General features: G+C 38.9%; 5 protein-coding genes and 2 long non-coding RNA genes across 11 annotated transcripts; 4 read left to right on the top strand and 3 right to left on the bottom strand.

Annotated features, from left to right (window-relative positions):
• The first annotated feature begins 827 nt into the window (after positions 1-827).
• Positions 828-2,167, top strand: LOC143856829 (uncharacterized). Of its 2 annotated transcripts, XM_077367127.1 has the most exons (2): positions 828-1,740; positions 1,831-2,167. In XM_077367127.1, the coding sequence occupies exons 1-2, from the start codon at positions 963-965 to the stop codon at positions 2,022-2,024; spliced, it is 972 nt and encodes a 323-aa protein (XP_077223242.1). In that variant the 5' UTR covers positions 828-962; the 3' UTR covers positions 2,025-2,167. The 2 variants fall into 2 exon arrangements, with proteins under 2 accessions (XP_077223242.1, XP_077223241.1); XM_077367126.1 differs by having other exon boundaries at positions 829-2,167.
• A 24,042-nt stretch (positions 2,168-26,209) lies between these two features.
• Positions 26,210-27,704, bottom strand: LOC143856664 (uncharacterized). The gene is made up of 2 exons (XM_077366931.1): positions 26,706-27,704; positions 26,210-26,593 (listed from the first exon to the last, which is right to left on the bottom strand). Exons 1-2 carry the CDS (start codon positions 27,702-27,704, stop codon positions 26,210-26,212), a joined length of 1,383 nt encoding a protein of 460 aa, XP_077223046.1.
• An 11,575-nt stretch (positions 27,705-39,279) lies between these two features.
• On the top strand, positions 39,280-52,078 carry LOC143856583 (uncharacterized). Its single transcript, XM_077366850.1, has 6 exons — positions 39,280-39,464; positions 39,745-39,971; positions 41,423-41,602; positions 43,583-43,709; positions 44,069-44,182; positions 51,643-52,078. Exons 2-6 carry the CDS (start codon positions 39,753-39,755, stop codon positions 51,756-51,758), a joined length of 756 nt encoding a protein of 251 aa, XP_077222965.1. The 5' UTR covers positions 39,280-39,464; positions 39,745-39,752; the 3' UTR covers positions 51,759-52,078.
• A 2,372-nt stretch (positions 52,079-54,450) lies between these two features.
• ATG18B (autophagy 18 B-like protein) lies at positions 54,451-73,549 on the top strand. Of its 2 annotated transcripts, none has more exons than XM_077366157.1 (11): positions 54,451-54,639; positions 55,007-55,080; positions 58,004-58,077; positions 58,298-58,407; positions 58,775-58,866; positions 62,035-62,147; positions 64,774-64,893; positions 65,057-65,202; positions 71,906-72,019; positions 72,128-72,196; positions 72,877-73,549. In XM_077366157.1, exons 1-11 carry the CDS (start codon positions 54,581-54,583, stop codon positions 73,016-73,018), a joined length of 1,113 nt encoding a protein of 370 aa, XP_077222272.1. In that variant the 5' UTR covers positions 54,451-54,580; the 3' UTR covers positions 73,019-73,549. The 2 variants fall into 2 exon arrangements, with proteins under 2 accessions (XP_077222272.1, XP_077222273.1); XM_077366158.1 differs by having other exon boundaries at positions 54,494-54,639; positions 55,021-55,080.
• A 14,693-nt stretch (positions 73,550-88,242) lies between these two features.
• Positions 88,243-90,652, bottom strand: LOC143855665 (uncharacterized). Its single transcript, XR_013238031.1, has 4 exons — positions 90,564-90,652; positions 88,988-89,194; positions 88,815-88,909; positions 88,243-88,723 (listed from the first exon to the last, which is right to left on the bottom strand). It is a non-coding gene; the product is annotated as an uncharacterized LOC143855665 (long non-coding RNA).
• Positions 90,653-105,449: 14,797 nt separating this feature from the next.
• LOC143856508 (S-adenosylmethionine decarboxylase proenzyme-like) lies at positions 105,450-107,093 on the top strand. Its single transcript, XM_077366748.1, has one exon. It carries the CDS (start codon positions 105,620-105,622, stop codon positions 106,844-106,846), a length of 1,227 nt encoding a protein of 408 aa, XP_077222863.1. The 5' UTR covers positions 105,450-105,619; the 3' UTR covers positions 106,847-107,093.
• Positions 107,094-122,824: 15,731 nt separating this feature from the next.
• LOC143856364 (uncharacterized) lies at positions 122,825-126,487 on the bottom strand. Of its 3 annotated transcripts, none has more exons than XR_013238175.1 (4): positions 126,137-126,487; positions 125,874-125,938; positions 125,719-125,785; positions 122,825-123,174 (listed from the first exon to the last, which is right to left on the bottom strand). It is a non-coding gene; the product is annotated as an uncharacterized LOC143856364 (long non-coding RNA). The 3 variants fall into 3 exon arrangements; XR_013238176.1 differs by having other exon boundaries at positions 122,825-123,177; XR_013238174.1 differs by lacking the exon at positions 122,825-123,174 and adding an exon at positions 123,186-125,636.
• Between the last annotated feature and the right edge of the window lie 17,692 nt (positions 126,488-144,179).

The raw sequence follows: 144,179 nt of genomic DNA on the forward strand, positions 1-144,179 counted from the left end.
GTCACTTATCATTCTCTTTCTCTTTCTCTTTCTCTTTCCTAGCTGTAGTCTTGGATCAAAGTACCTAGCAAAATCACACCCCCTTACCAAAGTAATCTGGTTGTGTGGATATCATTTACCAAGAATTAATATCTAATGAATGATCTGATTTCACAAGACTGATCTTATCTTAATTTCAAAAAATGGGTGTAAATGCTTATCTATTTCCTAATAATCCTCTTATAAATGTTGTCCATGTAACTAATCTCTCGACTGAAAATATGTAGCAATCTTCACCTACCCATTTCCTTTAAAGGCATCTGTTCTAAATTCTAGAAAAACCATTGACCATTTAAAAAAAAGGGGGGGAAAAAGGAACTCCCGATAGTATGTGTTAATGCTGTTGTAGTGCCTACGTACCTGAACCACTAAATAGGAAGTACAAGAGATAAAACAAGATAATCTAAGAAACCAAATGAAGCCATGTTTCATCTACAGAAACTAGCCTCAAAGAAGTGTGTATCTGAGTTTTTTGTGGGTGATCCTTGATAGGACCAACATTGTTCAAGTGTGAATGCAAAAGGAAGACGAATTAGGATGTGTCCTTTTCCATGGCTGATATGGGAGTTCCACTAAGTTGGGTTTCATGGCAAAGTCTATTCCATTCACTCACATGGGCTGCCGTTAATTTTTTAAATTTTTCTAAAGTTAACGCCAAGATCGAATTGTTCACACGCGCACTTTGGATTTGCTCATCAGCCGTCTCTAGGGTTTGAATTTCTGGGGGATTGTCGAGTATATATAACACTCCATTTTCCTACTTGAGCTCGTGTGGCATTCATACATGAACTTAATTAGAATAGTAGGTGGTTGGTGTTGATTTCCTTCAGTTGTTGAGGTTACTTTGGAAAGGTTCCGTGTTTAAATCAAAAGGTTGGGGTTTTCTCTGTTATTAAAAGGTTGGAATAAACTGTTGGTTAGTGATGTCTTTGAGGAAGGGTCTTGTGTTGGGGGTTCTTCTCGCTTGCTTATTGTTGGCGGCAGAAAGCCGCATTTCAAGAAAAATCATTGGTGATGAACTTGGAGCTGGCTTAGTGAGTGACCGCAAGTCGGGCTCTGGATCTGGTTTTGGTTCGGGTTCTGGCTATGGTTCAGGCTCGGGCTCTGGTTCTAGCTATGGGTCAGGCTCAGGCTCAGGCTCCGGCTCAGGATATGGTTCGGGCTCTGGGTCTGGTTATGGCTCTGGCTCGGGCTATGGGTCCGGGTCAGGGTTAGGCACAGGATCAAGTTATGGTTCTGGCTCGGGATCCGGGTCGGGCTTCAGGTCAGGCTCGAGATCTGACTTAGGCTCGGGCTATGGTTCAGGCTCAGGCTCTGGTTCAGGCTCGGGCACAGGATCCGGCTTTGGCTCAGGCTCGGGATCCGGCCATGGCTCAGGCTCAGGCTCAGGAACAGGCTATGACTCAGGCTCAGGCTCAGGCTATGGTTTAGGCTCAGGCTATGGGAAAGGTTCTGGCTCAGGATCAGGTTATGGAGCTGGGTCTTGCTTTGGTCATGGTCAAGGCCATGGTTTTGGAGAAGGTAGTGGTTATGGCAGTGGGTCAGGCGATGGGCAAGGGCATGGCTCTGGAAGTGGCTATGGTGCAGGCTCTGGCCAAGGCCATGGTTCTGGAGAAGGTAGTGGTTATGGGAGTGGGTTAGGTGATGGGCAAGGGCATGGCTCTGGAAGTGGCTATGGTGCAGGCTCTGGCCAAGGCCATGGTTCTAGCTATGGACCAGGATCAGGCTCAGGCTATGGGTACGGTTCAGGCTCAGGCTATGGAGCCGGGTCTGACTTTGGTCGTGGCCAAGGTTCTGGAGAAGGTAGTGGTTATGGGAGTGGGTCAGGCGATGGGCGAGGGCATGGCTCTGGAAGTGGGTATGGTGCAGGCTCTAGTTCTGGTTCTGGCTATGGTGAGGAATCTGGCACTGGCAATGGCTCTGGATCTGGTTCGGGTTCGGGCTATGGAGAAGGATCTGGGTACGGGAGTGGAAACGGCAACTGAGTATTGTAACGTCTTGAGAATATATGAATAGCAAACACCATTCTGTACATAAATAAGTGAACGGTTTTGAATGGTGAATTATCGGATTCCATGTTGCATATGTAATATGAAAATTGAATAGTATACTTTGCCCTTCTCTATTATATAGAGTCTCTCTCTTTGGTTTTCTCTACTTTTTTCCGTCCCCTTTCATTTTAACCTTTATTTAAGCAGTGAGATTAATGATTGTCGAGATTGATAACAAAACCAGGGCTAACAGATGTCTGGGTCTGGTTTGGGACAGCACCACTAAGGCTCGGCCCAAATTGTTCTTGGTCTGGGCCTGTTTACAATCCCAAGCCCGGACGAAGCCATGCCTAGCTAATTGCAAGCCTATAATATGAAAAGTTAGGCATCAATATACATACGTATGCCTTACTTAAGATAATAATTGTTACCGAGCGCTACAGTTAAGCTAAGGCATAAGACTTAGTTTTCAGGCCAATGTTTATGTGTGGGCTTAGACCTATAGGCATTTCCTTACAAGCTAGGCCCATAACTTCTTTATTATTTATGTTGCTATGTGCGCTCGAGAGTCCTTTTTGGCAACTATTAGAGTTGAAGGGGCGAATGCTGTCTCAAGAGGGCGAATTTAAGCGCCCTTTTAGAAAATGGCAAAGAGTTGCTTCAACACACATTCAAGGGAGAACAACTAACATTGGAACATACAACTTCAGGATGATTAATGTTAGTTCAAAGCGTGAACAAAAATAGGGTGTCTATAAGTAGCTATAAGAAGAAAAATCCCAAGGCTTCCGTTTCTTTCAACGTAAAAATGGACGTAATTTTTTTTATGTTTACAACAAGAAACAAAATTTTACGTCCATTTTTACGTGGAAAGAAATGGAGCCTAATAGTAATAGCTTTAACTATTAGAATAAAGCATGTAGTTTGCACATTAAGAGATCCAAAACATTCATCTAGTCGGCCTCTTATAAATGTTGCCTATGTAACTGATCTTATCTTAATTTCAAAAAATGGGTGTAAATGCTTATCTATTTCCTAATAATCAACCTCTTATAAATGTTGCCTATGTAACTAATCTCTCGACTGAAAATATGTAGCAATCTTCACCTACCCTAAAGGCATCTGTTCTAAATTCTAGAAAAACCATTGACCATTTTTACAAAAAAGAGGAAAAAGGAACTCCCGATAGTATGTGTTAATGCTGTTGTAGTGCCTACGTACCTAAACCACTAAATAGGAAGTACAAGAGATAAAACAAGATAATCTAAGAAACCAAATGAAGCCATGTTTCATCTACAGAAACTAGCCTCAAAGAAGTGTGTATCTGAGTTTTTGGTGGGTGATCCTTGATAGGACCAACATTGTTCAAGTGTGAATGCAAAAGGAAGACGAATTAGGATGTGTCCTTTTCCATGGCTGATATGGGAGTTCCACTAAGTTGGGTTTCATGGCAAAGTATATTCCATTCACCCACATGGGCTGCCGTTAAATTTTTAAAATTTTTCTAAAGTTAACGCCATGATCGAATTGTTTACACGCGCACTTTGGATTTGCTAATCAGCCGTCTCTAGGGTTTGAATTTCTGGGGGATTGTCGAGTATATATAACACTCCATTTTCCTACTTGAGCTCGTGTGGCATTCATGCATGAACTTAATTAGAATAGTAGGTGGTTGGTGTTGATTTCCTTCAGTTGTTGAGGTTACTTTGGAAAGGTTCGGTGTTTAAATCAAAAGGTTGGGGTTTTCTCTGTTATTAAAAGGTCGGTATAAACTGTTGGTTAGTGATGTCTTTGAGGAAGGGTCATGTGTTGGGGGTTCTTCTCGCTTGTGTGGACCCCGATCCGAGAGAGAGGCGGCGGGGAACAGGCCCCACACACTAACAGTCTCATATGGATCATCCACGTGAATGGAAAGCTCTACCAAGGAACTCTCGAAAGAATGTGCCCCTCACAGCATGAGTGGCGATAAAAGGTGAGATACCTCTCGATTCAGGGACTAGCCCAGATTCGAGGCGTACCTGTGGATCACAGATCACGGATCAGAAAAACACGAATCAGACATGATAGATCAAGGATCTTTCGAAACACACGAATCAGACATCATAGATTGATCGATGAGGGAAAAACAGCAGAATCACATATCATGGATCAGAAAATCGGGGAGAGAAAGTAATTTGCAAGATCATAATCGTACGCATCTGCACTTTTCTTCGAGAAAATTGAAACATCGGAATCTGAGCTCCGGTGGATGAGCCACTCATAGCTTGTTCTTGCCGGAGGAGATGAACGGCCGAAACTTTTGATCGGAAAAAAGTAGCTCACCGGAGAAGATGAGATGATCGGCACTTTCTCTCTTGCTTTCTCTTCCTCTCTCTGTATCTCTGCTAGGATGTGTAGCCGGAGTCTGATCGGAGCACGACTAGAAAGAATGGTGAAAGCGAAAAAGGGTTTGGGATCTCTCTTTCCCGCTCTCTCTCTGCAAAAGCTCTGATAAGCTTTTAATGGAAACTCGGTAAAAGACGGCTAACCGGAGGGAAAATACTAGCTGGAATCCGGCAGAGATGCGATCAGAGAAGATGAATTGAGGGAAGGATTTTTAGGATTTTTTCTATCTCTCTCTCCCCTCTGTTTTTTTTTTTAAAAATGAGATCCCCTTCCCTTAGTCCTTGCTCGGTTGAGCAATTTATAGGTGAGGATTGTGCTGATTTCAGCACACCCTGATTTTGATAATGGTACCCCCCTCATTGCACCCCCCTTCTCTCTCTACTCTCGTTTTCACTCACACCCCTCCCCCTCTGTTTTCTAAAAAATCCCCTACCAACAGACCTTAATTCGATGGTATATAGATGACGGTGTGTTAATTTTGACACCCCCTCGCCTTAGCTAACGTACACCCCCACTTGATTTGTAATTATACTCACCTTAGTGACTTGCACATGAGATTGATATCGCCACTTCCGTGCTCAATGTTTCACCCTCTTCTTAAAAGACTCAACCGATCTCCCTTTTATAGAATGAAGGTGGGCTAATGTTAGCACCCCTTTGACTTGGTAGCTGCACTCCTCTCGAACCTTCTCTTTTCTATATATAGAAAATGATACATATCAGCCCCCTTATGCTTCCAGAGACAGCCCACTTTCGATAAAGCACCCCCCTCTTTGAGAGCTCTAACAAGTAATTTATATAGAAATGACATATTTACAAACCCCCCTCATTGGACAGGCACCTTGATGTATATTTTGCCATTCTTTTTTCTATTGCTAGGGGTAGTCCATTGAACAACAAGGGTAAAATGAAATTGCCTTTTCTTTTCTTTTGTTATGGGCAGCCACCTTAATCCCTGATTCACTTCCCTCTCTGTGAAATTATGATTACTCTTTATCCAACAAGGGCTGCCTTGGGGTAACAATGAATACAATATTTTGCTCTAATCTATGCTACATATAGGGTTGATATTGACACTCCTGTATGGGATATTTCACACCCCCTCTGAACTTGCACCACGACACTACCGCAGCTCCCTCGCTAGGCAAACGCGCTCAGATTTCAACGAAATTTTGCAGGGACCTTGGTGAGATCCTAAGCTAGCCTGGGGTGGAGTTTGGGGCCCTACCTCATTGATTTGATGGGTTTTTCACAAAAATGGGAGGTTTAGGGCACGGTCAAAATGGGGTGTCTACAGATGCCCCTCTTTGGCAGAGCGTGCTGGTCACGCGAATGTCAAAGCTGAACAGACAACACATTTTGACTGGCCCAAGATTAGAGAGTTTAAAATTTTAGATTTTTGATTTTTGTGAAAATGATACTCACAAAGATAACACGGTGAAATAGCCTTTCACCGGACTCTGACTCTGCAAACGCTGGTGAGATAGCTTCTCTCCAACTCTTAACTCAGCAATTGATATATTGGCGAGATAGCCTCTCTTGCAAAACATTAAATGATAGATTTGATTGCAAATGATCTTGAAATTTGAAGATAAAATGAATCTGGATGCCGTGTAGAAACGGACTTGAATGACTTGAATGCCGTGTGAAAACGGACTTGGAATGCCATGTGAAAATGGACTTGGAATGCCGTGTGAAAACGGACTTGAAACGCCATGTGAAAATGGACTTGAAATGCCGTGTGAAAACGGACTTAGAATACCTCGAATGCCGTGTGAAAACGGACTTGGAATGCCATGTGAAAATGGACTTGGAATGCCGTGTGAAAACGGACTTGAATACCTTGAATGCCGTGTGAAAACGGACTTAGAATGCCATGTGAAAATGGACTTGACTGCGAATGAGTCAGAAGGTCAGAAATTTGCTTGGTTGCGAACGAACCAAAAAGCAAAGGGTTGACTTGACTGCGAAGGAGCCAAAGTCAGGGATACTGGCCTAGTTGCGAATGAACTATGAGACCAGATAATTGACTTGGTTGCGAATGAACCAGAAAGTCAGAAATTTGATTTTAGCTGCGAATGAGCTAAGAATTGGAAGATTGACTCGACTGCGAGTGAGTCGAAGTCAGGGAGATTAGCTTGATTGCAAATGAATCAAGAAATTAGCGAGAAACTTGGCAGCGAACGTGCCGAAGAGTCTAAGATTTTGACCCGGTTGCGAATGAAACCAAAAGGCCGGAATGATGACTTGGTTGCGAACGAACCGAAGTCAAAGAGATTAACTTGACTGCGAATGAGTCAAGAAATTAGAAAAATAGACCTGACTGCAAATGAGTCGGAAGCCTAAGATTTTGGCTTGGTTGCGAATGAACCAGAAAGGTAATAACCTGACAAAGTCAGAAGTTAAAGGATTAATTCGGTCATAGATTAACCGAAAAACTTAACTGCGAAAGTCAAAAAAACTCAGAGATCGACTTGGTTGCGAAGGAACCAGAAAGTTGAGGATTGACCCGGTAGCGAATGAACCGAAAAGGTCGAAACGATGACTTGATTGCGAATGAACCAAAAATGTAATAGCCTGACAAAATCAGAAATTGAAAGATTGACTTGGTTACAGATTAACCGATAAGGCAAGAGTAAAAGCTAGACTGCGAATGAGTCAAAGGCTCAAAGGATTGACCCGGTTGCGAATGAACCGAAAGGTCGAGGATATGAGCTAGACTGCGAATGAGTCAAAAACTCAAAGGATTGACCTGGTTGCGAATGAACCGAAAGGTCGAGAATATGAGCTAGACTGCGAATGAGTCAAAGGCTAAAAGGATTGACCTGGTTGCGAATGAACCGAAAGGTCGAGGATATGAGCTAAACTGCGAATGAGTCAAGGGCTCTAAGAATCGACTTGGTTGCGAATGAACCAAAAGTCGAGGATACGAGTGAGACTGCGAATGAGTCAAAGGCTCAAAGGATCGACCTGGTTGCGAATGAACCAAAAAATCGAGGATACCTTGATCAAGCCGAAATCTACATGAGACAGTACGGGAATCAAAGGTATGACGGGCCTGTGAAAAGGCTTTCACCAAATAACAGTTAGAGGGACCTGTGGAAAGGCTGTTCCCCATACTAACTACTAGGAGATACAAACAATAATTTTGCTTCTGGACGCGAAAAATTTGATTGATTCCACTGAGAGATTGATTGTCTCTTGCCGAGAACAATGGGAGTGCGGGTTCCTTGCTAGGACCAGACTCGGATAACTTGCTGGGTTTTGGGTATTAACCCCCCCTTTTTTTTCAAGAGAACTGTATTCTGCTGGGGTTGAAGACTGTGGGAGCAAATTCTAGACTCCGCTGGGAAAACTGATTTTCTTGGGAAGTTGACTCTTCAGGAGAGTGTACTCGTCTGAGGAGTTTAGAAGTTTGGTTCGAGATATACTCGTACATCTCTTATCTCAACTTACTTAAAGACATTGACACTGATTGCCTTTTGTATGCTTGATATCAAAGATGCCCCTAGTGTGTTGTGATTCCATGACAAGAGTCTTAAAGAAACAGAACCAGGATAGGTAAGGGAAATTTGAATTTGCATGGGTTCTTTCTTTGAAATAGGAAGAACAATCTCTATAATGGCTGGGTTTGAGAATTCCTTCTGTCACTGCTCACTGCTTGAAACCTTGATGTCTTTGGCAGGTCTGAACAAGATGTCTCTTGCCTCTCTTTGATTCCTAAACCAGGATTCACTTTGAATTTTCTTCGCATTTTAGAAGGTGTATTTTCGTTCTTTCTAGTGCCAGACAACTATTGGCCTTGAAAGAAACGAATAAGAATGAGGAACAGACTTCCAAATGACTCGATCAAAGAAAATTTATACGATTCAAGGGACGACTCACTTTTGATTCACCCTTAGATCCAATGTATTTTTTTTTAAAGGTAAGGCTAGCCACTCTTAGAGTAATTTCAAAAACCATGTCAAGAGGCTCTAATTTCCTCCATCGGTATTTCCGTCATGGTTATTACTCCCTTCGGATTGCTCAGTTTTAATGCCCCTAGTTTAGAAGGGTATCAAAGTAAGTCTCTCTGACACTACTCAGATTCTGGGATCCTGCCCTGTTTGAAGATTGCTTCTCCAACTCTTTGATTCTCCTTCTTTCCAGGAAGTCAAACTGATGTCTTCCAGGTTTTCAGTCTTGCAGACCGCTTGTCTTGATTCTTGCTTTGAGTTCTCCATAATCGAGGAACTCCTTCCATGTCTTATCAGCTCACTTTTTAGAAGTCTTGCTGCTGACTAGATTGTCTTCTTGAGTTTTTAATCTAGCAAACCGCTACCCTTTCTTTGTATAAGCTAACTCTTTAACTTAACAAATACATGAATCTCTTTTCTCTAGGCCGCCCTTTCAGGTTTTCAACCTAGTGGGTCTTCAGACTCTCATTCTTTTCTTTTCTTTCTGTTTTTGTTCTATTTGCCTTAAACCTTTGCTTGTTTCACCAGAAGGACTTTCCAGGTAAGCTTGGGTTCAAAAAGGTTGGATATCTAAAGTTCTAAGAATTTGGACCGAATCTGGTCTTGCCAGACTACCTACGTACCCCAAAAATGGAGGATCAGGTCCGCGTAGTTCGCTTTGGGATTTTTCAAAGAATGGTTTAGCATTTAGCTTCAAAATTTTGAAAAGGGAATGATTTAGCTTTTATCCCCAAGGATTTGACCGAACCTGAATTGATCAGGTTGCCTACGTACCCCCAAAGAGGTGGGGATCAGGTCCGCGTAGTTCGGGTGCATAATGCCCCGGGTTTATAATGTGTTTGAAAAGAAACATTGGCTTTAAATTGTTGGCCCAAAGAGTTCGCAAATGGTTTTTCATACGTTGGGATTTTGGCTATAAAAGCTCAAGCGTCCAAGGATGGCCTCCTGGTGTGTTTGACATACAAGCTCTTTTGCTTAAGGTTCAAAGACTTTGAATATTTTTGTCGAGGAGTCTGGCGTTTTTCTGGCAAGACTTCAACCACGGTGCTCCATTCTCATTTCAGAATCTTGAATTTATGTTCAAGATTCCATAATTCTCATTTGTCTCCAAATGGTGAAGACGATTCTCATATTCAATCTATCTCATCGACTCCATCATCTGGGTCCTTGATATTCCAAAAAAAAACTAACATAGAGACACATCCCCTTCTCTTTATCTTTTTCTCATATTCTCTTCCGCTTTCAGACATTAAAAATGCCCTTATTCTTAAAATATTCCACCTCGGAATCATAATGAAAATACACAGCCCAGGTGTCCTTTTTAGGGCTCAAATCTAGGACTTCATTTTCTGAAAGTCTTCTTTTAACCCTTCATCAACTCCATTGGATGTCTTATGCTCATCTATCTAGAATTTTGCTTTTTGACCCAACGTCTCAAACAAATAGAGTCTTGCTTTGCACAACACAGGGCATTCACCTGGTTAATCCTTATAGGATCAAGCAAGACCATCTCAAACCCTTCTAAATAGGTTTATCAATTCTTTGCTCTCTTCGGGAGATAAAGTTTTGCCAATCCATCTTTCCCGAGTTTTAGATTTCGATACCACTATCAATAGCTTCGATTTCCTCTTTGAGTGGCTATGCTCGACGCTCTTCCTCTCATTTGACCATGTTCCAGATCTTGAGGAGAATTTCGTCTGCATTCTCATCCTAGAAGGGTGTCTTAATTTTTTTAAACATTAAATCTAAGAGTTAATCAAAGAGTATCAAAGATACGAAATCAACCACTTTATAGAATTGAAGACTGTACGTTCATTGATGATTTTTGACACACCTCAATGGGCTTTTCATCAGTTCTGATAGAAAACAGAACGCTGACTCTATATAAGAAAGACTGACAGATATGACACTTCTCTCTTTCTCTTCTTTTTTTTTTTACATCTACATAACTGAACTTTTTCAACTTAGAGAGAAGAAAGTTGATGTACACTCAATGAAAGACAAATCTAAAGACATAGAACACTTCTTCAAAGGTAGTGAACTGACACTGAAAGTTTATAGGTAATACACCTTTCCTCATGATAATGATAACTATAAAGTTCAATCCCGAAGTAGGAATCCCAGAAAATGCAACTCCACAAGGTCTAGGTTAAATGGGGCAACAAAAGGCTTATGTTGACAATGTGGGTAAAACAATAGACTGCCTGGATCAAGTATGATTGGAAATGGTCAGTCTTTAGAAAGAATGGTCTTTCGCTAATCATAGACTCTTAATTTGGAAGCACACACACTAGATCAATAGTCATGGGATAAAGATTCTAAACAAATAAAGATATGAGTATTCTTGAGCATATCCATTGATATTTTGAGTTGGAATGTCAAAAGGAGACTGTCGATGAAGGTCAAAAGAAGATATACAGTGATAACATGACCTACACCCACAGGGTCTCAAAGAGTCATCAATCCACTCATTTGAGTTTTCTTTAGATATGGCTACTCTCTTTTCTTTTCTTTTTAAGAAAGATTAGGAATGATAAACACCCATAATCGAAATATGTTTTGATCTCAGCAATGACTATGCACTCGAGATATAGATGGGAAAGATATAACCAATCCATTAATAGACAACAAACGTATACACAAATTGAATCTATGATGCAACACAAGAATAGTTATCCTCCAAAAAGGGTAACAAATAGATTGCAACCACGAAAATGACATATACAGGCCACTTACATAGGAAAACTAAAAGAATATAAACGCAACTGATTAAATCAGAAGCTCTTACTAGAAATGAACTTTAAACTAACTGAAGCTTGATATGGGAATCATAACAAGGCAAACTAACTCTAAAGAATAGCAGTCACGCTTAAAATGATTTGGATAAAAATCCGGTAGCGTAACGGCTATACAAGAGGGTCAGGGTAAAGTAAACTCATGATCTAACCAACTTTATAGAATAACTGTCATACACAAAAAGGTTCTAGGTAAAATTCGATAGCATAACGGTGCTACAAAGGGTATATGGGTAAAAAGAAACAGTAGTGCAGCACTCTTGAAAAGAATACCAACACCTCAAAATGACAGTGTCACTAGAAAAAGATAATAGGGTGAAAACTCGACCATAGCTAAAAACTATGTGACACGGGGTTTAATCCAATAACCGAAAGATCGAATAACAAATCATGACGATGATAATGGACAAATAAGAGTCATAGACTAGATCTGAGACTGGATAATAAGTGGAGATAACCCACTGAAATGAATAAGGATCCCTAACTAAAGGGAGAGAGGAGAACCCTAATCTAACAATCAAAATATACATATATATATATATATATATATATATACACATATATATCCTAACCAGGGGCACCAGCCCTAAATATATCCAAACAGAGTCAAGATACTTGACTCAAGACAGACATGTGAGTGTACTAGGACCGCATTGTAACCACATAAGGTGAGTTACAATAATCTATACACAGGACAAGGTTCCTAAATCTAGGTTCCAACATGTGTAAGTAACACATGTTCGCTCCTATATGAATAAAATACATATATAAGTACAAGCAAGTCCTAATTGGGTTTTTACTAGGTTGGCAAATATACTCATGTACATAATATATGTAAAAGGAAAGTAGAGCTCCGGACTCAATCAGGTACTATGCATATGATCCATACTTAGTATGTATAACACAAGTGCACCGAGTGCTATACATAGTATGCTTCATTGCTCATCGGCTGCTGTAAACACAAGTGCACCGAGTGTTTACGAGTGCAGCACGAGCGCATAGCTTGGAAATAGATACAACAGCACCAACAGGGTAATGACATCCCATGTGGCACGCATTGTTTCTATCCCGTGGAGCCAATTATAATAAAATCAATAAAAGGAAATAAAGAACAAAATGATGTATGTCTCTGTGCAGTGTGTGAATCCCTTGTTTTAAACACGCACTTATCTGGTGCCCCTGGATTCTAAGCGAAAAAGTTCTCATTTAACTTAATTTTAGCCCAAATTTCTTCGAAATTAATTTAAACGGCATTTTTAGCAGAGTTAGGCAATATCTCGAAAGATTCCCCAGCAGAGTCACCAGCCTGTGGATCACAGATCACGGATCAGAAAAACACGAATCAGACATGATAGATCAAGGATCTTTAGAAACACACGAATCAGACATCATAGATTGATCGATGAGGGAAAAACAGCAAAATCACATATCATGGATCAGAAAATCGGGGAGAGAAAGTAATTTGCAAGATCATAATCGTACGCATCTGCACTTTTCTTCGAGAAAATTGAAACATCGGAATCTGAGCTCCGGTGGATGAGCCGCTCATAGCTTGTTCTTGCCGGAGGAGATGAACGGCCGAAACTTTTGATCGGAAAAAAGTAGCTCACCGGAGAAGATGAGATGATCGGCACTTTCTCTCTTGCTTTCTCTTCCTCTCTCTGTATCTCTGCTAGGATGTGTAGCCGGAGTCTGATCGGAGCACGACCAGAAAGAATGGTGAAAGTGAAAAAGGGTTTGGGATCTCTCTTTCCCGCTCTCTCTCTGCAAAAGCTCTGATAAGCTTTTAATGGAAACTCGGTAAAAGATGGCTAACCGGAGGGAAAATACTAGCCGGAATCCGGCAGAGATGCGATCAGAGAAGATGAATTGAGGGAAGGATTTTTAGGATTTTTTCTATCTCTCTCTCCCCTCTGTTTTTTTTTTTAAAATGAGATCCCCTTCCCTTAGTCCTTGCTCGGTTGAGCAATTTATAGGTGAGGATTGTGCTGATTTCAGCACACCCTGATTTTGATAATGGTACCCCCCTCATTGCACCCCCCTTCTCTCTCTACTCTCGTTTTCACTCACACCCCTCCCCCTCTGTTTTCTAAAAAATCCCCTACCAACAGACCTTAATTCGATGGTATATAGATGACGGTGTGTTAATTTTGACACCCCCTCGCCTTAGCTAACGTACACCCCCCACTTGATTTGTAATTATACTCACCTTAGTGACTTGCACATGAGATTGATATCGCCACTTCCGTGCTCAATGTTTCACCCTCTTCTTAAAAGACTCAACCGATCTCCCTTTTATAGAATGAAGGTGGGCTAATGTTAGCACCCCTTTGACTTGGTAGCTGCACTCCTCTCGAACCTTCTCTTTTCTATATATAGAAAATGATACATATCAGCCCCCTTATGCTTCCAGAGACAGCCCACTTTCGATAAAGCACCCCCCTCTTTGAGAGCTCTAACAAGTAATTTATATAGAAATGACATATTTACAAACCCCCCTCATTGGACAGGCACCTTGATGTATATTTTGCCATTCTTTTTTCTATTGCTAGGGGTAGTCCATTGAACAACAAGGGTAAAATGAAATTGCCTTTTCTTTTCTTTTGTTATGGGCAGCCACCTTAATCCCTGATTCACTTCCCTCTCTGTGAAATTATGATTACTCTTTATCCAACAAGGGCTGCCTTGGGGTAACAATGAATACAACATTTTGCTCTAATCTATGCTACATATAGGGTTGATATTGACACTGCCTTGAAGTGTCGCCTAAGAATAATTAGGTTATAAGTGTCATACCTAATTGGTATTTGAGTTCTGGTGTGCAAACACATGCATGCTACAGTTAAAGGTATAGGATCTGTACATGAAAGTAAGAAAACACAGCAAAACACACAACACAATTCAATTCTATACATGACTGGACAAAATGAGTCATAACTCTAATGCGACCTGACTCGGACCAAGATGGCCGTCCACTCCAGCTGCTCTACGTATCCCGGCCTCGGGAAGAATCGGAGTCAACGTAGTTCGATGACCTATTCTAAACTACAATGTCTAACCATCTAGAACCGCTATCCTAGACTTGATTCACTAGACTCGACTGATTTTTAAAGCTTTTTTGTACGATTGCTTAAATTCAAGTGAATTGTAGTTTTTAGGACTCTCTATATGCCCTAACTAATGCAAGTTGATTAGCCTTAAGCTAATGCAGGTGGGCCCTACATCCTATGTGTAACTAGGCTGTGCAACCTAAGGAAAACCATGGGCTGACTATATGCTTCCTAGTCTAGCCATCGGTTCGACTGAATGTCTAACCGATCGACTTGAGGCCTCCTAACTCTAGGGACACTCACACAACAGGACACACCATATCAACAAATCAGGACAGACTCCTAACTCTAAAACACCCTAAATGTCTAGGACAGAATCCTAACTCTAGGGGAAGATCTTTTTGAAAAGGGTTTGAAGAGTTTTTGCATTTTTTGGAGGGTTTGAAATGTTTATTTTTAAAGGTTTGGCTGGACTTGGGAGGTGGATCCCAAGCTGCACTACGTACCCTATTGAAAGGGATCAAGCCAACGTAGTTCGGAACAGAAAATCCTAACTACTCTGAATGACTCAAGATTTTTAAGATTTTTGATTTTTTGAAATGTTTTTCAATTGTTTTTTGAATTTTTGACACGAGATTACAGAATCCTATCATCATAAAGGGAGGACAGACTCCTGATATCCCGCAAAGGTTGGACAGCATCCTATACTTTGGGGGGGAATGAACAGAATAACAACTCTGCAAGGGTTGGACAGCATCCTATACCTTGCAGGAGCGGATAGAAAAACACATGATTTGATGAGAGGTTTGATAGAATCCTAACCCCTAAGATGATAGGACAGACTCTTGAAAAAATGATTCTCTAGCTAAGTACAGACAACCTATGCTAAAGGACTGACTCCTATACGAATGGAAAAGACTTCTAGCGCACAACCCTAAGAGGGGAGTGCTAATGAGACTAGGCTAGTCTCCTCAAAGAAGAAGATAAAAAAAATGTGTTTAGTGAGACTGGGCAAGTCTCCTAAACACAGAGATGGGCTCCATTGCCCTTGCAATGATAAGATGGATACGGTTTTTAACAGACCAAGTCGGTCCTTAACCTAAAGGAGGTGTTCTATTTGAGACTTGGATTGTCTCCTATGTATGACTCGCTAATGAGACAAAGCTTGTCTCCAAAGGATTTGATTATGCTTTCGTGAGACATAGCTTGTCTCCCTAAAACGATGATGATCAGTAGGATAAATGAGACACGGCCTGTCTCTTAAAAAAGGCTCTAGATAGCTCTTTCATTGCCCTTTGCAATGATAGAGGGAAATCTAATGTCTAGGGTATGCACACATAAAAGACTGGTCAAGTCTTTTGAAAAGAAAGAGGGGAGTGCTACTTGGACTGAGCAAGTCCCCTAATGATGGGCTTGGGCTAGCGCCTTCATCGCCCTTTTACAGAACCAAAACATGCCATACACGACAAATATATGTTCAAGATGAGACATAACACAATTGTGAGCTTTAATCCATTAAGAGTATCACATTTACAAGATGCTAATTCAGATATTTTATTTAAATAATCTCAGCTTCTTCTCTCTTTATTCTTATAACTAAAATTTATAAATATGAGTTATTGCAATTAAACTAAACAGTTTACAATTGAACCTAATAGTCTAAACAATCATGACCAAAAGCATCTCCCAAGTTCTTATCATTTCTAATAAGAATTTTTACTTATTTTCCATACAGGACCTGTTAACACTTGAACGAATTAGATAGATTTATGATCTAACAAGAGAAGCAGCTGTATACTCCTAAGCAAGGTGAAATACAATTAGAGAACAAAAAACGCTACGAAGGCAGCTATTATCATAGCTACAAAGTAAAGAAAACTGTAAGACAGTGGCTACAAATCATAATTATGAGTGTGAAAATCCAAAGGACAGCAACCATAGGCTTTTAAACCAATACAATGCATAGCTGTGAGGTGCAGGAAATTGATAGGACAGCAGTTTTGCAATGAATGGACAGCAGTTATGTGTTAGTGGACAGAACTATTGGGCAATAGATATATACAATAAAATACAGCAGTTATATGTTTGTGGACAGAACTATTGAACAACAGATATATGCAATAAAGGACAATAGTTATGTGCTTGTGGACAGAACCATTGAGGAAGAACAAAAGCTGATAGATGGCATCAATATGAAAGAAAATTGGTTAGTGGAATTTATACCACAACATTATCTTGGCTAAGAATGAACACAAACTGTGCATTTATGTATCATGGATATCCTAAAATAGTATTGACATTCAAATGAAATGAACACAGGGGCATACAGTTCTACACAAGATAGAGTATTATATGAGGTTTACACTCACAACCAACATACAATGGTTTAAACACAATAAGAAGAATATATCCACCACCCATCTACTTAGATGCATTAATCAATGTTGTTAATGTGTCAACAGACATCTATCCCCAAAAGTGATTAAACACAAACCGAATCGACTTATCAATGAAGATTTTACTACTAAGGCATTATTTTGAACAACTTATGCCCATGAATTTTTAAAAAAGTTAACACTGAAATTTTCTTTCACAATACTTAAACCCCAAGATCTGTCCCCTATTTACTATTCTATCTCAAAGAATTTAAACAAATAAAATCAAAACAATTAAATAAGCTTAATATTTGAATAATCAATCTCTCAACCTATACTACTTTTTTATAATCACTGTCCAACATCCACAGCTGATGAGTTACATGTAAACAGTGAGGAAAACAGGGGAAATGATGGCTAAAATAATAGCAAGAGAGTGGACATAACAGAGTTGCAATCTTAGACTGAATTAGGACTACACTCGCAGAAAATTGGGAGCATAAACCAATGCCACAACAGGGCAGAAATGTGCATAAAATGAAGTAAACCAGTGTTCAAACATAGGGCAGATATGTGCATTGAATGGGCCAAATCAATGTTCGACACAGAGCAGATATGTGCAGTGAATGGGCCAAACCAATATTCAATACAGGGCAGATATGTGTAGTGAATGGGCCAAACCAATATTCAACACAGGGCAGATATGTGTAGTGAATGGGCCAAATCAATGTTCAATACAGGACAGATATGTGTAATGAATGGGCCAAATCAATGTTCAATACAGGGCAGATATGTGCAATGAATGGGCCAAACCAATGTTCAACACAGGACAGATATGTGTATAAAATATGCTAAACTAATGCCAACACAAAGCAGAAACGTGCAGAAAATGAGCTGAACTAGTGCTAACACAGTGCAAAAATGTGTATAAAATATCCTTAACTGCAATATCAACAACCAAAGATTCCAAATTTTCAAGAATCTGAATATTAGAAGAATGACATGACTAAAACATAACCTGATCTTCTCCTTTGAATTTGTCTAACTCATAACCTACATGTTTACTCCCAAATTTATTACTACCTATGACAGTCATTTTTTTTTTTTACTGACCTTATACATGGTTGTTCATACAAGACCAAATCCAAATAACAATGATAATAATTATCTAAAGCTCCTTAAGTAGCCTGTAAAGGACGTGAATCTCACTATCACTAAGCTACAAATCTTTCAAAACTTCGAATCTACAAATCCTTCACACGCATTTTATCATACACAGAGCATGCACAAATTATAACATTCTAGATTTTCAAATCGATAAAAAAAATCCATTGATCTCATTCCTTTCTCAATTTCATTCATCCAAAGTAACAAAATACAACTCAAAACATCAAATAATGAAACTAAAAAAAAAACAAAATTAAATCAATAATAAAAATTAGATAAATACCTGCTAGAAATTGTTACCGAAATTGGAGACGAAACACTTGCTGAAAACGATGATGAAATGAAGAATACACCAAAGATCTGCCTGATTGGGTTCAAGGCCACTAAATCTGATGAAATCTTTTGCAAGTGCTAATCATAAGGTTCGATCTCAGAACTCAGCTTGCTGTAGAAGGTAAATTGGCATGAATTTTGATCGGAATCTCACCGGATCTTGACAAAACACAAATCTACTTTCTCTCTCCCTTTCTTTCTCTCTCTCTCTCTCTCTCTAGACGAATTTCTTTTTTTTTTTTTTAGATCTAAGACTTTAGATGAGCAGATCTACGGCTTGTAATCACAGATCTAAAGTTTTGAAAATGAGAAATCAACGAATTTAAAACAAAGATCAATCAGAGAAGAAGATCAGAAAATTAAAGTTTCAAAATGAAGAAGTAAAAGAGAGAAAAACATATCAGTAGGGAGAATAGAGAAAGTATATCAACTAAAAATCTACCGGAGCATGATCGGAGACTTGATAAAGAAGATGATAATAGGGTTGATCGGAAGAAAGGATTTGGGCGAGATCTGTTCTCTCTCTCAGATTTCAGATTTTCCTTTTTTTTTTTTTTTTGAAAAATGAAAGAAAACGAATATTTATATCAAAAATGGGGTGCGGATATTGGCACCAAAATTTGATAAGGCGAGCGGCTTTTTGATGAGCGCGCGAAAAAATGATGAGGCGAGCGAAGTTACGTGTCCTATTCGGCTCAGGTTTGGCACCGTTCCAGGATAATTCACCCCCCTTTTCTGAATTTGTACTACGACTTTACTCGATCCGTTCGCTAGGCAAACGTGCTCGGATTTTGACAAAATTTTGCGGGGAGCTAGATGAGACCCTAACCTAGCTTAGGGTGAAGTTTGGGACCCTAATTGATTGATTTGGTAGGGTTTTGCTCAAGCTTGGAGGGTTTTAGGGTACGGTCAAATGGGGTGTCTACAGATGCCCCTCTTTGGCAAAGCGTGCTTGTCGCGCGAATGTCAAAGCTGAACAGACAACACATTTTGACTGGACCAAATTTAGAGAGAAAGAAGAATGAAGGAGATGATTTTGTGAAATACTGGACTTTTAGAAGGATCAGATACCTCAGGGGTTGTGATATGGAGTGGATGTTTCAGGGGTTTTAAATGGAAGAGATGCCTCAGAGGTTTTCAGATGGAAGGAATGCCTCAGGGGTCTTCAAATGGAATGGTTGCCTCAGGGGTCTTGAATGGAAGGGATGCCTCAGGGGTTTTCATTTGGAACGGTTGCCTCAGGGGTCTTGAAATGGAATGGTTGCCTCAGGGGTCTTCAAATGGAAAGGATACCTCAGGGGTCTTGAATGAAAGGGATGCCTCAGGGGTCTTGAGTGGAAGGGATACCTCAGGGGTCTTCAAATGGAATGGTTGCCTCAGGGGTCTTGAATGGAAGGGATACCTCAGGGGTCTTCAAATGAAAGAGATGCCTCAAGGGTCTTCAAATGGAATGGTTGCCTCAGGGGTCTTGAATGGAAGGGATACCTCAGGGGTCTTCAAATGAAAGAGATGCCTCAGGGGTCTTCATTTGGGAAGGTTGCCTCAGGGGTCTTGAAATGGAAAGGTTGCCTCAGGGGTCTTCAGATGGAATGGTTGCCTCAGGGGTCTTGAAATGGAATGGTTGCCTCAGGGGTCTTGAAATGGAATGGTTACCTCAAGGGTCTTGAAATGGAAGGGATGCCTCAGGGGTCTTGGTTCTTTCTGCGCTCGGGGCGAACACTATTCAAGGAAATTTTAGATTTCACGGTCAGGATGAAAAACTCTCAGGAGAAATTAGGTTCCACGCTTGGAGCGAATGCTTTCAGGAAGAATTTTGGTTCTACGCTTAGAGCGAAATGCTTTCAAAGAGAATTCAGATATTTTGCTCAGTGCTGACGTTTTCTGGGATAATTCGGTTTCTTCACTCGGGGTGGATGCTCTTAGGGAGAATATGGTTTTTTCACTCGGGGTGGATACTCTCAGGGAGAAAATCGTTTCTTCATTCAGGGTGGATACTCTCAAGGAGAATATGGTTTCTTAAATACTCGATTTTGATTACAAACTTCATTTGCGAGTAGAAACTTCGCTGGGGATAATGAGGCAAACTTCCAATGAAATGATGAGAAAGATTCTCATGGAAATGATGAGAAAAACCTTCAAAAGATTGTTGAGACAGACTCTCAATGGAATTTGACTGAGGAGTTGAATTCAAAGACTGTGTTCAAGCTCCTCTCATCTTCATTTGTTGAGAATAGCCATCTCAAACACTGCTCATTTGATATCTTTTATGACCTGATTACTCAGGGCATAAAAGATGCCCCTAGTTTGATTTTACTTACATGACAAATTCGCAATAGAGCAAAACATAGGGAAATGGTTAAAAATGCTTTCATTTCTTGAATATTTGAGGATACAAAGCTTTCAGGTTTACAACAGACTGCATCTGCCTAACAACCGCTTTTCATTGCCGATGATCTCTGTCGCTCCGGATGAGCTTGAAAACTTGCCAGATAAACTTGAGAATCCACCATCTTCTGAACTTCACTCTGTTGTGTATCATCTTTGAGGAGACATAAATTCATCATATTTTCACTTTTACTCCTTTGCCTCTTGTTACCCCAGCCTTGGGAGGGATATTAAACTACACAGGCTTCCTCACACATGACTCTGAAGCTTAACCTCAACATGACAGAGAAAAGACTTGGACTACCCACAAGTGAAGACTTTGATGGACACAATGACTTAGACTCGAATAGAGACTAAATCTGCTTCTTAATCTGATAAGTATTTTAAGATGGTATAGTCTACCACTCTTGGAATCTTTTGAAAACCGTATTTAAAGGTGTTTTATTCCTCTTTCCGGTATTTCCATCATGGTTATTATCTCTTTGGATTGCTTATTCTTAACCTCCTTAGCTTATAAAGTGTCAGAAGAATTTCTACTGGCGCTCACTCAGACTTTGGAGTAGTGCCACCGAAGAAATGAAAGTCTTGCTGGCTTTCAGAGGTTTTGTCCTTTATAAAGTTACTGCCATTACCAAATCGCCTTTTCAGGTTTTCGATTTGGCGGACCGCATGCCTTAATTTTTGCTTGGACTGTCTGCTCTTGCAGATTTTCCATCCAGCAGGCTCTGCACCCTAATTTTTGCCTAAACCGCCCTTTCGGGTTTTCAGCATAGCGGGTATGACCCTAACTTTTGCCTAGACCACCCTTGCGGGTTTTCAGTCTAGCAGGTCTAAGGCTCCATCATTTTTTTCTTTTCTTTCTGTTTCTCTACAAACCTGGGCCGAAGTACACCAAGACTTTTAGGTAGGCTTGGGTTCAAACAGGTTAACCCTTGGTAAGTTTTCATGTATTTGACCGAATCTGGCCCTCCAGACTGCCTACGTATCCCCAAAGAAAATGGGAATCAGGTCCTCGTAGTTCGGCCATTTAGGGTTTCAAAGATTATTTGTTTTGTTTCTTTCTTTCATCTTTTTAAGGATTTGAAAGATTTGAAGGATTTGACCGAACCCAAATTGATCAGGTTGCCTACGTACCCTGTAGAGAGGGATCAGATCATGACGTAGTTCAGGTTATTATCTTTTATGACGCAAGTCATAAAAGATGCCCCTGGTTTGAGTTTATCAAAGAATGAAGGTTTTTTTTTTTTTTTTTTTAGGCCCATAGTGTTTGCAAATAGTTTTTGACTTTGAGGTTGTTGGCTTTTGAGCTCTGATCGACCAAAGACGGCCTCCTAGTGTATCTAAGCATAGTACTTTTTTAGTTGGTCCAGGTTTGTAGGTTCTGTTAATTTTTCTCCATTTTCATTGAGGAGTCTTACGGCTTTTCCAGGCAGGACTTCATCAACAATGTAAGGACCAGACCAGTTTGGTCTGAACTTTCCTCTGGGATCAAATATTGGAGCCCTGTAAGACTTCAAGACGAGATCTCCTGGCTTCAAATCTCTGACCTTGACTTTCTTGTTGAAGGCTCTTTCGATTCTTCTCTGATACCCTTGGATGTGATATAAGGCTCTCAGCCTCTTTTCATCAATCATCTGCAATTCTTGATGTCTGGCTCTGGCCCACTCAGACTCTGGCAGATTAGCTTCCATCATAACTCTTAGGGACGGGATTCTCAGTTCAACAGGGAGGACTGCTTCCATTCCATACACTAGTGAGTACGGAGTTACATCTGTAGAGGATCTGATCAATGTCCTGTAAGCCCACAAAGCAAAAGGAAGTTTGTTCGACCAATCCTTGTACGTCTCTGTCATCTTACTGATTATGACCTTGATGTTCTTATTCGTTGCCTCTACAGCCCCGTTGGTCTGTGGTCTGTAAGGAGATGACTTGTGATGTTTGATCTTGAATTCTTCGCAGAGGTGCACTACCTCTTTCTTGAAGTGAGATCTATTATCAGAAATCAGTTCATTAGGTATTCCATATCTGCAAATGATATTCGCACGGATAAACTTCGCAACCGTATTGGAAGTTATGGAAGCATATGAAGCAGCTTCTATCCATTTCGTGAAATAGTCAATGGCCACCAAGATGTACTCGTGTCCACTTGACGATTTGGGATGAACTTTGCCAATGATATCGATCCCCCATACTGAGAACGGCCATGGTGAGGTCATAGAGTGCAACTCTGACGGAGGCACATGAATAAGATTCGCATAGACTTGACATTTATGACATTTCTTCACGAATGCGAAACAATCTGTTTCCATTGAGGGCCAATAGAAACCGAGTCTAAGGATCTTCCTTGACAACATTTTACCGTTCATGTGAGGACCACAAACACCTTCATGTGTTTGCTCTATGAGCTCTGCAGCCTGATCTTCATCAACACACAGAAGCTGTATTCCGTCAAATGACCTTCTGTATAATTCTTCACCACAGATAATGAAGTTGGCAGCGAACCTCTGAAGAGTTTTCCTCTCTTTACTGGAAGCCTCAGGCGGATGCCCCTTGCCTGAAATGATATTTCTGATATCTGTATACCATGGTTTTCCGTCCGAACATCTAGCAGATATCTCTATGGCATTCACATGCGCTGGAGCCCATTGCAATCTAACAGCTAAAGGCTGAACCTCCATTGTTGAAGAAATGTCTAACATTGACGCCAAAGTGGCTAAAGCATCAGCAAAATGATTCCTTGTTCTCGACAGATGAGTAAAGGTGACATTCCTGAACTTCCCGACCAGAGATGCAAGATAAGTGTGATACGAGATCAACCTCGCGTCTTTTGTTTTCCAATCCCCATTTATTTGACAAATGATCAGGATTGAATCTCTGAACACATCGATGTCTTGAATTCGCAAGGCCAAAGCTGCCTCAAGTCCTGCGATACATGCTTCATATTCAGCCATGTTATTGGTAAATTCAAACTGCAACTTGATGGATATAGGGATGTACTCCTTCTTTGGAGATACCAAAACTGCTCCTATTCCTTGACCATGATTATTGACAGCTCCATCAAAGTACATAAGCCACTTAGAATTCGGAGTCTCTTCTTCAATGTCCATGATCTCTTCATCAGGAAAATCAGCCTTCAAAAAAGCATTCTCCTCAACAGGAGCATCAGCTAGCTGCTCAGCGATTACCCGTCCCTTAATTGATTTCTGAGTGACATAAGTGATGTCAAACTCAGACAACAATAACAACCATCTGGCTGTTCTTCCGGTAAGAGCGGGTTTTTCGAACAAATATTTCAGCGGATCCATCCGTGAGAGCAAAAGTACCTTGTTCGAAAGCAAATAATGTCTAAGCCTTTGAGTTGCCCAAACCAATGCTAAACATGTCTTTTTCAAAACAGTATATTTGATTTCATACTCTAGCATTTTCTTGCTAATGTAGTAAATGGGCTTTTCTTTCTTAGACCCCACATCCTGCTGAGCAAGCATACAACCCATTGTTGTATCTGTGATAGACAAATACATCAACAACGGTTGACCAGGAATGATTGGGGATAGGACAGGAGGCAAAGACAAACACTGCTTGACCTTTTCAAATGCCTCCTGACATTCTTCATTCCATTTCTTGGAGGAATTCTTTTTCAATAACTTGAAGATGGGTTCACACGTCATAGTTAAATGAGATATGAATCTCCTCAAGTATTGTACCTTGCCAAGGAATCCACGAATCTGCTTTTCTGTCTTTGGTGGTTGCATTTCTTGGATTGCCTTGATCTTCTGAGGGTCCACTTTGATCCCTCTCTCGCTGACCATGAATCCAAGCAACTTTCCTGATGTGACCCCAAATACACATTTATTTGGGTTCAAGCGAAGTTGAAACTTTCGGATTCGCTCGAAGAATTTTCTCAAAGCGATTGTATGCTCTGGCCGAGTCTTGCCCTTGACAATCATGTCATCTACATAGACCTCGACTTCCTTATGAATCATGTCATGAAGAAGAGTAGTCGCAGCCCTTTGATATGTGGCACCAGCATTCTTGAGACCAAATGGCATCACTCTATAGCAATATGTCCCCCACTGAGTAATAAATGCCGTCTTCATCATGTCCTCAGGCGCCATTTTGATTTGGTTGTATCCTGAAAATCCATCAATGAAGGATAAGAGTGCATGACCGGCTGTATTGTTAACCAGGAGATCAATATTCGGAAGCGGAAAATCATCTTTCGGACTTACCTTATTCAAATCTCTGAAATCGACACACATCCTGACTTTCCCGTCCTTCTTGGGCACCGGTACAATATTTGCAAGCCATTCAGGGTACTCAACTACCTCGATGAATTTCACTTCTAGTAGTTTCTTAACCTCATCATGAACTTTCAACTCCCATTCTGTTTTAAGTTTCCAGAGTTTTTGCTTCTTCGGCTTGATGCCAGGGATTAGAGGTAATTTGTGTTGGACAATGTCCTCGCTCAATCCCGGCATGTCGTCGTAAGACCAAGCAAAAACCTCCTTAAACTCTTTTAGCAAGGTGATTAATTATTCGCGCTCCTCAGGAGATAAAATTTTGCCAATTCGTATTTCCCGAATTAAGGTTTCATCACCTATATTTATGGTTTCAATTTCCTCTTCAAGTGGTTTAGCTCGGCGACTCTCCTCTTATTGAATCATATGTTTGATTTCAAGGGGAGTTTCGTCCGCTACCTCATTAGAGGGGGAGTCTTGATTATCATTATTAGTTATTTGATCAGGTTTAGAAGCAGAATCAGTAGAAGAGATAAGTACAGGAATATAAGCAAAAGAGTCTTCTATTTCTTTAGAACGAATGATTACATCAGATGACTCGCCCACATCAGGCGTTACAGACTCTAAAACAGGATGAAAAAATAAGTCGACATCAGTATCGACACAACCAGAAACATGTACATACAAAGAATCAATGAAGATGTCATCAGATTCGAACTTGACGCCACCAAGAATAGACTCGTCACCCACTCCAGGAGTAGGACCGACCTCTACAGTACCTGCATCAAAAGAAAAGTTAGAAATGACAGACTCTGGGACGTACTCAGAAACTGACACAAATTTTGAAACGACTGACTCTTTTGAAGGGAATGGACTATACTGAAAGAATACTTGGGGTATAACCTGTGAGGTCCAGTTATCCAGAGGTCCCTCAGCTGGGGTAATGGAGTTTCTGGGGTTAATGAAAGGTGTGTCTCCACCAATCATTGTCACGATTGGTGCTTCAACTTGGAACAAGGAGTCTAGGAGCTCTGATTCAAAGTTCTCAACCCAATCTGAGTCTTGTTTCTCTGATTCAGCTGTCTCTGCAATCTGCTCAAAGAAAAAGTTTTTCGGCAGTTCATCTGCGAAGAAGATTTCAAGACCCGGCAGCTTTTTCCCAGTCTCATCATACCAAGGCTCAGAAAAACCATAAAATGGACAATCAGCCTCTTCCTTTCTGAATCTACCATTCATGATCATGCTGAACGGACCCATAGGAAATTCTAAACCCCGGCGGCGGCAATCAGCCCATTTCAACATGTATGCTTTCATCTCTTGGACTTCTTTTCGAGTAGGCTGATACCCTAACCCGAATAATCCATTTATCACCTTCATTAATGGCCACTCAGTCAGGCCTTGCAGGTTTCTTCCCAGGCCAGCTCCCAGGATATAACCAAACCGTCGCATCATCCTGGCGACATTAACATTGGTGCTTGATAGGAACATGATTTCCTCATTCATGGCTTCCTTTATAGTTATAGTAGAGACCCTCTAGTGAGAATCCTGTCAAGCTGACATCCTTGGCACTTTCATCAACTGATTCTGCAGTTATCTGTCCAATTTTCGGCTCTGGATCTCCTCGTACTGTAATCACCCTGTTATTCTGGACGAATTTCAATTTCTGGTGCAGCGTTGAAGGAATAACTCTGACCTTATGCAGCCAAGGTCGGCCCAGAAGAAGAAAGAAAGAGGTTTTGATATCAAGTACTTGGAATTCAACTTCAAAAGTCTCTTCCCCAATCTCGACTTCTGTTGCTAATGTCCCAATCACACCTCTTCTAGTGCCATCATATGCTAAGATACCCTGTTCAGATGGTATGAAATCTTGGTCCAAACCCTAGGGTAGTGGCAGTACTTAACGGGCAAACATTCAAAGCTGACCCATTATCTATTAGGACTTCCGGCACTCTCTTTTTGTTACAGATTATGGTGATCCGGAGAGGGCGAACATGATCTCTTCCTTCTGGAGGGAGGTCTTTGTCAGTAAAAGACAAATCCTGGGAAGCTCTTGTCGCGGCCACTAAACTAACCAGTTCATCAGGAGTAATCTCAACTGATACTTGGGATGAATTCAGTTCTCGGAGTACTACCTGTCTGTGCTTTGGCGATGCCAGCAATAAACCCCATATGGACACATTGGCTTGCGTTTTCTTTAGCTGATTCAACAAGTTATCTTCTTCTCCATCGAGTCTCTGATTCTGTTTCTGATTATCACCAGCTCTTGCAACTTCAGCCGGATTCTCTACTCTGATCTCGGCCGGTTTGAAAACTCGTCCACCACGTGTAACATGGCGGAGCTCATCACATTGATCATCTAGAAGTGATAAGTCTTCATCCTCTAGCCTTAAAACATAGGGGACTTCTTCGTTGTTCTCTTCTTCATATCTGAGGACATATGAACATTCAGCAGATTCTGCAGATTCCCCAGCCCGAGCAGACAGTACATAAGGCTTCTCATTTTCTGCATCTTCATCTCCCTCTTCCCATCTTAGCACATATGGTTCTTCAGAGATTACTGCGCAGATAAGGGAGTAATCCAAAATAACTTCCTCTGTAAGGATTGCATAAACATTTGGTGGAGGGGTTGCATGTGTTGGTAAAGGATTACGAGTGACATTAGGAGTCTCAATGGTAATTTTCTTCGCCTCGATCATGTCCTGAATCTTATGCTTTAAGGCCATACATCTATCAGTCAGATGTCCGACACTCTGATGATATTCACAAAAGTAATCCTTCCTCCAATATCTCGGGAGAGGATTCGGAGCCTCTCTAGGCTCTAGCAGCTCAATCTTCTTGTCTCTCAGCAGCTTTTTCAATGCTACCGAAAGAGAATATGGCAAAGGATTGAATCGTGTCGGCTCCTTCCTCTCTGGGCGACCTTCGTTAAAGTTTACCCTCCGTGCTGGCGGAGCGGTATTCACATTGTGAACTTCCTTAGGTGCCACCATTGGTCTTTTTCCTTCTCTTGAATCAGAAGGAACCCTCGATCTCAAACCCTTAGACAATGCATACAGAGTTCATTGCCTATCTTCTAGAAGGAGATCCAAAGACATATAAAGAGGTAATGTCCCTTCCAGATTCTTCATTCTGGAAAGAAGCTGTCAAGAGTGAAATAGACTCCATTTTGAGTAATAGGACATGGATCTTGACAGATCCGCCTCCTGGTTGCAAACCTATTGGTTGCAAGTGGATCTTTAGGAAGAAATTAAAAAGTGATGGAACTATAGATAAATATAAAGCTAGATTAGTAGCTAAAGGGTTCAAGCAAAAAGAAGGAATGGACTTCTTTGACACCTATTCACCTGTAACCAGAATAACTACAATAAGAATCTTAATTGCCATAGCTGCAATCTATAACCTAGAAATCCATCAAATGGATGTCAAAACTGCATTTCTGAATGGTGAATTAGATGAGGAGATCTATATGGATCAACCTGAAGGCTTTGTAATCCAAGGCCAAGAGCAAAATGTGTGTAAACTTATAAAATCTCTATATGGTTTGAAACAAGCCCCAAACCAATGACATGAGAAGTTTGATAGTGTGATGCTATAAATGGATTTATAATAAATAAATCAGATAAGTGTGTATACAGCAAACTTAGTGGGGATAGTGGTGTTATTGTTTGTCTGTATGTAGATGATATGTTAATCATCGGAGCAGACATTAGTGTAATTAAAGGCACTAAAAAAAATTTATCAAATAATTTTGATATGAAAGATCTGGGAAAGGCAGATGTAATCCTGGGTATCAAAATTAAAACAAACACAGAAGAAATAATTCTATCTCAGTCTCATTATGTAGAAAAAATTCTTAGAAGGTTTAATCAATTTGATTGTATACCTGTGGCTACCCATATGATTCTAGTATAAGATTATGTAAGAATAAAGGAAGTGGAGTAAATCCACTTGAATATTCTAGAGTTATAGGGAGTCTAATGTATTTGATGAACTGCACTAGGCCAGACATAGCCTATGCAGTGGGTAGACTCAGTAGCTATACCAGTAATGCTGGTAGTGATCACTGGGAAGCTCTAATTAGAGTATTGAAATATCTTAAAAGAACCATAGACTATGGTTTGCATTTTACTAAATATCCTGTTGTACTATAAGGGTATCGCGATGCAAATTGGGTATCTGGATTTGAGACCAAATCAAGGAGTGGATATGTTTTCACTCTAGGAAGTGCAGCAGTTTCTTGAAAATCAACCAAGCAAACGTGTGTAGCCAGATCGACTATGGAGTCTGAGTTTATTGCTTTAGAGAAAGCAAGTGATGAAGCTGAATGGCTTAGAAACCTTCTGACTGATATTCCATTTTGGAATAAGCCAGTACCAGGTATTACAATCCACTGTGATTGTCAAGCTGCTATTGGAAGAGCAGGTAATAATGTATATAATGGTAAATCCCGACACATTCGTCGGAGGCATAACTCCATAAGACAGTTGTTGAAGAATGGAGTGATAACCATTGATTATGTAAGATCAAGTGATAATATATCAGATTGTCTTACAAAATGACTAAATAAAAATTTAGTCATGAGCACATCGAGGGGGATGGGGCTGAAGCCCACTGTTTAGATCACCTATAACAAGAACCTAACCTATCTGACTGGAGATCCCAAGAAGTAGATTCAATGGGAAAAATAAATTACTTGAGTGATCTGTTTTGTAAATTAAGTTCACTAAGCCTATCCCTATGGTGTGGGTGCATCTTGTAACAAAAAGAGGATGAGTTGTAGGACTCTTAATGTTATCTATAGCTAACTAGCTGATTGTCAGTGGGGTGCGTAGTTACAGGGCACTCCTGATAGATACACCTATATGAGTGTGGAAGTGCGGCCGCTTCCTATGAGAATTGGCTAATTTATTTAGAGCGCTCATGAAAACAGGACATAGCACATGGCCGAAAAGTGCGACACCGTATGAACTTGCTTATGCCGTCTATGTTGTGTGTGGTATGTTGTCTCAGTTTATTACTAAAAGTGCTTGGTTCAAGACGTATGTTCACCGAGTACTTGATAAACTCGATATACCTACACTAAGTAAAGGTTCAAGTCAAAAGGACACCTCTACTGATGCATAACACATCTTGCCTTGATGAAATCTATTTGCATTTATGATTTATTTATTTCTTGTAATTTTGAATTAGTGGGGGATTGTTGACTTTTTATGTGAAAAAAGTCTTTTTGTAATTCAAACTTATAATGGGGTGTTTTTAGTCATTATATGTATGCTTTTGGGCTTCTCATTCAAATTGCTTGGGCTTTCCTCCAAAAAGACTAAAGTCATGAGAAAACTTTAGTCCTAGATGAGAAGTGTGAGAGGATGAGAGTGGCCATATATATACTTTCACTCTCTTAGCCTTGTGAATGAGCAAGAGGTCATGGGGATCCTACGCGCACGGATCGCCCACTTGGGTCCGGTAGGCTTTTGATCTTACCACACGCGCGCGCCGCCCGGCACGGCGTGGCGGCCACTTAAGGCTTTTCTTTTTCTATTATTTATTTTTCCTTTTAACGGTCAAGAATTTATTTATTTTGTTTTAACTCTTTTTTACCGTTTGAGATTCCTTAATCGTGGTTTAGTGACCGTTTGAAAAACGTGTCTCACGCACTAAAAGAGTGCGACGTTTCACCCTAACGTGTCGATTACCTTTCTATAAAATAGGACAGCGAAGATTCTGCGTGCCTCAACTCGATAAGTGATCTAACAATTTCTCTTTTTCTTTAGAGATTATTATTGCAGAAAATAGTATTATTGATCTCTGTCTTTAAGTTGTGAGGTTAATTTGTTATAAGGTATTCTCGAATCCTAAATTACAGATTTGCACATCAATTTTCTAACACCAGGTAGTCCTCTCCACAGGTCGCCCCTTCCGTGAGTCGAACACAGGGCTTGCGGCTGCTCTGATACTAAATGTTAAGTAACTTACCGATACGCCAAAAGCTCTAGAGCTGATGGAACACGTTAGGCAAGGCCCATTAAACCTGTCAATGTTAGGTACCTTACCAATACGTCAAAGCTCCAGAGCTGATGGAATGCATTAGGCAAGGCCCTTTAAACTTGTCCCATACCAGGCTGGGTCCCACCCAGTCCCATACCTAGGCGGGCCCCCACATAGGAACGTAACACTTAGTGAATATGGAATAAAGAGTTTCTTTTGGTGGAGGAAAGCCTCCTTATTTATCCTTATGTTTTGAAGAAGAAGATGTGAGTATTTCTCTATGAAAACTTCCTCTTTAACTTCAGTTTATCATTTGTTTTAATGCAAGTTTTTCTACCTATCAAACAGCCCTTACACCTGCTTGTTATCGGCCCCAAATCCCATGTTTAACCACCACTTCAAATCCTAGATCAGCCTCGTTTTTTCTAGTAAAACCCAGTCATGAAATCCTAGCCAAACTATCTCTCGATTCCCATTAACAATCAGCCCCTTTAGCCCACTTTAGTTCTCCGATTCTCAGCCTTGTTGCTGCTATCACCCTTATCCTATGACTTAGCAACTCATTGTTCAAATATCTTTCTTGCTTCTTGATTTTTATAACAATCATATCCACATACTTGATATTTGAGCTTCCGCTATCTCCGCCCCTGCGGCACTAGGACCATTAACTTCCTCATTATTTATGTTGCTATGTGCGCCCGAGCGTCTTTTTTTTGTAACCAGCTACTTTGGAGAAAAATTACCTATTTAGGGTTGAAGGGGGCGAATGATGTCTCTAGGGGGGCGAATTTAAGCTCCCATTTTAGAAATTGGTAAAAGTGATGCTTCGACACATTGAAGGGAGAAACACAAGATTTACTGAACATGACATTCTGTTAAGAAAAACTCTTTGTTATCTGCTCTAACACCTTACATTTGGCACACATGTGCAAGATCTAATCCATTCATGTAGTGGGCCACATCTGAACAAGCTACAAGGAGTTATCTCGGGGTTTAGCCTCTCAATTGGTTAAGGCTTTGTTCTTCAACTTTGAGGTCGAAGATTTAATTTCAACAAGTAATCTCAATTGTGCACAGTTAAGGCGCAAAAGACTTCAATTGAATGTTAGGATCGTTCTATGCAACTTTCTAGCCTGCTGCCATTCTACAATTGGAATGTGCATAGTGTTAGATTGAGAGATGCAAGTTATAACATCCAAGTTGTTTGATTCCCAAAATTTAATGCGAATGGTAATCAATTCGTCATCTGGAATTGGATTACAGGCGATTGAGAATAAGAGGGGAACTCACTTCTTCCTTAGGCTCTTAATGCCTTTTAGTGAAACAAAAGACTTTTAGTTACTAAAATGCAAGTCTGAATGTAGAGGAATGTAGGAATGCAAACGACAACAATAAAACAATAGACATTCGGTCAAATACAACAAAGAGCACAAACAAACACCAATACATTGATGTAGAATGGAAACTAAAAGGTAATGCTCACCACGAGGATAATTCCATTTCTCCTAGAAATTTGTACTCTTGGGTTAAAGTTACAAACCAATATAACTAAAAACTATGGCAAAAACTAAGACAAAGTAAATTAAGACATATTGAAAGGTTCAAGATAGACCTGGCAAAATCGACCCGTTACGGCAAGTCGACCCAACCCACCCGCAAATTTGCGGGTATGGGTTGGCATTTGAGTGACCCGTCAAAATTGACCCGCGGGTCACCCAACCCGTCAAAACATGGGCTGGGTCGGGTGAACCCGCTGGCACCCACATTTCGTTTTTCTTCTTCTTCTTTTTTGGTTCGAGCGGATACCGGCCACATTTCCTAACTCGCAACAAAGACTCAACCCACCCGCAGATGATGCGGGTCATTTTTTACCCAACCCCCACCCCCCGTTTGCCAGGTCTAGTTCAAGACCTCTTCTATGGACACCATCATCTCCTTTTATATTTTTTCCAGGGAAACTGTTTGTACTGCCCCTTACTTCATGTAGGAAACCTGTCATAATTGTCTTCAATCAACAACACATATCTAATTTCAAATTTCAATCCGTTAAAAATAACCATAGTTGTCTCTATTTTAGGGAATAATCGGTGGTGAATAATTGTCCAAAATCTAAGGAATTAATATCTAATGAATGATGCGGTCTCACAAAACTGCTCCTATCTTAATTTCAAAAAAAGGATTTGATAGGGTCCATCGCAAAACTGCAGCCACATAGGCTCACTTTCCAACAGACTTTGTCATTTTTCATGAGGTGGCAGGTCTCTCATGCAACAGACCTTCCGCGAAATGCCTTCTGCGATGGACCCTAGCAAATCCCTTCAAAAAATGGGGCTAAACGCTTATCTTTTTTTCTTAATAATCCTCTTATACATGTTGCCTATGTAACTAATCTCTCAAATATCTTCACCTACCCATTTCCTTTAATCTGTTCTAAATTATAGAAAGCCACTGACCATAAAAAAAATAAAAAAGGAAAATGAACTCACAATAGTATGTGTTATTGCTGTTGTGGTGTCAATCCTACCTGAACCACTAAAAAGAAAGAATAAGAGATAAAACAAAATAATCTAAGAAACCAAATGAAGCCACGTTTCATCTACAGAAACTAGCCTCAAAGAAGGGTATCTGAGTTTTTGGTGTGAATCCAAGAGGAAGAAGAATCAGGACGCGTCCTTTTCCATGACCCATATTAGAGTTCCACTAACTAGGGTTTCATCGAAAAGTATAATCCATTCACGCACACTCACACGCCCTACCATTAAATTTTTCAAAAGTTAACTCCATGATTGCTAGGAATTGTCTAGAAGTACCCCCACGTATACACGCGCACTTCGGATTTGCGCATTAGCTGTCTTAGGATTTGAATTTCTTGGTGGGGGGGGGGGGGGGGGGCGTAGAGTATAAATAACACCCCACTTTCCTACTAAAGCTCGTGTGGCATTCATGCTTGAACTTAGAACATTAGCTGGTTGGTGTTGATTTCCTACAGTTGTTGAGGTCGCGTAATTTGGAAAGGTTCAGTGTTTAAATCAGAAGGTTGGGGTTTTCTTTTTTAATTGGTAAAGAGTTGGTTAATGATGTCTTTGAGGAAGGGTTTTCTGTTGGTGGTTCTTCTTGCTTGCTTATTGTTTGCGGCAGAAAGCCGCATTTCAAGAAAAGTCATTGGTGGCAATGTTGGAGCTAGCTTAGCAAGTGGCCACAAGGCGGGCTCCGGATCTGGTTTTGGTTCGGGCTCGGGCTCTGGCTATGGTTCGGGCTCAGGCTTTGGATATGGTTCGGGCTCTGGGTCTGGTTATGGCTCGGGCTCAGGCTCGGGCTATGGATCAGGGTCAGGCTCAGGCTCCGGATCCGGCTATGGCTCAGGCTCTGGATCCGGCTATGGCTCAGGCTCAGGCTCAAGTTATGGCTCGGGCTCGGGCTCCGGATCCGGCTATGGTTCGGGCTCGGGCTCGGGCTCTGGGTCTGGTTATGGCTCAGGCTCAGGCTCTGGCTCAGGCTCTGGGTCTGGTTATGGCTCAGGCTTTGGCTCTGGTTCAGGCTCAGGCTCTGGCTCAGGCTCAGGCTCTGGCTACGGTTCAGGCTCAGGTTATGGAGCTGGTTCTGGCTTTGGTGGTGGCCAAGGCTATGGTTCTGGACAAGGTAGTGGTTATGGGAGTGGGTCAGGTCATGGGGAGGGGTATGGCTCTGGAAGTGGCGATGGGACAAGCTCTGGCTCTGGTTATGGAGCTGGGTCTGGGTCTGGGTCCGGATCCGGTTATGGGGATGGTGAAGGGAAGTAATGACTTACATGCATTAGACATTGTGCATTTTTTGACGATATATATACACATATGAGAAAACGGTTTCTACACACTAGTGTAGATAAGTTATCTACACACTAGTGTAGATAAGTTATCTACACACTAGCTTAAAATACAGTGGAGGCCCACATTCATTTGATTGGCCCTCACATAGATAGGTTGTCCACAAAAATCAGCTCCATAGGATCATCCTAACCATTCGAACTGTGGAGGCAAAAAATGGACAGATTTGTGAAGGTTTATACACGTCCATTTTACCTCCACAAACCGTAGGGTTGGGATGATCCTATGGAGTGTATTTTTTGTGGACACCCTATCTATGTAAGGGCCAATCAAATGAATGGTTTGGATCACCCAAACAATATGCCCTCCACTGTATTTTAAGCTAGTGTGTAGATAACTTATCTACACTTGTCTGTAGAAACCGTTCTCTCTCTCTCTCTCTCTCTCTCTCTCTCTCTCTCTATATATATATATATATATATATATATATATATATATATATGTTGAAAATAAATATGGATAGTTTGTATAGACAGGGTATATTGTATGATTCGGCCCTTCTTCCAAGGATACGACCTGTTAACGGAAATATCAGGACAACCATGTTTTAATAATTGCCGACTCAGTTCTTTTTTAATTGGCTTGTGACTTGTGAGTGCTTACTGGGAACTGTAATAACCTTTGAGAACACTTTAAATTATAAAAAAAACAAGATGGTGCAAATATCAAAAGAAAGGGCGATGATATTTTCACCCCCTGCCGTACGCATTCGACACCCCCCCCCCCCCTCTCCCCCGGGATATGCGTATTGTGTGTGTGTGTGTGTGGGGGGGGGGGGGGGGGGGGGGGGGGGTGTGTGTTTAAAAATATCATCGCCCCAAAACAAAACAAAATATGCATTAGACATTTCTTTATGGGAGATTATTTTTTCGCGCCCTCCTTTTAAAGTGAATTGTGGGCCGACTTTAACGCTTTTTGACGTCAAATCATGTTTAAAGGGCACATTATCCTGAGAGGGCGAGGGGTGCAAAATAGCGCCCTTCATTATTAACAAAAACAAGATATGTAACATGTGTTGATAATCAAGGAACTAATCGCCACATGCATTAGACATTTTTTTTTAGTTTCTTATTGATAAAGTGAGGTAGTAATTATAAGTCTTTCGGTGTAAAAGGGGTATAAAACAAATGTCACTCCCGTTTTTCAGTTGAAAAATGCACGTAAACTTTGTATTGCGTCTGTTTACACAGAAAGAAAGAGAGCCTTAACAAGCTGATCCCACTCCCTACCACATGTCTAAGGATAAGTTCATGAAAAGCCCCTAAAAAATAAGAAAAAAAAACAATTAGAAGTAACATACCTTTTTAGGGATTTCTTATGCTCTCTCTTCTCATGCCTCTCCAGGTTTCACCCCCGGCCCTCCCACATCAGCACATCTTTCACAATTGGACCCACAAATAATCCATGGAATAATTTTTCATTGTTCCCAAGTATGCCCCAAAGGTTTGCTTGTGGAATTCCTATGTGTAATAATTTTAATACATAGTGCATATTGATGGTCAAGATAAACTGTTAAAGTGCATGCAAACCCTTTGAAATATGTCTATATCATGAACAAAACTGCGTTAAACACTCAATCACATCTAGACGTGGTAAGATCACTTCTATGAGAGAAGAAGAAGAAGAAGAAGAAGGTGTGGTCTATGAGAACTGCCGAAAGTGTAAAAGGCAGGCAACATGATTTGAATGAGTCTATTACCTAAAGTGACAACAAAGGCCCATGAAGGCAAGCAACAAACTTTGTATTGGACAAACCACACATTGTACTATGTGTTGTCTCACTATAGACTTTTTTATTGTTGCGATAAGTCCTCTTTCTTCTTGAGGAATGATAGAATGAAAGGTGCCCTTGTAAAAACAGCTTCAAGGGCGCTCTTATTGGTTGATTTTAGCACCGTTTGCTCAGCACAGTAGTTCACCTACTTCTCTCTTCACTACCTCCAGCTATTGGATCATCGATTTAGGAGCCTCTAACCATATGACAAGTAATTCTGCCTCCATTCATTTCTTTAAGCCCTTTCACTCTGCCTCTCATACAATTACTTTGGCCGGTAGGAACACTGCACCTCTTTCTGGTATTGATACTGTTTCTCCTCACTCTAGTCTTTCCTTGTCCTCTGTACTTTGTGTTCCTCAGTCACCATTTAATCTACTTTTTGTTAGACAAATTACAAGGAATCTTAATTGTTCTGTCTCTTTCTTTCCTTTCTATTGTGTTTTTGAGGATCTATCGACTGGGAAGACAATTGGTCCGGGCAGTGTGGTGGATGGTCTTTTATCGTCTTGATTGCATCCCTCCTTCTACCCTCCTTCTACTCTAAATGCATCAGTGGATCCTTATTAGTGGCACTGCTGTCTCGGTCATCCCTCACTTCAAAAGCTTCGGTAGGTATCCTTTATTCCTAGTCATGTCCCTTCTTTCCAGTGAAAATCATGTGAGCTTGGGAAGCACCATCGTATATCCTTTCCATCTCGAGTTATTAGTCGAGCCTCTACTCGCTTTGAGTAAGAAACATGACATAGTTTCCAAGTCAAGCGCTGAAGCAGAATATCAAGCCATGTCACATACAAGTAAAGAGCTTATCTGGTTGTGATCTCTCCTATCAGAGATTGGGTTCCCTTCACCTTCTCCAACACATCTTTATTGCTGCTATTAACATTGCTACCAATCCTATCTTCCATGAGAGAACCAAGCACATACATGTTTATTGTCATTTCATACACGAGAGAATTCAAAAGAGCGAGATATACGTCACCTTCACTTGATCAGTGGATCACCTAAATAAGGTATTTATCAAGGCGTTGAGTAAAGCTAAGCTAAATGATATTTGTAACAAGCTAGGAATGTATGATATCTACATTCCAGCTTGAGGGAAGTGTTACAAGGTGTATGTATTTGGGCAAGGGCATTATGATTTTTGTACTCTTTCTCTTTAATATATAAGGGAGCATCTGTCCATCTCACTCTTTTTCTCTCATTCTCTTCTCTTCTTCTCCTTTCTCAACAGTTCCCATTCAACAGGTTAACTCTCAACAATGTGATTTTTGAGCTGCCCTGCATCCCTTAGAAGCACCTGTCTGATGATCGATTCTAAGCTTGCAATAATGGAGATTAGGGCGGATCACCAATTCAAGTGGTCTGACGAGTTAGCAATCTTTTCCCTAAAATGATAAAGAAAAAGAAAAAAAATGTCAGAATTTTCTTTGATACTTACTATCTCAACAAGATATCACATTTGATAAAAAAAAATATTAACAAGAAATGGTACATAGAGCCATTAAAAAAATGGTACATATAAAAAGAAGGGCGCCGATATTCCCCCCCGCCCTTGTAGGCTATTCCTCCCTCCGCCCGCCACGGCTGGCTAACGTTAAACGTTAGGATTTAACGTATATGTCACTTTCCCACCATTTGACCTCTCTCTCTCTCTCTCTCTCTCTCCACACACACACAACAGGAACAGTTGGCGGGCCCAACAGAAACTGTTGGTGGAATGGTGGGCCCATCTTTGAACAACGTAGGCCCCGCCCATACCACACCATAGGATAATCCAAACCGTCCATTTGATGGGCCATAAATATAAATAGGTTGTGTCCCAAAATATCATTTCCATAGGCTGATCCTAGCCCTCCGATCTAAATAGAAACTACATGTTATGCAACCTCTATAGATTGTAGGGTTGTGATCATCCTATGGAAATGATTTTTGGGGCACAACCTATTTACATTGTGGCCCATCAAATGAATGTTTGGATCATTCTATGGAGTTGGTCGTAAAGTAACATTAAGGCCCGTCCACAACATAGGACGATCCAAGCTGTCCATGGTAGGCCCAATCGTAGGCCCCACCGATATTTTTCAAATTGAAGTGTACCGTCCGCAACATAGGATGATCCAAGCCGTCCATGGTTTTGATCATCCTATGGTGTGGTTCGTACCAATTTAGGCCCCACCTATATTTTTGAAAATGAAGTGTACCATCCAGACCATAGGATGATCCGAGCCGTCCATTTGATGGGCCATAACGTAAATGGGTTGTGCCCCCAAAAGGGTTGGCCCATCAAATGAATGGTTTGGATCATCCTGTGGTCGTACAGTAACATTAAGGCCCGTCCACAACATAGGATGATCCAAGCCGTCCATGGTTTGGATAATCCCATTAGGCTCCACCGATATTTTTCAAATTGAAGCGTACCGTCCACAACATAGGATGATCCAAGCCGTCCATGGTTTGGATCATCCTATGGTATGGTTCGTACCAATTTAGGCCCCACCATATTTTTGAAAATGAAATGTACCGTCCAGACCATAGGATGATCCGAGCCGTCCATTTGATGGGCCACAATGTAAAATAGGTTGTGCCCCAAAAATCATTTCCGTAGGATGATAAGATGTAGTTTCTATTTAGATCGGAGGACTAGGATCAGCCTATGGAAATGATATTTTGGGACGCAACCTATTTACATTTATGGCCCATCAAGTGGACGGTTTGGCTTATCCTATGGTGTGGTATGGGCGGGGCCTACGTTGTTCAAAGATGGGCCCAAAGAGAAAATGTGACAAAAATGATCGTACCGAGATAAGAAGAGGAAGAGGAGGAAGAGCACAACCAATGAGGATGGAAATTGTGTGAATGGTAGATATCCACCGTGGGCCCACATTATGAATAGTCCAGATGGTGTTTCGAGTATAAGATGTTTCTCGTAGTCTTCTAGATTTATTGATCTTCTTGTCCTCCCCCGAATAAACTACACACCATTACGTATCACGCAATGCCCAAAAGGGAAAAAAATATCCCTCTCTCCCCCTTTATCTCTCCTATAAAACCCTAATTTCAAAACTTCATCAGGCCTTGTTAATCTTCACGACAATCTCTGCGCCCTGCTTTTTCATCTATTCCAGGTACTTTTTCTCTTTTTCCTTCTCTTTCGAATCCGTAGAAGCTTGGCAAAATTCTATAGGTTTTGGAAAATGCTTTTAAAATCTGGTAATTCTGAAACTATATTTTCAAATTACATCAAACAATCTACTAATCTATGCAAAAACAGAGCTATAACTGCTCTGATTCCAGCAAATCCTTCATCCTCATCTTTCTATTTCTTTTCATTTTTATTTCATCTTATCGCAATTACTCCTGTTTTTGTGCCCTAACATTTCGACCTCTGTATTTCACTGTTCAAAGGAAAAAAAATGGTGGTAATTGAACAGGATTCAAACGGGAGTGATGATGAGACCACGCAAAATCATGTGAATAATAAAATTCCAGAGGAATCTGCGTCTTTAACTGAAGAAGCAGTTAGGGATTTGGAGGGTTTTGAAACTGCGAGTGAAGGGGAAGGCGATGAACAGCCTGTCACTTCCAAGGAGGATTCATATGAAGACGCATTGAATGGTGAACAGTTGAAACAGGTCTGTCAATTTCATTGTTTTCTTTGATGCATTTTGTCGAGTTGGGTGTCTTGCATTCAACCCGTTTGGGTTCCGAAATATTGTTGGCGGCCCGATTTGAGTATGTTTTGGGGGTTTTAGGGTTTATTTTCCTCTTCCTCGTGTGAAGAGGGTTGAGAGCTCAAAAGGGGAAAAAGGGTGTGTACTAGGGTTTCTTTTGGGTTTGGTGGAAAAAAGACCGAGATGGTTGAATACAAAATAAGATACATCAAATTAGATATAAAGCAAAATTCAAGAGGCAAAAAATTGAACAGCTAAAAATCTTCCTTCTCTACTACTTATAGTGGATTTTGTTGTCGTCTCTGCCGTGGATATAGACTTTGCCGGACCACCTAAATGTTTTTGTCTTTGTGCATTTGCTTGTGTTTGGTTCTTTCGTTTTGCCTTGCCTTTGAAATTGCATAATGCTATTGTGGGGTTTTTCATAACACATTTGAATTTTAAGATCATGAATATGAAAAAAAACTTTATTCGGTGGTTTATTAAGGCCACGTTTGGATACCCACAAGATTTAGATTTGGATTTAGTTGATATTTTGAACTGGATCAGATCCTTAGATTTCCAAATCAGCTACAACAGTGCAAAAAATTCCAATTTTTAAATCTGTTCTGCGAGACATTATTTGGAAATCAAAATTTGTGGCAACTTCCTTCACCGTCGCTGCTCCTCAACATTGCTCCGGCAGCAGCGAGACACCCCTCCCTCCCTCTCTGTCTTAAAACATGATCATGAAGATGATTGATGTATTTTGTATCCAAAAGTCAAATCCAAATCAAAATACAAATGCATGATGTATCCAAACGGGCCCTAATGTCTTTCTAAAATTGTGTATTTCACCAATTTAAATTGGAATTTATTTTGTCTGGTTTGATGAATTGTTATTGTAGGTATTGAATCTGATAGCACCTTCTTTTAGGCCCTGTTTGGATTGCAAGAATTTTCGGGGAAAGCTTGGAAAGGAAAATATATAAAAAATTTCCCACTTTTTTCTACAGACGTAAAGATGACATGAACCAACCCAGTTCAACTTACTTAGAAGGACCTTCAAGTTATGAAAATATCCCTCTAAATTAAGCATAATCATGTCATTTCCCTCTAAATTGTGGAAAGAAAAATTTCCAAGAAATTTTTTTCTGTCAGAAATGTTTTTGTTGATACCCAAACATGGCCTAGTGAAGTGATATTTTGGAAATGGATGGCTAGTAGTAGAATTGTCTCTAAGATTTGTGTACAAAGATGTTCCCTAACTTAGTGGAAACTGTTAATTTGTTTTCAGCGGTAGAAAGGCATTCCAGGAGTTCTTTCTTATATGGGAACTATAAATTAGTAGTTTAACTAGATTCTATCTATGTTACTGTCATAGCTACCCGTGTTAGAATTTTGATCCAATCTTCTCATTTCCATGGAAGCAGAGAGCCTTAACTCAAGCCAATGATGCAAAGGCGGAAGGCAATAAACTGTTTGGTGCCGGGCAGTATGAAGACGCAATATCACAATATGCACTTGCTTTACAGTTTGCTCCTGAAATGCCTTCGTCCTTGGAAATTCGTTCTATATGCCATGCAAACAGTGCTGTATGCTATTTGAAATTGGTATGTGGAACTTTCTGCACCTTTATTTAGCATTATTCCATTGAAATTCTTTCTAAGATACATTCAGATTTTCTTTTTGGTGTATTAATTAAGCATTTTTCATTTAGCCGACCCTAACTAGTTTGGGACAAAGGCTTTGTTGAGTTGAATTAAGCATTTTTCATTTGTAACTTTCTGCACCTTTATATTTTAATCAATTGTGATAGACTTTTGTTATCCTGGTTAAAAACAAGAAGAACATGATAGTTTGGTGTAGAGCTAGGCTACACATGGAAAGAGTCCTTTATATTGGTTCAGAAAAATGAAGAAACTTTCAAGCAGAAGCAGCTCTTATATACCCTAGCACACTCCATTCTATACTAACTCTAAATGTAGATACTTGTTTTAACAGAAAAATAAGAAATCCCATCATTACTTAGACAGTTGGGATGGAATCATGGAACAAGGCATCACACCTTGGCAAGGAGTAGACATCAAATCCATACAAGAGGAAAAACTTCAAATATATGTTCATTCATCATTCCATTATTATTCATCAGGGTTACAATATATAAGAGAATGAAGAGAATTAGAAAGTTCTAAAACCCCAAAACAAAAATCTAACACTTTTGGAATAAAACAATCCCGGCCCTAATGACTTTAAAACTCTGTCCACACTTAAAATTCTTGTAGTATGTGTGGAAAACCGCACAACTCAAAGAAACTAAGTGATATTGGTGGGAAAAGACCGTGGTACCCCTCCTATAACTTAAGGGACTTAAAAGACACCTAAAAACACTTAAAAATTAAAATATGTTAGGGGCCTAAGATGGTCCCCATCAGGGCCCTTCCCAGAGCAGATGATCGTTAATACCAGTCGGAAGAGGAAGAGATTGAGTTGATGGCCCGGAGAGAACAAGCTCTTTAGTTGGCTGCCCTTTCCTAATAAAATGGCAAGCCCAAAATGATTGATGGGCCCACCAGGCCGGTTGTATACAAACCTTTCTTTGTGGTTCGATCCTATCAAATATTTCACATTTTCTTTGTTCTTCTCTTTGCAAATTTAGTGCTTGTTTGATCGTGTGTGGACCACTGTTTGCTAACTTTTTTAATTAATCAAAGGGGTTAAATATGAAATAACTTCTCTGACATCTGCCTCCAGTACTCACTATTTATCCTTCAGTTCTTCTAAGGGTATTCACATTTTTGGCGTATAACTAACTTTTTCTAATCATTTCTGTGTTAATATCTGTTTATGTGATATTTGTGAACTTAGAAGTAGGAACCTTCTCTCGGGTGCCTCTCCCACCTCGGAACCTCTCCCACCTCTGAACCTTGATTCGGCGTTCCTTAGGAAGGAGCTTTCAGGGAGCATGACCCCATAGAGACAGAAACCGCTCTAATGACGCTCCCAGCCTTCTTCTATTACTTTATAAGTCCTACCATCATCAACTTCCCTACATCAAACTCCTCCAACTCTTCAAAGTACTTCATTAGAGCAAGCACAAAGGCTTGTGCATCTTCAGAAGGCACGAGGAACGAGTGTACACAAATGAAGATGGTGAAGATGGTTAGAAATTAGCTTTTAGATGTACTTAAGTTTTGAAAGATATGTATGAAAATGGTTAGAAACTATTATTTTTTGATGTACTTGAATTTTGAAAGATATATAAACAAAATATTGCATACACGCTCCCATGGCGCTCCCAAACTTAGACTCTTCTAGACCCCACGCTTCCCCGCCCTCGCTCCCGCTCCCGCTCCCGCTCCCGCCTCCGCCCCCACCTCTGCACCCGCTTCGTGCTTCTAAGTTTGTGAACCATACAGGCTGCTAAGCATCTTATTGACTTCTCTACAATGATTTTTTGCCCTTTTGAGCTCCTTTCCCATGTTCATTGCATTTTTCCTTCCCTCTATTTATGTTCTCTTGCCTTACAAGCTATCCGAGTTGGGTTTTGGTGCTTTTTAGTTTCTTTATTGAGTATACTAGATACATCTCAGGGAAGATATGATGACACAATTAAGGAATGCACAAAAGCATTGGAGCTGAATCCTACCTATGTGAAAGCTCTGATTAAAAGAGGAGAGGCGCATGAAAAGCTTGAACACTTTGAAGAGGCTATTGCAGGTATCCTTTGATTTATGTTATTTTTTTCACCGTGTTTCCTATTTGAGGTATCGTTTTCCACTACATCTATTGGTTAGTATAGTTATACATTTGTACGCTGATAGGAGTCCTTTTTCCAAAAGGGAAATGATTTCTGCGCTCCAATGTTTTGATAAACATTCGCTCCCATGTTTGTCGTGTAGTCTTCAAAGGGCGTCGGAGGAATTTTACGGTGCTCAAAAAGCTCTTACAAGCCCTTTAATAAACACTACACGATGAACATGGGAGCGCATGTTTATCAAACATTAGAGTGCTGAAATCATTTCCCTTTCCAAAATAATTATATTATGTTTTACTGGAACTTTCCTTTTTGCATACAGACATGAAAAAGATTTTGGAGTTGGATTCTTCCAATGATCAAGCTAGAAGAGCGATTCGACGATTGGAGCCATTGGCAGCAGAAAAGAGAGAAAAGATGAAAGAAGAGATGATTGGTATGCTCAGAGATTATTTTGATATTTTTACACCTGCTGCTTTTATTGTTGAACTTCCATGGAAAATTGTCTTCCGTTTTTCATATGCACGAAGATATTTCTCAATCTTATTTGATTATGATTTTCCTATTAATTGTGAATAAGTGAAGTTTTTCCTATTAATTGTGAACAAGGAAATTTTCATAGCCTAAACAAAGCAATTTGAATTGTTTTGTTGGTGGATTGTTCGTCAATGATCATCTCTATAACATAAAAAGTGATTAGGAGGAGAGTGCAGTGGTGCAGTTCGCAAGAGCATCTTGAGGCAATGATAAGTGATTGTTCTATCATCCAATATGATTTCATTTGTACTCGGTTGACACGATTATAATTTGGGAGAGTCAAAGGAGTTTTTATTGACACTGCATGGCAAAACAAGGAACGCAACCAAGGTAAAATGGAGTTGACTCGGGGGAGTCCACGATGATGCGGAGGAGTTTTAAAACTATGGGATGAACACTCAATGCATGTCAGGAGTTCCATATTTATTGTGGATGGAATAATCATATTGTGAAAGAAGACATGCAGCCATCCCTATGACATCTTGCACAGAATTTATGTTACTTTGTTGTTTGGAAATGCTAAAAGCAAACACGTAAGTGTCGGTCAAAATGAGAAGTGAAGCTGAAAAGTAAGCCTTGAGGTGTGAAGCATAAACAATGATGTCTGTGGGTGAGAGACCCACACTATCCCATCATTGTTGTCTATAAACACCCCTTATATTCTAGTTGGACTAAGATTACCGAACAAATATCCCTCAAAATTTAGTTTAAGGGATCTGTGGATACCCAGGTTCTACCTATCGCTCCCTTTCCTCTTTAATCTGATAACTTTTCCTTCATTTTTTTTCAACATATCAAGGGACAAGACACCTCAAAACTCTTCCTTTGCTGGAGTCCAAGACGAAGACAATGGGAATTTGATTTTCCATAATATTTGGTTGAGAGAGCCATGAACACCATTGAAAATGCATTGGTTTTTCTCTTTTCCCAAGGACCATAAGACTACAAACGGAATAATAGCTCAAAGTTGCCCTCTCCTTGAGGTGAGACAACCACCAGCTTTGAACCATGGCCTTAATGAGCAAGAGAAGATCCACTAAACCCTGAACCACCACAAAACCGAATTCCAAACACAAGATGGTTGTGGGCAATGAATAAAAACATGATTAGCTAACTCGTTTTCTTTTTTGTATAGCTTACACCTGTTAGCGAGTTGGAAGCCTTACGACTTGATGTATTCCGACTATTGATCTTGTTTAGATGGCTTGAAGAAGTGAATCTTAAAGAGGATGTCTGACTTTTTAATCCTCCTCCAAAATCTGTTTTCCTTCTCATCCCATGAGGGGTGAGAAGAAGTGCAATAGAAGTGCTCAATGAGAAGTCACCTAAAGGCTCAACCATCCAACCACTTCGCCCTCCATAGGAGGAAAAACCTCCTCTAAAGCACTCAACAGCCTAAGGGAAACTAATAGATTCAGACTCTCTTAGATTTCTACGAAAGACCCCATACTATCCTTCCTCCCACACGCTTATAACATTCTAATACATCTACCTGGCTACCATTAAAAAAAAAGAAAAAAATCTACCTCGCTGTCCTTGACAGTAATTAATCTAAAGAGTTCTGGGATTGTATGACACATCACGAGCTCCTAACCAATACATCTATTGAAAATGTGTGATCGCATTCGTTTCCCTAACATAAACCTAACCCTTGGTAAGAACTCTTTCCTAACCTGCAAAATCAACATCCATGCACCCAAACATTTACTTCTTCCCTAAATCCCTGCATCCACACCTGCCTCAACCCTCCTACATCTAGCTATCACGGTATCGCCCTCCTCCACAAGCCTCTTTTTTATCCCCAAATATTCATATCCATTACGAGAAACAGTGTTACATAGGCCTAAACCCCCTCTCCTCTTGGGTTCAACTGTTCAAGGTTTTAAATTTTGGTTTCTGTCGACACAGATAATGAAGCATTTCGATTTTGGTGGAAATCTTTTAAAATAACAGAAATGTATGGAAACACATGCAAATGATGAAATTTTAAGATGAAACTTTTTGAAATGCTAGAATGAGCACACATACATACTTAGAAACCATCACATGAGCAAGAAAACCATCCATAATGGCTTAATCACATCGAACACCAAGTGACATGCGTTGCCTCGCATCTCTAGATTCTGAAACAGTAAAGTCAATAAAGAAGTACAATGTAATGAAGTATAAGAAAGTACAATGACCAGTCTCCCCTATGAGGACCCCAACTCATGTCAATACCACATTGAGTTATGAGGTATTATTGGTCTTATGCCGATATGATATCGCATCATAAGATACGGTTACTTTGCTCTACAGTTCAATGATGTTTCCTATCAAATATCATTCTCTATATTAATGAAATGAAAATCATAGCATCTTCGTGTTTTTGTCGTTCTGACCATTTTGGTCGAATTTCGGGAATTTCGGTCTAATTTCGAGAATTCCGGTTAGATTTTGGGAATTCCAGTCGAAATTTTGGGGAAATAATGACGTGGAAGGCTTCACTAACGTTAGTAAGTAAACAAGAATTGAGAAAGAGGGCTCCCTGCCTACGGGCTTTGCATTTATCAGTAAGAAGAATTTGGAATACATTTTCAGATCCACCCTCTCTCTCTACTTCACTCCAAACCCTATCCTCTCCCTACAAGGTAAAGCAAAAAAACCCAATCCACACATTCATATGCGTTCTCCATGTCTACAAATGCCACCCCCACCCTCCCAAGAAGACCTCATCAGAACGAGATTCACTTAATTGATATCCATACCAATCCATTCGAACCCAGGGTTTGGCATTTTCTTTCTTGATCGTAAAGTAAATTCCTCAGATCCAGATAGCCCCTTCTAATAGTCATAGTGTGAGTAGTAACTTCCAGTCACTCTTCTTTCACAACGAGCTTTGCACCCTTCACAGCAGCCTCAATTTGTTAATAGAGGGTTAAGCTCCGACCTTGGTAGACGTGGTGCAGCCATGTCTTCTGCTAGGCGTGCAACTTGGGCTGGATTGGTTGGAGCTTTTGCTAAAAAATAAATTGCAATCAACCCGAACCCTACATGATTTGATGGTAAAATCTCTATCCTTATTCCCAAAAATCAACCCAAGTTGCACCTCTATCCTCGGCAATGAGCCTCGTATTCGTACTCTCCATCTTGCTCCCTCGCCTCGCGGCGGCGGCGGCGGCATCTATATTCTATAGTGAGTGCCTCAGGGAGGTAGAAGGCCCACGGGTCGTCAACTTCTTTTCCCGGAGCAGTAGTGACAATATCTGAGGAATAAGGATAGGAGGAATAAGCACCAATTAGCGACAGCATCAGGGGAATAAGCATCGGTTAACTCTCCAATCCCCACCCCCGAAAAAAGCCCTCCCAAGTCCCAACACACACACACACACAGGATTTGACAACTGCCCACAAATACACCCTGAAAAGGCAAAATGATTTTCCCGTAGCCTTCATTCCAATGGATGGAGTCTTTCAATACGATCTTATACCAACTTCCAACCAAACATAGCCTTCATTCCAATGGATGGTCTTCAGTACAATCTTGTACAAACTTCCAACCAAACATAGCCTTCATTCCAATGGATAGAGTCTTCAATACAACCTGTCGATCTTATCTAAAGTTCAAACCCAACTTATCGTTGTTTGCCTCTAATCTCCACTGCCCCGTCTTCTTAGAATGAGAACAGTTTTTGGGTTACATTCATTCACAACCTCTCCATGAACATTTTTTGGGTGTTTTTGTTGCTTTAGTTCCCCGGCAGAAGTGGTTTATCATAACAGATTAGGCCCTCTGATCATCTTGTTTGCTGGAATACCATGTTGGAAATGCCAACAAATTTGCAGCCCTAGGGGCTGTGTTGCATGTATTCAGATCCGTGTGTCGGGATCCGACACGGATTCGAGGTGTCGGATTCGGCGAAACCCAAAAAGTAGGATTCAGATTCAGTAATTTCTATATAAAATAAAAATTAAAAATTAAAAAATAAATAAATTATATATATATATATATATATATATATATATATATATATGAGGAAAGTGTATATATATATATATATATATAATTATATATATAATATAACCCTGCCATATATATAATTTTTTTTTTAAAATAAATTATATATATATATATATATATATAATTATATATATTCGAGGTGTCTTATATATATATATATATGAGGAAAGTGTTCCTAAGCTATAGCTCAAAAACACATGTGGCTCCACATTTTTTGGGGATCCAAAGCATTCATTTGGAAGACCCTTCCATGGATAGGGTGTGTACCAAAAATCAGCCCTATAGGATCATCCTAACCCTGCCATTTGTTGAGGGAAAAAATGGGCAGAAACATGGACACACAGTGTCTGTCCATTTTCCACTCCACCTTTGATTGGGTTAGGATGATCCTATAGGGCTGATTTTTGGTACACACTCTATCCATGGAAGGGCCTTCCGAATGAATGCTTTGGATCCCCTAAAAAATGTGGGGCCACATGTGTTTTTTAGCTATAGCTTAGATAAGCTTAGATAAGCTATAGCTTAGGAACACTTTCCTCTCTCTTTCTCTCTCTCTCTCTCTCTCTCTCTATATATATATATATATATATATATATATATATATATATATATATATATATACATATGAGAAAACGGTTCCTACACATATGTGTAGAGAGTTCTCTACACACTAGCTTAAAATACAGTGGGGGCCCACATTATTTGGGTGATCCAAGCCATCCATTTTAAAGGCCCTCACATAGATAGGGTGTCTACAAAAAATCAGATCCATAGGATTATCCCAACCCTACGATTTGTGGAGGTAAAATGGATGTCTTTAAACCTTCACAAATTAGTTCATTTTTTGCCTCCAAAGTTCGAATGGTTAGGATGATCCTATGGATCTGATTTTTTGTGGACACCCTATCTATATGAGGGCCTTAAAAATGAATGGTTTGGATCACCCAAATAATGTGGCCCCCACTGTATTTTAAGCTAGTGTGTAGATAGCTTATCTACACATATGTGTAGGAACCGTTCTCTCTCTCTCTCTCTCTCTATATATATATATATATATATATATATATATATATATATATATATATATATTCATGAAAAAAATGGGGGTAAAGGGTCGAGGCATTAGAATTTTTATTAAGAGAGTCAAAGGAGGAGGAAGGGGGCCGAGGTGCTAGGGCTTTTATTGAAAGAGTATGGCTTGTGCTTTCATATAAAAAAAAGTCAAGATGAAAACACACTTAAAAGGAAAATATATAGGATTCGCATTTTAAAAGAGATAACAATGAATCTGATTCGCATGAAAAAAGGGGATTCGTGCGGGACACTGCTACGACAAGAATCCGGGTGTGTCCTACGCGAGACAACAATGAATCTGATTCGCATGAAAAAAAAGGATTCGTGCGGGACACTGCTATGACAAGAATCCGGGTGTGCCCTACGCGAATCCAAGTCCGATTCAGGTGCAGAGACGTGTCGACACGGATTCGGCATGGGGGGCAAAGAATCCATGCAACACAGCCTAGGGGAATGTTCAGATCTGGGAAGGAGGCAACCATCTTGCTATCATTCAAAGAACAGAGTAAAATGAGCCGATTCCCATATTTTCTATCCTGAAATGGATGAAGCACAACCTGTCTTTGAAAGAGCCTCTCCTATGGAAAACTCATTTCTTAGTTCTTACAATGATTAGAAATCCTTCAACAATGATGTGAATGTTTGGGCTACTACAGCTGATATAAATTGCTAAGTGCATGGCAAAATGTGAGCCATTGTTCTGCTTAAGTTAAGCACCCCGAAACTCTCATTGTTTGTCATTGCTTTCTGAAATTTTTCTCATGAAGAGTGTCTAGCCTCAATAACTGCACTTTCGTGACGTCTCGCTCTGCAATGGGCAAGCGAGAGGTTTTGAACCACTGAAGAATGTAGGACCGGGAAGAGAAATAGAAGAAGAGGGAAAAGAGAGAAGAATAGGAGGAAGAGTAGAAGAAGAAGAGAAGAGAGAAGAATAAAGGAGAAGAAGTCTTGGGGGAGAAGAAGAGAGGAAATTGGAGGGGATATGGGTTAGCAAGGGAAGATGGGTTGCTTGGCTGGGATTGGAAAAGGTGGAGAAGAGTGGCAATCGGCTTACATCTCAGAGGTTTCAAGAGGCTGCTAAAGGTAGGTTTTTGGGTAGAGTTCGGGCTGGAATCACAGGCCTTGTAACTAGGGTTTTGGGAGAAGGTTCTGCAGGTTGGGTTTATGGGAAGGTTGCAGCAGAATTCTGCCAAAAAAAAAAAAAAAGGATAGGAAACTGGGTTGAAATAAGAGTTGCAGGCTATTTTGTGTGGCCGTAGGTGACTGGTTTTTGGGGCTGGCTGTTGGGTGAAAACGAAATGGGATTTGGGTACTGTTTTGGCATGTAATCAAAGCACAGAAAGCGTGGGGACAGCGTGGTGTCTGCTGTCTTATATTAGTGAGGGGATTGAATTGGAAATAGTTGAGATAATGAGGGTTTTAAGAGGGCTGAGATGAAAAGGGTTTTGATTAATTTCTCCGATCTTTGAAGAGAGAAGAATAGAGGAGAAGAAGCCTTGGGGGAGAAGAAGAGAGGAAATTGGAGGGGAGAATCTCAATCAATCTTTAATTCATTTAAGGCTTGTAATCCCTAATACATGAGGCCTATATATAAGCAATGGAACTAAAATTCTATGGAAAATAAAATCCCTAAAAATAACATGGAAAATAAAATCCTAGAAACTAAATAACATGGAAAACTAAAAACATGTAAATAAATACTAATGGGCAAATATGCCACTTATTTGGCCTACTTTCTGCATCAAGATGACCCATGGCTTTCATCCAACTACTCTACCGATTCAATGGTGGAAGCACCTGGAGTAGGCACACGTGTAGCAAAGGACCCACATGAAAGGGCATCTACCCCATCGATAACTACTCAAAGCTGCTGTTAGCTTCTGAAACTGAAAGATAGCCAATGTTGCTTACAAAAATTGACATTTTTTTTATCTGAATGAAAATTCAGTTTGAAATTTGCTTTTCCAGACACCTGGCACCTGATGCTTTGTGTTCATCTTGTTTCTGTTCTTTTTTCTCATAACACATGTTTTTGTTAATGAAGGTATAGATGATGCCCATCCTACAGCATAGCTTTTTACTGGTTACAACTTTGAGGAAGTTGCATCTAGTGTAATCATTTTAACATGAGGTCCTTCTGTGCATCTGAGAGATTTGAATGCCATGTTGTGTTTTGGGTTAATCCACCCCAGCTAGAATACATCATAATCTTTGCTCCCTGAAAATTCTTTGAACTCATTCAGGATACAAAGCTGAACTGCTTGGTTTTTCCTGTCTCATTGCAGGGAAGCTGAAGGAGATGGGGAATTCAGTATTGGGGCGCTTTGGGATGAACATCGACAACTTCAAAGCTGTCAAAGATCCAAACACTGGATCCTATTCTATCTCATTCCAGCGCTAATGAGCAGCAAGTAAAACCCTATCTCATACAAAAAAAAAAGGAATTATAGAATTTAAGAAACTCCTTCCTCTCCCATGGTAAGTAGTTGCTAGGCCAAGAAATGATACAGATTCTATGTGTGTGCAACTGTGGACAGAGTCAGAGACTGAAATCTTCACCCTGATGATTTCATGTTCTGTTTGCCATCATGGCTATGAAATGCAATGCAGATCTGTTTATTTGTATTCTCCTGCCCTTCTACTGTTCTTTGCTCAAAAGTTGTGAGATCAAATGGCTTAAGATTACACTTGATGTTCATATTTATATTTTCATCAACAATATATTCACTGCATTTGGAGCAACATAAGGCCCGCTCTGGATACCCCAATCAGAGAGAACATTAGCTTCAATAGTCTCGTTGCCAACATCAAATATGAAGGACATAGTGTTTGGGCCAGCAGTATAGACATGGGCAGTTATAGTGACATGCTTCTGTACATTGGCGTGGTTGACTCAGCCTTGTGGTTGATCTTTGTTGCCCCCCAAAACTCAATGCGAGGGGTAATTAATCCGTCCCCCCGCATTGAGTTTATCTTAGACTCTTAATGCCTTTTTTAAAGAAACAGAAGGACTTAAAAAATGGCAAGATGCACTGCAAAATGGAGAGGAATGTAGGAATGCAAGTGACAATAGTCAACCGATAGCCTCTGGCACATCACAATGGTGATGAACAACAACCAATGCAAAAATCTTGAGTAAGAAAATAAAGGAAACGCTCAACATCGTAGATGATCCCATTGCCCTTCAAGCTCTTAATAGTTGTGGGTAAGATAAACAAACTAAGAAACTAGGAAAACAGAGACCATGTCTGGCAACAATGCATTTTTTTTAGTTTCTCATATGGTGAGAGGGGGGTCGGGGTTGGCGTCCAAAAGCATGGTTTAGGCCTTGGCTCAACCCTGGTTCTTCCGGCCAAAGATTGGTTATGTTACGGAGCGGAAGAAAGAAATATAATGTACCAGATTAATTTTTTCACATGAAAGTTATTTCTTACTTTTATTTAAATTAAATATAAACAAGTTCAGAAATAGCCAGTTTTTTATGCCATTGTGGCAAATGATAATTCTTGGCATAGTTTTAAATTTTTATCGAAACAACATGAGCCGGTCGAAATGTTTCTGTTTTTACCTCCGCCAAAACCGAATGTTTCTGTTTTTACCTCCGCCAAAACCAAATTTGAAATGCATAAATTAAAATCGTAAGTGTAATAGTGGTATAAAGTGCATGTCATCAAGTGTATTTAAACTATTATGGATGATTAGTTTGTTTGTGTGATGTTTCTAAGTGTATATTTATTATGCTCATTGTAGCATTTCTTGAAGTTTTATCCTTTAATTCTATAACGATATATTTTTATAATATTAAATAACTGAAAATTCCAATTAATACAGAAACATTACCATTTCCTTGATGACCGAAACCGAAATTTAAATCCTTACTATAGATGGATGAAAGGAGCAAGGAAAAGATCCATATCCTTTGCCAATTTTCAGTAGAATGATTTTTGGGTCTCTGATCACCATGGAACAATTCATAACACACCAAACGTGTCAACGGCCAAGATTTCATCACCGGCCGGACCCACTTACTAGAATTGGATGAGATTGTGGGTCCGGCCCAGTGTCCTTCGTCTGTTAGGATCATGGTTTTAAATTTCGACCGAAATCCAAAATTTCGGATTTCGGTGGGGACCGAAACCGAAATCTGCTGAAATTCATTATTTCGCCATTTACCAAATTCCAACGAAAATTTTGGTAATTTCGGTCCGAAATTTCAATTATATGCCTTTTTTAATTAAAAAAAAGTGTTACAAAATTTTGGAATTTCGGTCTGAAATTTCCGGTGGGATCCGAAACGGTTACCGAAACTGAAATTTTAAACCATGGTTAGGATCATGGTTTTAAATTTCGGCCGAAATTGGATTTCGGTTAGAGCTGAAGCCAAAACCGAAGTTGCCGAAATTTCGACTACGAAATTTCGGCAATTTGGGTGAAATTTTCGATAAAATATTAATTTTTTATTTCTATATAGAATTTTGGCCGAAATTACCATCTTCCATTCAAACTATCTTACAAATTGAATTTAAGCACTTGTCAGGAGGAACGGCCAAGTTACTGCAGTTTTCGGGCATGTTTCTTTCTAACCTAGGAGAACTATTGAAAGCATTTTGCTTGCTTTCATACTTGGTTGATTGGTTCCTTACTAAAGCTGAACTAATGCAAACTTACCGATCTTTCCTGGGGGCCCAAAAAAAACTGACATTTCGAGGCTTCTACCAAATTTCGGCCGAAATCAAATTTCGAAACTTTAGGCAAAATTCCACGAAATCAGATAAAATAATATTTTATTCCATAGAAAATTTCGGCCAAAATTAGTTTGCCAAAATTTTAATAATTTCGGCTGAAATTTCCGGAAAGTATTATTTAAGGGAAAAAAAATCTACTTTTTGGGTGAAATCCCTAAAATTTCAGCCGAAATTTTATACCGTTTCCAATCCTGTATACCCAATTTCGGTTTCGTACTGAAATCCGAAATTTAAAACCTTGCTTTTTTTTTAAAAGGTGATTAGGAAAAGGGATCCCCAAAGTATTTAGTAATGGCACCCCATTCGCCTGACGTGGCGTAAGGGCATACCTACGATAACCAGAGATGTCGCTTTCTGGTGTTGGAGTGTTGGGAGAGAAAAGTAGTAACCGAATCCCTGAACAGTAAACCAAGAAAGGGAGCTTCTTTTCGAGCTTCCAAGATCGGAAAAAAAAAGGGTTTAACAAAACGCAGGTGAAATGAAAAATCAATCCTCATCCTCTCCAATTCTCTGTGCTTCTTTCAATCAAGATTACAGGTATAACAATCAAACCCCCGCTTATCAATTTCTCTGCAAAAACAAATTCTACTTAGGGTTTTTTTTTTTCTTCTTCTAAATTTCTAATTAGGGTTTTTTCGAACTCTGACTATTCATGCAAAATGCAAAAATCGATTATAATTGAGATGATTTCAATTGTATGTTTTTTTTTCTTTTGAAAGAAGGGAAAACAATGAAAATTCCATGTAAAAAAAAAAAAAAAAAGAACAATGAGAATTTTAATTCTGATTATGAGAGAAGCAGTATTGAAGATTCTCGAAAAATCTTTAAATTATGCTCCTTCCAAGTACCATAAGAGATTCAATTGTTTTAACCTGGTGGTGGTTTATTTTATGTTACATCGCAGTTGTTTTTCCATAGGCACAAGGGATGGATTCAAGATATTCGATTCTCAGAGTGGGAGACTATGCTATGAAAAAGGTATAAGTATGATGAAGTACACTTGTAATTCTATTACCTTTAGTTTTATTCTTAATAACTGCAATTGGATAACCAGGTATAGTTTGTTACACTACTTTGAACTTTCCCTTCAATTTTAGAACCATTATTTTAGGGAAATGATATTGCACTCCCTTGTCTTAATTATGCCACTCCTCTTTTTCTTTTACACTTTTTTGATTGGTTGTTGAAGGATCTTAAGAAATCCCTAATAGTTATCTACAGCCAACCTGAAAAGTATTTAGCAAAGTAAGTAGTGTCATTTTCAAAAGAAGGGAGCGCAATATTATTCTCTAAACTATTGTATCTTTGTTCTCTTGTATGTATGTATGCTCAAGGAGACAACAAATTGTAAGTAGAGTGGATTATAGGATAGTACTATAGTGATTTAACATAGCGCTAAAACGTGAGTGTATACATGTTATTGAGTGAGAAATGTGTACCCTGTTTTGTTTTTTATAGTGTTTTTTTTTTTTTTTTTTTGAAAATGTTTGTTTTGATAGTATGAAGTTCTATATTAACTAATGGTCACTAATACATCTGTATAAACATACGTTAACTTTGAAATGTTAAACATCAAAATATCAAAATTGATTTGTACGCCAAAGTTTCGACGAAATCCATTCTGGTTACCAGCCATCTATGACCAAGCGAAAAAAATACCCTAGATGGAGTCGATTGGTGCTGTTCTGTGGTTATGCATTTTGAATGGGAATATCAATAGCCTACACACACACACACAACTGTTTGTGAGCTTGAGCTCATATAGCTTATATGAGCTAGAGTGCCACAAAAACATGGCTCCCACATTTTTTGGGGTGATCCAAAGCATTCATTTGGAAGGAATTTACATAGATAGGGTGTGTAGCAAAAATCAGGTCCATAGGATCATCCTAACCCATCCAAAAGTGGAGGGGAAAACGGACAGACACTGTTTGTCGACAAATCTGCCCATTTTTGCCCTCCATTTTTGGAGGGGTTAGGATGATCCAATGGACTTGATTTTTGGTACACACCCTATCTATGATGGGGCCTTGCAAATGAATGGTTTGGATCAGCACAAAATATGTGGGGCCCATGTGTTTGGGCACTCAAGCTCATATAAGCTTATATGAGCTCAAGCTCACGAATAGTTATATATATATATATATATATATATATATATATATATATATATATATATATAGAGAGAGAGAGAGAGAGAGAGAGAGAGAGAGAGAGAGAGAGAGAGAGAGAACATTTCCTACACACTTGTGTAGGTAAGTTACCCACACACTACCTTAAAATACAGTGGGGGCCCACATTGTTTGGGTGATCCAAACAATTCATTTGAATGGTCCTCACATAGATAGGGTGTCCACAAAAAATCAGATCCATAGGATCATCCCAACCCTACGATTTGTGGAGGTAAAATGGACGTGTATAAACCTTCACAAATTAGTCCATTTTTTGCCTCCATAGTTTGAATGGTTAGGATGATCCTATGGATCTGATTTTTTGTAGACACCTTATCTATGTGAGGATCATTCAAATGAATGGTTTGGATCACCCAAACAATGTGGGCCCCCACTGTATTTTAAGGTAGTGTGTGGGTAACTTACCTACACAAGTGTGTAGGAAATGTTCTCTCATATATATATATATATATAAAAGGAAAGTGTTCCTGAGCTCTAGCTCAGATAAGCTTATCTTAGCTCGAGCTCAAAAACACTTGTGGCCCTACATTTTTTGGGTGATCCAAAGCATTCATTTGGAAGTGTCCCTTCCATGGATAGGGTGTGTACAAAAAATCAGCCCTATAGGATCATCCTAACCCTGCCATTTGTGGAGGGAAAAAATGGGTAGAAACATGGACACACAGTGTCTGTCCATCTTCCCCTCGACCTTTGATTGGGTTAGGATGATCCTATTGATCTGATTTTTGGTACACACCCTATCCATGGAAGGGCCTTCCAAATGAATGCCAAAATTGTGGGGCCACATGTGTTTTTGAGCTCGAGCTCAGATAAGATAAGCTTATCTGAGCTCGAGCTTAGGAACACTTTCCTATATATATATATATATATATATATATATATATATATATATATATATATATATATTATAGAAAATTGTCTTAATTATTGAGAAACATATTTCAGTGTAAATTTTTTGGAAATGTGTCTCCATTTCTAAATGGAATCTTGGCATATTAAAAAGTGCTAAAATTTGGAAACTAAGGGTGTGTTCGGCAAGGCTTCTCATTCTCACCGACAGAGTCGGTCAGAAACGGATCGATGAGACTATGCGGAAGCGGGCTCCGATTCGCTCCGGGGAATCTCATCATTCAGTCGCACAAAGAGGAGAAACTATGGAAACAGGCTTTGCGGGTCGTGGGTTCCAAACAATATTTTTGAGATTCTTTTGCTTTTCTCATTTCTGCACCACAAAAATTTGTGGAAACCATTTTACTAATTGCTGCCTAACACGCTCTAAAGTTACTAGAATTGATGGAAATTTGAATGATTAGAATTGTATGTGATATTAAACTTCTTTTCTTTTCTGTATGTAACTTTATGCACATTGACAAACTGAAATTTTAATGGTTAGAATTGTATGTGATATTAAACTTCTTTTCTTTTCTGTATGTAACTTTATGCATATTGACAAACTGAAATTTTAATGGTTAGAATTGTATGGGATATTAAACTTCTTTTCTCGGGTTAGATCCCAGCTTACCTATCCAAAAAAAAAAAAATTCTTTTCTTTTCTGTACGTAACTTTGTGCATATTGGCAAACTGGTAATCCACATGTATTGAATGGTCTAGTTTGTCAATTATGTTCTTAGATATGGATTTTTCAATTCAAGAGAGTTATTACTTTTATTTTATCCAGATATTTACTTATAATCTGTTTTTATGCTAGCCATTGGAGCATTTAGCATTGTGGAAATGCTATTTAGCTCAAGCCTTCTCACTGTAGTTGGAGCAGGGGAGCAGGTATTATCAACTGCCCTTTTGTCTATATTTCCATTCTGAGACAGTAAGTGACTTGCATATTTATATACTTCAATCAATTATGTATTCTCCTACTTGATGGCGCTGGAAATTAATTTCCCAATGTTATCTTAATTATTTTTAGTTTCCTATAATTCTTCAATTTCCTTGTGCTGTCTTAATCATTTTTAGTTTCTTATTATTTTTCAATTGCCTGGGACAGCCATCATTGTCCCCTCGTCGGCTTTGTCTGTTCAATACCGTGACTGGGACTGCCCTGAGAGAATTGAATTTCTTGACTTCAATCCTTGCTGTTCGTGTAAATAGAAAACGGTAAAATCCTATTCATTCCGTAATACAAGATTTTACATGTTGTGTTCTTCTCCAATTTCACATGTACCAACGGACTGAAATGCAGTCCTGTATGAAATTGATAGTACTGCTACTGCATACAAATGGAAAATAAGATGGATTAATACATTAATAGGAATTTATGACTAATAAACTACATCGTCAATGATTTAATTGTAGTCCTCTCATAAGATTTCTGTCACAGTGTAATTAGCATATTTTTTTTTAACTATAGGAAGCCAATCAAATTTCCTCAGTAGGCAGGGTGACTTCAAAGTTATATGGATTTTTGCTCATATTCTGGTGGTCTTTATTCTGATTATACTTAATTCAATATGTGATCATGCAGGCTTGTTGTGATATTGCAAGATAAGACATACATATATGATTTGAACAGTCTTGTAATCCTGGACACAATAGATACCGTGCCAAATACGAAAGGTCAGCACTCAGGGTACAAAATCTTCCATTTTGCTACCTGCCTTTGATTGGAGAAGAGATTTTATTTTCATTCCCACAACTTTAGTTGTTCTAAAAGTTTTAAATTTTTTGGATCAGAAAATTGATATATGTGGTGCTTGTACAATTATCTATTATGCAATGTTTTCTATAACAATATTGTTGGCCGATTCCTCGTTGGCCTTTTGGGTTGTTTTAGCTTCCATTTCTTCTCTTGTTATTTGGGATAGATAATATTTTATGACTTCTCTTGTGCTATAATTATTGTCTGAGCATTGCAGTTGTCTATTTCATATGGTTGTTGAAGGATATCTTAGTGCCATCTCTGATCATTCTGTCTGGTGGTTCAATATCATATTATATCTAGAAATTTGGTTCTTAGAGTTGAGGATTCTGATTCCTGAATATTCCTCAATGCTTAGGCGCCATTTGGATACGCGGATTTTAGAATCTTGCATTTCCTCAAAATCTTGGATGGGAGACAAGAGAAGGAGACCGTTAGTCGTTTTCTGATTTCTCAACCTTCTTTCCGTCAGCAAGAGAGTAGGAGATCATCCCATGTTTCCAGGTTTTAGAAATCTCAGGATGGGGGAGAGATCTCTAAAACCTGTATTTCTTGCTTAAAATCCAGGATTCTAGAGAAAAGTGAAACGGATGCTCTCTTTATTCTCTTGTCCCCCATCCCGTATTTTGAGGAAATCTAAGATTCTAAAATCCGTGTATCCAAGCGGCCCCTTAGATATTTGTGTAACGCAAGCAGTGCATATGACACAAATATCTAAGGGGCCGATTTTCAAAAAAAAAAAGAAAAAAAAAAGGCCCCTTATATTTGTGTCATGCACTGCTTGCGCGTCACACACTTCTATTGAAAAGTAAGGGAATATTTGGGTGTCGCACTTTCTGATAAAGCAGCTGTTTGCTGCCGCTTGATTCCAGAACACGATGAAAATGCACAAGCATTGACCCTCTGCATTGATTATTCTGGACACCCAAACAGTTTGCCTCCACAATACTTAAAATGGCTCCGTTATACTTAAAACGGCTCCATTCTAACATCTCTTTACCCTATTCTGTAGGGACATTAAAATAGACTCATGGGCATGTTCCTTAAAACAGACTGCAATTGAAAACTTGTTATGAAATGCATGTCATACATTGAACTCAATATTGATGAGTAAACAGATACTCAACCACTTTCTGTCCATATCTTTTATGTAATAAAATATATGAAGAAAAGAGAACGAAAGGAGAAGACGGGATATCATGTGACAAAAGGGGAAGAATCTGATTCCTGTAACTCACGAATGTGTATTACAATATCGATTATACAAAGAATGCCAAATGACTGAATAACGAAAGTGTAAACGAATACTTCTGACAGTGTCAAGATCTATTATGTGGCAAGGCATGGCAGATGACAGCAAATAAAGAAAAATAAAGACAATGATTCGCGAATTCAGAACATGTTGTAGAGGCATAAGTGCTAAACTAACAAATGCTATCTGAAAAGTAGAGAATGACTTACATGCGTAATATAAGATTGTGTGTTTTACTTGGAACATGGTTGTCTGGTCATTTCAATATATATATATATATATATATGAGAGAACATTTCCTACACACTTGTGTAGGTAAGTTACCTACACACTACCTTAAAATACAATGGGGGCCCACATTGTTTGGGTGATCCAAACCATTCATTTGAATGGTCCTCACATAGATAGGGTGTCCACAAAAAAATCAGATCCATAGGATCATCCTAACCATTCAAACTATGGAGGCAAAAAATGGACTAATTTGTGAAGGTTTATACACGTCCATTTTACCTCCACAAATCGTAGGGTTGGGATGATCCTATGGATCTGATTTTTTGTGGACACCCTATCTATGTGAGGACCATTCAAATGAATTGTTTGGATCACCCAAACAATGTGGGCCCCCACTGTATTTTAAGGTAGTGTGTAGGTACTTACCTACACAAGTGTGTAGGAAATGTTCTCTCTCTCTCTCTCTATATATATATGTATATATATATATATATTGTTAAAGTATAAAAGATTAAAGAACGCCTTCTCCAACAGCTTAAGCATCTGGAGTAACTGGTTGTTTCACATGGTATCAGAGCAAATGCCTGGGTTCAAACCTCCTTGATAGCAAAATCCACATGCAATGGCCAAACCCAAAAGTGGGGCCTCATGTGCCACGTGTAGGCCAACCCAAAGAAAGAGGGGCCGCACGTGAGGGGGATTGTTAAAAGTATAAACGATTAAATAACACCTTCTCCAACAGCTTAAGCTTTTGGAGTAACTTTTGAAGATCAAATCCTGGAGCTGAGTTATGGGGATCACTGTGTGTATGATAAGATGGAGGAATCTAAAAGCAAAAGACCAATCACCAATCGTCTGTTTAAAGGACTACTTTAGTGCCTACATGAAGCATATATAATATTTTATGTACATGTAATCTGGTCTACCTGGAACATGAAAGTCATAAGACTATGCTATGGATGCCTTGCGTCATCATCATGAATTGACACCTCTATTCTTGTTACTGTTGCGATACCTTTTCTTTATTTATTGGCTTGTTGGGTGCTTATTACTCTAAAGGTGTAAAGAATATAATCTTATATTTTTGTTCATGGTTTAGTGCTGTCTTTTATATTTTATTTTTAGTTTTTTATTTTGATACTTTGTGGCATTTGTAATTTTTTTCCTGTCTAGTGCATTATTTTTTACCCTTTGTGTTTCAAGCACTGAATATGCTTTTCAAATTACTAAAAGCTGTTTATGATCTTTGTATCTGTTCTAATGTCTAAAACTATTTGGTTTTCCTAAAATAAGTTATTGTTTGAGTGTTATGTTTTACTTCCACTTACTGAAAGACCCTTGAAATTTTCCTCGTACTAAAAATGTTGCTCTGCATTTCTGTTAGACATAATGTCGTGAAATTGTTTTTTTTTTAAATGGTTGTTTTGAATCATCACAAAATCTTTTATCATGGTCAGCTAGACCAGTTTCCTGTGTCTATTTTAATATACATTTCTATTGCAAAATCATATCGAAGTAGCTTTAAACTGAGAGAATTTCAATTGACTTCCGCAACACTATGAAATTAAATTGTAGGCAGCTTACTCGGCAATTTTTATTTCAGGACTTTGTGCATTCTCCCCTAGTTTGGATGGTTGTTATTTGGCTCTTCCAGCGAGTACGAACAAAGGGTCTGTTTTAGTGTACAACGTAATGGAACTCCATTCGCATTGTCAGGTATGTGTATGTATGTATGTAGTTATGCATGTATATGTGTGTGTGCGTATATCCTTGGCTTTTTCTGATGAAATGCTTTCCATAGGATATGACGTCATGACCTGAAAATTCTATCCGTATCTTGTCATTATGTAGGCTTTGTGTTTCGTGTGTGTACTTGGTCTCAAAGGAGTTCTCCAATGTTGTTCAAGGAGAATTTAGTCTCCTGGCTATCGCATAGATACAAAAGTTAGATTGCTCCTAGGTACAGTGAAAATAAATGGTGGAAAATTTAGATGCTAAGTGTCAGGAATCCTTCTTGATGGGCATGTGTCTGCAATATTACCTTGGCTCATGCTAGCACAAGGAGTTTCAAAATACCGATCCGGTGGCGATAAGAAATTCCTACACATCTCATACTTCAATGGTTCCTAATCAAACCAAATTATCTTCCATGTACTCATGGTAGCATGAGGAGCTCCAAAATAGTAATTCAGTTGGAGCAGAAATTTTTCTACACACCTGTTATGTTTTTTTGTAGGTAAGCTTGGATTGAACCTCCAACCTCAAGGTTGAAGAACAAAACCTTGACCAATTTCTACACAACTGCTACCATTCAAAAAAATAAAAAATAAAAAAAATCTACACAACTGCTATTCTAGGGGTTCCCTATCAAGTCAGTTTGGAACACCAAACACACTAAATGAAGAGGACTGTTCCAACTGCAAGTTGCAAATTCGGGATACCTCCCATTTTGTATTTGGATTTGGAATTGAGTTTTGAATACAAATTAAATAGATCCGGCAGCTCATGTAGAGGGAGACAGAGGGTAGGGGGTACTTCCTAGTGGAGGGGAGAGGTTGAGGAGCAAAGAGGGTGAAGGAAACTGCCAGATCTGTGGATTTCCAATTTCTTATTTCCACAGCAAATTTAGAAATCTGATATTTTTCACTGTCAGCTGCTGAATTAGAAATCCAAGAATTTGATCCGATCCAAATTACAATGCAAAAATGGCTACAAATGTGAGAAATCCAAATCAAAATCTTCTCAGCATCCAAACGTGCCGTTAGAGAATTTGTTCAATAGTCCTCACGAGAGCCGAAATTAGATCCTCTGTTCCTGTTGGTCCAATTAATGGGGCATATGGCAAGGTATGTTACTCATATACAGCTACAATATCTGATACATTATGTGGATCCTCTAAGTACCCAAATCTTATGGGGTCGGGTACATGGATCCTCTAAATTCCAAATCCTAGGATACATGTACAACTAGGATCATATATGTGTGCGTCGAACATGGTTAAGGCTTTTTTAAGACTTACAATACAGGATAAATCTCTGCTATCAAATTACCAAAAAAGTGACGAGCAAATTAGCAACGATGAATTGATCGAATTAGATGTGGGTAGTGGCGCTTCAACATTCTCTTGTCTAAATAAAGGGATTTTTAAATATTTAAGTAGCTCAGATTACATATTTTTCAATGTATATGTTGATAGTTATAAGCATTATGATCTCTACCTTACCTGCAAAGTGATACAAACTTTCTAGGTTGTAATGTGAGCCCAATACTCCAGGACTCTCCTTTTTGTTTTGATCTTGTTATGCTTCACTTCTTTCAAATTCTTTTGATTGTTTTTTGGTTTACGTTATGACCATTTCTTTTTTGCAAAAAAAAAAAAAATCCCTCAAGAAGTAGATGTAATTGCCAGCATATAATTCAAAACCATGGGAGAACGAAAAGTGTCCTACCCAGGCAAAGTGTACCCATGTGGTTATGTGAGTACTGGAAACATGGATATTTCACTTGAAATTGCTAGTCTAATATACAAGTTCTGCAAATAGCATTCCTTGAGTACAAAACAAATAATATCAAATTACATCAAAGCTCGGTACATTGTTATGGTTATAGTTGGCCCACTTTCTTTGTTCAAGAAGTGGCATTTTTTCTAACTGTGTGTATGCTTGTAGTTGTCTAATGTCTTGCCATTCTTGCCTGTATCTTTCTTTTTCCTTCTATAGTATTGAAAACTGATATTCTAACCAATGTGAAAAACTCTCAAATGTGAGCTCGATCAAGGTAAAATTGAGTTGACTTGGGCTTGGTCAAATAATTGATGACGTCAATTTATTATTAACCAAAGCGAGTCAAAGGAGTTTTTGATTGACTCTACGGAGCATACTTGGAGTCGACATTAACTTGGCCCAGGTAAAACCGTGTTCGTCTTGACTTGGCTAATTTGATGATTAACCCCCGGAGTTTTTTTTTTTAAAAACAGCTATTATAATGGTTCCATAATAGAGCACCATCACAATAGTAAAACCCTATTGCTTTCCTTTAGTTTCTACATTGCATCGACCAATCTTCTTTCCCCTTTTTTGTATAACTTGCATACTTCCTTATTTTTTTAAATGGTACTTTCATACTTCATTATTCTATCCTTGTTTTTAGTTATTGTCATTTTTTTTAAATGATGAAGCTTTAAAATTGAAGAGAAAAAAGGGCCCCATCGGCAAGCTGGTCAAGGGAACAACATCAGTTATTTCCATTGTTGCAAATAAACTCAGGGAATAATGCCAGCTCTTCTCATGCACTGCTCTTTTGGTTTTATTGATCACAATATATTTGATACTTTTTACGGCAGATAGATGCTCACCGGTCACCTTTGACTGCAATTGACCTTTCTTCAAATGGTATGTACGTGGCAACGGCTTCTGAGCAGGGAACAATAATCAGAGTTCATCTTGTTTCACAAGCAACGAAGGTGAACCGTGTCACACTCGCACTCTTCTTTTCTTCTAACTAGTTTCCAAAGGCTACTACTATCGATTCCAAACAAGTATTTTTGCTAATTTTTTTTATTAATTTTCCTATCAAATCTTCAGGTATATCCAGTGTATGGAGCCTAACTATTCTTTCTCTAGCAGTCATATAGTTTCCGAAGAGGGACGTACCCATCAACTATCTATTCTCTGTCATTTGGACCTTCTGTTCAACTTCCGGATATTCTTATTGCTACCAGTTCTTCAGGCTCTGTCCATGTTTTTTCTCTCGGTTTTTTGATAAATCAAAGGTGAGAACTCTCTCTGCAGAAGCTTTTCATTATCCACACGACAAGTGAATGTGCTTCCTCTTACGACTTTTTCCGTGCGACCACTCCCTGGCTTGTAACCCCATGAATTCCTTGTTGCTGGCTTCTTTTACAGTTTTTTATTCCCCTCTATATGGGATAATTGGAATTTTCTTATGTAACTTGGCAATTATTTGAGTCTTGCACCTTTCTTTTCTTTTTCTTTTTTTGATATTTATCCTTTACTGAATGAAGGATAAATATCAAAAAAGAAAAAAAGAAAAGCCTTTGCTGAGTTGAGTTGAGTTGATATTTATCCTTCACTATACATTGTTCTTTAGGTATTCTAATTTTCGATCTTTCTGTGCATGTAGGACATTAGTCATTCTTTGCGCAGGAATCTAAGCTTTTGTGAACAGATATTATTATTCTCTCCTGACTTTTTTTTATTACTGTTCCCTTGCCTGTCTTGTATATTATGAGTGGAACTTTAATAAGGGACAGCAGTACCACACTAAGGCCCTGTTCGTTTCAAATTGTGACAACCGATTGTGAGCCCCAAACCTATTATTGGATCAGAATTAAACGTAATTGTGAGCCCAATAATAGGTTTGGGGCTCACAATCAGTTGTCAAAATCTGAACCGAACATGGCTTAAGATAATATGGATGGAACTTTAATATGGGACTGCAGTACAACACTAATGAAGTCTTATCGAATCCTTTATTGACTTGTAGGAAGAATGTCCAGGGTTACATATTTAATCTGTCTTATCAAATCCTTTACTGTTCCAACTATATTAACCAACATCCTTTTTCTCATTCATAACAGATCTAACCTAATATGGGCTTTTCTGTACACGCAATAATATTGGGTTCTAATTTTTGTTTATTGTTCCCAAGCTTGTGTTTGATGTATTGGTGGAACTTCGTATTCTATGGAATTTAGCACTAATATGCCTACTGCCAGATATTGTCAATAGCAGTTTATTCTTTTGACTTCTAGGATCATGGTTAGGATTTTATATATAAGGAGTTCATGATCCAATTCTATCCGGCAAAAATATGCATAATTGAGTTAAGATCCCGGGATTTATTTGATATTGTAACTATTACTTATCAGAAAAAAAACAAGCAAAAAGCTACAAGTTATTATCTAGGCCTCTAGTAGCACTTGTTGTGCCAGATAGGGTAGAATTGCCACCACAGAGCCGCAATATCGTGGAGGTAGAGAGGAGCTGTCTTCATCTTGTCGGTAGATTCCTCCTCAATGGTCATGGCTTCAAAGTATTGCTCCAGGCTCCAAAGAAAATTGTCAAGCTCCCTTGCATTCCTTGCCCCACTGTAGCCCTTGGGCTTAGATACATCTTCGGGGTTGCATGAGTGGTGACCGCACCACTAGTGACCGCCTTCTTGGATAGCGCCCAATCAGCCTTCACCTCTTCCATCTCACCACGTATGGCCTCGAGCACACCAAGAACTCGGTCTTGGAAGGCTCAGAACTCCTTCCTCAACATGTCGGAGATGGAGTTCAAGGCACTGAGCATGTCTCCTCGAAGCTCTTTTTTTCCTTCTTCAAGCTCCTCAAAGCGTCGGTCTATATCCTCTAGCTGATCCTTCCCATCAGCCACGGTAAGCTATACCCTAGCCAACCGTGCCTGCATTGATGCCATAGGGTCCCTCAAAACCTCCTTCGACCGGCCACCCCCACCCTTATTAGACTTGGTCAGGGCAGCACCACTGTGTTGCTCCTCAACTTTCACTTCATCAATCTCGTGGCTGGCCATAGCTTCCTTCTTGCCTTCTACCTCGTCCCCACATGACCTAAAATCCGATAACACTTCCCACGGGCTTGATCTATCCAAGCACACACGTGCGGCACTTAGGCACTTGTTGCCCCTTTGAGTGACTAAGCCAAGCCTTCCTAGCTAGCAACACTTCAAGACAAGTGAGCTAGAGAAGAGAAGGAAAGAGAAGAACACAAGAGAACAAGTGAACACACTAGAGGAAACTTAAGAGCACTTAGAAGAAGAAGGCAATTTTATTGCTCTCAAAGCTTTACAAGTTGCTTCATTGCTTGAGTGATTACAAATGAGGGCTTGTCCCCTTTATATAGGCAATGGCCTTAGCAATGTGTAGCTATGCTATTTACATGTGTCAAGTAACCAATGTGTCTCTAAATAACTCTTATGTCTAGAATGATCTTCCACCTCCTCTAGTGGAATTCTCTAGAGGTATCTAATCCTCTTCTAGAGTAATTACATGCCTCACCTCTAGAGACTCTTCTACAAGGTTCTTAAAGATTCGAGCGTCTTCTATATAATTCTAGATATGTCCAGGAGGTTCTAGAATCCTCTCCATGATTCTAGAGAAATCTGCAAGGTTCTAGAATCTTCTAAATGATTCTAGGGATGTCTAGAAGATTCGAGAATTATGTAGATAATTCTAGAGGTGTCTAGAAGATTCTAGAATGCTTCCCGTGACACCTTGATATTCTTTTTTGAGGGAAGTTTGCACGAGTACGGAGAGGATGGATGCTCCTGCACCTAAGTGGTCTTTGTCGGGCTTGGGCAAGTTGGAACTCAACGTTGACGGATCGAGTTTAGGAAACCCGGGCCCGACTAGAGTTGGAGGGTTCCTTAGAGATGAACATGGTCATACAAAGTGGGCTTTCTTTGGCTCTATTGGAATTAAGGACTTCAATAAGGTGGAGGTGATGGCTATTTTACAGGGTAATAGGCTAATAGATAATGGATATTTAGATCGATTGATTATAGGAGACTCCCTGAATCTGAGTAGATGGATGGACCGCAGGAATCCGAATCCTTGGAGATTTGTAAATGCCCTAGAAGAAATCCAGGATCGGTTGAGAGGTCATGAGATTACTTTTCACCAAGTCAGAAGATCGACCAATATGACAGATCGTTTGGCTCAAGCAGTAGTTGAGAGGGCCCACTTGGAGTCATTCGATTTCCTTTCTCCTTTATTTCTCTTGTTCTTAGTTTTTTCTACATTTATGTTGTTGTTTTGATAATTTTGATCTTTTTCTTTTTGAATGGTAGAATTCATTAGAAGACCGAGGAAGGACAGAATGTATAAAAAGAAAAACAATACAAGAAATACAATACACCCTCAAGGGGAAAGAAAATCAAATCTCTCAAAGGACTCCAAATCAACCCCCCTCCTAGCTTGAGAATCTGCCTCTCCATTTGTCGATCTCCTAAAATGATTGAACTCCACATGAGAATCTCCAATAATATCTAGGATTTCATTAAAAAAATCCGCAAACCTCCACGGAAATCTATGAGAACCGAACAGCCAACGGATGACATTTATGGAATCACCTTCCACTACAACATTATTAATATTCTCCCCTTCAAGCAACTTTATTCCTTGGTGTGCAGCCCTCACTTCCGCCTCATTTGAATCGGCAATCCCAATAGGACCTACAAAAGACCAAATCACCTCACCCAAATCATCCCTTAATATCCCACCAATACCCGCTGGGCCGGGATTACCTAAACTTGATCCATCAAAATTAAGCTTACGAAAGCCATGCCCCGGCGGTTCCCATTCTTGTTCAATATTATTCCTCCTGTCACCACTTGAGCACACCTCTAGCCATTCATACCATAAATCAAACGCCGATACAAACTGAAACAACTGTAATGACTTCGCCCAACAAAATATTGTTAACGCCACAACTTTAGAGGCAACGAAGGTGGCACTTTTAGAAATGCCTCTGAAAGATCTTGCATTTCTTTCTCTCCATAACGCCCAAATAACAGCAAGAAAAGATAGCTTTCAAAGAGTTTTCCCCTTCAATCCCCACGGGGCATATTGCCAACTCTAGAGCCTGGGCCATGTCCCTCGGAAAAACCCAATGCACCCCAAACCTCCCCAAAACTTTTCCCCACACTTTCCTCACGAAATTACAATGAAGAAGCAAATGGTCCGCCAATTCTCCATCTTCTTGGCAAAGAATACAATCGTTTGAATTCTCCCTAATAAGGCCGCCCAGCCAAACACAACGACCGAAGGTGGAGCTGGTATATCCCAAACTTTGGCAATCACAGGAGCAACAGGAGAAGGCAATAACTGATTGTAAAAAGATTTAGGCAAGAATTCACCTCCCGTATTCCAAATCCATACCCTGGAATCCGCCCCATCCCTCTTAATATAACAACTTTCAAGAACATCAAAGAGCCTAGAAACGGATATAAGTTCTCTATCAAAGAAATTCCGCCTAAAAACAGGTGCCCAAATGACCCTTCCTTCCAACCTTACAAAACAATCCCTAACCAAAACATCCTTCTCCGACGCCACCAAAAACTAGTCTGGAAATGCGACTTTCAATAGGTCCTTCCCACATCACAAATCCAACCAAAATCTCACTCGATCACCACTCTGCACCCTGAACCTAATGCCCTTATGAAAATCCAAGGAAACACCCAAAATATCCCTCCAAACCGTGCAACCTTTCCTAGGAAATCTATCTTCAGATACCCAACGAGACAAGTCCAAGCCATACTTACTAGCAATAACCCTCACCCAAAGAGCAACCACTTCTTCTCCAAACCTCCACAACCACTTTCCCCATCAGAGACTGATTCACCATTCCGACTCTTTTAATTCCCAAACCACCTGCTTTTATAGGCAAGCAGACCTTCTTCCAGCCCACTAAGGAAATACCCTCTTTTTTTTCTCGGACCCCCACTCCCCCCCCCCCCAAAGAAATCTCCGCTGAATCTGTTCAATTCTCTTCGAAATACTCACAGGGCATCTATATACCGACAATTGATAAATCAGAATGCTTGCTAATACTGACTTAACCAAAGTAAGACGACCACCACGAGATACAAGATTTCTCTTCCAAGTGTCCAATCTCCTCTCCACCCTCTCAACAATTGGCACCCAGCTAGCACTATTTGGCCTCCCAAAACCCAATGGTAACCCCAAATAAGATGAAGGAAGATGATCCAACTTACAGCTCATAATGCCCGCCAAACCAAGAGACAACTCATGATCCAAATTAACACCATACAACTTAGACTTATGGTAGTTCACAAGTTGGCCAGAAATCAATTCGGTCTTGGGGGCTTTCCCAACACCATAGTCCATACAGCTTAGACTTGTATTCCGTGAGTATCAATTATGACCATTTTCAGAAATAATATTAATTCCGCATGGAACTACTTGTCTTTTAATTGATTTCCAATTTCCAATTCAGAAAGTGAAAAAATAGGAAAATGACCATTGCACTTGAACAAATGGACAAAAACTGTGACATGGTGTAAATGTGACTTTTAAGTGGTCAGATTGTTAATGGTTGATACCAATGAGAAACAAAAATCTGAAATGAGTAGGCTTTTTCTTTTGTTATGGAATAATTAGGGATTCTGACCCTAATAAGGGATTTGGTGATTCTCTTAATGTGATAAGGTGGTTGAGGGGGTCCCATTCTGTACCATAGATATTTTCCGTTTTCTTTGATGAAATCTAAGATAGGATTGGGGTCGCATGTATTTCCTTCATTCATGTTAGGCAGTCAGCTAATGGTGAGGCGGATAGATTAAGCTAGAGAGAGAGAGTCTCCAATAAGAGCTTGGAATTCCCAGTAACAATTTCAGAAAGTGAAAAAATAGGAAAATGACCATTGCACTTGAACAAATGGACAAAAAATGTGGCATGATGTAAATGTGACTTTTAAGAGGTCAGAATGTTAATGGTTGATACCAATAAGAAACAGAAACCTGAAATGAGTAGGCATTTTCTTTTGTTATGGAATAACTAGGGATTCTGACCCTAATTAGGGATTAGGTGATTCTCTTAATGTGATAAGGTGGTTGAGGGGGTCCCATTCTGTACCATAGATATTTTCCGTTTTCTTTGATGAAATCTAAGACAGGATTGGGGTCACATCTATTTCCTTCATTCATGTTAGGCGGTCAGCTAATGGTGAGGCAGATAGATTAGCTAGAGAGGGAGTCTCCAATGAGAGCTTGGAAGTTTTTGACTATATACCTCCTTGAGTCTTTTGGAGGCTTGTATTTGTATTTTCTTTTTCTTATACCTTCCTTTGTACTTTTATGTTTCTGTCCTCCTCAGTCTTTTCCCTCTTTTAATAAAATCTTTTCCCCATTCAAAAAAAATAATTAGGGATTCTGACCCTGATTATCACGATATTTAGGTACTAGTTGGTGTGGACATCATGCTAGATATTGACAGATGACGCCTAATACATACATAAATTCATGTCCGAAGATCAATGTACATCATTTTGGATTGGGAACTTTGGACTGGAAGACATTATATTTGTCTTTCAAGTTGCATAATCATCGTAGCTATTTCTTCCATTCTCTATAGTTAATCAAATACAGCTTTTATGAATCTATGCAATTTTTGCTCTATGTAAATTCTAATTAAATGTGCCTGATCATGCAGTCACTTGTTATGACTTATGAGTATGATTGTAGCCAATTTCTTATATGTTCCTCTAGTCTCCAATCCAAAATCTACCATGGGGCTTTGTTAGGCTTTTCCAATTTTGGTATCTAAATTAATGGAGAGCAAAGTCTAATAATGATACAAATATGGTATAACATTCTAGTGCTGTTATTCTTTCGGTGCAAAAGCAAGCAATCTATTGATCTTAAGGGCCCACATTCACTTCTAACCAATGTTTCATAATTTCCCCCCTTTCGCAGAAGCAAAAGATCAAATAGTCTTCTTGGATCAATGATCCCTGACTCCATAAATGATGCCTTTGAACCTGCACATCACCATGTGCTTCACAATGCAGTCCCAGCTGGAGTCAAAAGGTAAAGCTATCATTTTGATTCCCATGATTTGCCCCATCTCACTTTTGTGCATACATGCATTTCTGATTCATTTGGGTTTTATACTAAATTTTGGATAATGTAAAACAGCTATGCAATTATCCGCAGTATAGACAGAGTTGCTGGTATATCTCCTTCAGACTCAGGTGGTTCCTCTAGGTGAGTGGCGCAGAGGATGGTTTCAAATTTCGTCCTTGAGACCGAAACTGAAATTTCGGGATTTATTTCAAGAAATTGAATTTTAAAAAAATACAGAATTATTCCGAAATTTTTCGGTAATTTCGGCGGAAATTTAGTAAATAATTAAATAATAATTTTTAATTACCGGATTTCTGTCGAAATTTCGGTTTCGGTCAAGAAAAAAATTATAACCGAAACCGAAATTTGTAACCATGACGCAGAGTAGAAAATGTCTCCAATATTGCTTACTTATCCTAGTTAATCAATGAGTACAATGATTAGCTACATATGTCGACCTTTTAACATTGATAACTGCTTCTGCAAGATTTTTATGATAGGTATATCATTTATTCTTCATCTGAAACTAATGCGAATAAAAAACATTAGTAGACATCTGATAATAAGTTGTGACTTGTTGGAGGTCTCGAATGGTCAATTCCAGAATCTATTTATATTGTGCGCGTGCCATTTTTTATTTTTTGTTTTGAAAAACAGAATTTTTTGTAGGTTATGTTGTTTCTCTTTCCTTTTGTAAAACTACCTCACATTTTATCAGCATCAACTTTGGCATGTCTATCTCATATCTAAGTTGTCAAGATCTTTATAAGGCTATAAAACCTTTAAAAGAACCTGGATTAAGTTCTTATCTGAATTCGCAGGGCATCAATTTTCATTATCACCTTCAATGGATACTTCCAGGAGTATAGTTTAACCATCAATCATCTGAATGAATCATCATGGAGTTTGGAACGCGAATTCAATCTGTTAACAGCTACTTCCAATGATGTCATTGTCTCATGAATGATTTGGAAGGCTTCAGCAATCATATTGCAGGTGTAGCAAGACTGTTCTAGGGGCAGCTAGTCTTAGCTTTAAGTTAAGGAGAGGGATAGAGGGTCTCAGCATCCTTGGCTGCTGATGGCACAATGTTATGATAGAAACCCTTTGGAATTAAGAAATGGTATGTGATCGAGTGCACGATACCCACGAGCTGGGTTGATGACAGTATTTCTTAGTAATCCACCTTTCGATGAAAAAGCGCCAACATCTCTGCATACTGCCCAAGTTAAGGAGAAGGGGGAATATTTTCCTGATATCATCTTTAGTATGTATATTATCGAAGTTCATGGGTCAAGCCCGTTTTATTTTATTTTTCCACTTTGCTGGTTCAACTGTATGTTTTAAGATCTCCATTAATTGAAATCATTCCATCAAATTGAATAATTGCACATGTGATATCATATGTACTATCTATCAAGATGAATCAGTAAGCCTATGATTGTGATTCCTGCAACACCCAATGCTGATCAAGGACTTTTTTTTAATGCTCTACCCAAATGGGTCCTTGTTTGCAAACAAGATTATTTGAAGTTGTGTCTTTTGTAAATGGGACATTTAAGGACTCTTTGGAAGCTATTAGAACTATCATTTCTAAAACTATTACAAGTCCATTGTATGCATATATATTCTTGTTAACTTCAAAACCATGTGCATTAAAGATAATATTCAACTATTTTTTAGATTTTTCTACAGAGGCCCTAAGATAGCCCTTGTTTTTCCATGAAATCTGTTGCACCCCTGATTTTAGAGTTATCCACAGAGGCCCTAAGATGTAGAATAATAAGTCCTTGTTTGGTTGATGGTATTTTGCTTGGATTTCGTAGGGAGGATACAAGGGTGACACATCGGCAGATATACAATGATTAACCATGAGACATCCCTTGTAGTCTCCAGGGATTTCAGTACTATATTGGCAACCAAACAAAGCATTCTTGCTTACATGGCAGCCAAATGGCAAGCAAAACCCCTACTAGCCCCAATTGGGTTATGTGTAATAATATATTAATTAAAATTTTCAATGGCTAAAACGTAAATCTTTTTAATCTATTGATAAAGGTACCCATAATTTGGCACACATTGGCAAAATTAGGGTGAAGGTTGAGGACAACCATGAGAAAAGCATGTCTTGATACCAAATTTGGGTCCCTCCAAGGAAATCTTACACTTTTCTAAATTTCAAATCATCTTCAAATCATGAAAGTAGGCCCATATATGTGGTCTAGATGACATGACTACACTAATCAAATTGAGCTCCTAATCTTTGAAATATTTTTTGTCCCCCACTTGCTATCAATGATTGATGAAAAGATCGCTTCCTCCTCTAGTTCTTGTATTGTGTACCACTTGCTATCATTCTTTATGTTGCAAACTGCCGCTTTTGGGCCTTGTTGGATATAGACCATTAAAATATAGGAAAAGTTGTTAGAAAAATGCAAAGTTTTGGTTAAATTGTCAAGTAAGGGTACGTTCTTTTTATTTGTGAAATAGGGGCTGTCAGTGCTTTTAGAAATCTCAAAGGACAAGAATACCCTCCCTATCCCTATGCACTTATTACCTTCTCACCTACCACCTTCTTCTTCCTCAAGACTTTTCTAACGTGGAAAACTCCATGGAAGGGTTTTGAAGGTTGCCATTTACAACAGGGTTTGGTAATCATGAGAGAGAGAGAGAGAGAGAGAGAGAGAGAGAGAGAGACTCTTGGAACAGGGTTTGGTAATCATGAAGGTTGCCATTTACAACAGAGTTTGGTAATCCATTTTATTTGCATTTTTTTATTCTAAAACATCAAAATCAAGCTTCAATTTATAGTTGCCTGCATGACACTAAGATTACAATGTATATCTCTATTATCCTTCAAATTTTTACTCAATTTGAAAATAAAAATCTTTAGAATTATCCCTATTCTACTGGCTTCCGTCGGAAGTCCGAACAAAACTTTGGACTTCCGAATGGAAGCCAGTATACATAACCAAAATATTGGTTACATTCGGAAGTCCGAAGGTTTGTTCGGACTTCCGAGTTGGACTTCCGACGGAAGACAATCAAACTTTATAGTTCGGTAATTGTCATATGTAAGTGCATCCTTTTGGTATTTTTTCGTAATTTTAATACTTTGCTTCCATTTTTTCGTAATTTTTCATTTAAAACTTAGCACTTCAGCCACAAATCCGTAATGATTACTATTTTTTGCAAGTAATGATTACTATTTTTTGCAATTATGCTTTTGCTAGCCACCTTTGCACCCATATTACTTCTGCCAATCTTTGCATCAAAGGATGGGCCACAAGCCGAGAAGTTGCCTCGGCAAAGGTGGCTAGCAAATTCCCATAAAAAAAAGGGAAATGTTATCCACACTACTGTGTTTTGATGAGGGCACTCCTCATTTAATTAAAAGTACGGTATGACCCCCCATAGGATGATCCAAAGCGTCAATTAGATGGGCCACAGCCTAAATTGGTTGTGTCCTAAAAATCATTTCCATAGGTTGATCCTAACCCTCCGATCGATAGAGGGTTAGGACCAACCCTCTAACATTCTGATCAGAGGGTTAGGATAAACCAACGGAAATGCTTTTGGGGCACAACCTATTTAGGCTGTGGCCCATCTAATGAACAGTTTGAATCATCCTATGGTGCGGGCCATACCGTACTTTTAATAAAGTGAGGAGTGTCCTCATCAAAATACGGTAGTGCGGATATCATTTCCCAAAAACATCTTAAAAAATACGGCAAAAATCCGGGTGACACGCGGGTCGACCCGGCCCGTACGGGCCCGGCGTGGGAACCACATTTTCTACCCCAGAACTACTAGGGAATCAAATTTTATACCTCGGAACCACTAGGGAAACACATTTTATACCCCGGAACCACTAGGGAACCACATTTTCTACCCCAGAACCACTAGAGAACCACATTTTATACGCCAGATACACTAGGGAACCACATTTTATACCTCAGAACCACTACGGAACCACATTTTATGCCTCAGAACCATTACAGAACCACATTTTATACCTCGGAACCACTATGGAACCACATTTTATACCTCGGAACCACTAGGGAACCACATTTTATACCCTCGAACCACTATCGAACCACATTTTATGCCTCAGAACCACTAGGGAACCACATTTTCTACCCCGGAACCACTAGGGAAACACATTTTATACCTCAGAACCACTAAGGAACCACATTTTCTACTCCGGAACCACTAGGGAACCACATTTTCTACTCCAGGACCACTAGGGAACCACATTTTCTACCCCGGAACCACTAGGGAACCACATTTTATACCTCGGAACCACTAAGGAACCACGTTTTATACCTCGGAACCACTACGGAACCACTATCTAAACTCCGGAACCACTACGGAACCACATTTTATACCCGGAACCACTAGGGAACCACATTTTATACCTCGGAACCATTACGGAACCACATTTTATACGCCGAAAACACTAGGAAATCACATTTTCTACCCCGGAACCACTACTGAACCACATTTTATACCCCCGGAACGACTACGGAACCACATTCTATACCTCGAACCACTAGGGAACCACATTTTATACCCCAAAACCACTAGGGAACCACATTTTCTACTCCGGAGCCACTAGGGAACCACATTTTATACCCCAGAACTACTAGGGAACCACATTTTATACCCCGGAACTACTAGGGAACCACATTTTCTACCCCGGAACCACTACGGAACCACATTTTATACCTTGGAACCACTAGGGAACCACATTTTATACCCCAGAACCACTAGGGAACCACATTTTATACCTCGGAACTACAGGGAACCACTAGGGAACAACATTTTATACCCCGGAAACATTAGGGAACCGCATTTTATACCTCGGAACCACTAGGGAACCACATGTTATACATAGCAACCACTAGTGAACCACATTTTATACCTCGGAACAGCTAGGGAACCACATTTTATACCCCGGAACCACTAGGGAACCACATTTTATACCCCGGAGCCACTACGGAACCAGATTTTATACCCCAGAACCACTACATAACCACATTTTATACCTCAGAACCATTAGGGAACCAGATTTTCTACCCCGAAACCACTACAGAACCACATTTTATACCTCGAAACCACTAGGGAACAAGATTTTCTACCGCGGAACCACTACAGAACCACATTTTATACCCCGGAACCACTACGGAACCACATTTTCTACCACAGAACCACTATGGAACCACATTTTATACCTCGGAACCACTAGGGAACCACAATTTCTACCCCGGAACCACTTGGGAACCACATTTTATACTAGGGAACCACTAGGGAACCACATTTTATACCTCGGAACCACTAGGGAACCACATTTTATACCCTGGAACCACTATGGAAGCACCATTTATACCTCGGAACCACTAGGGAGCCCCATTTACACCCCGGAACCACCAGGGAATCATATTTTATACCTCGGAACCACTAGGGAACCACATTTTATTCCTCGGAACCACTAGGGAACCACATTTTATACCCCGGAACCACTACGGAACTACATTTTATACCTCAGAACCACTACAGAACCACATTTTATACCCTGGAACCACTACGGAACCACATTTTATACCACAGAACAACTAGGGAACCACATTTTATACCTCGGAACCACTAGGGAACCACAATTTCTACCCGGAACCACTTGGGAACCACATTTTATACTAGGGAACCACATTTTATACCTCAGAACCACTATGGAACCACATTTTATACCCTGGAACCACTATGGAAGCACCATTTATACCTCGGAACCACTAGGGAATCCCATTTACACCCTGGAACCACCAGGGAATCAAATTTTATACCTCAGAACCACTAGGGAACCACATTTTATTCCCCAGAACCACTAGGGAACCACATTTTATACCCCGGAACCACTACGGAACCACATTTTATACCCCAGAACCACTACGGAACCACATTTTATACCCCGGAACCACTACGAAACCACATTTTCTACCACAGAACCACTAGGGAACCACATTTTATACCTCGGAACCACTAGGGAACCACAATTTCTACCCTGGAACCACTTGGGAACCACATTTTATACTAGGGAACCACATTTTATACCTCGGAACCACTAGGGAACCACATTTTATGCCCTAGAACCACTATGGAACCACCATTTACACCTCGGAACCACTAGGGCACCTCATTTACACCCCGGAACCACTAGGGAATCACATTTTATACCCCGGAACCACTAGGGAATCACATTTTATACCCCGGAACCACTAGGAACCACTAGGAACCACATTTTATACCCCGAAACTACTAGGGAACCACATTTTCTACCCCGGAACCACTAGGGAACCACATTTTCTACCACGGAACCACTAGGGAACCACATTTTATATCTCGGAACCATTAGGGAAGTGAGCTAAAAAGGTGATAGGGTAGGTGAAAATGCATAGGGAAGTGAGCTAAAAAGGTGAAGGGAAAAAGAGGAGGGAGGGTATTCTTGTCCTTTGGGATTTCTAAAAGCACTGACAGCCCCTATTTCACAAATAAAAAGAACGTACCCTTACTTGACAATTTAACCAAAACTTTGCATTTTTCTAACAATTTTTCCTAAAATATATTCTTTTTTAGCAGTAGGATTATTTAAACTTAATCTATCTGCAGGGGCCACCATTTTGCCCATTATTTTGAAGAATGCTACTCTCTCTCTCTCTCTCTCTCTCTCTCATTTTTGCTAGTGAAGTAGATGGTATTTCATTGTATCATCACTCTCACCTTGTATTTCTTCCCTAGCCTCTCTCCGATTTGGGATATGATTCTTCTATCAATATAAATCTTTTACCATTTAAAAAAAAACCCTTAAACGTAAGGTATTTAATAGCTAGCAAAAATTTACATCTAGGAGGTTTTAATAGTTCTATATGTTATTGGTGAAGCCTGATCTCAGTCTAATCTGGAAAGTACTGTACACTCTACCCCGACTGCGGCTGTCCCGCTCGCCGCTGAGCGGGCCGAGGGGTTGCAGGGGAGTGGGAGCCCTCCTGCCCGAAGGCGGGGGTTCGGAGGCGGTAGCCCCCAACCCGAATTTTTTAGGGTATTTTTATACTGGGGGTAGTTTCGTACTTTCATGAATTAGGATTTTTTTCTCTTTATTGTAACACGTCTTAAAACGCCATATAAAATGGATGTGATATCAGGAGACGCCCTAGAGAGGTGTGAGGGTTTGTAATCTTTTCATCAGAATAGTGGAATCGTTGGCTTGTCGCTCTGCCGTGGACGTAGCCCATACCAAACTAGTTGGGTGAGCCACGTAAATCTGTGTGTTCTGTGTGTGATCTTTCGTTTTATCTTTGCATTGTTATTCTGCTGCGTTGTTAATTCCTAACACTATAGAAATTCACACACAGAATAAAAACATCAAAATGGCGAACGACATCTCTAAACAAATACATAATGATTTGAAATCGCTAATCAAACGGAATCAAGCGGTTTGGGCTTCGATAGTACAACAGAACAACGAGCCAATCTTTGAATTCTGCAAATGAACCATGAGGCAACCAATAAACTCATAAAGATGAGGCAAGAGGATAACTCTAGGACGCATCTTGTGTTGGAAAGCCTCATGGTTGAATCTGATCGATCGGAGAATATAAGACCACAACCACCCCCACCAGTTAGGTCATTGACTCCATTTGGTGGATCGATTCCTTGTGAAGGCCGGGCTAGTGTATCATCCACTATTGTCTGCTATGTGTGGAGCTGGGAGAGTCGGCTGATCACATGTTCCTTAATTGCAAAACAACCTGGTATGTGTGGGGTCAAATTCTAAGCAAATTTAGTATATCATAATTACTGACTTACAAGCTTTCAGAGCTCTTGGAAAGTTGGTCTTCTGTTTCGTGTCTTAAAAGAGCTAAAATCTTATGCAATGTGACATTACTAATCACCATTTGGGTTATAGAAAGAGAGGATTGCTAAGATGTAATAATTGTGCTGATCATCTCTTTGGTTAGGGATCTTCCCCGTGTTCGATTCGTATCGGCGCATGATTTAAGGCAAAGTTAATTGTTTAGAGGTATGCATCAACAATAAGCAGAGGCTGACCATTTCACACGCATGAGAACCTCCTAGCAGCTAAAGCTGAACTTTGTTCAAGCTTGACGGTCTGGCATCATATAATTTCTCATCAAATTGATCTACTAATTAATCTTTGCTATATTTCTTGTCCCCCACCCATAATGGAATCAAACTTCCATGCTGCAACTTTTTTCTAGACGTAGAATCCCACAACTCTCCAATGACTGATGTAGAGATCGCTTTCTCCTCAAGTTGTTGTCTGGTGTACCCCTTGCTATCATTTTTTCAGGTGCAAACTGCCGCTTTTGGGCCTTGTTGGATATAGACCATTAAAAAATATTCTTATTTGGAACTAGGATTATTTTAACTTGATCTATCTGGCCACTTTAAGAAAAGACATCAACAAATATAAATACAAAAAGGGCAGTGATAAATCGACCCCCCAAAATGATAAATCGACTCCCCATGTATCTATTTCTCTCCTCTTTCTCTCTCTAATCCAGAGGCGAGAGAAAGACACACGGGGAGTCGATTTATCAGTCCCCTACAAAAACTGTTATAACCATTATCTGCATATAAATTTTTATTAATTGTTTTTGGGGTTAACTTACGCTTAATGTAAAAATTCCCCATATTTGTGCTAAACAACTCTAAGTGAAGGAGGTAGAATACAGAGCTAGTTATTGCTTATATTGACCTTCAAATGTAAGTTTATTAATGATATTCTAAGCCTCTTGCCCGTTTTAAGTGAAAAATGTGCATAAAATATATTATGAGGAAAGTGTTCTTGCGAAGCTGCGCAGGGACAGGAAGCTCTCCTGCGCTTAAGTGGCTTAAAAAGCCTCCCATTGATTCGTATAGCGGATTCACCTTTGCGGGGTCTACAAAAAGTGACCAATGGGAGGCTTTTTAAGACACTTCGCGCAGGGACACTTTCCTCATATATTATACACCCGTTAAAAGTCGAAAGAAATGGAATCTTTTAAGTTTAGATTCGCTGTAGCTAGTCATGGTTCCAAATGCATTCGAAGATGATCCAAGATCAATATATGCGAAGGCTACAAAGTATTAGATACTATCCAAAATGTATAAGGTTATGAATATGCTATCTAAAATCAATACATTATATAACATTCAACCCTAATGCAAGAGTTTAACCCAACACAGTAACTAACTAACTATGCGATTTTTCGTATAATGAAAATACCCCAATTTTGAACTTTGGAGGAGTCATCACTGTTACCCTGCTTGGAGGAGCTAAAATGTATCAGTGCCATTGGTCTAGCTCTCTGAAAATAGCACAATTAGGGACCCTTCGAGCCTATATTGTAATCTTAGGGGACCATGAGGACATACGCTGGAGCTAATATTTATATGTTGGATGGGTCGAGCGAGATCTGGTGTATCATAACGGATTTACATTTTTTTTATTGATTCTTTCAGATTGGAATATTGGAAAATTAGGCCAGGGATTAATTGGAAAAATCAATCTTTTTTCCGTAGATCCTCTTCCAAAACCAACCTATAAGGAATTTTTTTTGTTCTTGGGGTTTTTCTGGAACAAAAAACTTCCCGGGAGATTGGTGGGAAAAAAAACTCCCTGGAAGTATCCCGGTAAAATAAAAATCCTATGTTTGGTTGATCGGACTATGGTGGAGAAAAGCTTTGTTTGGTTGCTTGAACCGTTGGGAAGGAAAAAAAATTCTTCCACAAGCTTATTTTTGGTTCCTGGGAGGTTTTTTTTTCCCTTCCTGGGGTTTCGTGCGGGGTTATTTTGGTTCCTGGGATTATTTTGGGCCCACCAACCAAACGTGGGTTTCCTACGGAAATTCCACAAAGGTCCCAAGAATCAAAAAAATTCTGGCAACCACATTCCTAAACAACATGCTATTACAATTTTCAAACAGCCGTGTGTTACGAACCCTATTTGGATCACAGCGGAGTTGATCTTCTTAGAGGGAAGATCGGCCTCTTGACCCACTTTGAGGGAAGGGTTGGTCCTTCATAGGGCACAAAGTGCTCGTAATGAACACAATGAACCCAAGTGTATTTTATGTTCAAAAGATGCCTTTTCACTATTCATTCCAGTTATTAAATACATGAAGTTAAAAACGTCAACATCTCTGAAAAATCCTAACAACCCAAACTCCATAAGCTTCTAATTAAAGGCCAATACACCTATCCAACTCCAACTAAGGAAGACTCATACGGGACTCCAACTACTTGATCAAGCCTAACTCTAACTAAGGACACTAGAAGATTCCAAATAATCTCCACTTCTTGACACCCCAACACCACTTCTTGACACCTCACCACATCATGATTATCTATAGCTTCATGCAACCTCATCCTAAATCTCTACTCAAATTCACACGTATCACCTTGAGCAGCCTATTTTTAAAGAAGTGTAAACATAGTCTTCCCGTATTCAAAACCTAGTCGTGTGGATGTCACTAGAGAGAGATGTATATGACAGTTTTACTATTTTAAAGAGAGATTTGCTAGGGACCATCACAGAAGGCATTTCGCGGACAGGCTGTTGCATGAGAGGGCAGCCACCTCTGATAATTAAATGAATGAGACAAAATTTGTGCATTTGTGGCTGCTCTCTCATGCAACAACCTAATCTCGAAATGTCATCTGCGATGGTCCCTAGCAAATCGCAAGAGGCATTTCACGCCTGGGCTTATGCATGTGAGAGCAGCCACCTCAGATGAATTAAATGAATAAGACAAAATCTGAGCATGTGTGGCTGCTCTCACATGCAACAGCCCCAGGCGTGAAATGCCTTCTGCGATGGTGCACACACACATTAGGGGAAATGAAAGATTTTTAAAATCATGATATCGGATTATGCGGCAGGAGCAATATCTTCAAACTTGAAAATGGATCATTGTCCTCAAAGAAAAGAAAACAAAAATTTCCTATAAGTAAAATTTCACAGATAATAATTCAAAAAATTCCTTTACAACATTATAACCCAACCCTACTTGCATACTTACGAAAAACAGTAACTCTCCTAAAACATAAAACTCAATGTTCTAAAACGTAGTAAAATTCGACTCCAAGGGCACCTTTTGCTATCATGATTTTTTATTACTTGATAAACTATTGTCTCCAAGTGGTGAGACAGGAGTAGAGCGGGTGAAGTCGCTCAAAAATAGGAGAAAACTAGTGTCTTTAAGTGGTGAGAAGTGGCTAAAAATCAGGAAACAAAAAACCCTATTAAAATAGGATTGACTTAATCGTGCCCTCTCAAATCTCTCTCCCCGCCTTACCCTTCTCTCACTACTTGGAGAGACTAATTTATCATGAAAAAAATTCATGGTTGCCAGAAATGGCCTATTGACGAAAGACTTAAAACATGCAAGATGAAAACTTAAAACTATTAAGTTTTGAATTCAAACTAAAATTTAACTCTCAAAAAGACCTCTTTTGTGACGCCTACAAACTCCCAATGAACCTTGGTTGATTGGCAACCTTGATTTTTTATGGTATGCAATGCTAATAATTCTAGGTCAAGTTACACCTTTAGGGTGTCTCTCAACAATATCACATAGCCTTTCGACCCTCTTTCTTCTGATCCAATGTTTGTTCTAGATAGTCGTCGGCAGGGCAGAGCTACACGTAGCATAAGAGAGGGGGGGGGGGGGGGGGGGGGGGGGGGGAGGGGACTGCCTCTGTTGATTTGGGCCAAACTCCTTAGTAGGCCCAACTCAATTGGGCCCGCCCTTATGTATAACCTGCTTCCTTATGTATAATGCCCCCCTTATGTACAACCTGCCCCTTATGTATAAATCCTGGCTCCGCCACTGGTTGTCGGCCACATGTACTATATCTTTGGAGCATAGCAAAATTTTCAACGTGATATTCCCTGTTACCGTGTTCTAGCTTCAACCTCCCATGTGTTTTTGACCGTATTGAGCACCAAACACTCATGGTTCCACATATTTCAACGTGTAGAATCCCTATGCCTACATTTGATACCCTAAATAGCTTTGGCCAAAGAAGGGGAATTCAAACTAAAGTTAGAAATAGACAGAGAGAGATTCCATGTTTGCCGAAAGGCAAAGCTAGCCACTCAAATAGAAAAAGTGTATATACATATATGACAGAGCAAGGATAAATGGTCCCTAGTATTGGGTTTTGGTTGGTGACTTGGTGTCAAACACTTGCCTCTTTTTGCACGGAACAAATCCCCCAGGCTTGCCAGCTTGTTTGACAAGACCCCATTTCCTCTCTCTCCCTCTCTCTCTCTCACACACACACACACATTCAAACCTCTTTCTATTTTATTTGCTGGCCTCATGCCCATTGAAAAACTTAAAAGGAAATTTGGTCAAACGGTACCTCAAAATATTTGAAATAGTGAGATGGACTCCTTGAATTTCAAACTTGTCAAATGGTTCCATTTTGCTTTTCCTGACAAAGTTTTTGACCGAAATACCCTTTCACCCTCAAAAGCCACGTTAAATCATAAAAAAGGGATAAATAAGTGTTCCATTCTTTTTCTACCAACCATTCACCTTCCCCAATCCCATTAATGCCTGGAACAAAAAAAAAAGATAAAAATGTGAGTTTTATTTTTGTCCTCTGTTTGGCTGCCGGGTTTTTTCTACCTGGGATTTATGTGGGAGAAAAAAAATCCAAGGAGATTGGTGGAAAAAAAAAAGTCCTAGAAGTATCCCGGTAAAATAAAATTCCCATGTTTGGTTGCCCGGACTATGGTGGGAAAAAATGTTTTGTTTGGTTGCTTGAACTGTTAGGAAGAAGAGAAAAAAAATTCTTCTAAAGCTTATTTTTGGTTCCTGGGAGTATTTTTTTCTCCTTCTTGGGGTTTCGTGTGGGGTTATTTTGGTTCCTGGGATTATTTTGGGCCCACCTACCAAACATGGGTTTCCTGAGGAAATCCCACAAAAGTTCCAAGAATCAAAAAAATTTCGACAACCAAACGGAGTTAGGGTTTGTACTTGTAACGCCTAATATCTTATTTAATGTGTTTGATAACTCTGTCTTTTTATGAAGATGTATAAGGGTGTATTAAGGGTTTATAAGGGTTCATAAATGTTATTAATGTTTGATGGCCCTACCATTGAGTTGAACCCTTGTTATCTATTTCACAACTGCCGTGATTAGGGTTGTTTAAGGGTTTATACGGCTTCATAAGTGTTATTGATGTTTGATGGCCCTACCATTGAGTTGAACCCTTGCTAGGTATTTCATAACTACTGGGATTAGGGTTGTCTAAGGGATTATCCAAAAAATAATTCCTTATTTTTTGGCTTTGATAATCCCATAGAAAATTTTCCAGGTGTGATAGCCCCATTTCATCTCTTGGTCACCCAATTTTCATATGTGATACCCCCATTTTCTTGAGCTGGTAACCCCTTCCAGGCCCAACAGATACGAACCAAAAAATTTTCAGGTGTGATAACCCCTGTTTCATATGTGAGAACCCCATTTTCATATGTGATACCCCCATTTTCCTTGACCTGGTAACCCCTTCCGAGCCCAACAGACATGAACCGAAAATTTTTCAGGTGTGATAACCCCGTTTCATCTCTTGGTCACCCAATTTTCATATGTGCTACCCCCATTTTCCTTGAGCTGGTAACCCCTTCCAGGCCCAACAAATAAGAAATGAAATTTTTCCAAGTGTGATAACCCCAGTTTCATATGTGAGAACCCCATTTTCATATGTGATACCCACATTTTTCTTGACCTGGTAATCCATTCCAGGCCCAACAGACATGAACCAAAAATTTTTCAGGTGTGATAACTCCATTTCATCTATTGGTCACCCAATTTTCATATGTGATACCCCCATTTTCCTTGAGTTGGTAACCCCTTACAGGCCCAACAGATAAGAACCGAAATTTTTCCAGGTGTGATAACCCCAGTTTCATATGTGAGAACCCCATTTTCATATGTGATACCCCCATTTTCGTTGACCTGGTAACCCCTTCCAAGCCCAACAGACATGAACCAAAAATTTTCTAAGTGTGATAACCCCATTTCATCTCTTGGTCACCCAATTTTCGTATGTGATACCCCCATTTTCCTTGACCTGATAATCCCTTCTAGGCACATTTCATCTGTTGGGCCTGGAAGGGGTTACCATGTCAAGGAAAATGGGGTATCACATATGAAAATGGGGTTCTCACATATGAAACTGGGGTTATCACACCCGACAAAATTTCAGTTCTTATTTGTTGGGCCTGGAAGGGGTTACCAGCTCAAGAAAAATGGGGGTATCGGGGTGACCAAGATATGAAATGGGGTTATCACACCTGAAAAATTTTGGTTCATGTCTGTTGAGCCTGGAAGGGGTTACCAGGTCAAGGAAAATGGGGGTATCACATATGAAAATGGGGTGACCAAGAGATGAAATGGGGTTATGACACCTGGAAAATTTTCGTTCATGTCTGTTGGGCCTGGAAGGGGTTACCAGGTCAAGGAAAATGGGGGTATCACATATGAAAATAAGGTGCCAAGATATGAAACTAGGGTTATCACACCTCGAAAAATTTCTTTTCCCTTAGAACTCCCTGTTTATCCAGTTTTCATCCCTTTAGCCTCTGCCTTTTCGATAATCGTTTTGCATGTTCTAAAATATCAGAGATCTGTGATTTATTTTTGTAGACCATGTTTTTAGAGGAAACTCTTCATTCTACACCTATATCAATAGATTGCGTGCTGAAATTATTGAATCAGAATCTATTGGAAATCATAAATTACCGAATCTGATATTTATAGACTTTTAGGGACAAATCTTGATCTGACATAAATTAAAGTCTGAAATTTCTAGCAAATTAACTTAATTAATCACGGGATTAATTATGAGCTTATGTATGTAGCATAACTACCAACTCCTTACACCAGATTGATATCAGAGCAAGTTTTCTTGTGAAAATCATTAACCTGACGTCTCTCAGGAAGGATACTCCCGAACACAGTTTGACTGTATTGAAGAGATATTTCAAATGGTGATACAACAAATGGATCAGGTAGGCATAAGTACGAACCCCTTACACCAGATTGATATATCTCATTATCTTTTTCTTTTTTTTGATGGGTAGTATCTCATTTTCTTTCACAGCATCCAATATCCATATGCTTTGGATTCAGTTTCTCCATGAGCTACAGACCTGGAAGGTTGAGATACATGCCTCAACTATTGAGCTATTTGAGTGTTATCTCAACTGGAAGGTTGAGATACATGCCTCATTATCTTTCACAGCATCCAATATCCAACATCCAACCTCCTCCTCCTCTTGAACATGTTGATGAAGAAGAGTCACTTCTGGAAATGGAGATATTTGAGTGTTGCGGAGGCCAGCAGCAAATCTCTTCTACTTGCACAAAACTAGAAAAACGCTACCATTGCAAGAGAGTGTGGATGACATCGATGAGAAGCCGACTGATTCAGCAAACTAATTCAGCAAACTGCTAAACTAGAAACACACCACCAACTAATTCAGCAACCTGCTGAACTTCTGCACCCTACAAATAGCCACACAAGGCAGTCATCCTTCACTTCAAAACTAGTTCAAATTGCTGAAATTTCAGCAAGCTGAAACCTGGTTCTCTTTGAATGCAGGAAAGCCATCTATCCACGGCAAAGCTAAATTCAGTAGATTACATAACTGCAATCTAGTTGCATTGAGGCCTCTACAAACAACAAACAAAATCTTGGTTTGACATGAAATGGTGTTCAGAAGTCTATGAACACCATTTACAATGAAGGGACAATATGTTACCATGCAGTAAAGTGGATAATTCGCACCCCTTTGACATGAATTATGTGGCAGACTTGGATGTTTTTTTTTTTCATGTTAAAGAGGTGCAAATTATCCTACAGGGGGCGTGAATTTGTCATCGTCCTTTTCTAAAATTTGGGGGGCTACCATAAACCTGGTACATCCAAACCATACACCTGTTACTCAAACCATGACCTGTTACATAAACATGACCTATTAATAAAGCATCCAGTAACATGGTTACTCAAACCATCCCCATAAGGATCCAGTTACATAAACATGCTACTCAAACCATGACTTGTTAATAAAACATCCAACAAATTGGGTTACATAAGCATCCAGTTACATAAACATGTTACTCAAACCATGACCTGTTAATAAAGCATCCAATAATCGTCCCCTAGGATCCAACAAATTGGGTTACATAAGCATCCAGTTACATAAACCTGTTACTCAAACTATAAACCTATTTTCCAACCACGAACCTGTTAATAAAGCATCCAATAAGCATCCCCAACCATCCAATTACATCAACCTATTACATCAACCTCTTATATCCAATTACTTAACCTGTAACATAAACCTGTTAAATTCTCTACAGCAATAAAAAATAAACATAAAATTTTGTCAAACATGAACCTGTTACTAAAATTCATTTCACTACCCAATCATTGCACAACCCTATTCAAGATCACATCTCCCAAACTCCCCCCTTAAAAATCTTTGGCAAAGTTCAAGCCTAAATTTGGGAATGTCTGCTGGGCCAAAATTCAATGGAGATCCACTGTAGAAATGCTCAATACCCATTATGACAAATGCACCGCAATCAAAGCTGTTAAATAAAATGCAGTGATTCGAATGAGTTCAAACTATTAATGAACTAACATATTAAACTAGTTTCAAACATCATAGGTTGTACCCACCAATTGTTCTGCTGTGGGTAGTCATCCATCTGTTCATTTGGATAATTATCAATGTTGACACCCCATCATTTGAAATACTCTTTGATGCATGCTACCTGGCAATTAAAAATAGGGTTATTTAAAGTCATTGAAGTTGTTGATTCTAATGTCGTTAGAGTTGGTAATCTACTTACAATGGGTAATGCCCTTTCCTTGAACTCGTCTCCCTTGGATGAGTTGCATTCTACGAATGATTTCTTCACCATGTCCACCGCTAGGAGAACCCAATGGAAATCTTGACATAACGGGAGTAAGAGCATATGAATCTCCTCCAACGGGATATTGTGAAGAATAGACTGCAATTTCCCTAGGGTGATACCGTGCTTCTCCTTCTTCCTTTTCTAATTATGATGATATGACATTGAAAAAAGGATTCCTTTTAAGCTAATTGACTAAAAAAATTCTTCTTGTTAAGTCTTCAAGAGAAAGGAACTTAATATAACAATGATGTACTATCCATAGGATGCACATCAACACTTCTTAGTTTTCCAAAACTGGACATTGAATCACCTCAACCTTTTCCAAATGAAAATAAAGTCATAAAAAAATCAAAGAGAACTTAACTGTTATCAGTATTTGAGTCAAGCTAAAAAAAAAAATGATTCCAAAATTTTGAAGTATAACCATCTACATTGTCCCTTTCTACAAAGCTAATTTTGCACTGTTAATAACTTTTCATTGTCCAAGACAAACAAGTTAGTTTTACACCTCAAGGCCCAACGAATTCTATAGCTGATATCAATGATATTAGCATCATAAATGTCAAGTCTTATAGCAGCCCTCCCATCCACTTTTTGAATAATATCACCACAAACATTGCTCATACAAAAAGGGAACAATTGCATATATTTAAAGCCTGAAAATTCTTGTACCCCAAAGCCTGAACAAGAACACTGACATGAAAACCAACCTATTTTAATAGTCTCATCCTATTTTCCAACATTACAAAACAATTCAAATGAATATAAAGTTTACTCCTTTCTCTTTCAATGCATCAGTAGAATTAAAATGTTTTTCATTTTCTCATAGTTTCCCCTAAGAGGCGTATCATTTCTAAATTTTACACACTTGCAATAAGCAAAGCATTCAAACCCAATACAAAACCTTTTCTATTGCCCCTTGCTGAAGAAATTTTATAAACAATATTACACCTATCAAAAACTAGATTTCAATAGGAATCAAACTATAACATTAGCTAACCCATGTAACATTACCAACAGGCATATCAATCTCCTTTCTAAATTGATGTGCAGAAGAAAAACTCCCAAAACCTAACAAGCTATCAAATGGGGAAAAAATCAACAACTCAAAGGGCTGAGAAGCAAAACAAACATATCAACAAAAATTCCACAATCATCATAAATAAAAAAATCCAAAAATTCAAAGATGGGCCACACAGAGAAACTCCTAATTCAATTAACCAAACAAAGGTTCTCAACCGCTTTTATAGTTTTCTTAGCCCATTTACAACTATGATAACCCCTTTTACAGTTTTATCAGCCCATTGAGGGTTACAAATGGTGTATACTTGGGCTTTAAAACTGTAAAAGGGCTTTAAAAACAGTGCATTGTTGGCTTTTCAACAAACCCGAAGCCGATTCTCAACATTCTTCAGAAAACCTTAGATCTAAATGGGGGTTTATTAAAAAAAAGTCGAAACCCTAGCATATTTGGGTCAAAAAATGATGAATGAGAGAGTGAAACTCGTACCTATGTTTTTGGCCGAAGATGGAAGCGAAGAAGGCAATGATGAAATGGCCGATCCACGGGAAGAAGACGACCTGCATCCTCTCTCTCCACTGTAAAAAATGCAGGTAAAAGAGGGTTGTAAGCCTGTAATATTTTTAAAATAAACAAAACAGCCTGAGGGGTATTTAGGTAAAAAAACATGTCAGGAAAAGTAAAATTGACCCATTTCACAAATTTGAGATGTGGGGGTACCGTTTCACTATTTCTGGTATTTTTTGGAACCTTTTGACCAAATTTCCAATTTAAAAACGCCAATGAGAAAATTCAAAATAAAAAGAAGGGTGTCTCTAACATGTCAAAGAAGGTGTAACTTTCGGTTAACTTTCGGTTGATTTCTTACTTCTTATAGACGCCTACTATGGAGCCCACCTTGAATGTGCACCTTGCGGTGGGGAGTACCGATAAGTATGGCCCTGCTCGTTTTAGATTTTGGAATCAAAATTAAATGTGATGATTTTAGTTTTGGACTCACAGTGGGTCGTCAAAATCCAACACCGAACAGGGCATAAACAAAACAATTAAGGTCATACTATACCCTATAGCTGGCCATTTAAAAAAATAAAAAGAAATACTATACTCTAGCTGTAGGGTAGTAACCACAGAGACCCTATAGAGCATCTAATGCTTCTAGCCGGGCGCTAGTCTCTATCATTCCACAGGCATACAATAAGGAACATAAACAAATAGGATCACATGATGATAGAATTGAAGTTGGTCCTACTTGATCTCACCACCTCTGCATAATATAGTTGTACAGTAGTAGTCACGATTCACAAAGCATCTTCATAGGTTGGCCATACACATGGCACATGTGGCCCCTCGTACGGGTTGGCTGTACATATGGATTTTTAACATCAAGGAATTGTTGGGTTTTGAACCTATGACCTGTTGTGCGGTAGTAGCTCTGATACCATGTGAAATGACCAATTACTCCAAAAGCTTAAGCCATTGGAGATGGTGTTATTTAATCTTTTATACTTTAACAGGGTGTTAGATGAAAACATTTGGAGGGTGGTAGATTTGGTAGTTGAAATGAAAGAACAATACTTCAAGGTGTGTTACTTCAGTCCCTTTTCTTAAACTAAATATTTGCCTTGGCCAATTGTTGAATTGATGTGTATCAAATTCCCACAAATTACTTCAAAGATACAATGAGTGTCCGTGCGGGTTCTAATTTGATCGTTAGATTGCGCCTGATCGTGACTCCACAAAGTGCCGCTATACGCCCCTTAACCCACTGCCTTTTGCTCCGCACGTGCGTGCGAACGATGTGTTGCAACATACTATTGGCCACACTTGTGACAAAGAGATCTGTTTAAAGTAAATGTCTTGAGTGGGGGAATCCTTATAAATCACTTACCTCTATCATATATTTTCCATGTTGGACCTAATGTTTAGTCTTCCCATAAGCTGTCTACAACACACATTGTAAAATCCATTTTTAAAAACCTCTTTATTTTAAAAATATTCCAACAAGCAGGTCACACTTGGTCTCACCACAGCTACATAATATATTCATGTTGGTAGAAAGTAATTCAGATATTTAATTATTTATTGTGGCAAGAGGCTTTAGTGACAGCTGACTACCCTCTAAAAGACAGAGAATTGATGTAGAAAAATAAGCTCCGAGACGAACTTGGTGGTCTGAAGTAGAATAGAAGTATAAACTTTGGACTGTCTTTTTGAGTGTCATTAGCAAGAAAGGAATAAAATAGGAATGAAACAAAGCAAAGGGAGAAACAATCTATCATCATCATGTTAGATGAGAAGGATTTGAAGTGCCTTCTTTCTTTTTGCAAGAAGACAAACTCATTAGGCTATAAGAAATCGTTTTCATCTGAATTTATTTCGAATAGTCTGTTTGTCATATCTGAAAAAGATAAATCTCTTTTTCTAGTGATGTTAGAGGGTGCCAATTTCTTATGTTGGTGATATAGGTAGATGAGAAAACCGATTATTGGGCACTCACAAGCAGTTGTCATAATCTTAAGCAAACAGGTTAGGGCCTTAGGTTGGGATGTGAAAATCCAAACCCGGCCTTACTCCAACGACCCTGTCTCTAAAATCCTAGGGTTATGTTTGTTTTTTTTTTGTATTGGGGTTGACCCATAGGGGCAGGTTGGGTTAGGTTAGGGTTGAGGAAATGATACCTCAGGTTGGGCTAGGGTTGGCCAGAACCCAACCCAACCCAACCCAACCCGGCCAGAGTTGCACCTTGTTGCAGATCTTCACTAAAGTGTTTTTTATAATAAAAAATAAGGCACCATTCAAAATAAATAAATAAAAATAATTAATTGTTTTGCTTAGGCCCTGTTTGCATTGCAGCAATTTTATGGAAAAGTTTGAAAAGAAATTGTTTTTTCTAAAATTTCCTAATCTTCATCGAGCGGGGTTCAAACTTTATTTAGATGGATCTTCAATTTATATTGTCATATGTGTAAACAATGAAAAAAAAGGAAAAGGTAGATTTGACATGACATTTGGTTTAAGAAAAGATCAATTGTTTTATCTTATGTGGGGCAATTAAGAAGGGGTTTAAATTGATACTATAAAAATTGGGCGCGTGAGCCATGTCGGTTTGTCCTATATGTAAAAAATTAAAATTAAATAAGATAAATATGTAAATAATGACCGCTAATGGTGCATTACCCATTTTCAAGAGAGAAAAAAAATAGGGAGATGATATTTTCACTCCCCCTGCATTACACATGTGCTCCCCTTATAACGTGATTTGACGTGAAAAGCGGGAAACTTTAACGCTTTTTGACATCAAATCACGTTATTAGGGGGGCGCATGAGTAATGCAGGGAAGGTGAAAATATCATCGCCCAAAAAATATTATATTAGAAAAGTTTTATTAAGCTTCGTTTCTTTTGAGTGGGCTTCTTAAGGGTCCGTATGAGACTGAAACAAACAGTATCACTTGGGCCCTATTTGTTTTGGATCGTAAGAACCGATTAGGAGTCCAAAATTGATTATTAGTCTCGACTTTAGGTTTGTTTTGGACTTGAGTTGATTCCAAGTCTCTAACTTATTATTACTCAAAATTAAACATTTTGATTGGGAAGATAACTAAACCACCTAACTAATAAAACTAGGATTTGCTAGGGTCCATCGCAAAAGGCATTTCGCGGCTGGTCTTTGGACAAAATAAAACTAGCATTTGCTAGGGTGTGGGAAAGACTAGATATCTGCATCCAGTCCAGTCGGTTTCTAGCCCAGGTTACATCTCTTAGAAAAAAAGGATCCTAAGGAACCATTTAAGTAGAAGGAGATTAGAAAAAGAAAAGGCTAAGATGAATGGGAATAAAGAGAACCCCATGTTTCTCGGAATAAAATTATATTCTACAAAAATAAATTAGGACTTTAGATGGGAGCCAAGAATATGATGCCGGGATCTGACTCAGCTGTGATATGCTAGGCAATATAGCCGAAAGCCAGTTAGCAGCTTATAAATGAACAAGACAAAATGATACTCATCTTATCTTTTGACTTGCATTATCTTTTGCCTAGCTGTATAATGTGGGATGAGTTGGGATTGATAGAGACAAGTATTAGTTAGAGTCCTCAATTGATACCCTAAGCCCTAAGCCCTTATAATTTTCACAAGATCATCTCTAAGCCCTTATCTTTTTACGCTGGTTATGGATGAGCTTACGGAAAGTATCCAGGATTAGGTGCTTTAGTGTATGTTATTTGCAGATGACAGACGAAACCAAAGCAATAAATGATAAATTGGAGTTATGAAGAACTACTTTGGAATCCAAAGGTTTTAGACTGAGTAGGACTAAGACAGAATATACGGACTGCAACTTTAATAATGTAAGGAGGTGGGGACGAGGATATAGTAAATATGACTAGACATGAGGTACCTAAGAGGGATATCTTTCACTATCTTGGCTCTATTCTACATAAGGAGAGATTGAAGATGATGTTAATCATAGAATAAGAGCCGGTTGGTTGAAGTGGAAGCTTACCTCAGGAGTTCTGTACGACTGTAAAATTCCTACCAAGTTGAAGGAAAAGTTTTATAAGACAGCTGTGGAGCCAGCCTACAACTCAGAATGTTGGGCCACCAGATGCGTGTAGCGGAGATGCGAATACTTAGATAGACGTGCAGCCACACAAGGTTAGATAGAATTAAAAATGAAGACATTCATAAAAAGGTGTGGGTGGCACCAAATGAGGATAAGATGAGAGAGCAGATGGTTTTAGACATATCCAATGTAGGCCTTTGGATGCTCCGGTAATAAGAGGCGACTCGAGCCAAATTGACAGAGTAAAACGAGGTAAGGGCAGACCGAAAACAACTTGGGTAGGAAAGACTTGATAGCTAGGAACATAACAGAGAACATGACCTTGGATATGATAGAATAGAAGAAAATGATCAAGGTAGAAGAAACCAACTAGAACCATGATTAGAGTCGGGTAGATTCTTTTCACATTCTTCATGAATTTTTTCTAAAAGATTCATTTAGCCGACCCCAACTAGTTTGGGACAAAGGCTTTGTTGAGTTGAGTTGAGTTAAGTTATAAATTTCATCCCCCCACCTCTGCGCCTGTCCTGCGAAGAAGGATACACACCCCCTTTAACATAAATACGGGGTTTATTCTTCTTTCAAGTGGTTGAATTTATCACTGCATTTTTCTAATTGGTTTTAAGGCCATAATTGTTTTGGATTTTGAGAATTGATCTTCAGGCCAAAACTGATGTTTGGACTCAAAAGATGCATTTAATTTTGAGTTCAATAATCAATTTTGGAGTCAAAACCAATTCTCAAAATCCAAAAAAAAAAGGCCTAAGAATTTTTTGAGCAATGTAAACACTGGTTAAGAACTCAAGAAAAAAAAACACACGGTGAGTTCTTCCAATTATCAAAAAATAATCGAGAGGGGGTGCACTGGGGATAAAAAGGGTCTAATATATTACTCCCCGCTATTAAGGCAAGAACTTTCGGGTACGCCTGGCGTGTCATGTGTGTGTGGAAGTCTTATCTCTCGCTCTCGCGGATGCCGTGGACCGCAAAAAGAGGCATCTGACTTTAATTTCTCGGATTGTGAGAATTTATGGGTGAGACATTGAAAAAGTTCACGTCCCAATTCCTAAACTACCCTTCCATTCCCCTCTTAGAAACTTTCAGATTGGGCCCACCTTGTTTTTTTACCTTCTCTGTTGGGGGATTGCAGTATTTCTCTGGAAAAGTTTGGAAAATAATTTTTTTGCCCAGAATTTTTTGTGGTTCCATCAGTTCAGTTGATTATTGCTGAAAAAAGAGTAAACTCTTGAACGACAGAAATTTACATGGACCTTCATGCCCTGTTTGGACTGCAAGATTTTTTAGGAAAAGTTTGGGAAAGAAACACTTTTCCAGAATTGCTGGCTTTCCAAAATGTAAAAATGTTACATGAACCACTCCCAATTGTAACTTTTATTTGGAGGGGCATTCAATTTATAATGATATCCCTCTAAATAAGAGAGATTTTCTCTGATTTGTGGCTGTATAAATCCATATTTTCCAAAAAAAAATAAAATGGTATGGTTCACACCATAGGATGATCCAAACCGTTCATTTGTTGGACCATAACATAAATAGGTAGTGCCCCAAAAATCATTTGCATGGTATGATCCTAGGGGTGTCAACGGATCCACTTCGGGTCGGATCCACCTATGTCACAGTCACGTTCCATTCAAATTCCCTATCGGACGGGTCAGAGTCGGATCGTTATTCGGATCCTACTTTCCACGTCATGATCACGATCCATTTTAATTCGGACCGTCCATCGAAGTGTCCTATTATGTCCCACTAAGCTAAGTAAAGTGTGGCTATATAAACCCGTATTTGGATCATCTTATGGTGTGGGCCTTACCATCGGAAAATACGGGTTTATATGGCCACACTTCATATAAAATCTCCTAAATAAGCTATGGCTATATCATTTCCCTTTAAACTGTGGAAATGAAAAATAAAATCGTAGGAAAAAGTTTTCTACAAGAAACATTTTTCCTGCAGTTCAAACAGGGCATCAATTTATAAATTTATAATGATCTCCATCTAGATAAGCCATGAGTTTATCAATCCTGAGAAATTATTTTCCACAGTAAGTATTTTTCCTGCAAACCAAACAGGTTGAAATTAGGAAAATTTTCCATACAACAAGCAAAATCATTCCAAATGGATGGTTGATATTCTGATCATGAATGAGTTTAGGATCTGCTGAAATCATGTGTACTCTGATGAAGACACCTGACCATATCAGAGGGTGATATGGTCAGGATTCCCTAGGCTGAATGACAAAATTGTGTTTATGGGTGGACCCACCTATGTCAAGTTGCTTCGGTTTCATGAATGTGGGTCCCGCCACTCACCAATTGAAATGCCTCTATTTGTTTAAAAAAATTATAAATAGAAAGTCACATTTTCGCTCTTCCTACAAGACACTTTGGGCCTCATTTCTGATTCGTTTCTTAATGGTAGAATTTTATTAAGACTAAGAAAAGAACCCACAACCTAGAAGTTGAGAGAGTGAGAGCAAAGAGAGTCTAAAGAATCTCTAGAAAGTGAAAGAACAACTACAATCAAACTGGAAAAATGTGAAAGATCTCAAGTGAAAGACAATCGACCCCAGCACGAGCAAGCTGATCCGCCTCTTCATTAGCCGACCTCCGAATATATTGGAACCGAATCTAGCAGCCCTCCATACGATTCATGATCTCCTCTATAATCTCGAGAATCTCCAAGGATGATGGGTGTTTCCCATCTAACCAGCTTACTACATTTAGGGAGTGTAATGAGGTTATCCAAGTCTCCTCTAGCCACCAATCTAATGCCCTCAAGAACCTCCCTCACTTTTGTCTCGTTAGAGTCTTTGATTCCAATTGGGCCCAAAAAAACCCATAAGCTACAACTCGCGGCATCTTTGAGAAGACCACCAATGCAAGCAGGATCAGGGTTGCCGAAGCTATAACTGTCGAAGTTTAGCTTAAACCAACCAGTGTCAGGCAAGGTCCATCTAGGAGCCAGGACCACCTCACAATCAATCCCTACACAAATCTCTGACTAACAACGACTGGTAGCTGTAGTTGAATACATATTGAAGTAAGGAAGAATCTTAGCCCAAGAAATTAGTCGGGTTAAAATCCTTGAAAAGGTAGAACTGTAGCTTATGACTACATTCTTAATAGTGTGAGCATTCCTCTCTTTTTTTACAAAGCCCAGATGCCAGATGGTGGCCAATAGGACTAGCTTCCAAAAGATCCCCTTCCTGGGCCAAGGCGCAATGAACTAGGAGTCGAAAAGATCGGAGAGATGGGTTGGGAAGACCCAACACAACCTGGACAATCTAAGAACTTTAGCCCCACACAGATCTAGAGAACTTGCAATAGAGAAGCATGTGGCCCATAGATTACCCGCCTCCATTTCTGCCTCCTTTTCATGACATCCATTTATGAGAATGAAATTATAAGTTCTGCCAAATTATGAAGGCACCAAGTGATGCAGGAGCATCCCTTGAAATCTCTATATCGTTCCTTCCATGCTCATTAGCACAGGAATTTTTCATCTGTCACATTAGCTTAGTGGTAGTTTAGTCATTACCTTCAATTTGGATGCCTTTAATTGTAATTTGCCAATGTTGGTTTCTGTTGGGGGTAAAAATCAGCATTCACTGTACCGACCCTCAAACCCCTTCTCCACCATTCAACTGGATCAATACAACCCCCGCAGCAACACTCCGTAGCGAACATTGATCGGACCTCCTTGATACTTCTCCCTTGACCGGTACCGAGCTACCGTGGAAATCAAACACAATCGCAGGGATCTCACCCCCAAGCGACTAATCCGGACGGCCGTTATACTTAAGGCGCGGCTTTTGAATTCAAAACATCCCGCCTAAATCACCATCCACGATCTCCGCCCGGAATCGCAGGAAATCATATCTCCCTGATTTTATTCTCCATCCGTCGCGCCCCACGTGGGCTAAATTAAAGGCCTAATTAATATCTCCAAGATCATGAATCTCCTCCCCTATAAAAAGGGGTCTATACACTCAACCAGAGGGGCATTCCATTCTTCCTCTCCTCCTTTGGTCTGGTAACTTGATTGAACCCTCTCCCATTCCTCGTCCATTGTCTGTGATGTTGGAAAAAATCTGTGAAGTGGTTGAGAAGAAGTTAAGAAGATAGGAAGATGCTTCAAGGCGGGTAAACGCTCTCCTTAAGACGATATTCGCCCCCACCAGTAGTGTGCAAAGGGGACCACGAACTCGCCTCCAAGATACAATGAAGCCCGATTCCAAACCGATTGCTTGACGACGTTCTGTACTGAACGAAATCAAGCCCTGAATCACCTTAAGACAATATTCGCCCCCACCAGTAGTGTGCAAAGGGGACCACGAACTCGCCTCCAAGATACAATGAAGTCCGATTCTAAACCGATTTCTTGACGACGTTCTGCACTGAACGGAATCAAGCCCTGAATTACCTTTGAATTTTGCAAGTATTTGAGACACAGGTGTCTGTTTCTACAGAAAACAGAACACTAGAACAAAACTTCTAAAACAGTAAAACAGAAACTTTGTAGGGGATTAGAGAGAGAGAATTGTGCTGGAAATAGAAATTTTGGGTATATCAAAATAGAAAAACGAATTCTGTTAGAATGGATAATTTCTACTGTTTTTAGAGAGCTTGTGGTGGCTTTTCCCGTTGGAAAACACCCTTTCTGCGCATCATTTCAGCGAGTTTGAATTCTAACCGTTAGATCCCGTCTAATCGCGACTCTACGGTTCAGATCAATCCTGGAGTGACCGTTGGCTTATGTAAAAATCCTTCCAACTCCGTAACCGCTAGATCTCCCATCCACGGTGCAGATTGCACCATTTAGGAACTTGACCGCCTAAAAAAGCACCATTATGCGCCCATTGCCTACGCCGCGCGCGCGCGTGGGCGTTGCACCGTCCCGCGGTTTAACCCATGGCTAAGACCCATTGTGCACCACAATAAAGAAGAAAAAAGAGTAAAGCTTTATAAGCCCAATTTTTCTTTTCTTATGAGTCGGTACGGGAATATCTTTTTTACACTGCTTTTGCACTCTTCTCTTTCTCTTACAAAAAACAAATCTTTCCAAAGAAAAGTTTTTCATTTTCCAAAACACACTTAGAAAATATTTTCCAAACAGTTTCTTTTGACCAAAAATAAGATTTTGAAAATCAAAATCTAACATGCGATTGCCCATCTCTGACTTGAGTGTCGAAGTGGCCGTCCGGAGCCACAACTCCGGGCCCACTGACGCTTTTTCTGTGAGCGCAGGATTACAGGTTCTTTGAAGTTAGTTCGTGCAGTCAAATTTTGGGCGTCATCCGTTTCCTTTATCATTGGAGTCAGATTCTTGCTATTATGCTCAACCTAGTATTTGTGTGTGAACAACCTAGTATTTGTGTGTCAAGAATTCTCTTGTGAACTATTGACTTTTATAGTCCACTTTAAATTCATGTTAATGCTTTATAATGGGAGCCTGCTCAAGTGTACCGTGCTTATACATGCTTGGGAAGGGAGCACTAATAAGAAGTTAAGAACACAGTTCCTTAGCATGTTACGTAATCATACTATTGGCTTGATGGAATCCATGGTCAATGTTTGATGAAATTCATGAGTTTCAGCCACATGCATATAATTCAAATTTTTGTTTTGATTGACATGGCTCGACGCACTTGACCACCGACTTTGCCAAAACATATTGCATCACCGAGACTATATGGGTCCATTAACCGCCCATCATTGCCCCCATATAGGACCCAAAAATTGTCCTTTGCCATCGATAGTAAAATTGACAATAGTTCTAATGTGTTTATGTCATACTTGACATAAGACAATTGCCTTGAGCAACTTCAGAACTTTGTGGAAAACTTTGGAAATGCAAAAATTTACCATAATTTCCTACTTTTCCATTGTTTGAGTACACATGAATAAAAAGTAACATGAATAGCCGAGTTAAAGTTTTATTGAGAGGGACCTTTAATAGAATGATCTCACTTTAATTTATCATTTTCCTCTTAATAAACATTTTTCTTGTTTTTCTGATTTTCAAATTGATAAAATCATGAGAAAGATGTTTTGTATTGAAATCACATGTAATTTATTCAGAACTTTATCTCACAATCTCTCTCTATTCTAACCTAAAAATAAAACCCATCTCTCTCTTAATGCAGGTGATTAATGTTGGGGTTCCACACAAAAGCAAAATAGTCCCACATCGGTTAAGCAAGATGGATGGGGATGGGTTATAAGGGAATGGGCACCCTCCCTCTAATAGCTAGCTTTTAGGGGTGAGTTCTACCCAGTTAAATTCCCTACAAATGGTATCAGATCTTAGGGCGTGGTAACCCCGGTTTGCCTCTGAAGGCGGGAATGTCCCTCGGGGAAGATCTCGGAAACCCTGGTGTAGTATCTCGTGGTTCTCACGTTGCCACCGCGTGGAGGGGCGAGATTGTCCATTTTGCCACCACGTGGAGGGGGAGATTGTCCACGTTGCTTCCGGAGGGGAGGGATTGTTGGGGTTCCACGCAAAAGCAAAATAGTCCCACATCGGTTAAGCAGGATGGATGGGGAGGGAATGGACACCCTCCCTCTAATAGCTAGCTTTTAGGGGTGAGTTCTAGGGGTGCAACTTGGGCGGGCTCAACCCGAACCCGACGGGTTCAACCCGGAAAAAAGTTGGGTCGGGTTCGGGGTGAGGGCTTGGGCAACCCGACCCGAGTGAACCCAACATTTCTAATAAATTTTTTTATTTTTAAGCTTAAAATCTCAGGTCGGGCCGGGTTCAAGTTGGCAAAAAGGGTTCCTCGGGTCGGATCGGGTTCAGGTTGAGCAAATGGTTGCTCGGGTCGGGTTCGGGTTGGCCTCAACCTGACCCAAGTTGCACCCCTAGTGAGTTCTACCCGGTTAAATCCCTTACAATTAAGAGGGAAGAAGAACAATCTAGAACAACATAACACAACCAAGAGAAGGAGAAAAAAAGGGAGCAATGATCAACCAAATTGATATATTATCAAGGAATTTGCTAGGGACCATTGCATAAGGCATTTCGCGGGCCGGCTCTTGCATGGGAGAGTGGCTACATAGTCTCACTTTTTAGCATATTTTGTCTTATTCATCTAATTCATCTGAGGTGGGTGCTCTCTCATGCAAGAGCCGGAGTCTACAATTTAGCATATTTTGTCCTATTCATCTGAGGTGAGTTCTCTCTCATGGAAGAGCCGGAGTCCAAACTTTGGGACCTCTAATGTTGTGTTATGTGAGCGTACGATGAGCTCACTCGGAAACCATCCACGGTTCCTCTTATTGGATTTCGGCACAAACAAGAATTATAATCAAAATCAAAATCAAAATCAAAATAAATTAAAAATCAAGAAATAGAATTAGAATTAAATTGGGGTTATGATAAATTCATACTCCCTCTACAATAATTCGCACCCCCCCCAGTGAATTGATGTCAAAAAGCGTTAAAAGTTTACAGCATACGCTCTTTTTTTACGCTTTTTCACGGCAATTTCAATCCAAACGGGCCCTAAGTTTAAAAAGTCCTCGCCACAATAGTCGTAGGAAGCAAATCTCTCATGCAAAAAGGACGAAAATAACACACTGGTAGGGGTGTTTTTGTCATTATAAACAAAAAAAAGGGACGTTACGTTTTATTGGAAAGTACTCATCTCTTGAGAAATGAGATCGAGATCTCCCCCAGATTACGAGAAGCATCCTGAGGGAAAAGTGAGCCGAAGTTAGGGCTAGGAAAGAGAGACGAAGTTAGGGTTAGAGATACAAAAATGTAATTATGTTCAGTATTAGAAAATAGAAAGCGACGTATAACGTTTAGACGTTAGCGCTAGGGTTAGGGTTAGAGTTAGGGTTTTTGCAGGTCCTTTTTTTTTTGTCAGTAGGGCAATAAATAAAGGGAGATAATAAATTCGCACCCCTAGAGGATGATTCACACTACTTTTAGGGTTGGGTTGGGTCGGATTGATGCACAACCCGAACCCGACCCGAGTCGAGTTCCAACCCGATAAGGTTCAACCCGACCCGACTCGAGAAACCCTTTTTGCCAACCTGAACCCGACTTTATCCGAGATTTTAAGCTTAAAAAATAAAAATAAAAAAATATTAAAAATGTCGGGTCGACTTGGGTCGGGAAGCCCAAGCCCTCAACCACAACCCGACCCAAACTCAACCCGGGTTGAGAAAACTCAACCAGAACCCAAACCCGAATCCGACCCGAACTCAACCCAACCCGACTTTTTTCCTGGTTGAACCCGTCGAGATCAGGTTAAGCCCACCCAAGTTGCACCCGGTAGGATATAATTCCCATACAGGGTGCGAATTTATAATCTCCCATAAAAATTCAAATTATAAAGCAATCAAAGATGCACTCTATAAATAGGAAACTTTCCTTTCCAGAATTTGCTCTAAAAAACTCCAAGACAACGTGTAAGGACTAGGAAGCTCGCCGCCTCGTGGACGGGGACGCTCTTATTATTTTTATCATCAGACTCAGACTCAGACTCATCCTCACACGTTTCTCGCTATAAATAAACCCTTTTCCACCTCTACCTCTTCAGCTCTCCTCACCTAATTTTGTATTCTTCCCCTCTTCCTTGCTTTCTAGGGTTTCCCTTTTTTTCCCTTCCTTCTTTCTGGTTTTTGTTTCGATTGTAGAACGAGGCTTCATCATCGTTCCTGTTTCTGACGAAAGATTTATTTATTTTTCTGAGTAAAGTAAGATCTCTTCTCTTCTCTATTTCTGTTTTGTTTTCTTTGTAATGTTAGATCTATTCTCGATCCATATTTTCTTTTCTGTTCTTGGTTTTAGGGTTTTTTTTTTTTTGGTCTCTTTTATATTGTTTTGTTGTTGAGATTGAGATATCAGGAATCCTTGTGTAGATTTCTGGCTCTTTCTTCATGTATCTAGGGTTTTTTGTTTTCTCTTGGATTCTTATTTTATGATTTGTTTTTTTCTTGTTTTTTAGATATTGAAATGTGAGGAATCCGTGTGTTGATTTCTGGCTGTTTCATGTATCTAGGGTTTTTGTTTTCTCTTGGATTCTTATTGTAGGGTTTTTTTTTTCTTTTTTCTTGTTCTGTAGAGATTGAGATATGAGGCATCTTTTGTAGATTTATGGTTCTTTTATGTATCTAGGGTTCTTATTTTAGGGTTTCTTTTTCCTTTTTTCTTGTTCTGTAGAGATTGAGATATGAGGAATCCTTGTGTAGATTTCTGGCTCTTTCATGTATCTAGGGTTTTTTATATTCTCTTGGATTATTTTATTTTTTTGGATTTTTTTTTCTTGTTCTGTAGAGATTGAGATATGAGGCATCTTGTGTAGATTTATGGCTCTTTTATGTATCTAGGGTTTTTGTTTTCTCTTGGATTCTTATTTTAGCCGTAGAGATTGAAATATGAGGCATCTTGTGTAGATTTCTGGCTATTTCATGTATCTAGGGTTTTGTTCTCTTTTGGATTTCCTATTTTAGGATTTTTTTTTCTTTCTTATTCTTGTTCATTAGGGATTGAAATATGAGGAATCCTTGTGTAGATTTCTGGTTCTTTCATGTATTTAGGATTTTTGTTTTCTTTTAGATTCTTATTTTAGTTTTTTTTCCTTTTTTTTGTTCTGTAGAGATTGAAATATGATGGTTCCTTGTGCAGATTTCTGGCTCTTTTCATATATCTAGGATTTTTATTTTCCCGTTTGATTTCTTTTCCGACCTCCTTAGATCTGGTTTTCTTCCTGTATTTAAAAACTATTTTCCCCTTTTGTCTTATATGAAGATTCGTTTCCTTTTGGGTAATATATTCATGATGATGGTTCTTTTTCTTAGCAATCTCTTTTCCTAAATCATTACCTCCTGTAACGCACTCAAGATTTCATTGAGATAGGTATTGTCTCTGTTACTCGCTAATTACCATGGATTGGTATTTTCATCTCTTTTCTGTGTTTTGAAATCACCTGCTTTTACTCTACAGATCCGAATCAAATACATGTTTTCACGGTTTCTTTTTGTTTTCATCATCTGTTCACATATAGGTTTCTCTTTTTATTATGCCTCTCTTCTATTTTCGTTAGATGTCCTATGCAATCTTCTGCCATGGATATGATATGTGCGTATTATTATGGTGTTTATGGGGTAGTTGTAATGTAGTTATTATGTGCTTATGACATAAGTGTTTAGGGTACGTTTATTTTCTCTCTTTTTATTAATATGTGCATCCTATTATGGTGTTTTTATTGATTCCCTCTTCGCATCATCTTATTTTAGTTGTTGTTAACGTGTCTTGTAAGTGAGCAAATAGATTGATGGTTAGCTTTGTTGTATTAAAATTGCTGTATTAGAATGGAAAGGTAGAGAGTTTGCAAGCAAAACATAAACTTACGTTTCTGGAGAGATGTGTTTCCTCTCAAATTGAACCGTTAGGAGGTTTGATTTCCTCGAATCAACCTCTCTCCCCCGCTCTTTTTCTATTTTTTCTTTATTTCTGTTATGGTTAGTTACGTAGGCATGCATCAGACTAATTCTGTGTTGATGATTTTGCAGGACGCGTGGATGTTTTAATGGAGTCTAAAGGTGGCAAGAAGTCTAGTAGTAGTTCCTTGCAGTATGAAGCTCCCCTTGGCTACAGCATTGAAGACGTTCGACCCAACGGTGGAATTGAGAAATTTCGATCTGCTGCTTACTCCAACGTAAGAACAACAATAAGAATTGATCTACCCTGTAGTTTATTCATGTTTTGTGTTTGGGTTTCTAATCCCCTTTCTCTTCGTTATCTTTTGCAGTGCGTGAGGAAGCCATCCTGATATCGTCAACGGATGCTTTCTGGAGTAGAGTAGGATTTCCCTTTCTGTTTCTGTTTTGAATAATCTGAATAAACTAAAATCTCTGGCTAGCTGCTCTGCGATAACCAATAGAACCCTCTGTTTCCCCCTGTTTCCTTCTCCTTGCTTCTCCTCTCTTCAATCTTGAATTCAAAGCTATGACCATTTCGGATATGAAAAACCCACCACCGCCTTCTCCAATCGGATTCGAAGGCTATGAAAAGCGCCTTGAAATCACCTTCTCTGAGGCACCCATCTTCATGGATCCTCAAGGCAGAGGCCTCCGGGCCCTCACCCGATCCCAAATTGACTCAATCCTAGATGCTGCAAAGTGCACAATTGTCTCCCAGCTCTCCAACGATGAATTCGATTCCTATGTCCTCTCAGAATCGAGTCTTTTTATCTACCCACTGAAAATGATTCTTAAAACTTGTGGGACTACCAAGCTACTCTTATCCATCCCTCCCATACTCGACCATGCCGAATCGCTTTCCCTCTCTGTCTCCGCCGTTAAATACTCTCGCGGGAGCTTCATTTTCCCAGACGCCCAACCCGCCCCTCACCGCAGCTTCTTGGAGGAAGTCTCAATCCTCAATGGCTATTTTGGCAATCTCTCATCTGGTGGAAATGCCTATGTTATTGGTAACCCGTCAATGCCCAATCAGAAATGGCATGTGTATGTGGCAGCGGAGAAACCCCAAGCTTTATCAGTGACCCTTGAAATGTGCATGACGGGTCTAGACAGGCAATGTGCTTCTGTGTTTTACAAGAATTCTGACTCTTATTCTGCGAAAGAGATGACCAAACTGGCTGGAATTCCTGACATACTCCCCGGGTTTGAGATTTGCGATTTTGAATTTGATCCATGTGGGTACTCTATGAATGCAATTGAAGGTCCAGCAGAATCCACAATCCATGTGACGCCGGAGGATGGGTTCAGCTATGCTAGTTATGAGGCGATGGGGTTCGAACCCGGTTCTGTGGATTATAAGGGGCTGGTGGAGCGTGTTCTGAGATGCTTCGAACCAGCTGAGTTTTCTGTTGCTGTCACTTGCTTTGGCGATCGTCCCCACTTTGGGTCGTGGGGAGAGGAGCTTACTGTGGAGGGGTACACTTGCGAGATTGTGGGGGAACAAGAGCTTCCCGGAGGTGGGTTTTTGGTCTACCAGTGTTTCAGTCTCAGGCGTGCAGTTTCTTCTCCGAAGTCGATTTTGTATTCTCGCTGGGATGATGAGATGGAAGAAGGTGAGATGATGAAGAAGAAGAAGGGATGTTGGGCTGCTGATGATGATGTAGCAAAATATGGTTATGACATGGAAGGATATGCTGATGATGTGGATGGAGATGCTGATGATGTGGACAGACGAGTGGTGGAGAGTGACTGAGCTCTGGTGGATGTGTTCTTTTGTTGGCTTAGTATTGCAGCCAGCCAGGATATTTTAATTAATTTCTGTTTCTGTTTCTGTTTCTGTGTTTGGTTTACATGTTATGAGTTAAAAGAGAATTGGCAAATAAAGCTTCTTTTGATGGCACTTTGGTAGAGAGTGTCTTTTCTTTTTATTTTAGTCTCTGTTTCTTTTAAGTTCTTATTGTCTGGATCTTTATGTTATTGAATAAATTTGAGTTAGTTCTTATTGTTGTTGATGATGTTGCTTTTATTTATTAACCAGAAGAAATTATTGCTTCTTAGATAATTTAATTATGCTAACTAAGGTTTTCAAATGAGTGATGGTACCTGCATTTCCTTTGTTTTGATACATGCAAATTATCTCTCTTTTAGAATTTTTTAAATAGTTTTTACCTTCGCCTAAGAATGTGCTACATTCGCCTTAATGTATAATGTTATTTGCAAATAAAGAATTTTGATGGCTTCTAGAGATGCCCTTGGATTCAATTTTGATGTAAATTAAGAGGGAGCTGATAACATTGTTAGGAAATTGTAAAAACCAATGGTTGGTTAATCTCAAGGGAGGAGATTCAACTATCTGGAAAGACATATAACTCATGATATTCATGTGGTTTTGCTAAAACCAAATTGATAGTTGGTAAAAGGGTGCATTAATTTCTTGATGAATAGTTGGGTAACCTGAACTGGGTGTGCCTCTTTAGGTCATGAGGATGCTGTGAATGTTGATATGTGCAGTGTTGATAGAGTAAAGTAAGGTGAATTGGGATGTGACCAATTTTGTTGATCATCTTCCACCTAATATTGTGAACAATGTTATGAACTCAAATATTTCTACTTAGAAGATAGATTGATTTCGCTTCTGAAGTTTGGGTGTGGTTTATCTGGAAGGATATGCCAACCAAGATTTGTTCCTTCTTGTGGCAGGTATTTTAATTATGCAGTACCTGTTGACAGTATCATTCCTAGAAAATAATGCTCCTTTATAGAATAGTTGGCCTTGTTTCAGTTGTTTTAATTGGGCATTGATCAAATAAAAGTATCTCCTCCTAAAAGTGTTTTGTGCAACATGGATTACTATGGAAAGGGGTCTAATATGTGAGCTAAATTTAGAAAATTTGTTGGATGGTATTAGATTTTGTAAAGCTATAGAGATCCAAAGTGTTTGGGTTGAACTAGATAGTCAGATATTGATCAAAGTCACTGAGGGGAAATGACAACATTTCATAGTTGATCCTTTACTATTGGCAAGAGATTGAGAGTATTGAGAGATGTGAATAGAATCATAACCCACAATTACAACCAAGTGGCTCACTTGCTAGCTTATTTTGGTGTCGGTCTGGGATCCTAGATAAATTCCGGGTTTATAAAAACTAATGAGAGAAGTGTAGATTGTTCGAGAATCCCCTGCAGTAGAAGAGGAGGCATGCAATAGTTTAAGAAGGGGACAGAGATCCTAACTACGGCTATTCATCGTGGACTAGTCTTTTGCTTTCTATAACTCCTATATAAAGTAGCATCAACCTCATGCGTGCCTGAATTCTTTGTAAATTTTACACCAGGGTCAGCCGGCATCCTTCATGCCAAATCCCTCTAAGAGTTGTCACATTCTGTTCTGCGATATTTGAGAATCACCGTCAATATCTCGGTGTAGATCCGGGATAAATCCAAAGTAGGGATAATTTCCTATATCAAAACAAAGGAGTGCATGTATCAAAGAAATATTGTTATTTAATTTGCATTACATGCTTCTATAACCCATAAGAAAGATGAACATTCAACTTCAAAACCATTTGCATATAAGATTAGAGGCCGTTTCACCATGAAATCAACCTCTCACCTTTTTGCCAAGGGGCGAGATAAATCTCACTAAAAATCATGTTTTTTTAATCTCTAACTTTCACAGACAAAGTGGAGGGCTGTTTTCTAGGCCAATTCGCCTATGCGCAATTTTATAAAATTACATGCAAATGAGTTTTTAGAGTGTCTAAAGTGGCCATAAATGTATGAATTATATAGTGAAGCTGAACACACTTTAATTTCTTCCAAAGTAATAGAATTTTGACAAGGGAAATGATATTAAAACTCCAATGGTTTGATAAGATGAGCCAAGCATCTTATCGTCTAGCATTTAAAGGGCTGTCAAGAGGATTTGGAAGCCCTTTAAATGCTGAAGGTGAATATGCTGCGCGCATCTTATCAAAACAATGGAGTGCTGAAATCATTTCCCTTTTAACAATTTCATATGTTCTTCATTATACATGGGTGTCTCATTATTGTTTCACATAAGTCTTGTAAGTACTATGAATGCTAGCTGCAACCAAATTAAGCTGTTATCAAAGCACATGGCTTCATTTCAAAGATCTCTTTTGTGTGATTTTGACTAACTTCTTTGCTTTGTTCTTTTCTCTTTTCCTTTTTTTTCCAACTGTTGCTAGTACGTGGTATTCTGATTCGCTTCTTTCTCCCTCTCTCCACTTGCTTTTCGACTCTACAAAGCTGTCTCTTTCTCTTTAGCCTTTCTTAGAGCATATTTTTTGTGGGTAGGAATTTTTCTTTATCTTTTCTTTGAGCATATATTTTGTGGGTAGGAATTTTTCTTAATCTTTTCTTTGAGCATATTTTTTGTAGAGGGTGGCCCATGCATCACTAAGTCTCTCTTGGCCCTGTTCGTTTTAGATTTGGAAAGCCGATTGTGAATCCAAAACTGATTATTGTACTCAAAATTTAACATGATTTTGAGTCCAAGAATCGGTTTTGGACTCACAATCGGTTGTCAAAATCTAAAATGAGGAGTTTTATACATTTTTAACATTTTAATTCAAAATTTATGATCCCTACTTTTTATCCTACATTTTTTTTTTTTTTTGTGACACTTGGGGCAATTTTGGAAAAATAATTCAGGACATATTTGTTTATCCAGTGTAAAAGGGAGTGCAGATATCAATTCACACCACTTAATAATATACATTAATTCTGCTGCCAAACTTTACAAGATGGGTATGTACTGGTGCCAAAGACCTAAGGATACAATAAAGAGATGAGGACATAAAAGTGTATAGTGCCAAAGCCCCATAAGAAGTGCCAGGTAAAGAGATGGAGACATGAGGGTTGATGTGACCTGCCAGGCTCCTGCTATGAAAAAAGTATATCTACTTGATCAAGCAGATAACTTATCTACTCCGTCAGCTAGAAACACAGTAGGACCACATTGTTTGAATGGTCCAAATTATTCATTTGATAGGCCCTCACATAGATAGGGTGTGCCCAAAAAATCAGCTCTAGGATCATACTAAGCCTTCGAATTGTGGAGGTAAAAAATGGACAGATTTGGAGGCCTGTCAAGAATACCGACTTTTTCATTGCTGGTAACATCACTGAATGGTACTGAAGCTTTGTGATCTTGAGTCTTGACAGACTGGTTTTTAAACAAGATAGTAAAAGTTATTCCTAGAGTTCATTTAACATTCTCTATTTCCAAGTATTTGACAAATTGCAGCTTGACAAACCGATTATTGGACTCAAAATTACGTTCAATTTTGAGTCCAATAATCAGTTTAGGACTCACAATCGGTTCTCAAAATCCAAAACAAACTGGCCCTTAGTTTGTTCTGAACTTTGGGAATCAGGAATTGGTTATATTCTTGAAACATAACCACTTTTTGGAGAGCCTGATCTTGAAACTCCACTTTTTCAACATAACAGTAAAAATTATTCCTGAATTGTGCGGTATCATGACATCAATTACATTTGGTTTAGGAAGTTTTCTATTGCTCAATGTTTATCCATTTTGTTGTTGGATTCATCAGTGATTTTCAACTATTAATAGAACTTTTTCACTGTAAGCATATTAATCTTCAATTTTTCAGTATCCTGACCTCAATTAACATTTGGTTTAGGAAGTTTTCTATTGCGTAAGCCCTGTTCGTTTCATATTATGGCAAATGATTGTAAGCCCAAAACTTATTATTGGACTAAAATTTACATTTAAATTTGAATCCAATAATAGGCATAGGGCTTACAATCGGTTGTCATAATCTGAAACCAATAGCGCCTTAATGTTTACCCATTTTCTTATTGGATTCATCACTGAGTTCAACTATTACTAGAGGTGCAACTCGGATCGGGTTGAGGCCAACCCGACCCAACCCGAGGAACCCATTTTTCCAACCCAACCCGATTTGAAATTTTCTCAACCCGACCCGACCCGATTTCCAATTCGGGTTGGGTTGGGTCGGTTTGGGTCGAGTTGACCCGATTTCATATGGTACCAATAGTTGGCCACCTCAACTCAAGCCGGGTTGTTTTGGATTTTGAGAACCAATAGTGAGTCACCAATGATCAGTTTTTGACTCATAATCGGTTCTCAAAATCCAAAATAAACAGGGACTAGCAATTAACAAAGGGAAATGTTATCCGCACTACTATATTTTGATGATCACACTCCTCACTTTATTAAAGTATGGTATGGCCCGCACCATAGGATTATTCAAACCGCCCATTGTAGACTGTGGAGACTATTCCAATGTTGAAAAACACATACAAAACTTCTTCAGATTGAACCTAAATTCGGGTTTCGGCTCGGTTCGGGTTGCCCGACACCCCAACCTGATTTCCAATTCGGGTTGATTTTTCCCAACACAACCCAACCCGATTTGTGAAAAAGCTTAACCCGACCCAACCCAAATTCGGGTTGAACCCGACCCGAGTTGCACCCCTAACTATTACTAGAACTTGGGCTTTGACTTCGCTGTGAACATGCAACGTGAATTTCAGTTTGGCATTGTGATAATTGCTGCTTTGGAGAATACAGTGGTTCCTAAAACCTAGTTTGGAATAGGGGTGCAACTTGGGTCAGGTTGGGTTGAGCTTTTGCTAAAAATGAATTGGAATCAACCCGAACCCGACCCGATTTTAAGGTAAAAGCTCAACCCGAATTCTGAAAGATCGACCCGAGTTGCACCCCTAGTTTGGAAGGTAAACCTGTTCTTGAAACCCTTCGGGAAACAGAGCAATCTTGTTTCTCTGTCATAGAAGTCTAGGGCCCTGTTCGTTTGGGATTATGGCAACCGATTGTGACCCCCCCCGCCCTCCGTCCCAAACGAACAGGGCCTAAGAAGTGATGGGAAGTCCATTTTTTCCATCTACATACACCGTTTCACAGCATAATTGAGCCGCAATATGGCCCAATGGTTTGCTCAGTATAGTCATAGTTTTTCCGTTCAACCATTTGTGGAATGAACCAAGTATGTTGGTGTAGGCTTATTTGGTTAGCTTTTGGATCAATGGTTTGATAATCTTGTTCTCTCGTTTTCTAATTTTGCTCACTACTTTAGTTGCTTCAGTACAACAGTGCAGTTCCTGTTTAGTTCGATTTAATTTTATGATCCCAACTTGTCTTGCTGGTCATAGTATCTTTCATATATGCATTTTAATATATATATATATATATATATATATATATATATATATATATAGAAAACGGTTCCTACACATATGTGTAGAGAGTTCTCTACACACTAGCTTAAAATACAGTGGGGAGCCCACATTGGTTGGGTGATCCAAGCCATCCATTTTAAAGGCCCTCACATAGATAGGGTGTCTACAAAAAATTAGATCCATAGGATCATCACAACCCTACGATTTGTGGAGGTAAAATGGATGTCTTTAAACCTTCACAAATTAGTCCATTTTTTGCCTCCACAGTTCGAATGGTTAGGATGATCCTATGGATCTGATTTTTTGTGGACACCCTATCTATATGAGAGCCTTAAAAATGAATGGTTTGGATCACCCAAATAATGTGGCCTCCACTGTATTTTAAGCTAGTGTGTAGATAACTTATCTACACATAAGTGTAGGAACCGTTTTCTCTCTCTCTCTCTCTCTCTCTCTCTCTCTCTATATATATATATATATATATATATATATATGAGGAAAGTGTTTCTACTCGGCCGAGTAGAAAAGCTTATCTACTCCTCCCTTTAAAAAGTACAGTGGGCCCACACATTGTGGATGATCCAAAGCATTCATTTGATAGGTCTTATCATAGATAGGGTGTGCCCAAAAAATCAGCACCAAAGGGTCATCCTAGCCCTTCGTTTTGTTGGGCCTTGTAGAAACAGAATGGACGCATCTTACGCATCTTACACAGTGCGTCCATTCTGTTTCTACAAGGCCCAACAAAACGAAGGGCTAGGATGACCCTTTGGTGCTGATTTTTTGGGCACACCCTATCTATGTTAAGACCTATCAAATGAATGCTTTGGATCATCCACAATGTGTGGGCCCACTGTACTTTTTAAAGGGAGGAGTAGATAAGCTTTTCTACTCGGCCGAGTAGAAACACTTTCCTCTATATATATATATATATATATATATATATATATATATATATATATATATATATATATATAAAACGGTTCATACACATATGTGTAGAGAGTTCTCTACACACTAGCTTAAAATACAGTGGGGGGGCCCATATTGTTTGGGTGATCCAAGCCATCCATTTTAAAGGCCCTCACATAGATAGGGTGTCTACAAAAAATCAGATCCATAGGATCATCCCAACCCTAGGATTTGTGGAGGTAAAATGGATGTCTTTAAACCTTCACAAATTAGTCTATTTTTTGCCTCCACAGTTCGAATGGTTAGGATGATCCTATGGATCTGATTTTTTGTGGACACCCTATCTATGTGAGGGCCTTAAAAATGAATGGTTTGGTTCACCCAAATAATGTGGCCCCACTGTATTTTAAGCTAGTGTGTAGATAACTTATCTACACATAAGTGTAGGAACCGTTTTCTCTCTCTCTCTCTCTCTCTCTCTCTCTCTCTCTCTCTCTCTCTATATATATATATATATATATATATATATATATATATATATAGAAAACGGTTCCTACACATATGTGTAGAGAGTTCTCTACACACTAGCTTAAAATACAGTGGGGGGCCCACATTGTTTGGGTGATCCAAGCCATCCATTTTAAAGGCCATCACATAGATAGGGTGTCTACAAAAAATCAGATCCATAGGATCATCCCAACCCTACAATTTGTGGAGGTAAAATGGATGTCTTTAAACCTTCACAAATTAGTCCATTTTTTGCCTCCACAGTTCGAATGGTTAGGATGATCCTATGGATCTGATTTTTTGTGGACACCCTATTCATGTGAGGGCCTTAAAAATGAATGGTTTGGATCACCCAAATAATGTGGCCCCCACTGTATTTTAAGCTAGTGTGTAGATAACTTATCTACACATATGTGTAGGAACCATTTTCTCATATATATATATATATATATATATATATATGAGGAAACTTTTAAGCTTACCAAACTTATGGTGAACTAGCTTGCCCAATCACATGGAGGCCCACTTTGTTAGGATGATCCAAAGCATTCATTTGAAAGTCCCTTACATAGATGGGGGGTGTACCAAAAATCAGCTCCATAGGATCATCCTAACCATTTGTGTCTGTCCATTTTTGTCCTCCACAAATGGAGGGGTTAGGATGATCCTATGGAGCTGATTTTTGGTACACCCCCCATCTATGTAATGGACTTTCAAATGAATGCTTTGGATCATCCTAACAAAGTGGGGCCCCATGTGATTGGGCAAGCTAGCTCACCATAAGTTTGGTGAGCTTAAGCTCACCAACAGTTTCCTATATATATATATATATATATATATATATATATATATATATATATATATAATACAATTAGCTGGGATGAAAAGAGGAAAGTTTTTTTCATTTTTTTGAAAATCACGTAAGAATTACACGTCACATTTTTTGACTTTTTTTGAACAAATGCACCCATTCAACTCATATAATTTCAATCCTACCCCCCCCCCCCCACCATATGCTTTTAACAAAGGCACCCATTAAATCATATAATTTCAATCCTACCCCCTCCTTTATGCTTTTAACAAAGGCACCCATTAAATCATATAATTTCAATCCTACCCCCTCCTTTATGCTTTTAACAAAGGCACCCATTAAAGCCATATAATTTCGATCTTACCATCCTCCTTTATGGTTTTTTAATTAAAAAACTATAGGGTGATCTTGACCATCCGATTTAAGATAAGAAGAATTATGGAAACATCTATAGATTGGAGGGCTAGGATCGGCCTATGGAAATGATTTTTGGGGCACAACCTATTTATGTTGTGTTCCATCATATGGACGGTTTGGATCAACCTATGACGTGCTCCGTACAGTTCTTTGTCGGTCCGTGCATCGTACGGGTTTTTTACTAGTCTACTATAATAAGCCGGAAGCCTTTTTTACTGTTCACCCCTGCCGCGTGTCATCGTCCCTTCCTCCCCCAGCTGCTTTTTGTCTGCTTCTTTACGGTTCAGCCCTCCAACAAATTTTGATTTCCCTCTTTAACAGGAGTTGTTTTTTGGCTTGGGAGATAGGTTTTGCCCCGAAAAGCAGAAGACATACCCTTTTAATCGTACTTTTTTAGGTAATTGTCATATCTTAATACACCCTATTCTACTTTTGGGGTAATTTTCCAACTTTAGCTCCATTTGTAGGTAATTTGTCATTTAAAACTTACACATCTGTCAATCACAAAAAATCGTAATGATGACTCTTTTTTTCGATTTCGTGCTTTTGCTAGCCACCTTTGCACTTCTGCCAATCTTTGCAATAATGGATGGCCACAGGCCGAGAAGCGGCCTTGGAGAAAGTGGCTAGCAAATCACAAAAAATTGTAATGATGACTTCTTTTTTCGATTTTATGCTTTTTAACAATTGGGATTTTTCCTATTGTTTCGTAAATTCTGTGAGTTTTACACGGAGGATCTTCACCCAAATATACCTCGAATGCCCTTTGTTACTTCACAAATGCCCTAAATTTCCTGCTGTTACCCCATTATGAGTCAGGGATTTTTTTTTTGTGCGGCAGAGATCTTTTAAGTAGATCGAAAGTCAAATTTTCTTTTCTTTTCTCTGTATACGTGTCCTCACTCTAATACATGTCCTCCCCACCCTCTATCTCTCTCTCTCTCTCTCTCTCTCTCTCTCGCGAAATATATTTTTAGAAAACCCTCTCCAAACACGTCTCCTCCTCTCTCTTTCATCTCTCCCCAGGAACCCTAATAACCATAATCCCTTCCTTGCATGGCCTTCTTCTTGAAACCCTATTACCCACTGGCCACTCTCATCTCTTAGCTTCCAGTCAAGGTCTTCTTCTCTAAATCTTCTCTCTTCCAACATAAGGAGGGATTGAAAGTGGTGCACCTTTTTTTGGAATCTTCTCTCCTATCTCATATTTTTGGGGTTTTTTTTTCTCCATGAAATCTCAGAATTGGAGTTAGGGTTTCCCTAAGCTGATTTCCTTTTGGGTTTTTTCCCCTTTCCACCTTTTTTTTACCAAATATCCCATCTATTTTTGAGTAGTGATTGAAAATAGTCAAGGTCTTTTTTCAGACTAAACACGTTTTCATTTTCGTTTCCGTCATGCCTTGAAGTCTCTCCTCTTGCAACAAATGTTGCTGCTGCTAACCATGGAGATGTCTTTACAAAGTCTATCATGTATTTCAAGGGTCAAACATCATGAAAATTATCTTCTACACAGATAATGATACGGTGAGGCAGCTCGGCTCTTAGCCATGGGAAAACTTCCAGGATAAGATACTTATAGCTACCCGTAATTTTGTAGTTTTCTTTAATTAAGTTATGTTGTTCGACCATGGTTTACTTTTGCTTCCATAGTTGCAGTTTATATGAAAAAAGAGGTGTGCTTCATATATGTAATGGTATGTTAGAAACTGTCAATTGGAGTTCACACAATTTGGGTGTACTTCCAAACATGCTAAAGCTGTTATGTTATTGTTTCCTCACTCTCCCTCAATTTATAATTCTCTCCCTCCCTTCCGATTTCTCTGGAAAAAGTTCAAGCTTTTACCATCTTTTCCTTGCAGCTCTCTCTAAATCCATCGCTTATTTTTAACCCTAGATTGTGTTTTTTCGCACATGATTATGTGACAAATAAATCATGCTTTTCTTTTGTTTTTTTTTAATGGCTAAATCATGCTTTTTCTTATCAACCTTTTTTCTACTCCTCTACAGGCTATGATTTTGCGGTTATCTTCATTTCTCTCTCTGCTCTGCTGGGAATGCTTCTAAATTTGATATTGAGGTAAACACTAAATCTTCCCTTCTCTGTTTCTACTTTGGCTTTCTTATTTCTCTTCTCTCTTATATGGGGTTTATGTTCTTCTAGGATTTACTTTTCTGTTTCTAACTCTGTTTTTTCTCAGGCTTCATTTATTTCTTTACTTTGGATTTTTTATTGCAATACTAAATAATATCTCACAACACTCTGCATTTGATATCTCTTGTATATATATAAGCTGGGAGGAAAATAAGTGAATTTTTTTATTTTTTTGAAAATTATATGGGAATTACACATCACTTTTTTTGACTTTTTTTAACAAATGCACCCATTCAACTCACATATTTTCAATCCTACCCCCTCCTTTATGCTTTTAACAAAGGCACCCATTAAAGCCATAAAATTTCAATCTTACCCTCCTCCTTTATGGTTTTTTAATAAAAATCTATAGGGTGATCTTAACCATCCAATTTAAGAGGAATTATGGAAACATCTATAGATTGGAGGGCTAGGATCAGCCTATGGAAATGATTTTTGGGGCACAACCTATTTATGTTGTGTTCCATCACATGGACGGTTTGGATCAACCTATGACGTGGTCCGTACAGTTCTTTGTTTTACAAATTTTTTGATTTTTTTGAAAATTATATGGGAATTACACATCACTTTTTTTGACTTTTTTTTAACAAATGCACCCATTTAACTCACATATTTTCAATCCTACCCCCTCCTTTATGCTTTTAACAAAGGCACCCATTAAAGCCATATAATTTCAATCTTACCCCCCTTCTTTATGGTTTTTTAATAAAAAATCTATAGGGTGATCTTAACCATCCGATTTAAGAGGAATTATGGAAACATCTATAGATTGGAGGGCTAGGATCAGCCTATGAAAATGATTTTTGGGGCACAACCTATTTATGTTGTGTTCCATCACATGGACGGTTTGGATCAACCTATGACGTGGTCCACACAGTTCGTTGTGGTTTTTTACTAGTATATATATAAGCTGGATGGAAAAGCCCAAGTTTTTTTGAATTTTTTGAGAAGTCTATGGAATTTACACCTCACTTTTTTTTTACTTTTTCTAACAAAGGCACCCGTTCAACCCACATATTTTCAATCCTGCCCCTCCTTTATGCTTTTTAACAAAGGCACCCATTAAACCGACATAATTTCAATCCTACCCCCCTCCTTTTTAAAAAGCATTAGAAAATATTTTTAGAAAAATATAAAAAACATATATTTTTAGAAAAAAGTATATGATACTATTTTTATTTATTTTTAGCTACTTTTTTACTTATTTTTTCTACATATTTTTTAAATAACATTTTTTTCGTACCATATACTTTTTTTTTGCCATGTCGTGCATATTTTTTATTTTTTTTACACAAAAATTAATTATGAATTTTTGTATCATATACTTTTTTTTGGCAGTGTCATGCATTTTTTTATTTTTTTTACACAAAATTAATTACGAAATTTTGTATCATATACTTTTTTTCTGCCGTATCGTGCATATTTTTCTTCTAGAAAAAGTAATTACAAAATTCTTTCTTTTGCATTTTTTTCATTACTTGGTACGTGGTTATGCTTACTTTTTTTGTTATTGCATTGCACGTCGGGTATCATACTCCTTTTTTTGGCCGTGTCGTGCATCGCACGTCGTGGTTAAAAATATTGTTTCTACATATTTTTAACTAATTTTTTTCTTGGTATCATAGTCCTTTTTTTGCCAGTGTCGTGCATCGCACGTCGCGTATTACTAGTTTCAGATTTCATTTTGAGCAAAAGAAATATATGTGCTGAAGGAATATGTGAAGCTGATGAGAATCCAATGTCAATAAGAAAATAATAAGGTGCTTTGATGCTCCCAAGTTAGGTGACTTCGAGGAGATGCAGAGAAAGCAGCTAAGCTGCTCATTTCTCAAGCTCTTACCCTGAATAAACATGAATAAACATTGCAGAACTTAACTCAAATCAAGTCAACTAAGCCTTTGTCCCAAACTTGTTGGGGTGGGCAGAATAATCAATTAAGATTAATTATTCTCTCTTTTCAGTATGAAAAAATTGATCTGATTTGAAATATGAATCCAAACCAAGCAAACCTTTTTTGAGCCTTGGTTACCTGTGAATCTTGCTGTGGTCTATGCTTCTATTGAAGCTTGAGATTGAATTCCATAGGGCCCGAGTGATCCCGTTGCGCAGATAAGAGGAGAGTTAAAATTGGATACCCCTTCTATATTAGAGATAAGATGCCTCACCTCCAGTAGTCGAACATTCAACATAGTGTTAGGACTCATGTGCCTTCCAACTCGACCAGAAGACCAGCTAACTTAAAGTGCCCACAATGAGACATTTCGGATACTGAACGAAGTTGGAAGTAGACCTTTAACCAACTTTTGGATCCTTTATCATTAGAGCCAATATAGTGTTAGGACTCAGAATTGTGAATAATCGCACCAGCGCCTTCCCCGCTTATAGCCTAACCTTCGTACACGGTACATTACCATAGCTCTGTAATCATCCATCTCATGTCTTGTACATTTGTGATTGTTGGCAATATAATTGCTCTTCGCATCTTGATTGATAAAACTATGAAATATCAGCTCCAGTTTCCTATCACGCTTCCGAGTTACATGATCGATAAAGCATTCAAAATATGTCCCTTGCACATATATCTTTTCCATTTATTAGAAACATGAGATCTAGCAGGTTCATTTTCTTCAGCAATATTAACCACAGCAGATAAAACATATTCCAGTTCTAAAGTAGCAAGAAAGAATCTCAGTTTCTGTTGCCATCTCTTAAAGTCAGATCCATCAAACTTTTCTGGTCTTTCAACGTTAGTCAAAGCCATAACTCTATAATCCGAAATATCCCTTTGATAAAATCACTATACTTGTCTCAAGATTGTTATCTTGTTAATAAGGAATTTGGGAGATTTCGGATTATACCTTTCTTCTGATGAATCTGATAATATGGCAGATGTATAAGCAATGCAATAAAATGTGATCTGTAGAACTAAAATAGCAGCGAAACAAAAGTTAGTGGAACTTATCGGTGAGTCGAGGCACGAATCTAAATTCGTTGTCCTTGAGACAAGTATCGCCCCCACATACGACGAATCGTGGTGCAGATTGGGTGTTTTGGCGTATGTCTCCAGGATAAAACAACTACGCTCCAGGAGGTGTGCACTCACGCTACCCAGATACCTTGCGAACACGCTTATGTAGCCTTATCAGAGATGAAAAATTAATAGAAATTTGTTCAAAAGCACAGAACCAGAAGAGAGGAAGAAAATTTCCAGAGAGGAAGAACTTTTGTCCGTTCTTATCTCTCTGCCCAAAGGACGATTTTATAAACTTCCAAAAGTCGCGTCCATAATTCCTTGATTAAGGGATATGTTTTAAGACATTTCCCAACGGGTAGAAATTAACGCAAATTAAGTGGGCGGTTATAAAACAGGATTACACCATATCTCAAACGGTAACAAGTCAGGATAAAACGGTTAAATAATTAATAAATGAGAAGAAAGAAATAAAATAAAAGCAAAAAGGCTTTGGACCCATGCACGCCAGGCCCGGCCTGGCGGCGCACGTGTGTGGTATGGTCTAGCCCACCGGGCCACCCGTCGGCTCATGCGCGAGGGACCCCATTTTTCTTCTTTCTCATTAACAAGACAAAGGGAATGAAAGAATATATATATATATATATATATATATGGCCACTCTCTTCTCTCTTCCCCCATGAACTTTCCATCTTAAACTAAAAGTTTTCACAAGACTTTAGCCCTTTTGGAGGGAAGTTAAAATTTTGATAGAGACATCCAAAAACATAAAGTAGGTCCTAAAAGACAAACCACAGAAGATAAATAGAATCCCCTTTTTGTAATTTTGAATTACAACTTTCTCACTTTTCATAAGGAAAGTCAACCCTTGATTGATAAAACTACATAATGATACATAAAACTATGTAATATCAGCTCCGGTTTCCTCTGTTCCGAGTTACATGCTGAAGCGCATTGGAACTGTGACCAATTGTCGCAAAACTTGAGCAGGTATTAACTTTTCGACTCCACTCGGTGAAATTTGAAAAACAAACACATCAGAAGGAGAAATTATCCGATGAACGATCAAACATGCTCATATTCATCCTGCCGGCCTTGATATTTGACCCAACAGTAGCACAGTTTTGAAGATGCTGGTGTCGTATCAAATATCAAGGGAGGTACTTCCCTTGTACGCTGAATACGAGCATGTCCACTCGTTTGCCATGAAATTTCAAAAAGTATTTGAAATGCTGAAAAACAAAGGTGCCAAGCAAGCATTTTAGCCAAAAAGCTCTTGCAAGTAAGGGTGTCAATTTTGGCTCGGGCTCGGAAGCTCGCTCGAGCTGACCTTAACGAGCCGAGCCCGAGTTAGGCCAGGCTCGGCTCGGCTCGTTGAGGATCGTTAAGAATTTAATATATTTAAATATATTAAATATATTAATATATACAGTAAAAGGGTTGTCCAGGGAGTGAAAGGGGGAGGCAAAATATGTCACTTTTTTTTTGGAACCCCATTTGTTACTTGGACCACCCCCCGTAATGTAAAAAGGGTAGTCAAATTACACTAGATAGGGCTGTCCAGGGAATATGAGGGGTGTGAATTTAATATAATCCGAGCTCGATAAGGCTCACGAGCCGCTTGCGAGCCTGGCCGAGCCGAGCCAAGCTCGTTTACACCCCTACTTGCAAGTACTTGAACAAAATTATTTTTGTATCAATTCGAGTGGCGCCTCATCAATTCGAGTTGATTACAAATGAAAAAAAAAGTAACCTGGAGCACATCAATTCAAATTTTTATACAGAGGGACCTTCAATTTAGACCGACATCACTCCAAATAAGCAATAACTATATGATTTCCATCTAAATGGTGGAGATGAAAAAAATTTCCACAAGAAATTATTTTTGTGCAGCCCAAGCAGGACTTTATCCTATGCATGTGTGATGAATTTTAGAAATTTCACTAATTCTTGGATGCAATTACAGTAATCAAAGGGTGCTTATATAAAGCACTTACATGATAAGCACAGAAGGGAAATCAAGATAATTATGGAATGGAAGGAATCCTAATCAAATCTACCTAATTTAATCTACTTTCCTAATCTTTCTTCCTTGCCTCTTCTTAGCCACTTGCCTAATTTATCTAGTCTCCTCATTTAGCCAACTTACCCAATCTACCTCCAAGATGATCCAACGGTGAGATCTTAACCCAATCCAACCGTTGGATCCCACATATTCTAACAGTGTGAGATGCGACCAAAACCATTTGGTTTGCCTCATGGTGTCCTATAAGACTACAATATCACCGGTATTGATCTCACATACATACCCCCTCATGCCCCTTGTTACCCTTGTAGGACCTCAGAAGTTGCATTTTACAATGATAAGTGACTTTCTCTAGTCGTTCTCAATTTCTAGTTTTTTCCCCTGTCGTTAAACTATAGAAGATAAAAGATTTCATTTTTTTCCCGGAAAAAGAATATTAAACTCTTAATTTTGATAGGTAGATGGCTATGGTGGTCACATCACCATCACCATCACCATCACCATTCAATGTGACATGCGTCTCACACATACCATGCATGCATCCATCTTTCATCTCTCCTACTTTAATACCACTTCGGCCTGCTGTAATTGAACTCTTTTCTCCCTCTTTTTTCTATTTTTTAGAGGTTGGGTGTGTTGCTCGAGAGATCTAAATAACGTAAAATAAACAAAAATATGGAACACGTGAAGGAAGAGGCAAATGAAATTTCCAACGCCTCACCAAAAACAAAGCTAAATCCTCCATTGAAACAATATTAAAAAGTGTAAAGACAAACAAACAAGTTTAGGAACGACCAACACAACAATTGCATATCTCTAAAATACAAATAGATTTGAGCCATATCCAGCCAATATCACCACATTCCATATCACTAACACCACTGTAACACCAAATGAAGAAGATGGCATTTGGGAGTTCTACCACCTACCCACTTTTCACTAAAGTTATTCAAGAAAACCATGTTCTTGACTGACTCTTCTCTAATAGTAACCCATGTACAAAACCAAGCTATTATCATTTTCAGAGTCATATTTCCTCCGCTCCCTCCCTCCCTTACCCCTCTCTCCTCAACCTGCTAACGACAATGTGTCAATGTCAAGTCAGAAATTGTAGAGGGGTAATTAGGTAAATTAGCCAATGAAAATTTATACTCATTTTACTGGGAAACAAGAAAAGAAAAGTGGGTGTCTTCATTTTCAGCTTTTGATTAGTTTTTGTCTCATGTTGTTGAGGATTTGAGATCCGTAAAATCTGAAGGCGAAAACACGTCTTTCTCACTCTGTGTATTTACCAATGAAAGTAATGTTGTACGGTTAGGGAAATGATATATTAGCCCATTTTCTTTACTTGAGACAGCCCCTATAGTGTAAAAGAGCAGTTATAAATACACTAGAAGAGGCTGTCTGAGGTTAAAAAAAAAAGGGGCCGAATATATAACTTTCCCTCACAAGAAGACCCATAATAAAGGCTAGATTTGTCGAAGCAAGTGTCACACTGCGCTCCTCCTTCGCTGGTGAAGGTGTAAAATTACAAAATTACCCTTTTCTTCTTCACGAGTGGGAATGTGTAAAATTACAGAATTACACTTTTCTTCTTCACGAGTGGAAGAAGAAAAAAGGGTAGCATTTTCTTTGGGAAATGTTATCAGCACCACTGTATTTTTATGAGGGCACTCCTCGCTTTATTAAAAGTACGGTATGGCCCGCACCATAGGATGATCCAAACCGTCCATTAGATGGGCCATAATCTAAATACGTTGTGCCCCAAAAATAATTTCAATAGGTTAATCCTAACCATCCGATCTAACATTCAGATCGGAGGGTTAAGATCAACTTATGTAAATGATTTTTGGGACACAACCTATGTAGGCTGTGGCCCATCTAACGGACGGTTTGGATCATCCTATGTTACTGGCCATACCGTACTTTTAATAAAGTGAGGAGTGCCCTCATCAAAATACAATAGTGCTAATAACATTTCCCTTTTCTTTTCTTAATTTCTTATATAAAGTAGCCCACATTTTCCCCGGATTTTCCGTATCCATTTCTCAGAGATCATGTGAAAGAAAAAATAAAAAAATGACCTTCCATATATGGGCTTGTGGGAACGTACGATTCACGTGGCCTCGGTGAAAATCACAGGGGTAATACAGTAATATCATATCCCTCCCATTTTAAAATGGTACACCAGGCTTCAAACTAATTATGACCAAGTGTACCCGATTTTCGAGGCACAACTCCCCAAGGTACTACCAATGTTTGATAGACCACGTCCGTCTCAATCTCTACTTTACACGTGGCATCTAGTTTAGCCATCTTATCCGGTCATTTGAATTTTGCCAGGTTAATAAAACAGACGGTCAGGATCGTCCTATTGATGAGATTTTTGGATCTTTGGCCCCCCATGGTGGGACCCAGCCAATGTAACTGATACAGATGGAGATTGACTCGTAATAAAGTTGTACCGTAGTCCGTAGCACGTCCATTTATTGGGTGATGATATTTTCACCCCCCTGCATTACTTGCACACTCCCCTGAAAACGTGATTTGACATAAAGTTGCCTACTTTTTACAACAAATCAAGTTAACAGCGGGCGCGCATGTAATGCAAGGGGGTGAAAATATCATCTCCGACCATATATTTGTAGAAGATGTGGGGTCCACATTACATTAGCTGGAGCCCACCATCTGAAGAACTAAAACAGGGGAAATGATATAATCCTCCTTTTTTATTTGGGACACCCCGTCTAGTGAAAAAAGAGTAGCCATAAATACACTGGAAAGGGGCTGTCCCAGGTGAAAAAAAGATTAAAATAATCACTTCCCCTATATCTGGAGTGCAGTGGACCCCGCAAACTTTAATAATAATTAAAAAACGATGTTTTTTCGGGCCCCCCCTGTTGGATTATGCACCCCATTTTCACTTGAACTGTGGGGTGCATAATCCTACAAGGGGGTAAAAAAATTATCGCCCATAAAAAAATGTGTTTTGCTTTTTACAACCAAAATACCGACACTGCCCTCGAGGAATGTGGGGAGTAATCCAAGCTCATTGAAAGATTAGGTGTATTTTGGTCGTTTTTCGGGGGTATTTTCTCGGCAAGACAATCACTGGGACCATGTTTTAATAATTGCACTAACTCATCTTGTCTTTTATTATTTAAAGAGCTGTCAAAGACTCAAAGGTTATCACAGTTCCCGAAACGCTGTCACAAGCAAATCACAAAAAAATAAAAGACAAGCTGAGTTTGTGCAATTATTAAAACATGGTTGTGCTGATATCAATCTGTCCCGACCTTATTAAGACAAGCTTTCACGAAAGACAAACTTTCTATTACATCTCTATCTGTCCTAACCTTTTTTCCTACTATCACCGAAAAGACGAAAGACGAAAGACAAGAAGAAGAATAAGAAAAAGGAGATGATTTTTTCACCTCCCTGTAGGATTTATACGCCCCCCTTGTTTAACGTGATTTTGACATCAAAAAGCATTAAAGTCTGCCGACAATTCAAGTTACAAGGATGGCGCATAATCCTACAGGGGGTGAAAAAAAATCATCACCCTAAGAAAATCAAAAAAATCAAACGGAAAAAGAAAGAGAGGGAGAGCATAATACCTGAAGCAAATAAAAACGACACTTTTAGCAGACGAGATGGATTTTTCAGGATTTCTCAATCTCTGATCTGAGAAAAAACGAAAGAATCAGAGGAAAAAAAGGAAAAATTACATCTAATTTTCGCTTAAAAATCAAATACAGCTTTCAAATCTTACCAGAGAGTGGCGTTCTGTCAACGATTTCTCTATCGCTCTCTCGCTCACAAACATAAACCCTAGATCTTCAAAAAAAAAATACAGAAACTGAGAATCCATCAAAAACAGATATGGATGATGAAAAGCATACAAACATAAACCCTACAGCTTGAAAAAAAAAAATCAGATCTGATTAGAGAAAATGCAAATGCATGTATCAAAAGGATTTGTACGGAAACGGAGAATCCATGAAACAGATATTAGATGATGAAAATGATTCAAACCTTGTGATCTGATGCTGTTCGAGTACTGAAGATCGGACGATGATCCTCATCATCAAAACCCTAGCTTCTAGGTTTTCGCCTCAAAAGAAAAGAAATTTGAAGCATTTACACATTTACACCTCTTTTTTCGTGCGAAAATCGAACAGAAAATCCTTTGCTTTTCTCGTCCGGGATATTAGAAATTTCAAGGATCTTGATGCCGTTAGTCTTAAAATACGTACATCTCAATGTATTGTATTGAATACAATGCCATTAGAGCCATCGTTCTTGTAATGAAACCCTAATTTTTACCCTTCCCAAGCCATTGTCTCTTTACTTTCAGTAAGAAAATAAAGAGATCTTGCGAGTGGAAAGGTAATCAGATTCCTATTTAAGCCATATTCAGCTACCTGGAGTCAGATTCATTTCCCAAAATATCTGCTATTCTTTCGTAAATAACGAAACTGCCACCAAGCAAGCCCTTAATATACTGTACGGACCACTCTATAGGATGATCCAAACCGTCCATGTGATGTGACACTATAGGTTGTGCCCAAAAAAATTATTTCTATAGGATGATCCCAACCCTTCGATTTATAGAGGAACCGGTATTACGGAAACCTCTGTAGATTGGAGGGCTAGGATCATCCTGTGGAAATAATTTTTGGGGCCACAAGCTATTTACATTTTGTTCCATCACATGGACGGTTTGGATCATCCTGTGATGTGGTCGGTACAGTAGTTTTTGAAAAAATAAGGGACTATAAGGGCTTACACCATATAAAATCTCTGGGTGGTTCTTGAACTAGGATTTTTTATGTGATGTAAGCCCGTATAGTCCAGTATTTTCTCAAAAAGTATTTCACAATAAGATGATCTAAATCATCCATTTGATAAGCCACAAGGTAAATAGGTTGTGCCGAAAAAGTGATTTCCATAGGATGATCATAGTCCCAGGATTTATAAAGGAACTGCATATTATGGAAAACCCTATGGATCGGAGTAGGGGTGCAACTCGGGTCGGGTTGGGTTGGGTTGGGTTGAGGCCAACCCGACCCAACCTGTAGACACCCCATTTTGACCGGACCCAAGTTCGCGGTGTTTATGCGAAGCCCCATCCAATCAGCAAGTTAGAACCCTGGATTCTACCCTAAGATAGGTTAGGGTCCCACCAGGGTCCCTGCAAAATTCCGTTTAAATCCCTGAGGGTTTGTCAAATAGGACGAGCGCTGTGGTATAGTATCAAGGGATGTAGAAGGGGGTGAATTATCCGCAAAGGAAGATATCCGGTTGAGAAGGGGGTGAGTTATCCTGTGATAGGCGCGCCAAAGCCGAATAAGACAAATCTAGCGGGCGCGCCTCATCAATTTCCCCCGCGCCTCATCAAGTGGGGTGCGGATATCAGTACTTTTATTTTGATATAAAAAAAATCAAAAGGAAATGAGGGCACTGTTCATTCTGATCTAAAACAGAGAGAGAGAGAGAGAACGAGAGGATTTTTTTTCAAACCCTAACACATTCCATTGATTTTCTCCGGCCTAGCACCAGTAAAAGCTCCGGCCGGCCTCATTTTCTTCCTTAATCTATCTTATTCTTCTTCTTAGCTAGCTTTAAGCCATAGATCCAAGTTTCTTAAAACTTGATTCTAGATCTAAGAACCTCTAACCCTCTATATTTCTTCCCCAACCTCTAACCATTGCAGATCCCATTTTCGTTCACCCTAGCCATCTCCTCCATTACTCGATCCGAGCTCTCAGCCTTTCTTTCCGATCCATAGACCTTCTTCTCCGATCAAAATCCAACGGATTCCGATCATTTTTCCGACCAGATTTACTTTGGATTACTGTATTTCTTCTTTAGCTAGTGATTGTTATTGTTTTCTTTATTTATTTTTAAATTTTTTTTTTATTATCATCAAATCTCATTTTCCTTACCTCAACCCCTTGATCTGTCATGTTTAGGCTTAGAAACCTCAGATTCCTCATCTTATTCTTCATCTATTGGTTTTGCCATCATTAGAAAACCTAGATCCATTTTCCCTAGCCTTGAAACCCTAATTTGGGTTTTTAGCCTTTGAATCCAACTACGAAAGCCTTGAATCTGGCCTTTATTAGGTCAGATTTGATCTTTTCCGGTCAAAGCTATCACAAATCCGGTGGCTCTCTGCTATTTGGTTCAATTGCTTTGAAAATTGCAAGGGAGAGTTCACCAATTCTGAGAAGAAGGTAGAAATTCGTCTGTAGCAGATTTCATTGAGGATTAGAGTTATGTGGGACCCGATCCCACGAGAGGGGTGGGGCACGAGCCGCCACGCTCTCTCTTGGTCTTCGTACCCACGCGAATGGCGTGTGCTTTTTATTATTGATTTTAATTACCCAACCAAGCAAGCAGCAACCAAGCCATAGGGTGCAAACAAACGTGCAACCCAGTACCCATAAGGGCAGGGGTAAGCCGCCGAACCTAGCAAGGTGTGATTTAATTCATCTTTTCCGTGAACTTGTGATCACTAAGGCAATCCGAATTGCACGCAAAAGAGAGTGACAGAGTCGCCACCTAGATGAGGGATCTATGACCCATAATTGACCAGAAATCTAGACTCGTTACCTGGTTACGAGAATGGAAGGTATGGGGAGTAACCACCACATGCATCATTCCTGCCCGATAATCGGTCTTCAATTCTAAAAGTTAACTCTTTCAAATTTCTTTTAAATGGCTCATTTAACTCTATATTAATGTGCGAACTATGTGACATGCATCCTAAGATCTAATTTCAATGTAATTCCTAAATGTGTATCTTGATTTTCTTAATTTGTTTGAATTCAATCTAAGTGAAAGTTTTCCTAAACTTCTAATTTAATGAAAAGTCCTAAGTGATTTAATTATTTTTAATTTAAGGATTAATGTACAAAACCCTACTTATGTGTGGAGCCGACTCGTGATTGGTATGCCATCAAGCATCCAAGCTGCCTACGTACCCAAGCCTCACTGGGATCAGAGTCGACGTAGTTCGGTGCACCTAAGCTAAGCTACTTATGCCTAACTCATCTAAGACACCGATCTAGACTGGATTGACTGTTTCAACAGTTTTAAGAGAAGTTATTTAATTCAAGTTGAAGCTTTTATTATCCTAGGACTTCATCTAAGATGCTATATGGTCCTATCTAAGTGCAAGACGTCCCTTAGACTAATGCAGGTTAACCTACATCCTAGGTAACTAGGTTTGTCCTAGGAGAAAAGTGAGGTGACTAGTGTAACTAGATCTATTGGCACGGTTGCTATACATAGCAAACGACCGTGATGAGGCTGGACTCCTAACTCTAGGACTCCCTAAAACCTAGGACACAACATGACGTAAGGATTTCTAAATGGGGATCTAATGGTTCTTATGATGGGAAGCCGTAATCCAACGGTTCCAAAGACATGAAGTAAATTGATTCAAGTTGTTGAAGTTAATGATTTTCAGATTTCAAGGATTTTCGGTTCCTAAACATCTAAGGAATACCAAAGGCTCTATGGTTCGCAAGCTTCAGCCTTGAATCGCATCCATGGAAGGGAATCGTGCGCTCTTCCATTGCGCAATTTAATACTTAAGTTATAGCACCTTATTGCCTAGTATATTTCTCAGGATTTTCGTGGACAGTTGTGGACCCCGATCCGAGGTAGAGGAGGGACCGCAAGTCCCTACCACCCTCTCTGAATCATCCACGTATGAAGGAGAGCTCTGCCAAGGAACTCTCAAAACGGATGCCACCCTCATAGCATAGCACGAGTGGCGATATAAAAAGGAAAGAGATATGTCTCGATCCGGAGCCAAGGCTCGAAACCAAGACATACCTGAAATAAACTCAGAGTCGCCATCCATGGATATGCCATGGAACCCTAAAATCAAATCCTCTGTGCAATGGATAATCAGAAATATATATATGGGTTTGTGCCTAGTTACGAATGGGGAAGGTCTGAGAGCACCCCCGATTCATCCGAGTGCAAGCACTTGGTCTCTTATGCCATTTATTATTAACTCCAAAGAAGTTTGGGTAAAAATCATGGGAAATGGGAACAATCCTCAGGAGTCGTCTACCTAAGCATGCATTTCCTGAGGATAAAAATAATAAACACATATAAAATAAAATGAAAGATGTGTCACCTAAGCATAGCTAGGTTATGGGTGACAAGCCTAATGGGTGTCTAAGTTCTGATGTGCAAACACATGCAAGCTATAGCTAAAGGTATAAGATCAGTACGATAAAGTAAGAAAACACATCGAAACATATAATAACAACACAACAAATCCTAAGACTCTAAATTATTAGCCCGAGTCCTCGGATGGTCTGATATTCATCCAAAGAAGCCTACGTATCCCCGCCTCCACGAGAATCAAGGCAACGTAGTTCTTCGCGCCTATTCTAAGCTATGATGCCTAAGACACCTAGCCCTCTATCCTAGACTCGATCTAAAAGACCGGACTAGTTATTAAAGTTTCTTGTACGATTATTTAAATTCCAGTGAATTGTGGATTTTAGGACACCCTATATGCCCTAACTAAATGCAGATTAGCCCTAAGCTAATGCAAGTGGTTCCTACAACCTATGTGTAACTAGGCTGTATTTCCTAAGGAAACCCAAAGGTGGACTAGCGTATCCTATTCTAGTCATCACTCGGCGATGTAAATCGCCGACTGACCGGACGGAGGCGCTCCTATAACTCTAGGACAGACTCCTAACTTTAAAACAAGCACACAACAAACAAACAAACAAACAACCTATCAAAAGAAACACCTAACTCTAAAACTCTCTATCTAGGAGAAACTCCTAACTCTAGAGGGAGATCTTTTGAAAAACAAGGTTTTAAAGGTTTTTGAAGAAAGTTTAAAATATTATTTACAAAATGTTTGGCTGGACTTGGGATGTGGATCCCAAGCTGCGCTACGTACCTCAGAAGAGGATCAAGCCAACGTAGTTCGAAACGAACTCTCTAACTACACTCAGAACATTTTAAAACAATTCAAATGTTTCGATACTTTTGGATTATAGGTTTCTGATGTTTTTAGATTTTTAATTTCTGATTTCACTCTTTTGGTCAAAGACCTAAGGGAACACACAAAGCAAAACCCTAGGGCAAACAGGGGAAACCCCTAAACCAGGCAAGCTAACTATCAAAGATGACAAAAGGATCTAAGACCCAGAAGGTAAAGCTCCAATGAGACTGGGCAAGTCTCCAACAAACAAGAATAACGACAACACTAAGGAGAAGCTCCTAAAAACAACTATAGAAAAAAGGGGAAATGAGTCAAAGACTCTCTAATACTGCTATCTAAAGGACGAGTGAGTCAAAGACTATCTGAAAGAAAAGGAATATGAGTCAAAGACTCTAACAATACCTACTAAAAGGATAAATGAGTCAAGGACTCTCTAAAAGAAATGGAAACACGAGTCAAAGACTCCAATAACACCAACTAAAGGATAAATGAGTCAAAGACTCTCTAAAAGAAATGGAAACACGAGTCAAAGACTTCACTAACACCAACTAAAGAATAGACGAGTCAAAGACTCTCTAAAAGAGAAAGAAACATGAGTCAAAGACTCCACTAATACCAACTAAAGGATAGATGAGTCAAAGACTCTCTAAAAGAAAATGAAACACGAGTCAAAGACTCCACTAACACCAACTAAAGGATAAATGAGTCAGAGACTCCCTAAAAGAAAAGGAACATGAGTCAAAGACTCCACTAACACCAACTAAAGGATAAATGAGTCATAAACTCCCTAAAAGAAAAGGAACAAGAATTTGCACATTTGGCAGAGGTAAAACACCCAGCCGGGCCGGACAGCTACTTAGGCCTAGGGTACAACAAATGTGCGCCCAGTACCCCATAAGGGTAGGAGTATGAAGCCAAGCCGAGTAGGGTGTTCTCCCAAAAACCAAACGACGCACAAAGAGGAGAACTAGCGAGAGAATGAGACCGGGCGGGTCTCCCAAACAAACATAAAGATGGGTTCCAAGTATCCCTATCATTGCCCTTGCAAGGGGTAAGCAAGGCTAAGACAACTAATTGACCAAATTGGTCTCTAATTAACAGAGGAACAAATTGAGGTGCAACCTCAGAGAGGATTCTACAAATGAGGCCAAGCAGGCCTTCTAAAGGCTAATTACTTACAAAGCCAAGACAGATGACTCCCTAATAACATCAATAAAGATCAAATGAGTCAAAGACTCCCCCGATAACATCACCACACAAACGAATTATTCAAAGGCTCTCTAAATGAGGCAAGGCATGCCTCCTATGGGTATACCATTTATCAAAATCAAAGCAACCTCCCTGAGGTTAAGCTAAAAACGAGGCTTGCCTCCAAAGGAGGATTTCCTAATGAGACAGAATATGCCTCCTAGTACAGGTTCTAGTATCTAAAGAAGTCTAGAAGACTGCGTTAGTCCACCAAGAGAGCAGAAAATAGCTACTAGGCAATCTCAAATTTCCATTCAATTCTTATATAAACAAATCAAGTACTAAGCAAAGAAAGACTTATAACTAAAGAGTACACAACCTGTAATAATAGCAATCATAGCATGATAAACAACATTAATTAGCCCAGACCAGCCGCTAGGTAGCCTAATGAAGTAAAACAATATCAAACACTTCAAAGCCAACCACAAACCCCAATACGGGGACTCCAATGAAATCAGATGATGCCAAAGTAATCATCTGATTTCCTACACGTATAATATTTCTACAAACCGCCTTGAAATCAGACGATATTCGTGTCAAGGACATCGAATAGTGCAAATCATCTGATTTCCTTCTTCAATTAAACAATTTATTTAAAATAAAATTAATTAGCCCAGACCAGCCGCTGGGTAGCCTAATGAAATAAAAAAATGATATTAAACACTTCAAAGCCAACCACAAACCCCAATACGGGGACTCCAATGAAATCAGATGATGCCAAAGTAATCATCTGATTTCCTACACGTATAATATTTCTACAAACCGCCTTGAAATCAGACGATATTCGTGTCAAGGACATCGAATAGTGCAAATCATCTGATTTCCTTCTTCAGTTAAACAATTTATTTAAAATAAAATAAGTATGATAAGCTTTCAAGATAGTCTCACCTGAACAGTCCATTCAGCTTCTGAACCTAACTCAAAACTTAACATAAAAGAAGAATCTTAAATTTTCAACAAATTATACAAATGCATGCAATGATATTTCTGATTTTTATAAATTTTGGTGCATAACAGGGGGCATCAACTTGTGCAGATTCAAATGCAAAAAAACGGTGAGCCACAAAACACAAAGACGGGCTCCAAGTAACCTTATCATTGCCCAGAGAAGGGTTCTTTTTTAAAAAAAATGGTTAAAAGAAATCCAAAAGATTTGGTAGGCCTACTAAACAAAAGAGGGGAGCGCTACTTGGATTGAGCGAGTCCTCTAAAGATGGGCTTGGGCTGTCGCCTTCATCGCCCTTTTGCAATGGAAGGGAACTACAGGTTAGACCCTATCATAAAAACAAATAGCAACACTCTAATTACTACTTTCTAATTTCATAAGGAGTCAAAAGAAAAATAAACCATTCAGAATGTCATAACATCCTTATGCTATATTCTCACGCAAAAGCACCAGCACAGTCACTTCAAATGATCAACTTAACGTCATTTGACCCTAGATTCAAGACATGGTCTCCTCCTCCTAATTTTTCATAAGCAAGCTGGGGGCATTGCCATGATAGGGAATTTAAACATAGGGAGCTATAACTACAACCCAAGATTCTTACTTGATTAGACCACAGCTACAAGCATTCTCACACATTATGCACCAAAGACAACACCACAAAGAATCCCCGAACAAACCATTGTCCATATCATGAATCATATGACAAAATTATTTATTCATATGAGGTAGGGATTATATATTTATGCAAGGTTATAGTTCAAACCAAAATTCATCCACAACAGAAATATCCCAACCACTTCTCCTTATTTTCTCCTATGAAGTACTGACCCTACATAGCCAAAACAGTGAAAGGTCCCAAAAACATGGACAGATTCATGATTGAACTTGCCATTATATGCAATGCTACTGATGTGAAGAGGATTGACTTGGTGCCATCACTGATACATACAGTGCTATTAATGTGCAAAGGGCCGAACTATTGTGCAGAAAATATGCTGAACCCATACCAAAACAGGGCAGAATTGATGAACTGGACTGTGTCCGAAACAGGGCTGAATTGTAATTGAAACATACATTGCAGATGCTCTGAATATAAGAGGTCTAAATCCATATGGAAATATGCATGAATAACAAGAAAACAAGCTGGTAAAAGCTACTTATCTGAACATAGAAACCACAATTCTTCATGACTATACAAATTCCATTTCGCCCTTGATGCTTCTTTTACCTTTCTATTTCAACCTCGGAAATGCTCTGATCCAATATGCCTCTTCTGCTCTTCATGCAATAGCTTTCAGAGAAGAGAACTGAGTGCTCGAACAAATTTGTCAAATAGAGATCAACAATCTCTTCTACTTTTTCTTCGCAGTTAAGGTTTCAACAACCAATCTAAAGCTCACAGTGCAGAAAATGAGTTTTAAGTTGAAATAGGGCTTCGATCTGAGATTTGAAAACATGGATTTAGGATTTCCAGCAAAAGAGATAACGGATCTTGCCGGAGAAGATAAGAATCGGTGAGACGGTCGAAACTCCGGTGACATGGTCTGAGCTCCGGTCAAGCCGCCAGAGAAGAAGATCAACACTTCTTCTCCGAATCTGCCCAGATCTAAGGTTTCATGGATAGATCTCTTGAATATCAAAGGAGAAAGACAAATGCGAAGGAGATCGGAGATCGGAGCTCGACAGGTGGATGAGTTCTCAGAAATAGGTGATCGGAGCTCCGGCACCGTTGCCGGAGGAAAAGAAAAATCCTCCCTCTCTGCAATCTCTCTCGGTTTTTCTTTCTCAAGAAAAATCCTAATTCCTTTTGCAAATGGGGGTTAGATCTGGGTTTCAAAGAGGAGAAGGTTCTTGATCGGATTTGGTTCGGGTTGGCCGGAGGTAGGCCGGAGAAGAAGATAGAAGAAGAATCTGATCGGTGGTGGGGAGATGGAATCTACCGGAGAGGGAGGTGGATTGGAATCCGAGAAGAAGAAAAGAAATGAGGATTTGGGTTTTCTTTCTCTCACTCTCTCTCTCGAATTTCTCTGCGAGAAATGAACAGTGCCTCCTCCCTTTTGATTTTTGCTTTTTTATATATATAAAAAAAATTTGATATTCGCACCTCCATTTGATGAGGCGCGCGAATCTGGATGAGTCGCGCCCGCCATTTTTGTCTTATTTGGCCTGGGCGCGACCATCACAGGATAATTCGCCCCTCTTCTCACTCGGACAACCTCTTCAGCAGATAACTCACCCCTCTTTGGATTTGCACTACGCCTCCTACATCGCCTGTCTTATTTGACAAATCTGCTCGGATTTTGATGAAATTTGGCGGGGACGCTGGTGAGACCCGATCCTAACTTGTAATGCAATTTGGGATCTTAGCTTGGTAATTGGATGGGGTTTCGCACCAACACAGCGAACCTGGGTCTGGTCAAAATGGGGTGTCTACAACAGTAGACCTCGGAGCCAATAACATGCTATAATTTAAATACTCAAATTGTCAAGGATCAATTGCAATTGGGATACGATTGTGGATGCGATCTCGGCATCTAAATTATCCTAGCAGGGCCATTTTACATGAGAAATCTAAGACTCCTAAGATTTCTGTTTCAACGGCTTAAGGAATGAATACGTGACAGAAATTTAAGGTTCCATGGAAGTTTTCATAATGATTTTGGTTAATTTCAATTTTTAATAGATTTTATCAATTTCAGATCACATGAATGATTTTACAAATGAACTCATTGCAAACAAATTCGAAATAAATTAAAATTTCTACAGTAACAAGATAGGAATGAATATAGCTTACTCGAAAACTTTCATGGATTTTTATATTAAGTTGCTATTAATTTTTTATTTTTCAAAATCCAAATCAGATTATGGATTAAGACAGTAACCTATATCATATCACTTTTAAATTACTCCAAACTTTTACAAAATAAAGATATAGACGATTAAAGCTTACTGAAAAATTTGCATGAATTATCTTTAAGATTAGATATCAATGTCCGATTTTTCAAAATTCAAATAAGATTATAGATTAACACAGTAACCTATAGCATATCAATTTCATATCAACTTAAACTCTTACAGTATAAAGATAATCATGAGATTAGACTACTGTATGACTTTCATGAATTTTTATGACGATTTGATGCCCATTTAAATTCACACAAAATCAGATAAAACCAAAGAATTACTTAAAAAGCAAACATAATGGTATCCTAAAATCAAATGAAAAATTCGAGTAGATATAAAATAGATTATAGAATTTATTATCAAAATTTCAAAACTTAAAACTTAAATCTCCTCCATAAAATTGGTTTTTAAATATAAGAGATCAATTTGTTTCCTAGGCGTTAAAACCCGTTTATTAAAATAAATTGTAAAACCTTATCAAATCTTTGCGAAATTAGTTGAAAATATTTCTCTAACATTCCAGTAACCAAAGTTACTGGTTTGTAAAGAAAAATTTTGAAAATATATTAATTTAATAGGAAAAAGAATTATGGCACGTAAAACGGGGAAGCGATTAGAAAACAGTAAAAACCATATTTGTTTTGAAATATTTTTCAATGAAAAATTCCATTTATTATTAGGCTTTAATTCTGGAAAGTTTCATCAGTTTTTAAAACGATTTAGTATTTATTAAAAATAGCCGAAATTTAAAATAATTAATAATGCGATTAAACAAACTCCAAAAAATATAAAAAAATTTGGGTGATCTAAAAACCTTGTAAAACTACTAGAAACAAACTTTCACTAAATTTGAACATTATTTAATATACTTTTGGCTCCATTCATCAAGAAATAACCCTTTTCGGGGTTATTCTTTGAAAAATAGAATGAAAATAAAACGGCCGAACCACGATTGGAAATTAAGTTTCCAGTAGTATTTTATTTTATAGAAATCTCAAAAAATATCATTTTTTAAAGAAATCCACATTTTCTAACACTTGCTTTGATAATCCGATTGAAATTCATATTGAATAAAAAACGAAAGAAAATCATTATTAAATGGAGGAAGTTTAATTTTTTGGTGAAATTTTGAATTTTGAAAACTTATAATCTATATTATAACATACTGAAATTTCAAGGAAAAATTCATTGATTTGATCTACCAAAAGTAAAACCCTAACATGATTTTCTACTTTTGATATTAGAAAGATAAAGATCCTACCGTTGATTGTGCTCCTTGTCTCTAGGGTGCGTAGATCCGAGGTATACGCTTTGTCGCACCCTTTTATATAAGATGAAGAAGACCCAAAAAACACCCCAAAGATCCTTGATCTGTGATTTGTTGAAGAAGAAAAAGGAATTCAAGAATTTCTTTTGTGAAGAACACTTGAGAGATATGAACACACTTCAAGAGAGAAAGAAAAAAAATTTCTTGGGAGGAGAGAGAAAATGGACGAATTTGAATTTTTTTCCTCCTTTTTTTGGATTGTTTGCTTTGATTTTTATACAAAAAAAGTTAGGTTAAGAGAGAAATAGTAATTTCAAATGTGAGAGCTCCCTTTTTTGCTTGTTTCCAATTTTTCCTTCTTGCTTTCTTTCTTTCTTATTTCCAAATTGGATTTGATTCCAATCTTAATTTCTTGTCAATCAAGACATGTTATTCTCATTCCACATTGCTTCTTTGGAAGAAAATATTTTTAAGCAATCATTCCTCTTTTCCTTCTTTCCTTCTTTTCATTTTTTATTCTTTTTATTTTTCTTTTAACAAATATGATGTCACCATTGTGACATCATCAAGGTTGGGTGCTCAACTCATGTGGGTCAACCATGTGGGCCGCCCACCATGGTGGTTGACCCATATGGGTGAATCCACATGAGCTCCATCTTTGCAGGCTTTAGCCCAATGGGCCATTTCACACGGGTTTCGGGTTTTTCCGTAAAAAATTAATAAAATCTTTCTAAATTCAACATTCTATATATGGACCCAACCCATTTGACATTTATGGTGCATCCCTCACACATGATCTGACCATCTTTTTTGGGAAATAACTTTTTGGACCAAAATGCCCCTACTTGACTGTTAGACATCAAAATGCGACCAAAATACCCTCAAATTGGTCCACCCCTAAAGGAAAAAATTAAAAATGGAAAGTTTTTGTGGTCAAACTTCAGAAATAGAAACTTTTAAAATTAGGTCCTTTCGGTGAGCAATATTAAACAGAATCATTTGGTATCCCCTGAAAATACCCAAAATGCCCTCAACACTTAGAATTTCCAAATTAAGCGAAACTCCTGAGAAATTCTAAATTTAGCAGGTTTTTCAAAATTCAAGAAATCATTCATAATCTCTCAGACATATTTCGGGGATCAAAAGAAATACACAGGAAAAGACCAAATTACCCCGACGTGCTAGAATTTGGCGAGACTAGGAAAAACCCTGAGAAATTCTAAAAATAGCAGATTTTCAAAAATTTATGAACGGACTCAAGATTTCTTAGACACAACTTAGGGACCAAATATGATGTTTGGAAATGTCTAAAATACCCCCGAAGTGCAAGACTAAGAGAAAATCTTGAGAGATCTAAATTTAGCAGGTTTCCCAAAACTTACGAAATTACTCATAATCCATCAGCCGTACCCTCGAGATGGTTTTGGACATATGAGAAATGATTGAAATATCCATACGATGATGAAAATGTGGAAGCCCCATGAGTTTCTAAAAATAGCAGCTTTTTCAAAATTTGTAAAATCACTCAAGATTTCTCAAATATAACTCGGGGGTCAAACGAGACACATCGGGAATGACCAAAATACCCCTGCAGTGCAAAATAGGCAAAAATGAGGGAAACCCTAAAAATTCTAAAAATAGCAGATTTTTTCATTTGCTTGGAAACTTGAACTTTCATCTTCCAGAGGCCAAAGGAACCCCCTAGAGACCTTCAGGATCGCGAATCAACTTCAAAACTCCCATACTGAAATGAAATCTACCCTAAAATTCATGGATGCCTAATCTAATGCTGAATACGGATTCAAAACTCGATCATACTACCGAATCTTTTGCTTTTTAATGCGTAGGAAAATGGGGGTGTCTACAAGTTATCAGTAGCATCTGGATCTAAATAAGAAAAGGAGCATCATCGTCGCAAGTTTCTAATTGATCAGTGAGATCACATTTGGTGAGGTTATCCAAATCTCATACTGTTATTAGCAATATTGCAATTTTCATTTTCTTTCTAGTCTCTTTTAAATCTGATTTCTCTCATGTTCTATTTGAGGTTTATATAGGTCACTGGTTGTTATAGCCATTTTGGCATTAATTTGAGCTTTGTTGTTAATCTGATCAATATGAAATTAATTTATGGTTGCTCTATCATTAATTTGGGCTTTAACTTCGATCTGGTAGTTTTATTATCATCTGATAGCTATTGTGTTTATGATTTGGATTTAATTGATAATCTGATAACTATTTTGTTAATGATCTAGGCCGTATTATTCATATGATGGTTGTCTTGTCAATAGTTTAAGCTGTATTATTGATCCAATAATCACCTTGTCATGGATTGGACGTCTTTGTGATTGATAGATGTTTTGTTATTGATTCCAGCTGAAACTTGGAGTTTAGGATCTTTGGTAGCCTCATCTATACTATAATGAACTGTATGTTAGAATCATGGTTTATACATTTCATTTTCCTAGCAGAACTAGGACATTTTCTCTTGTTCTACCCATACAATGCATATCCATGAGCATTTGAGACTCCAATATCATTTGTTCATCCAATAAGTCTCAGATTATATCTGTTGTAGTGCGTACTCTAATTCTGATTTTGGTTTGGTCTAAAATATATAGCTGCTGCCCTGCATGATTTCACACCTCACTTTGTCATTTGGCCTTTGTCTTTATTCAGCCACAGCACTATTCTTGCCTTTGAGCTTATACTCAATATTGGAATTTAGCTGTAAGTGCATGTAGTGATGGTAAATGTTTATCCAATTCTCATATACGATTCTTTAATACTGAGGTAACATGTCTGTTCATGGAGAATAGAGAAATAAGGTTTCATCTTCGAATTCAGAGCATGCATTATTTCAGTAAACTAATACTCGTGGCCGTTCTTAGTTTAAGAATTTTTTGTTAGAGCCCATGTCCTTTATATGGTCTGTATTTGTGAGAATATGATAGCATGCTATAGCTCTAGGTCAGAATGAGCAAATGATTTGGATATGGTGGGCATTTGAATTTTATAATAGCTACACAAGTTATGTTTGTGCTGCTTGCTTATACCCAAAATGCAAGGTTGAGTGAGTAAATCTCAGAATTTATATCTAGGGAAGGGCCATGGGGAAGTTTAAACCTTAGGAATCATACTTTGTACCCTTGGAAGTGGAGCTGAATTTTGTTGGGCGGTTTGCTTGAAATTCAACTTTGTCAGAGGCATCATTAAGTTGTGAAAATAATTTTGTTTCAAGCTACTCTTTTGACTTTATTGCCTTATGTAGGGAATATTGCTTATCTTCTTCATTTCTCCTTGACCCTGTGAGAATATCATGAATTAGAGTCAACATTGAAATTATTTGAAATTTGGGGGTCAAATTAGCCGTATGGCTGCTGTCCTGGAATAGGTGTGCTAGATATTTGGGCATTTGTCAGATGAGTAAAAGATTTATTTTTGTAAATCCCATTTTTCTTTTATTTGGGATAGTACTACCTGAAATCATGCATCATATCTCTGTTGTTAGGTTTGACAAATTCAAATTAATCCATATTTCCGATTGTTGACAAATTCTTTGGTTGGGTTTGACAATCAATGCAAAGAGCATTAGTTCATTAATTAAGATTTATTGTTGGATCTACATCATTGATTGATTGGTATTACTGATTAGAGAATTATCCGCAAGTTAATTAAGTTTTCTTGTTGAATTATTTGTTTTTATGGTTTGAATAGCATTTCTTTAATGGCAAATGCCAATTTCAATTGTTTGGACTTCTTTTAATCTTCTTGAAGTTATGGGGTTTGAAATTTAGAACATAAGGTTGAGGGATGGGGTATTTCATTCTTAGTGGGTTTCATGATATTCGCTAAAGTAATGATAATATTTGCTTCATAAGTAGGATTTATTCAATATTCAGCTGAGTGTTGAACTGTGCTTCTCCTCATTTTTTTTTATGGTAAATGCCAAATGAGGCATGTTGCACATGTTATTTTAGTATGAGGCTATAGTAGCTGTGCTAATTCTCTTTAGCAGTAGCAGTAGCCCTGTCAGTAAATCAATTGCAATAAATTACATTGCATGTGAAGAATATTATTTAACTTAGTCGGTTGAAATATATGGCAGAGTGGATCATCTTACATAGTAGTTTTTAAGACTATTTTGGAGAGATAATTTTGTATATAACTGTAATTTTCATTGTAATGATGATTTGTGGCAACTGTCCAGCAGGTTTTCACACCTTATGATTATGCTTTGTAATCGTTTATAGATAATAGTTGTTGTCCTATGATTTTCACATCCTTGGTCCTATTATATATCTCAATAATGATTAGGTCAGTAGATATAAACTATGCTAGAAGGATGTAAAATTGCTTCATTAATAACTTAATGATTAAGAGCATCTTTTATTAGGCATTTATTCATGACAGAAGTACCTGCATTGGTTATAATTGTTTTGGACTTAATGAGCTGATAGCATTAGATGAAAAATTGACTAAAATTTGCATAGGTGAATAAAAAAAAAGGTATCAAATGACTTGAATTCCTATTATGAATTGAGGTATTCGTGAGCATCTCTATTGATGTTATCATTTGTTAATATTGTTATCTGTTGCCCTCCGTTAGGGCTCATAGCTTGTTGATTTATCAAATGATAGTAGGTAGATTCTTTTGTAAGTTCTTTGCCTCTCATTCTTTTCGTTCTAAGACTGGTTAAATCCTTTGAACTCTTATCATTTTCATTGTGTGGGCGATGAAGGCGCTAGCCCAAGCCCATCATTAGGGGACTCGCTTAGTCCGAGTAGCCCTCCCCTTTGTTATAAGACTTGCTAAGTCTTTCTTAGATACCTTAAACCATAGAGTCCTCCCTCATTACATGGGCAATGAGAGAGTTAAAGGTCCCTCTTCTTTTGGAGCGAGTCTTTGACTCGTTTATCCTTTTAGAAGTTTCATTAGAGAGTCTTTGACTCGTTTGTCCTTTTGGTGGCTTTATTAGAGAGTCTTTGACTCATTTTACCTTCGCTTTTGATAGTTTTATTAGTTGGGAGTTTCTCCTTAGTGTTGTCGTCGTTCTTCTTTATTGGAGACCAGCACAGTCTCATTAAAGCTTTGCCTCCTGGGGTCTTTTTATTTCCTTGCCTTTGGCATTAGATTACCAGGTTTAGGGGTTTCCCCTGTTAGCCCTAGGGTTTGGCCCTAGGGTATTGCTTTGTGTATTCCCTTAGGTCTTTGACCAAAAGGGTGAAAACCTTTAAAAATCCAAAAAAAAACATTGGAAAAGCTTTAAAATCTAAAAATTATTGAAACATTTAAAACTCAAAAACATTAGAAATTTAAAACATCAAAAATATTTGAAAACCTTTAAAGAAAATCTAAAGTGTTGAGTGTTTTAGAAGTAGTAATTACGAGAGTTCGTTTCGAACTACGTTGGCTTGATCCTCTTCTACGAGATACGTAGTGCAGCTTGAGATCTTTATCCCAAGTCCATTCAAACTTTTGTAAATAATATTTTAAACCTTTTTTTAAAAAACCTTTAAAACCTTGTTTTCAAAATATCTTCCTCTAGAGTTGGGAGTTTCTCCTAGATAGAGAGTTTTAGAGTTAGGAGTTTCTTTTGATAGGATGTTTGATTGTTTGTTTGTTATGTGCTTGTTTTAGAGTTAGGGGTCTGTCCTAGAGTTATAGGAGCGCCTCCGTCCGGTCAGCTGGCGATCCACATCATCGATTGATGACTAGAATAAGATACGCTAGTCCACCCTTTCTTTTCCTTAGGAAACACAGCCTAGTTACACATTGGTTGTAGGAACCACCTGCATTAGCTTAGGGCTAATCTACATTTAGTTAGGGCATATAGGGTGTCCTAAAATACACAATTCACGGGAATTTAAATAATCGCTCAAGAAGCTTTAATAACTAGTCTGGTCTTTTAGATTGAGTCTAGGATAGAGGTCTAGGTGTCTTAGGCATCATAGCTTAGAATAGGCGCGAAGAACTACGTTGCTCTAATTCTTGCGGAGGCGGGGATACGTAGACTTCTTTGGATGAATATCAGACCATCCGAAGACTCGGGCTAAATGGTTTAGAGTCTTAGGATTTGTTATGATTGTGTGTTTTGTTATGTTTTCTTACTTTCTTGTACATACCCTATACCTTTAGTTGTAGCATGCATGTGTTTGCACATCAGAACTTAGACACACATTAGGCATGTCACTCATAACCTAGCTATGCTTAGGTGACACATCTTTCATTTTATTTTGTGCATGCTTATTACTTTATCCTCAGGAAATGCATGTTTAGGTAGACGACTCCTGAGGATTGTTCCCATTTCACATGATTTTCGCCCGAAACTCTTCGAGGTTAATAATAAATGGCATAAGAGACCAAGTGCTTGCACTCGGACGAATTGGAGGTGCTCTTCAGACCTTCTCCATTCGTAATCAGGCACGAGCCCATATATATTTCTAGTTATCCGTTGCACAGAGGATTTATTTTTAGGGTTCCATGGCCTATCCATGGATGGCGACTCTGAGTTATTTTAGGTACATCTTGGTTTGGAAATTTATCCTTGGATCAAGAGGTATCTAGTTTGTATCGCCACTCGTGCTATGCTATGAGGGTGGCATCTCTTTTGAGAGTTCCTTAGCAAAGCTCTCCTTTCATGTGGAGATTTTTGAGGATTGCAGAGGATCTCGTGTCCTCCGCACTCGTCCTCGGATCGGGGTCCACACAACCCGAGGA

This window comes from Tasmannia lanceolata, unplaced genomic scaffold (genome assembly GCF_043159265.1).
Source record: "Tasmannia lanceolata isolate RefF3 unplaced genomic scaffold, GAP_Taslan_0.1 ptg000023l, whole genome shotgun sequence".
In the NCBI taxonomy this organism is placed as follows: Eukaryota; Viridiplantae; Streptophyta; class Magnoliopsida; order Canellales; family Winteraceae; genus Tasmannia; species Tasmannia lanceolata.

Excerpts from the sequence above, each read along its gene's own strand:
- LOC143856829 (XM_077367126.1), top strand. The coding sequence starts at position 963 with ATGTCTTTGAGGAAGGGTCTTGTGTTGGGGGTTCTTCTCGCTTGCTTA.
- LOC143856508 (XM_077366748.1), top strand. The coding sequence starts at position 105,620 with ATGACCATTTCGGATATGAAAAACCCACCACCGCCTTCTCCAATCGGA.
- ATG18B (XM_077366157.1), top strand. The coding sequence starts at position 54,581 with ATGAAAAATCAATCCTCATCCTCTCCAATTCTCTGTGCTTCTTTCAAT. Across the intron at positions 58,078-58,297 it reads TAGTTGGAGCAGGGGAGCAG|CCATCATTGTCCCCTCGTCG; the intron begins GTATTATCAACT and ends TGCCTGGGACAG. Across the intron at positions 64,894-65,056 it reads TTGTTTCACAAGCAACGAAG|TCATATAGTTTCCGAAGAGG; the intron begins GTGAACCGTGTC and ends TTTCTCTAGCAG.
- LOC143856583 (XM_077366850.1), top strand. The coding sequence starts at position 39,753 with ATGGTGGTAATTGAACAGGATTCAAACGGGAGTGATGATGAGACCACG. Across the intron at positions 39,972-41,422 it reads ATGGTGAACAGTTGAAACAG|AGAGCCTTAACTCAAGCCAA; the intron begins GTCTGTCAATTT and ends CCATGGAAGCAG. Across the intron at positions 41,603-43,582 it reads CTGTATGCTATTTGAAATTG|GGAAGATATGATGACACAAT; the intron begins GTATGTGGAACT and ends GATACATCTCAG.
- LOC143856664 (XM_077366931.1), bottom strand. The coding sequence starts at position 27,704 with ATGGTGGCACCTAAGGAAGTTCACAATGTGAATACCGCTCCGCCAGCA. Across the intron at positions 26,594-26,705 it reads CTCCAGAAGGAAGAGATCAT|GGTTTGGACCAAGATTTCAT; the intron begins GTTCGCCCTCTC and ends CCACTACCCTAG.